At 40.0% G+C, this 136,629-nt stretch overlaps 2 protein-coding genes across 2 annotated transcripts; one reads left to right on the forward strand and one right to left on the reverse strand.

Annotated features, from left to right (window-relative positions):
- The first annotated feature begins 6,102 nt into the window (after positions 1 to 6,102).
- Positions 6,103 to 85,162, forward strand: LOC142143241 (kinesin-like protein KIF28). The gene is made up of 22 exons (XM_075200952.1): positions 6,103 to 6,156; positions 26,706 to 26,897; positions 32,214 to 32,420; positions 36,009 to 36,044; positions 46,776 to 47,000; positions 57,701 to 57,855; positions 59,012 to 59,123; positions 60,172 to 60,239; positions 60,530 to 60,672; positions 60,832 to 60,953; positions 63,153 to 63,243; positions 64,887 to 64,941; positions 67,478 to 67,601; positions 68,061 to 68,205; positions 69,462 to 69,580; positions 71,543 to 71,650; positions 76,404 to 76,675; positions 78,162 to 78,296; positions 80,319 to 80,485; positions 82,794 to 82,875; positions 83,107 to 83,125; positions 85,004 to 85,162. The coding sequence occupies exons 1-22, from the start codon at positions 6,103 to 6,105 to the stop codon at positions 85,160 to 85,162; spliced, it is 2,790 nt and encodes a 929-aa protein (XP_075057053.1).
- Positions 85,163 to 93,461: 8,299 nt separating this feature from the next.
- SCCPDH (saccharopine dehydrogenase (putative)) lies at positions 93,462 to 115,119 on the reverse strand. The gene is made up of 12 exons (XM_075203530.1): positions 114,838 to 115,119; positions 114,120 to 114,229; positions 110,971 to 111,051; positions 107,590 to 107,719; positions 105,077 to 105,126; positions 104,427 to 104,557; positions 99,665 to 99,782; positions 98,761 to 98,880; positions 97,473 to 97,529; positions 96,572 to 96,683; positions 96,031 to 96,112; positions 93,462 to 93,743 (listed from the first exon to the last, which is right to left on the reverse strand). The coding sequence occupies exons 1-12, from the start codon at positions 115,034 to 115,036 to the stop codon at positions 93,638 to 93,640; spliced, it is 1,296 nt and encodes a 431-aa protein (XP_075059631.1). The 5' UTR covers positions 115,037 to 115,119; the 3' UTR covers positions 93,462 to 93,637.
- Between the last annotated feature and the right edge of the window lie 21,510 nt (positions 115,120 to 136,629).

A 136,629-nucleotide genomic window follows, 5' to 3' on the forward strand; every position in this document is an offset into this window, starting at 1 on the left:
CACACTCCATCGGGCACCTGCGCATGGCTGTTATTTACCATCCTCCTGGTCCTAAATCTCATTTCCTTCATCACTTTGCCACCTGGCACCCTCACTTTCTCTCCACTAACCTTCCCTACCTAATCTTGGGGAACTGTAATATTCCCATAGACAATCCTTTGACCCTGCTGCTTCCAAACTTCTCTCCCTCTCCTTTCCCCTTGGTCTCTCTCAATGGATATCCTCACCCTTCCACCACAGTGGCCACTCCCTTCATCTGGACTTTTCCCACCTTTGTACTGTTTCTGACTTCAACAATTCACTTTTGCCTCTCTCTGACAACCATCTGCTCTTTTTTAGCATCTCCCTATCCTTGTCAACTTCATCATCGCCTAAAGTTACTTTGAACAGGCGTAACCTGGACACCATTGATCCTACCACATTCTCCTCCTGCCTGGTCTCACTTCTCTAACCCATCACCACCCTTTTCTGCCCTTACCACTGCACTTGATTCTGTAGCTCCGGCTGTCACCATCAAGCTTCTTTGGTTCCAGCCTCAACCTTGGCACTCCAAGCTTACCTGCTATCTTAAAAAATGCTCCTCTAATACAGAACGGCTCTGGAGGAAGTTCATGCTAACTTCCTTCACTTCAAGTTCACCCTCTCCTCTTACAGTTCAACCCTATCACTATGTAAACAATCCAAATTTAAGGCTTTATTTTCCTCCAAGTTGTCACAATACTTGCAAATAAAGTGGATTCACTTTCGCCCACCAGGATTAGCGCTGACGGTTACAGAGGCGCGGAGTCTAACGAACTACCGGTTTTCTCAAGGGACCCCCACAAGGAGATTTGGGTTTTGTAAGTTCGCAGGTTGCGGGCCTCTGCACTGCCTCCAGGTGTGACAAGCTGGTATCAAATTCAGCGGTTAGAATGAGTGGCCCGGGGGTGCGATGCCCCCCGGCCCAGCCCGCCCCTGCTCATCAGCTCATTTGGCTTCCAGTACCACCTGTATGCTGATGGCACCCAAATCTATCTTACCTCTACTTCCCTTATATCTCATGTCTGCTGCTGTCTCTTGGCCATCTCATCTTGGTTGTCCCATCGCTTTCTTTAACTAAATCCTTCCAAGGCTGTAATAATCATCTTCCCATTCTCTCCAGTGCTCCTTTACCTCCTCTCCTCTCTCTTTCTGTTGATAACACAACCCTCTTTTCTGTACATCACGTCTGCTGCCTAGGGGTCATCTACAACTCCTCCCTCTTCTTAAAACCTCACATTCAGTCCCTCTCCAATTCCAGCCATCTACACCTTCGGAATATATCCATGACCTGGCCCTTTCTCACCATGGAAGCCACCAAAACTCTTGTTCACTCCCATATAATATATCACCTTGATTACTATGACCTGCTTCTCTCTGGCTTCCCAACTGCCACCTTGCCCATCTCAAGTATCCTAAATTATGCTGTCTGCCTTCTTTTCTCTCCCACCGCTCTCTTTGCTGTCCCTCTCTGCTAGCCGCTAAATTTAAACTTCTCACTCTCAGCTACAAAGACCTCTACCAATCCATTCCTGCCCCCTATATCTCCAACCTCATCTCTACCCACACTCCTCGACGCCCCTCACTACCACACTTATTACTTCTTTCCACTCCCACCTCCAGGACTTTGCCTGGGCTGATCCCCAGGTATGGAAAAATCTCCCATGCCCTATCAGGTTAGTCTCTATTCTCCAAGGTGTCACGTGTACCCTTAAAACTCACTTCTTTATTCAAGTCTATCTGCTCACCTCCTAACTCCTTTGCCTTGGCTTTCACTTTCACTTCCCCAACTTGATAACACCCTATTTGTCTCTTCCTCTTTCCTTTAGGATATGTAAGCTCTCATGAGCAGGATCCTTTTTCATCTTGTCCCTCTTCTACTATTCCATTATCTTCTGTACCTCTAGGCCTGCTTGACATTGGACATTACCATTCACTGTCCTATAAATAACTTGATCTGCATTGTCAAGTTATCAGTGTCTAACTTGTTTAATCCGTAATCCTTGGTTTTTTTATTCTTTTGTTTTCATGTATTATGAGTTATTGATCATTGATGTATATTACTGTAAATATCTTGGAATATATACTAATAAAAAATAGTTGTTTCACTTTTTACTTAATGTGCATCTCATGATGAGCTCACTTTGCCACCCTGTCTGGGTGCAAAGTGGTTTTACAGATTTGTATCGGGTTCCTATTACTATCAGTAATCTGTTGTTACGACCACTCCTACTGGTGTTACTTGGCCACCAGTCACTCCTTGACTGTAAGTCTCAAATACGCACTAGTTGTAGGAAAGTAGTCACTGTCACCACTAGGTTCCTAAACGACACCTAGAACCGCTTACTTCTGGCTGGTGGGTGTAGCTGCTGCCTCTGCTCTTTGCTGTTGACTGTGGCTGGTCTTCATATAAGCATATTCTGGATCAGGACTGCAGGGCGGTAGGTAAAAAGTTACATCAGGACGCTGGGTTCAAAACAGGAGCGGATCCAGACTTTTGCTATACCCCGGGCGATTTTAGGGGGGGGCGAATCAGAGAATCAAGAAAATGAAAAATACCATCTTTGCCCGTTCAGAAACAAAGATGTCAGGAAAGTTCAAAGGGAAAAAACAATGATTCAAAAATTTACTTCAGTCTCTGCTGTAGTGAGGATGCAGAATGGTTCGTAGCTTGAGCATAGTGCAGAGCAGGGCCAGACTGGGACTAAAAATCAGCCCTGGCATTTCAAGCATACAGGCCCATCTCTGTTGATGAGCAGGACAAAACTGTGTGCCGCTGCGCAGCAGCTTCGCCACCAGGGGCGTACCCACATTATGTTGGGGGCATGGTCAACGTGGGGCATTGATACATACATTATTAAAAAACATTACATTTATCATGCCCTCCCTATCATGCCACCCCCCACCCCAGAAACACATTACAGCACCCCCAGCCCACTGTACTTATCTATGCTTCTGATGCTGCTGACATCCATCAGGGTGGGAACTTCCTGTAGAGTGAGCAGGGAAGCTATTAGTCTCACAAGATTAATAAATCTCATGAGACTTAGAGCTCCTCGGCTTGCTCTGCAGGCTGTGTCCTATCCAGGAACTGGGAGTAGCTATCCGCTCCCTCCTGCTAACCAGAGCTGGATTTAGGCTCAGGGGGCCTTAGGCACTTAAGACAGGGAGGCTCCTATGATGTAATATGGTTATTAGACACATTTTCAACAAATACACAGGCAATACTGTGAGCACTACTGTTAGGTGCACACAGTTCTGCCATCACAAGCAGTACAATGTGAAGCAGTACATACCTCCCAACTGTCCTTGTAGTCAGACCAAATCCTGACTAAGCGGGACAGTCACCCACCAAATTCAGGACAGTTGGCAGAATGTCCTGGTCTCTCTTACCTGTCTTGTCATTGTCTCCACTTGTGGCTGCTGGTGTCTTTAGATCAGTTGCTGCTTGTCTGGATCCTGGAATGTTGGGGGCCCTAATTGGAAAAAAAAATGGTTACATGAAATGTAGAAAACTCCAACCAGCAGCGGTGTTAAATCAATATAACACCTACGTTTTAAAATTAGGCCTTACTCCAGCCCCAACATTAAAATGATAGTATTCACATTTGATAAATACATCTATTTTCCTCCAACTAGCCCTGGCATTAAATAGTATATACATTTAATAAATAGACCTATTTCCCTACAACCAGCCCCAACATTAAATTAATAGTATCCCCATTTAATAAATAAACCGCTTTCCCTCCCTCCAAACAACCCCAGCAAGAAATTAAATAGCATTTATATTTAATAAAAATAACCATTTCCCACAACCATCTCAGGCATTAAATAATTCATAATTTCATTTAATAAATATACCTAATTTTTCCCAAACAGCCCCACATTCACTTAATAGCACACATTACAGTCATATACTGTCCCCCACACACATTACAGTCATATACTGTCCCCCACACACATTACAGTCATATACTGTCCCCCACACACATTACAGTCATATACTGTCCCCCCACATACATTACAGTCATATACTTCCCCCTGCCCCCTGCAGACATTGTCCCTGACACCCCCCTTCCCCCTGCAGACATTGTCCCTCACCCCCCCCCTTCCCCCTGCAGACATTGTCCCTCAACCCCCCTTCAGACATTTTCAATCACCTCTCCAATACAGTCTCCCGTGCAGTGATTTTTACTCATTCCCCCCCCTCCCCTGCAGTACCTATCCCCGGACACACCAACTCACCTCAACACCCTGCGCGCTCAACAGACCGACGGCTCCTAGACGGCTGCATCGCGCGGCCGCGCGGAAGTAAAAAAAAAAAAAAGGACTGGAAGGGCCCATACAGCCATCGGCCCTTCTGGCAAATGCCAGAAGTGCCAGATGGCCAGTCCGGCCCTGGTGCAGAGTTAGCAAGAAAGGTGCAAAGAGTGAGTTACCAATTGAAACTGACTCAAGAAGAAGCCTTAATTGCAGCCATACAGCTAGATAAATCTTGCAGAAAGTGGATAGTAAATAGAATAGTATAATGATGTCATAATGAGTGCAGAAGCATAGTGTTAATATCCATGTCTAAGCAAACTAGTGTTAGGTTCAAAAGTGGGCCAGCTATGCAGTTAATGACTTGTGTTTACTCACCTGGGGTGCAGAGTCTAACAGGTACCCTGGTATACAACTGAATCATGGATTTTGCTGTGAGGAGCCAACAGGTTGTGGTCCCCAGCAGGGCCGCCGAGAGGTTGGGGAACGGGTACAAATTACCCGGGCCCGGGCATGACAGGGGGCCCGGCCCGGGCCCTCGCGCCAACGTTTTTTAGTAAAAAAAATTCCTCTTGGCAGCCCTGGTCCCCAGGCTAGACTATGCAGCATCTGACTAACAAGAGGATTATCAGAAATAGTCCGAGGTATAGACTAGCAGAACACTATCAAAGTCAGTAACTTTCCATAAGGTGGGGACAAGAAGCGCAGGTTCAATATGGTCTTGAGCATAGATCTGTGTCACAGGCAGACAAATTTAGTTAGACCAACTCGAGTTTGTACATAAAACCTGTCAGGATATGCAGAATAATGCACAAACAACTAACAGGACAGAACCTGTTGCTGATGCACAGGGGGACAGGCAGAATGTAGTTAAATGCACAGTCCCACATGAAAACATTACACAAAGTAGAGGCACCTATAGATTTAGTAACTATACATTTATGCACTCCTAAGGAGAATTGTACATTTCTTAGGCTCTATAAAACCATGCCAACATTAAAGAAACCACACCCTCAGTTTGCCTGTTTTTCCCAAACACAGCAAAGTTTCCCTAGTTTTCATTCTTTCAGACTGGTGACTCCGACTGAATATAGTTATGTGTTTTAATGGTTTGTAATACTTGATTTCTGTATTGCAAGTTGTATTTCATGATAACTGGTGTGTGAATGCAAGAACATTTAAATTATTGTGTAACAAATCTAAATGTCCTCCTTTGGCCATATGAAATGTAGTGAAATGTGGAATGTGCAATATTCAGTACAGGAGAAATATCATAGTGAAGGAAGGTACATAATTGCGATCAAGAAGTCACTAATGCCTTCACCATGCATAGATGGGTAGATGTAATTTGTCTTTACTAGATACTTTCTCTTTCTCTTTTCAAATATTGGTATCCAAATTTAAAACTTTGAGTTACAAATCTTCCTCCTATTTCTGTGTGCAACATTCTCAGGAAAGCTTTGCTGCAGAATTACAGGCACCAATTATAACAAAAGGTTCAACTAGTAGCTTCTGTTTGAAGACTGAATCAAGAATAAGGATTGATCTGATTCCATGGCTCTTCAAATACTGCATTATCATTTTAGGAAACACCCATAATAGACTTCACAATATTAAAGGAAAAATGCAAGAGTGTATTAAAGGTTTGAAATAAGGAAAATTGCAGCAACATGAGAAGCTAACATGATAGCACTTAAATTAATGAATCACTAAATAATTTAGTAGAAAACCTAGAAGAGTGAAGCAAGGACTTTCATTGACAGTGTTTCCAGTGTATCTTTATCTGTGAAATATTTTACTTTCTTTTAACTGTACGGTTAAAGTATGCCAAACTGTGATAGTGTGAAAGTAGCTGTACGTGTGAGGCCTTTCAGTAAGGTAAGAATACGTCTTCATCTTTTTTCTTTTTAAATATTTTTCATATTCTAATAGATCAGATAGTTGTTAATGTGGAATTATTATATAGTGATTTCAATGACTGCACAGGCAGAAACAAGTCATTGTTAATCAGTAAAATATGTACTGGGTGATCTACTAACAAAATGAAACAACATGAATGAAAATGTGTTATGCAAATCAGCTTTAAACATGTATATTATGATGTGAATGTATGTTGGAGGTTTGTTGTGTCACAGCAAGTACATCGGGCTGCAAAAGAGCATTGACAGATAACACTGGTTAACAATTTTTTATTACCTTTTGTCACAAGAGTGAATAAAGGTGAATCTAATAGTATTTTCTGTGCTGAATTCAAACATTGTTTTAGAATGTCTCTATCACGTAAGGATTTTGAATTGACACCCAATTAAAGTTAACAATATTACGTTTATTAACAATACATACATAGTAAACAATTAACTCACTTAAAATGTAGACGTATAGGATTTTCTGCTGTAATTTGCCTCAGGAGCATCCCTTTTAAGGGTCTAACAATAGTCAGCAAGCTTGCTTGGCCTCCACTTGCCCTGATACCATTTTCCATTACGGAAATATCCTGGTGGAACCGTTTGCGATGTTCATCGCTGAAAGTTCCGAGATTTGCTGGGAAGAAATCCAGGTGCGAGTTCAAGAAATGGATTTTCAAATACACTGTAAAAGTAATAATTTAATTTCTTCAGCAAAAGAAACTTTAAGAATAAAATTATATCATTGTTTATTTACAAAAGAAAAGCTTGCGCTGTGATAATATCCCTATCAATTTCAGTCTCTGAAATCTCTGTCCGTTCACAGACCAGACAGTTTTTATCAGTAACCAAAAGTAGGTTGTATTACAATTCCCAAATGTCATATTACAATTGGCTGAGATGGCATATAGGCGTGTCTTGGTCCTTTTTGCTCCCTTGGATTCAATGGAGATTTTGGAGAAATTCTTGCAACTCTTTGTTCACCATCTCTGATTAGAAACATCTGTTCTTTGAATTAACTCCTTCATTCTTGTTCATATCACTCTCATCAGCTCACACGCAAGGATCCAAAATACATAATAAAACCACATCAAATATAAATGATATACTAAAATAAGATAAAACTATGTAAATCTTTTCATATTAATAAATTGTCTTCATCCAAAATAAAACCTCTTTAACAGTTCCCCCGTTTGATAGTTCTCTAAATTATCACACAATATTATGATTATGAGGTTTAATTTGTTCATACAGTTCTATAATTTCTTTCCCTATATTATTCACTCTCTTAATTTTTCTACTCAATGTTTTCTTACAAAATTTCAACAGTACTGGTATACATTTTAATACAAGATAGATAACTAACAATATTCCTAATATAAAGAGAAGAAATCTTCCTAATGAATGCATCAACGATTGAAACCATGTACCAAAACCTGCAAATTATTGCAATAATTATTTTATATTGTTTTTATCTAACAACGAAAACCTTGTATCTACTGCAGATAATGTCATGTTATGTATCTTTGCAAAATCTCTCTTTACTTTTACTACTTCATCTATACAATTATCTTCTCTAGATTATCTGTTTTATTTGTCAAAAAGGTACAACTTTGTTTCATATTTTATCTGTAATATTACACAATAACCTCTTGTTTGTGCAGTAAAATAATTTAAGACCAATCTATGTTCTATTAACTATATTTTGAAAACTTGAAGCTCTTTTGCAACATAACAAAAGGTTTCATCATGCACATTTGATATTTTATCAATCAATGTAGCTAAACCTTAGATATAAAACCAATTCATATTTCTATGTGCAATGCCTATAACTTTTAATGTAATCCATACCTGTACACCAGTTGATTCACTAATAAGTTGTGATACTGGTTGTTGTTCACTCTTTTCACCACTTCTTTTCTTTCTTTTTATAGTCAATTATCTATTAAATACTTTTGCGATACAATTTCCTTTAAATCATTTTGTGTAAATACATTAACAACTGGAATCACCTAACCTAGATAACATATTCTACCTTAATTCAGTGGTATACACTTATATGCCTTACTTCCACATTTGTAATATATTATCTAATAAAATACATGGTATTGCTACATGTAATATATCTATGTATACAATATCTATAAACTTTCCGTACTTGTTTTTCTCTAACTGCCCTTTACAATCACCATCTTGTAACATTATAATATTGTATTCTCATGCTACTGTTCCCAAAGATCTCTTTGATCCAACATATCTAAATTTTAGATTTATTTTTAAATGCAGGACTTTTCCCAATTTTACATAGATGTTAATTTCTCTCATCTATAGGTCTATTAGTAAAATATATACATATAACACTTTCAGTCAATACATGTGGCAACAATTTTAAGTAAAGAGGCCGTGTTTCATTATATTTTCCATCAACTGGTCTTCCCTCTGGCAAATTAAGCAACTCTGTAAGATTTAAAGGTATTGGCAACAATTCAACATATTGGTGTCCATGTACATATCCAACAATTAGTTTAATTGCTTGTCCTATCATACCATTTTACACATTTTCAGGAGGTTATTACAATATTGACATATACATATTTCAGTTGATAGTCTCTTATTACAATCTTCAGGTTCATCTCCAATTACTTATCTTTTAATTCTACCTTATATGTGTCATTATTGTATGCGTTAGTTATGAGTAGAATGAATGATGAAGACAGTTCTGATTCTCTATTTTTACGACTATATGCCCCCATTTCCTTAAAACCACTACCGGATCTTACCATCAGGTCCTCATAACCAAATGTCCATAAAAAATAATATAAGGTATAACAATAAAAATAAATCATGCCTATAGCGGTGACAACAATAATAATAAGGATATTTTCCTTTGACTTCTGGGTCAGATTCTTCTTCCTGAACCACATCATTGTTCAAGTCCTGAAACAAAATTGTTATATACGGTTCCAAAACTTTATTATACTCTGCGTCTTTTCAGGTCACTGTCGAATTGACTACCTTCTTGCAGTGGGATATGTGAATCCAAGTATCTTGTTTCAGCAACTTTCAATGCTGTGGTTATTCCCATCGATCTGTCAAATAACTAGAACATTAAAAATTTCTGACCATAACATTTTCCTGGTTGTATATACTGACAGTTCTCAATAGGCATTTGGTAGTATAATCAGTTTCAAAGTCTCTTGTTGCTTTTGTAACTGCTTACTCATCTCATTCAGGTACTTAACAGTTATATCGTGAATGCATTTTAAAAGTCTCTTGCAGGATGATAATAATATTGGGTTGTCTTCTGAACAAAATCTCATATGGTGAAAAAAATTGAATGGAAGTCTGGGAGTGGTTCTGATATTATAAAATATTAGAGATAAAACCTCTTATAAAATCATCCCTGTATTCTTCATCACTTTACTCAGTGTATTTTATATACCATTAAATAGTTTCAGGAACTTATTTTTTTATTCCTAGTAAAATACATTTTGTAAAAACAAACTTACACAGTGATACCTCTGTCATTCGCAATCATTGGTGATATACCATATCTATAAACAAATTCATATACCAATTTCTTTGCTGTAAATACTGCAGTGCAACTTGCAGTTGAATTACACTTCTATCCCACTTAGAGAACATGTCTACAAACACTAGTATATACTGTAGATTACAACATTTTTTTTTGCATTTGGATGAAGCAATTTTATATTATCTGGAATAAGTCTCTGGAGGAGGGATATGTGATGGTTCTACAGATATGGCTTTACCTGGATTCTTCCCTCAGACAAATAAAGCATGAACCAGTCTTTTTTACCTGCATGAGAAGAGAAGCCAAGTGCATACCAGTAGGCCTCAAGTCCACACATACCATACTTGCCTAAATGAGTCAGACCATAGGCTGCTTCTACCAGTGGTGGTAGGTAAGCCTTTGGGGCCACTGATCTATCTTTACCATCTTTCCATGTACCATTGGTATCTTGTACACATTCCTTCAACTTTCAGAGGGCCAATTCCTGTGAATAACAAAACTTTTACATTCTGATTAATTTCTGATCAGTAATTAACTGAAACAACAACAAATTCAAGTCCTGTGAAGAAATGTTAATTAGTAATGGACTTCTTACTACACCTATTGTAACTTCATCTGTCCTTTTATTACCTAATGCAATTGATCAGTATTACTTGTGTGATCTTGACACTTAATCACTGCTACCTGCAATGACATCTGAATAGCATCTAGCATCTTCTTCACATGTTGAAAATGTGCCAAGTACCTACTACAGTTAGACAATCTCTAAACCACCACAATGCACAGAATACATATCAACTAGCTGTCTAGATGTTTAATACTTTTGCCTTGCACCAACTCACACACTGCTGTGAGTTCTACTTGCATATCTTATTCATAACTTTCCAATCTCATTTTATCTATGATAACTACCATTTGTATATAAAATTATACCTACTCCTAGTAAGTGTGTATCCTCAATGTCAGATCTAGCAGTAAAGATTCTAGTCCAAAAGTTCCATACAGTCATAAATAGGCATTAATTCATCAAAAATTTCATATACTTATCAGTACTCTCATCCACCCTCTGTGCATTCCTATGCACACTAATTAAGAACATAACAGTATTAAAGATATTACACCAACAAATGGTAAGATAAAGAAGAGCCATAAGATCTCATTTACAATTTACAAATCTGGCAGTGAAGACTTGTCATGTTTGTGCAAAATTCATCAAGAGCAAAACAGGATACGGTATGAAAAGAAATAATTTCTGACTAAGTACTAGATATTTTACTTTATCCATGAATAATGCTACATTTGCAACTACTTTTAAACAGATTGACAAGGAATGAGCATCTATGTCTAAATTTGTCACTATAATAAACAATAGGTCTTTGATAGTATCCATGTAAACTCCAGCTACACACCCCTAGAAAGATGCGCACTTGTGATTTATTTAGCGACTAGTGCATATGCAGAATAACTTGCACTCTTTCTGAGAAAAGATGTGTCAGTCCTTGGGTCAAGCAATAACCCAAATACTTAACCTGAACTGGCAAATTTGCAGTTTATTTCTGGAAACCATGTAGCCATGTTGATATAGGAATATTAACAGCTAAAAATAGTGCGTACAAAGACTGTAAAAAAACAAAAAAACAAAAGTAAGTTATTAACATATAAGATAAATACAAAATCACAGTGTGATTATAAAAGTCTCAGGAGAATCAGACAATAAAATGAATAGTTCAACATCTAAAGTTTTCTGCTGTTGGTCAGAAATCTGCACATGTGGTTTTTTTTTCAAAGCCCATGGCCCCCCTTCTTTTTCTGCTGGGCACAAAGGGACCTTCCACTACGAGTGAAAGGTGTGGGGGATGGGTCTGTGTTTCTCTGTCCTAACAAAAAACAATGATAGGAATAATTCTTGTCGAAGTGTAAAATAGTTACCAGACATTTTTAGGTTTGGTTCACAATCAGATTGAATATTTTAAAATGATTGGGCCATTAATTCTCTGTTTGTCTAAAGGATTTTAATTGAACAGTCAATAATGTATACTTCAAATATTCTGTTTTCTTACTAATATTAACATATCACAATCAATGATCAACTCTTATTTCCACAAATTCTTACTCCTACACTCTAGGGTTGCAATTTGAAGAATGCTCCTCAAAGGTTCTGCTAACACTTCAGCTCCACACTTTATTAGACATATATCTATGCTCTACTATGTCCATATATATATATATATATATATATATATATATATATATATATATATATACACACACACACATGTGTATATATATATATATATATATATATATATATATATATATATATATATATACATATATACATACCTATACCCATCTAATGTGACATTTTAGCCACATCCTATGCATAATAATTCTTAAAAGATTTATTAATCTTTAGCTTAATCATGAAAAGTTTATATTAATCAACTCACAGGAGAAAATACATAATTAGCAACACAATGATATTAAATATTAGTAATTTTAGTATGATCAAAAATGTCATTCATGCACAGCATTTAACATTATCACAAAATTGAAAATTGTCCCTCAGGTATGGAAATTTCCAAGACCCATAATAAATTTCTGACGACCTAACAAATATGGGCTTTTTGTTTTCTGGGGTTTTTTTTAAATTAAATTTACAGTTAACTATTTCCGATATACTAAAGAAGCCCATGTGCCATCTATTGGTTACTTCTGGTATCGCAGCCACTCCCTATTAAACTATTTTTATTGGGATAATTCTCCAACTATTTTATTGTTATCATGTGTCTTTTCAGACATAACTGTTTCAGAATCACCTAGATAGGCGACTGTAAAACACTTTTTTTTTTATCAGTTCTTAGCCCTTTCACTCTGTCAAACAATACTTCAGTATGCCAATAACTTTGTTTTCTGATTTTTCAATTTCTCAATTTCTGTTTACACATTATCCAAGATATTTTTATCAGAGGACCCTGCACTTGGAAACTGCTTATCACAATGATTAGTCATATTCATACAGCCTTACACAAATCACTCAAAACACATTTTTGTTTTGTAGCCCCGCAGTTCTACAAACATATAACTTCTTTTTCTATCTAAACCTATGGACAATCTATTTCTCATACTTCACTGAGGATTTATCCCCCGCAGTACATAAATCACTCATTATATTTTATATTCATCTTTATTTTATTTTTATTTTATTTATTTGTTTTTTAAGAACTGGACCCTGCTGTACACAAGTCCAATTTTCTCAACTTGAATGTGTCCCACAGTGCACAATCAATTGATAGTGGCCCTGCAGTTCCACTATCCAGAAAGTCCAATAGGCCTCATGTCTGAGAGATAGTCTCAATCTCAACACTGTATTCAGTGACTACGTAGATTTATTAACTCTTTATTTTATCTCTTAACTTCTCAACACTCATTAACACACACTCATACTCAGATAAGCAGTTCACAAAGCAGCTTCCCCTGAACTCAGGCAACTTTTTTATATTGCCTACATTCCAATAACAGAAATACATATGATGTACTGTTTAGCAAAGTAGCAGAAAGAAAAATGTAACACTTTAAACTCCTACTTTTAAATTCTAAAACAGTTACTATAAACAAAAATAATAAGCTAAAAGTTCTCATTTCTGCAACATAAATTTCATTGGAATAAAAACACAAAATAAACCAGTTTGCAATCTATGGTGTACATTCTTTTTCTATTTCAAAAGGATCGGCAATAACTTACCTTCCTTTATAAAAGAGAAAATCGTCAACCATACATTTCAAAACTAGAAATCCAAATGTCCCTTTTCCAAATCGAATCATGTTGAGAAATCTCAGCGATTGCCTCCAATTTTGTTGAAGTAATAATTTAATTTCTTCAGCAAAAGAAACTTTAAGAATAAAATTATATCATTGTTTATTTTACAAAAGAAAATCTTGCGCTGTGATAATATCTCTATCAATTCCAGTCTATGAAATCTCTGTCCGTTCACAGACCAGACAGTTTTTATCAGTAACCAAAAGTAGGTTGTATTACAATTCACAAATGTCATATTACAATTGGCTGAGATGGCATATAGGCGTGTCTTGGTCTTATTGTTCCCCTGGATTCAATGGAGATTTTGGAGAAATTCTTGCAACTCTTTGTTCACCATCTCTGATTAGAAACATCTGTTCTTTGAATTAACTCCTTCATTCGTGTTCATATCCCTCTCATCAGCTCACATGGAAGGATCCAAAATACATAATAAAACCACATCAAATATAAATGATATACTAAAATAAGATAAAACACTGTAAATATTTTCATATTAATAAATTGTCTTCATCCAAATAAAAAACCTCTTTAACAACATGTTGCATCCCATGGTCTTGTAAGACTTACAAATATTGTCCACTATTTCTTCGTAGTTGCCTTATGTTTCCATAAGAAGTTCCAGCAAATATTCTTGGAAGACTCCCATGCAGCTTTTTCAGCCTGATTCAACTGACCATCGAAGCTCTCATCTTGAATCAGTTATCTATCTGAGGTCCTATAAAGATCCCAGCTTTGATCTTTGCATTACTGATCCTCTGGATTTTTTCCTCTGGAAGATTCTAAGACCATTTTTTAAATCAGCATAGAAAATAAATATATAATACCACCTGAAGTACCCTGTGACAATATTTTTGTTTACCAATGTAATTAGTAAGTCCAATTGACACTGTGAAGTGTACATTTGGTGTGGTTGGAAAAATATGGGTTGATTGATAATTGTTTCATTTAAATTTATAATTAATTAATAATTTATTAAAGTGTGCTGGCAATTCTCTCTATGAATGTTATATGCAGAGTTTACTGTGCTTAAACTTTAAAGAGGTTTTTCACTTTACTACATGAATCCCCAGAGTAGCAATACAATTGGTACTCCATGGTGAATCTATCATTAACTTATATTTATTAGTGCAAAATATTACATTAGTCCAGGAACTCCTGACCAATCCGAATAGGAGAGTTTAATCCTTAGTTTTGCCTACATAGAAAAAATTGCAAAGGCAAAACATGTGTATACTACGAATGTGGTTCTGGGAGTAAAAAAAACTTTCATCCAACCTCCCAGCTTTATTTATTTAGTAGAACTTCTGCCTAACAGTACTGGTGTCATGAGTTTGATTCCTGATCAGGGCCTTATCTGTGTGGAATTTGTATGTTCTCCGCGTGTTTGCTGCCAACAAAATTAACCCTAGTCAGTGTGTGTGTTGTGTGTGTGTGTGGAAATTTAGACTGTAAGCTCCAATGAAGGAAGTTATGTGAATGACAAATATTCTCTGTGCAGCACTGCCGTAAATTAATGATGATGAAGGTCGCATATTGTAATTGCTGCAATGTAAGTTACCTGTCAGTCTGACAGCAAAATATCACATTGGTAATTGCCTACTAAAACCACTGTGGAGAAGATGATCTTTGATGTTCTTGTATCTCCTGAGCCTTACAGGGTTATGTATGGCATTATCAGAGGTCAAATTGCAGACATTCTCAAATCATATTAAAAGTCTATAAACTCTTAATGAAATTGCAGGTGTTTGTGATGTAAAGCCTAAAATCAAGACAATCATGTCCGACCTTTTACCACCTTTAATGTGATTTTGCAACAAACAAAATTCAAATGAAAAACAAATAGACAGATTTGGAAAAAGAAGGGAAGATAAAAAACCTACAATACCCTGGAAACATATGTGTACATGCCCCTAAACTAATACATTGTGGACCACCATTTCCTTTTATTATAGCAATAAGTCTTTTTGAATAAATCTTTAACAACTTGGACTTTAAAATGCTATCCCAATTTTCCCTCCAAAAATGTTCAAGTGGATCTCCTGTGCACAGCCTTTTTTTAGCTCATTCCACGGGTTTTCAAAGGAATTATCTGGGCTCTGACTGGGTCATTCCAAGACTTTGATCTTCCTTGTCTGAAGCCATTTCTTCCATGTGCTTTGGATCATTTTGAAAGGTGAAATTCCTCTTCATCTTCAGCTGCCTGATAGAGACCATAAGACATTTTCCCACATGGTTTGAGGTGATTGGATATTATTTTTTTGTGAGATGTGGCTTTTGTCTTGCCACCCTAGCCCATAGCCCAGACACATGCAGAATACAGGACATAGTCACATGGATGGAATTGATCAGTTCCTGACACAAATTCCTGCAGCTCCCTTAATACTTCTGTAAGCCTCTTGGTAGCCTCCCTGGTGAGTTTTCTCCTTGTCCTGTCATCAACTTTGAAGGGGCACTCTGATCTTGGCAATGGTTCTGTTGTGCCCCATTTTCTCCACTTATTTATAATAGTCTTCACCATGTTCCACGATACATGTACTGCCTTGGAAATTCTTTTATACCCCTGTGCTGATCGCTATCTTACAATAATGAGGTCCCATAAAGTTTTCAAAGCTCCTTGCAGACCATGGCTATCCGATTTGGATGCAACCAAGAATACTGCCAGGAAATCCAACGGCAAAACTTGATCTTTACCTGGGGTTAATCACAATCACTTTCACTGTTGGCAAGTGCATGATAATTACCTTTTAAGATGATTTTAAATATGATTGGTTAACTCTAAACAGAGCTACAGGCACATTATGAAGAGGTGTGCACACTTATGCAAAAGGGGTATTGCAGGTTTTTTTATTTCCTTCCTTCTGTGAAACTTGTTTGTTCACAGGCCATAGTAATAACTAGTTCATCATACCCCCTATTTCTGAGTCTGACCTTTACATCTTCTTCTTGTTAAAGTCTCTCTCATTCAAATTGTTCCTGGAAAACTTCAAAAGTTGATTGTGTGGAATTATTTTCTTGGAGTGGGGGATTACTATTATTACTGTTTATTTATGTACAGTAGTGTCAATCATATTACACAGTGCTTAGTGGTTAGCACTTCTGTCTCACAGCACCGAGGTCATGAGTTTGATTCCTGACTATGGCCTTATCTGTGTGTAGTGTGTATGATCTCCCCGTGATTGTGTGGGTTTCCTCTGGGTGCTTCGGTTTCCTCCCACACTCCAAACACATACAAGTAGGCTAATTGGCTGCTATCAAATTGACCTTAATCTCCCTCACTCTCTTTCTGGCTGTGTGTGTGTGTATGTTAGGATATTTAGACTGTAAGCTCCAATGGGGTAGGGATTGATGTGAGTGTGTTCTCTGTACAGCTCTGCGGAATTAGTGGCGCTATATAAATAAATCTTGATGATGATGCTGTTGCTGTACAGATGATATGTAATTATTCACATTAGTCCCTGCTGCATTGGAGCTTACATTGTAAATTCCTGCTATGCGCACACTATGCCAGCATTGTACTGTGGGATGAAGCCGGAACATCCAGAAAACAGTCATGATTTGTTTTCAAGTATCATGTCTAATATGGTTCTGAAAGTTTTGTGTGTGTGTATTATGTATATATGTATGTATGTATGTATGTATGTATGTATGTATGTATGTATATCGATCTATCTATCTATCTATCTTCAAAGATAGATATATATATATATATATATATATATATATATATATAAAAGAAAACAGGGATACTCTGCACTCTCCAAACACATAATTAATGCTTTATCAAGTACTGTTCTATATTAAAAACAGGGAATGTTATTTTCACATATTGCAATGTATGTTTAAGCTGACCAACTCACGCCAAAGTCTTCCCATTCTGGTCAGTCCTAACATGATCAAATGCTATGCTATTTTATCTGGGCTTAAGGCTTACCTGCACACAGCTTTTAAAGGCAAGTCTTTCCCTAGCACTAGCAGCCATGGGAGACCTGGGACTCACCTGACACAAGTTGGAATTAATTGATGTAAAGAATGGGGTGCAAGAGTCATGGGACTTACATTGTATAAACAAAAACAAACATAGGTCATCTGCACTCACCATCTACAGACTGGGGTGCAAGAGTGGGTTGCCCACATTGTATAGACAAGAAAACAGGGATACTCTGCACTCTCCAAACACATAATTAATGCTATATCAAGTACTGTTCTATATTAAAAACAGGGAATGTTAGTTCCACATATTGCAATATATGTTTAAGCTGACCAACTCACGCCAAAGTCTTCCCATTCTGGTCAGTCCTAACATGATCAAATGCTATGCTATTTTATCTGGATTTATATATATATATATATATATATAATAGTCCTGTTAGAATACACCACCTTGGTTAACAGGTGCTAACTCACAAGCTATTTTGCTTAATTTTATATTGTCTATATAGTTGAACATTTTACATTTTCACTCAGTATATTCTAATTTACTGCAAAGCAAGACTACTTGTTTGTGTTTATCTATCGATTCATATATAGACTAATTCTTACCTCTTCAGCCAACATAGCATAGTGTCAAAGTCGTACGATAGAATTACTTTAATAATTTGGGGGCTCGTGAGTTTAGGAGTTACGTTATCGGCAGGTATGCAACGCTCATGGTATTCGGTTCCTCAACAAAGGGTGGATTGACGGACGCGTCGCATAACAGGAAAGAACGCAATGTGTTTAAGACCTGTGGTTCACTTTGTGTTGCGAAACCGAATGTCCGTTGTTGCATAGACTGAAGGAACGCTAATTTGAATCTAGGGACAAGAAAGAAAAATATTTATTTTTATTGTCGTTTTGCGTTTTAAAGGGTATTGCATTGCCTAGTGTATGTGTGCTTCCTGTTTAGCGTGTATGAACTTCCGGTATTGTTACCACGTGTTTAAACAATCATGTTCATAGTCTGTTATATATGTAACATAGTCTACATATGTGTTAGTATGTTCATAGTCTGTTATATAAGCATTTGTTAAAACCTCTGTAAAACTACCATTGATTGGGAAATCTATTTTCTGTGCAGAAAACAAAAGGTTGTATGTGAATGGTATGCATAAAGATAAGAGAAGAGTTTGCATACTGTTGAAAAGAGATAGATAACGGAAGAATTTGCATACTGTTGAAGACAGACAAAGAGGTGATTTACTATTGAAAAGACAGCGATATCGGTTGCTGCCTGACCAGGGAAACTGGATGAGCAAGGTTGTGTTTGAAATAAGAACAATTTAATAGGTAGTATGTGGATTTTTTTATGTAACACACGGTGCAAATTAATAGGTAGTATGTGGATTTTTTATGTAACATACGGTTGAGAAATAGGTTATTTTCACAATAGATGCGAAGCAAATGCTAGAGATAGTTTGTGTTGTGTTGTCTAATGAATGGCCGGTTAGTTCAGCAAGATTTCTCATGTTTAATAAATAGGGTGCGTATGCAACGGCATACTGCGACAAATGGGTCAAGATGACCCGGGAGTGTGTGAAACCTTTCCCAAACATAGGTAGTCTTGATTCAGAGGTGTTAAATAATGTTAGAGAGAAAGTGCGGTTGATTAAATCAACAAAAACGAGAATTGAACATGATAACTGTTTAAAATTGTGGCAAATGGAAGGTAACACGTGGCAGAGCAGCAAATGCACAGCGGAAGTAAGTGTGGCGAAAAGTGCGCGCACAGCAGAAATGAGCGTACCGGAAGTGTGCGTTCCGGAAGTGTGCGCTGCAAAGCGTGGAGAACTGAGCGCAAGCACGCCCCTGACAAATTCGGTCGGGCGGATAGTACAGCCAATACCAAAAATGTGAAAACTGTAACTAGTAACTTGTATGTTGTTTTAAGTAATGTTAAAAGTAATGTTTCAGGACAAGGAAAGGGAACTGTTCCACCAGCAGGGGCAGCGGCTAAAAGTGGTGAGAATAATGTAAAGTTTAACACAGGGGAAGACATCCATTGTACTGCAGCAGCAATTTCAGCAACTAGTCATAGTGATTTGGTAGACTTACATCCTGTCTGCACTATAGCAGTTCCCAATGGGAAGGGGGAGAGAGATGATGAAGTTCCTTTAAAACATGTAGCAAAGCATGATCCATGCACTAGGTCTGAAACATTTTCAATTTTGTCTGATTTCCCTGATCCTAGGAAAGATTTGACCAAATGTCAGCAGTTTATTAGATATTATGGTAATGTGTACGAGCCAACTAAAAACGATTGGCGAGTATTATTGAAGACCTGTCTTCCTCCCAATACTGATATACCAAAGTTCATTAAGGATTGTATGTTGGAGGAGGATGAATCCTTAACCGAGGATGATAATCAGGACAATATTAGGCATATAATCACACAGTTGGCCATATATTTTCCAGTGATAGTGGACTGGAGTAAAATTTTTACTATCAAGCAAAAAGATAGTGAAAATGCAACAGACTATTTTTGCAGAGCTCTAATAGCAATGGGCAAACATACTGGGGTACCAGACATAAAGGATAATGTACACTAAAGGGAGGTTGCTGTTTCAGTTCTAATGGATGGCCTCAGGGAAAACTTGAAAAGAAGGGTGCAAAATTCATTACCAAACTGGAAAGGAATCACTGTAAGTGCTCTCAGGGAGTCAGTTATAGGACACCTAGCAAAAGATTGTGCAGACGTGTTTTTATTGCCTTAAGAAGGGACACAGGAGTAGGAACTGTGTAGAGAGAAGAATGGATACCTGGGTTGGAAATCACATAGACATCCACAAAGGAGGCGTACACTTCTCTCAGAGGTTCCCCTACAATTGATTGCACACTCTATAACAACTAATATTTTGAGGGAGAAATATAGCCGACTCTAGAGTTAATCTGTGGTAAGTATTAATGTGCAAAATGTAGAAAGAAACTTAGTTAAAAGGTAATCTTTGTTGATTTTGTTTGTTTGTTTTATGTTGTCACATGTTTGTTTTCCTAAATCGCTGGCTGATGGTAAAGAATGGAAATGTTTGTTTTGTTTGCTGTTTTGAGATAATTATCTTGTTTCCCTCTTACAGATAAAGGGTACACAAAAGAAATATAGACTTAGTGTTTACAAAGGTGGGATAGAGAAATAGAAAAAAATCACTCTTGAAAGACAAATTAACAATAGACAATTGGAACACTCTTTGTTTTAGGCTGCAGTGTCTCATGATAATTTATTTGGCTGAGAATCATTATCCAACAATAATGTATGTACATACTTTGCTCCAAAATATCGTTTTATGTATCTCAGATGAGTCATCAACAGTTAATTTTTACATTTCTCTATCATAAGTTAGGAAAGTCCGTTGAAAAGGTATGTAGTCAATGTGATACCGAGTTCTTAATGAACAAATGACGGACGACACTGGATTGCACGGTTAAGACCCCCTAATCAAGTATGGGGAGGGGTCATAGTTAGCAAATAGCTAAGGGGAGCAGTGGAATGAATTCAGCCATTTCCCCATAGAGTCCAATCCAGCTGTCATTTTTTGCTGTAAAATCTCCCTTTCTACATGAATGTTTGTATTCAAATCTTTGTATTCCCATTATTCATTGCTTTCTTATTTCTCATTCTTTACACAAATGCTAGTACCTCTCTCTCTCCCTCCCTCTCTCTCTCTCCCTCCCTCTCTCTCCCTCCCTCTCTCCCTCTCCCTCCCTCCCTCTCTCCCTCTCTCCCTCCCTCTCTCCCTCTCCCTCCCTCCCTCTCTCTCTCTGCTCTGGTAGAGATAAAATCAGACACAGTCTCATCAATGGGGCTAAGACATATTTTTTATTTTTTTTACATAAGACAAATTCAGAGATACACACTAGATTGACATGAGTTACAGAAACAGTCAGGGGTTTTGTTTTCATGTGTACAGAAACTGCTGATTTTAAGCAAAAAGGTTCTGTTGTGGAAATACGATTCATGTTTTATAGATTGCATATCTGTTTTGTTGTTGTTTTTGTGATTCGTGCCTCCTGTACAAAAATGTGCCTTTATATGGATGCACAAAGGGTGAATAGGAGATTGCTGGAGGTTAGGCATACAGATATGCATCTCTGTATAGAACATTGGAGTAGGATTTTTACCACAAGATACGACATAATGTGAAACCCTAGAAAATGTAGAATTTTCATGTTTTATATTTTTTTCACTGTTAGACAGACATGTACTGGATACTGTTATATTTGAAGAAAGTGTTATAGAAATAGACCCCTTTGCCTTTTCCACTTAGTCAAGTAGCTGAATGTGAGGTACTGAGAATGACATGTGAGTTGGGAAGAGGGAAAATCGATTGATATACATTGGACTTCAGCATTTTTCTAGTCTAGGGGGCGATGTTGAGGTGACTGAGAAATCGTTTTATAGCAATACCAGCACATGATTAGGACACTACATAGAGGACTTTATACAGTGACACAGTTACCAACTGAAGTAGCTGCTAGTAAAGTCCACACCTACACACACAACCATACATGGCTGTCACACCAGGGCGAACATAGCTGTCAAATAGACAGCAGGGTTTTATGTGACAGCTAACAAATCTATGTTTTGTTTTGTTTTTTGTTGTATTGTTTTAGTTTTAAAAGGTGAACACACACACACACAAACATGCACACATACACATATTGGTTAATATATGAAGATTTGTGTTACCTGAGGAATAAACTGTCTGGAAGGTGAAGACATGTGGTGAGGAGTCTGGTGGACTCTGGAGAGATGGACAAGGTAGACCAGTAGCTCCCAGAGTGTATCTCCCAGTCCCAGAGGAGGCAGCAAATGGTCTGGCTCAGCTGGGTACAGAAGGTATGTGCAAGCTGGTAAGAGTATATTGGGGTGCACCAGATATTTCGTCTCAAGCTAGTAGGACGGCAACGTCCTATCTTGATTAAGAGAATGTCAGGAAAATTATACCAATAGAGCCATCCCATATCCCTCCTGCTGATGGGTTTTTCTCCAGGTAAAACAAATACACATTATCCAATTACCACCATGCAGGATCCTCAAGTATACAGTGGTGTACTAATGAAATATGTCTGGGTAAAGGTGTATTGAAATGTGTCTAATGTATTACTGTATCATACTCAAATCTTTTGTTATTCAATGTGATAGTCCTAGAGTTATAATAGATGATAGGGGTATTCATGTTATTAATAACAGATGTATAATGTATGAGTAGTGGTAAAATCACATACTTTCAATAAGCCATAAACCAGTGTGAACATAAAGTAACGGTACTCGGTAGAATGAATTGAATAGAATAAGAGTTGGAACTTGATTGAAGTGACTGATAGCTTCGGCCACTAGTCCTTTCCCGCTACCAAAAGATCACTCCTGGGCAGACTCCTAACCTGTCAGTTTTTGAAATGTTCTTGACCCCTCATGAGATGAGATTGTAACAGGGAGGCTAGGTTAGACCTTGAGAGAAGGTAAATAGTGAGACAGCAACCAAGAATGTCCAAAACACTGTTTCCTGAAAAGTCACACTAACTGTCAGGATGTTGGATAGGGAAAGTAAGTTGTGGAGCAGAAATTTCTTAGGCTCAGGTTATTTGACAGACAGGTACCAGGTGTAGGCTACCAGCATCACGGCTTCAAGGGTAGCAGAGACACACTGGTGCCCATTCCACCCACTGCAGAGGGGCCAACACTCAGAGAAGGGTCCAAGGGCACTCATGAGTCTGTTCTGGAAGGCCTCGAATGCAGTTAGCAGCACCTGAGCCAAAGGCTAAGACTGTTGTCCAGCATGAATTTGTAGTTTTTCCGGTTTTGTGTTTTCTCATTTCATTCTCTTCTCAGGACGGTTAATTCTTTTGATTATTAGCAGGTGACAGAGGCTGGTTCAGGTAATGATAAGGAGGTATTAGGGATGGAGGAGAAGTTAGTAGCATAATCGGTCCAGCCAATTACTGTATTCAATTCAGGGGTAAAGGAAAATTTGGAAACCTCGGAGCTTGGAGAAAGTGCGAGGGGCTATTGTCTGAGTAGCATTACGTCCGTAAGTACGGCGACCCCATGGTTAAAAAAAAAAGGAGGTACACTCAGCGATGCCAGTCCAGTAATATTCGGACTTGAGCAGGCATCCTTGAGAATGATTATCATTCTTGGGAGGGTAAGGTTTTAGACCAAACAAAGTGCTGGGCGTGCTCACACGTGCCTCAGTGATTATATCAAGTAGGATTAGTTCTCTTTCCACTAAATATTCTTGAGGTACCCGAACTATAGGTGGGAGGTCACTAGGGAAAAAAAAGTACGACACCTAGGTCCCTTAGTCTGAAGTCTCCCAATGCTTTGCAAGCCGATCACTGTTAAATCTGAGTATTGGGAGACTGGGAAGAACGAACAGACAATAGCCCGCCCACAAGTGTTGATGAAAAGAACTGATGACATTATTAGAAGTGTGTATATTAACGCAAGCTGAAGGAGATTGTATATGACATTATCGATAGACATAGGATGATGCTATTGATGAACATGAAGTGTTTAAATGTATTCTGAGTTTAAAGACATGCGTTGGACAGAAGAACCTGTTAAACTTGAAGAACTGTAGTAGAGAATTCTGTATAGCTAATACATGTTCTATTGTACCTTGTACCTTTCCAAATAATGTATTAAGTGTTTTATTGCACCCTTGAAGGGCATACAAAAGGTTATCTCCAAGCTCCAGAAATGTACGGCCTATAGTAAAAGAAGAAATCGTTTTGAGGATTAAGACTCTCTTATGATAACTAGTTTAGATCTACAAACAGCATGGTCATACCCCAAGGGGGATTTGCATTACATAGCAATGAAACGTGGTACTGAGATCCTGCATATAACATCTTTAAGGTGATAGTTTATTGTACTATCAAAGGGTGGACTGTCAAAGCCGTATAATTGGATGAACGAAAGTATATTGGTTTAATATTGTTTTGCCGTGCAATTGCGATCCGTACGCCACGTAGCACGGTAAAATACGCACGCACACACTCGCATTACAACATTTAGTTATTTATATAATTCATATTGGTTTCGTTACACTGTAATTTATGAGCAGATGATATTTGGTTTATTAGTAGTATATATACATATATATATATATAATGATTATACATACACTTCAGTGATATTCAAGGTTCAGGTTATAGGAAAGGTATCATGTCTAGTGTCATATTGAAGCCCTATTCATCAGCAGCTGTCCGGTGCAGTCGGCGAAGAGATCGCACATTGCATACTTTAGTTATTGATATTAGGGAATAAACCTTTTGTATGATGCTGGCTATAAAAGGAGCAGACCCCCTGGAGAGATGACCCCCACCTTTGGATTCCTTAGATTGAATCAGCCTATGACCTGTTTGCCCTGGACCCACCCAACGTATGGACCTATAGAAACAATCTACGTCATCTCTATTGTTCACTGTGTAACACTGTACTGTATATAATCATAGCTGCATTCCCCTCGCCCTCAGTCAACTCTGACACAGTATTCTAACAGATATACTGTCCACCGGGTCCCATGGGTGCGCAGCGAGCGCATGCGATAGCATCGGTATGTTTTTATGTTTTGGCATTGGCTGTACTGTATTGTATCATAATATAATAATGTATTGAATTGTTGACTATTTACATCTGCTAAAAATAAATCACTTTGTGCATTAGAAACACAATACAATCGCTTGGGCAATGCTTATTTGAAAACAATAGAATTACTTTAATAATAGGTTATACTCATAAGCAGAGAGTTTTTTGCAGCTATACTAGATTCCAGATGAATGTTGATCATGAAATAATTTTCTTAGGTGGTTGTTTATAGATTCTTGGTGATTGGAAACTAGGAAGGAACCTCTTAGAATGACCATCTCTCCTATGCTATCATTTCTGCATCTTAATTCACCGTGGTCTTCCCAGTTTTATAGTGATATAATTTTATCCCCAGCGCAAAAAGAGGAAAGAAAGGGGAAAATAGGTGAGAAGAAGTGTAGGCTGAGCTGTTTTATGTAAATATATTGTGTATTGGTAAATAATCACAGGGTAAAATCAAATCACATAAATATAAAGCAAGTAGGTGATAAAACAAGTTCAATAGGCTCACAATGTCGCATGGATATATGTTCTAAAGCTAGAACAAAAATAACTTTAGGCCAAAAAACTCCTGTACCTGGCGTGTGGAGATCTTGTGCCAAGAAAAATAGATAAACAAAGGTAAAATCCACAATGCAAATCCGTATTCAAGACTGGGAAGGGTAGGTACCATAACACTATCCCTTAGGAAGCCCCTATTGGGGTGAAACGCGTAGGCTCCCATACTCACTATTCTTCACACACATCTCACTGCAGCGGAAACGCCAATACAGTTCATGCGCATGCGCCTACTGTTTCCCTGTTTCAGCGGGCCTCGAGGAGAAGCCACTGGCCGAGGCAGGCTGACAGTGATCTATAGAGACTGTCAACGTGAAACCTTTTCAGATTCGGCTGACCCTGCAGCAGCAGTATCCGGACGGAAAACTTGTAACAGGCAGAGAACGGCAGCGAGCGGGACTCTGATTCACTCAGTTGATTGGAGAACAGGAGATTCGGCTGGATCATCTGGGGAGGAAGGTAAGTGCACTACCTACCCTTCCCAGTCTTGAATACGAATTTGCATTGTGGATTTTACCTTTGTTTATCTATTTTTCTTGGCACAAGATCTCCACACGCCAGGTACAGGAGTTTTTTGGCCTAAAGTTATTTTTGTTCTAGCTTTAGAACATATATCCATGCGACATTGTGAGCCTATTGAACTTGTTTTATCAGCTACTTGCTTTATATTTATGTGATTTGATTTTACCCTGTGATTATTTACCAATACACAATATATTTACATAAAACAGCTCAGCCTACACTTCTTCTCACCTATTTTCCCCTTTCTTTCCTCTTTTTGCGCTGGGGATAAAATTATATCACTTTCACTATAGGAGACTTAGACCATCTCCTGTTTCTCTCCCCTTGGCTGCCTTACTATCCCTTTCTTTAGGAAAGCGCAGACCCCCCATTACTTTGTTATATTCCCAGTTTTATAGGTTCCTCCTAAAAGAGAAGTTATGTGAGCCGCAATCAGAGCAAGTCATTCACAATATGCATCCTTACATACTAGTTATTTATTTATACCTTATACTTATTTTATTTGCAATATCTCTTTTATTTCAGAGAGAGAAGGATGCAAGGAGTAGGTGCATTATTTCCATGAGAGACAACTGCACAACTATTTGTGACCCAAGGAACCCTGGTCATGAAAAAACATTTAAGTTTGATCTAGCATATTGGTCCCACAATGGATTTTTGAAGAACAAAGATAGCACATTAGTCCCAAATGGTCCAGATAGCAGATATGCTGACCAGGTAAGGTACATTTTGTCTTATCTTTCAACAGTAGTCAGGTATCAGACATATATATAAAAGGAAAGGGCGCAATAGAAATAAATATACAGACAAAAATGAATGTTTATAGCTCTTTTGGAGAAAGTGTGAGTAGGAGTACCGTAATATGTATACCGGATGCCATGAGAAGGAGAGAGCATAAATTGATTCTTACCCTAGAATTCCCTATGCATAATGGCAGTCCTCAGCAAGCCGTCCAGGTAAAACGGTGAGTCTGCTGTAGATGAAATCTCCGTGCTGTCCAGGTATCTCATGTGGCCGCGTCTGGAACGCGGAAGTAATAGACTAATCCGTCCAAGTACGGTGGCTGTAGAGGTGCAAAAATGTAACCAACGCGTTTCATCCGGGTAGGACTTTCTCAAGGATTGAGAAAGTCCTACCCGGATGAAACACGTTGCATTAAGTCATGTTCCTTTATCTCTATGCAGAAGGTTAAGAGATTAAGGGTTCATTTCCACTTGCTTACACTTACCCTTTCTCCTGTACCATCAAAATGGCATGTGTGAAAGATGCATATTTCTTCTATCAAAGCTGCCAACTCATAATAACTGACTCATGTGAATGACATAGTGATTGCGGCTTATTAAAGTCATGTAAGATACAAACTGATTTCAATCAGCCATCACAATCTGTATAAATCATGGGTAAATAATTAAAGGGATGATTTGGTAATATTATGATACGTAAAGTGGAAGGGAGGCATGATTTAAATAGAATTAAAGGTAAAATAGAATTGGAAGAGATGCTGTGGACATTGTGGGCCTAATTCAGTGTTGAACGTAAAGATGTGCTTGTCGTGTTTTTATATCTGTACATTGAATTGCAGATATACATGCAAACTAAAATTGAGAGCAAATATGTATTTGAAGCAAAGATATGCCAGTCATTGTTATCATCATATCTGACCTATTGATACATTCAGAGCAAAGATGCAGTAGTCATCATCATCAATTTCTTCCCTGGGCTAAGCTGTTGGGATGGCCTGGGGAAGAAATTTATAATAAAATATGAAAACCTTTCTCTACCATGTATTCCAAGAAGAATCTTCTTCTATGAAGTAGTCTACAGAGAATAAAATAAAAATTCATAATAAATGACAATGATAGTTGTTTAAGAAACACATCTTAAGAGATGGCCACTATTGTGGAAGCTCCTAAACTCGCAAGATTTTCAAGTTATAAGACCATATAACTCCTCATAGGTTTCTAGCCAAAGTCATCTAATTAATCAGCCCCCAAAAGAAGAAGAATTAAATTCTGACTATATTTAAGGAAGATAATTATATGTATAAAATGATATCTTTTCATTATTCATTCAACAAAAAATAAACATGAAGAAGCCATGTGTGACAAAGGTGGTTCACACCATGATTCAGTATCTTGCAGAACCACCTTTAGCAGCAATAGCTTTAAATAATTGTTTTCCGTATGACTTTATTATATGAAGGTTGCAAGCTCACTCTAGTTTACTGTTTAAGTTCATAGAGCATTTATTTATGCACACTCTTAAGGTCCCACAACAGCATCTCATTGTGGTTGAGGTGTAGATGTTGACTTGTTAGTTCTTTAACCTTGATTTTTTTTCTTTTTAAGCCATTCAGGTTTAGATTTTTGGGTGCACTTAAAATCATTGTCCTGTTTCATGATCATTTTTGGCCAAGCTTAATTTCTTAGACAGATGGCCTCACATTTTCCTCTATAATATTCTGATATAAAGATAAATTCATGGTAGGACCACTGATCGTGAGGCATCCAGGTCCAGCTGCTTAAAAAACAAACAAATCATCAATCCTTCGTCACCGTTGGAATGAGGTGCTTGTGGAGAAATGCTGTGTTTGGCCTTATTGCAAAATGCTGTATTTGTGAAAAACAAAGAACTCCAAAGTGGTCTTCTTGTCTACCCAAATTACATTGTTTTAGAAGTCTTGTGTTTTGTTCAGATGCAAACCATACTGCACTATATTTTCTTTTTGTAGAGAATGGGCTATCTCAAGGCTGCCCTTCCATAATACCCATGTTTGTTCAGTTTATTTTTGATGGCAGAGTCATGAACTTTAATTTTAATAACTTTAATTTATAAATAATTCTGACAGAGGCCTAGAGATGTATAAATGTAATTTTTGCCCTATTTGCAATTTTTTGGAGCACTGTATCATCTGAAATTTGGGTCAATTTGCTTGGATTCCTACTCTTAGGAAGATCGGTAATTGACTTCAGTGTTCTCCATCTGGGTATAATCTATTTCACTGTAGCATGCTGGACTCCAAAAATGTTTGCAAATGGCCTCATAACCCTTTCCGGACTAAGTATATTTGCCTCTCTAAGATCACTGCAGATGTCTTTTCCCAATTGACCATGGAGGGAACACAAACCTGAATGCTCTGAACCAAACTGCCAAAAGTTCTGCTTAGAAGAGTAGAGTAGGGTTTCCCGAATCCAGTCCTCAACAAGCCATAACATTTAGGGCCTGATGTAGAGTTGGACACAATTTACATTTAAATCGTAAGCGTAAATTGCATCCTGTAATTTACACAGTATTCCAAGTCAAACGGATGTTTAGATCTGTGCAACTCAGAATACCATGCAAATTGCACAAACACAACTCTTTATCTACCTTATGGGTTGATGTGCATGATACACTTAAGTGTATCAGTTACAGCAGCCTTGTAGAGCACATTACTGAATAAATAAATGAATAGGAAAAAAAATGTGCGTCCCCCCAAACAGCAGTAGGGTTGGTTAAGCTGTTTAGGAGGGGGTGTACACTTTTCTTTTCAATTTGGTCACTTTTTAATTCTCTTTTTAATACTGTAAAGTTTGTGTACCTGCAGAAAGCGGCTGCTTTCTACTCAACATAGCATGTAACGCCTTCACATTGCTAGGTGACCCACTAACTTCCCCATTCCATGACAACGCATAGATACACAGATACAGTATGAAGGTTCATAATTATAGGTTTATGGGTCATGATTTCCCAGGAACTCGACAACCCATTGGCTGATTCCAATGATCACTGTTCCTTGAGGTGGGGGTCATCTTTCCATGTGTGGCCAGGTGTCCTTCCTCAGGCTCCTGGGCCTGTGTAAACTGGCTCTTTTATGGCATCTATGGAGTTCCTATTTGGTATATAAAAACTAATATTAGTTATAACTAGAGTTCGCAACGTGCGAACGCTACATAAATACCACCAGAAACGTTCTCATGCTATTGCGATCAGAATGAGACCGATGTGATTAACATGTTGGATACATTATTTGGCTTTTGCACCACATTATATTTTATATTAGTTGAAAGAAATGTGTTAAACTTATTTACATGTTGCTAAGATAATGATTCTGTTGTTTATTAATTGCATCGCAACTGATATTAGTGTACAGAAATTCCTGATTACCTCTTTCATCTAATTATTAAATTTCAACATGTGCTTTAACATGTAGTGCCCGGCAGACTTAACTAAAATATTAGGACTAGACGATTGTTAGTTATGCTCTGATATGTAAAACACACATTTGAAAGAGGATGTACTTTTTCCTATACATCTGTCTGGAAAATCTGCTCATGAAGCAATACAGTAATGAATGTGATCACTGTGAATAAACTGTTATTGCAATTCCCATGTCACTCATTGGTAAACTATGGCTTTCAGGATGTCAGCTATAACATCTGGGCTAGGTGAGCCACTACAACACTATTTAGAGCCAAAGCTATTTAGACCTTTGTATATTAAAGTGTCTTCTGTCTGCCAATAATAACGTAACTGAAAATGGGGCGTTTCATTCGACTTTATCCTTTTTGACTACCTAAATGACAAAGGGGCACATTTATCAATATTCACATAAAATGAAAAGTAGTTTTCAATCCTTATCGCAATGATAAGGATTAAACTATTTCTCACATTTATGTACAACCCTGCACAGAAACAGCAGTTCCGAAAAACTGCTGTTTCTGTGATGTAAAAAAACATACTTACCCCCCTCTTCGGAAGCGCTGTCTCCGGGTCTTCTCCTCCTTCTTTTCATTCTTCCTCAGTTCCAAGAACTGGACATGCGCACAAAGTTCCCCTCTCTGTCTCTGCAACTATCGTTGCAGAGAGAGAGAGCGCTGATTGACAGGGAGGGATCATGTGATCCCTCCACACATGCGCTGTCCAGCTCTGCTCTTCGGAGCAGAGCTGACAGCATTGGATTTCTTCAATTCTGATAATGTACGCCAGCTTCAGCTGGCGTACATTAACACAACAAGTTCCCGAAAAAAAGATTTTTTCGGGACTTGTTGGATTACGGCCAGGAGCAGTCACCATACTGTTGTATGGTGACTGCTCGCAAAAACGATGAGGAGTGCAAAGCAGCAGATATCCATGATATCTGCTGCGATGCACTTTTAATAAATTTGAGTATGAGACATTGTGGACTAATTTACACGGTGAGTGCACGATAGTGCACTACCGTTATTTCTTAAATATACCCCAAAGTCATTATGGTCTAACAATAGCTGGGGAGGTGTTGGCATTAACTTGAAACAAGTAATAAGAAAATATGAATTAAATATTTTGATAAATTTCAAGTTTCTACCAATCTTTAATATTTCATGGCTGACAAATTGTTCACTGACATCACATAGAAAAGTTTAGCTTTGTTTCAAGATGTCTTATAAATATCTTTTAAAATAAATAAAATTTTATACATTTAATATATCTTTTTAGACAACTTTTTAATAAAAAGATTGTGTATCTAGTACATTAAAAGAGCACCCAATAATCGCACTGTGAGAGGCTTGCTAATCTCTAGTCATAGAACATCTAAATGAGAAAATTGAAATTGTAATGTATGAAGTATAAAACATGTAAGTGTTTAGCCTTACGGATGATACTGTCCACTGCAGTGTTCTTAAAAAAAAAAAAAAACACAATTTCCTTCCTTCTCCCTTACATACCAACACATTGTATAGATGCACAGTCAGTGACAAAAAAGTTACAAATATTGATAAAAATAATCTCAAATAGCAAAGAAGTACATGCCAGTTATTTGACTTACCAGGAAGACTGCGAGGCAATTACTCAAATATTTCAAGGGTTAGGCTTCATTCTATGCACTACTACCACTTCTCCTCTTACTCAATCCAGAGTGAAGCATGACTGAGAAGCTATGCCCAAATGCACAGAATTAAATATGTCAGCTGTCACAGTTGGACAAATTTAGTTGCACATTAGTCACATTTGAACGAGCTGAACACCAGCTTTCTGGGTCCCACAAATGCCCTTGTCCTTTTCCCACTCTAGAAAACAGTATTTTGTGATCTTGGTCAAAGCGTATTAGACAATGCCTGGCAGGGCTACAATGCTACTCTACTTGCCTATGGACAGACAGGATCAGGAAAGAGCTATTCTATGATTGGATATGGAGCTAATCGAGGGATCATTCCAGTTGTTTGTGAAGAATTATTCCAAGCTATTGAATGTAACCAAGAGGATAACAGAACCTACCAGGTAAGTAGAAAAGTTCAGTTTGGAGAAAACATAAGTGTTATTATGTGAAAAACATTATTAGATTTTTATATGTGTTGGAATTAAAGTAGGGTGGACATGAGGAGTGGTAATGGCTAATTTCTTCTTTTCCTGGGATAATAAGTTACATTTAAACATTTAAAGCACATGTAATTTGTATACATTTACAAGAGGTTAGTAACAGTGCACACTTATAATGCAGCCTTTTTCAAGGGTAGCTTTGGGGTCTTCACACAGCATGCTATAAGCATGCTATCTAATACAATGTAGTTGAGTATTCAAAGGGATAAAAGAATGTTATCAAACTGGGAAAGTATCAATACTTTACTACCTTGCAGCCAGAGGATTAGTGTAGACAAAGATATTCTCTAAAAAGGATTGTGCATTTTTTTAAGTTATAAAAGGACAGATAAAATAAAATTATATAAGAACAAAGCCTATACAGTACCATTGTATCTGTATTGTAAACTGGACCAGAGGCATTCTTACTCAGGATCCCATTTATATATATATACTCTAATATCTGGCCTTCCTTTCTGCTGTCCCCACCCCACCTAATAATTTTCCTTTCATGCCGCTTTAACTCTGCGGCCCCACACCACCAGTCACTACACTGGCTTCCTGTCCCCTGCAGAATCCAGTTCAAACTCCTCACCCTCATAAGCCATCAATCACTCCTCTATCCCCTACATCTCCAACCTCATTTCCGAACACATACTCTCTCCACTACGATCTGCTTATGACCACCGCCTCACATGCCCACTGATTACCACTTCCCACTCCCACCTTCAGAATTTTTCCTGTGTTGCTCCCAACCTCTGAAATGCCTTCCCATGCATAATTAGACTTTCCACCAGTGTGCAAGCGTTTAAGTATGCCCTAAAATATAATCTTTTCATTCAAGCTTAACACTCTCATTCTAACCCTACCACCTCTGCATCGCTTACCTCTGCTACCCCACTCAGTTTCTCCCTAATTGTGCTCGCCTACTCCCTCTAGAATGTAAACTCTTTCTACTAGAGTTTTTTTTATGTAAGCATGTAATTTGTGGGTTGTAATAACGTAATTATGTAAATTGGTGCTTGAATTTGTGTAACTTTGTCACGCACAATTATTTTGTACGTTGGAATCCCATATGAATGGTAGTATGAAACCCTTTTGGAACTTTATAATTTAAAGATAATAATGCTAGATATGCCATAATAGATACTTCAGATCTTATGCACAAACTTTTCAGGGATAGCCGTTCGAACCAGCACCCTAAACATAAATCCCTTCATTAAACAACAACACAAGCATTCCCTCTTTCATCAACTTACTCACTGTTTAATTTCTATACATAAATCTAAACACATCTATGACATCATGGCCCAAAATCTACCAGTTCATAGTCAATCACTCAGTCAATCCTTTCATCCCAGGAGTTTTATTTCCTGCTGCACCCACTATCTCTCATTTCACCTCATCCTTAGATATATTCCTTACATGCAAAAGGCAATCACTATCAACCAAGCAATGTCCATACCTGCATTACATTCCTTCCTTTCTCTCTTCTTCAATCAAACTCATCTTTTTCTCAACTTTCACCTCCCATTCATTACTATTCAACACCACATCCTTTTCCTATCTCGCACTTTCTTAAAGAAAAATCTGGTTCATCTTTTATCCTGTTCCATCCCCTTCACACACCCTATAACATAAGCTCATAATCCCACATCCAAAATCTTTCTTACCTCACTTTCTTTACTCACATTCATCCCATTCTTCCTTAAATTGCACACATAATTCAACCTTTTAATCATCCTTTCATAGTATGTTCTCTTTCTAGTAGCCATTAAACTTCCACAACCCTCTGCCATATATACTTACAATGTCACACTCAGTTTTACTCCACATACATTTGTGAGCTGAATATGCAACCTTCATTTCAAAACTTATACACATGATCACAAGTTAAAAGTCAGTCAACATTTGCTTCAAACATTTACCCATGACATTAACTTTACACTCACCACCCCTCACTTCCTTAACAATCACTAACATTCATATACAAAAACATCCTCATTCTTAATTAATTAAAACCTACATCACAATGTAATGCTCTGTGTTGGCATCCCTAGGCAGGGGCAGGCTGGGCTGGGGGGCAGGGGGGCATCTGCAGTCCCATAGTGCACTACCTTGGGCTGGGTCACTGGGCCACTTGCATTTTTTTCAATTAAAATAGGCTGCTAAATCGAGTCTTGCTCCCCGGGCTAAAATTTGCCAGCCCTCCCCTGCCCCTAAGCTTTAGTAGCACATCCACCCCATCCCATCATTCCTATTTTTGCATGAACATGACAACACACAATACCCATGTTTTTTTCTCCTCTTTGTTAAACACAACCTACACCCTACACTCCAAAAAGCAAATCAAGTCATCTCTATTAGACTACACATTCTCCAGAATAGCTGTTCTGGTTGCTCTGTGTGTTATTAGCCTGATATTCAGGGATATGGCATTCAGAGGTCTATTTATTGAAATGCGATGAGCCATAAAACAGAGAAAACAGCCGTTTTCTCCATAAAATGCCCATTGCATACTTTATGAAGGGTTCAACGCAGGAGAAATCATAGATTCCTAACAGGTACAGTCCACTATCTTGAATATGGTTAACTATAAAAACTGCATAAAATATATCAAATTAACATCTTCTGAAAAATTATAGTAATACCAAAGATATCATCTTTTTACATGTGTCATAAATTGTTCACCTAAAATTTACTTCCGTATTAAACATTCATGTAGAGGAAAAAAGGCAGGGAGTCACAGGAGTTGGCGAGAGGGCAGAAGGGACCTTTAAGTGCCCCTCTTGGCTGTCAGTTGTGTAAAGATAAAAATGTAAAGAACATAGAAAAAAGCAGACAACATTTTCACATTTACTTTCTTGCACACAACACAAATAAAAAATAAACATTTTGGGTTTCGGGTTATTTTACTGTGGTACAAATAATATTATGTTACAGAATGTCTTATCCAACCAATTTTTATATCAAAGCCTGATTTTCACTGTGAATGTATCTGTAAACCGCCCATAGACAGCGGCAGTCAAATGACCTCTATTCTCCAGTCAATATCATCATCATCCTCATCATCATCAGACCTATATAGCACAGGAATAAATAATAATTGCCAGCCATATATTGCAGAGAAATACCGCCCATTGCAAACCACATTATGCAGGGACATATCCCCAACTGCCAGTCATATGTTATACAACCCTTTCCATACACCCCAACTGCCAGCCACTTAGTTGCACAGAGATTTCCCACCCCAGTCAAATCTTCTGGTTCAGGACTGATAATGAGCTCATTTGTCCTGAATGATGGTTGAGAAGGCAGCAGGAACAAGTGCTGCTTTTGGGCTCATACAGGCCTGTGAAAGCTAAGCTGATGACCCTGTTGTGGTGCAGTGACAGTGGAGGTCACGGCAAGAGTCACCTGGATTCATAATACATACTAGTGTATGATATATTTCACAATATAAGCGTTGATATGAATATAATAATTGATGCTGTGTTGTTGTCTTTGCAGGTAACATTCAGCATGCTGGAGATTTATAATGAACAGGTAAATGTTTTCAGTTTTACCTAAGTGTGTGTGGAATCATTTCTATTACACATATATTTTATATGGTGGATTCATATTTCATATTTCCTGCCATTGACAATGGGAGTCCACAGTAGTGCAGGTTTACACCTGTCTGCTGGAAGGTACTGAAATAACTAAATCTTTTTTTTTTCTTAACCACATCAGGCTTGTGACCCATAAGTAGCCAATTTATGTCTTGTCCTCTCTGCGAGGTAAAATATTTAAAGGAACACATTATGTGTACCAGGAAACCACAAACACATATTTATTACAATCAGATGGTTAGATGAGTTGTACCTCCTTTCACTTTGCCCTCCCTGTAGCCTTGAAATTTCTATTTAATTTGTTGGTAAAGAATGTAGGGAAATATATACAGTGTGTATATATATATATATATATATATATATATATATATATATATATATATATATATACACACACAAGTTAACCCGTGCATGATACTCATGCATTCTAGTTTTTCCACACACACTAAGAATTTAGTAGGTCAGTGTATAACTCCGCCCAGCAGGTGGCGCTGCAGCTTGGTTTTATTTTTTCCACACACACACAGACAGACTAACACACGCCACTAGACATTTATATTATAGATATATATACTTAGTGAGATGCAGTGAGGATTTTTTTTTTGTGGATCATACATGAGCCTTTGGTTCTACTGAGATTTATGTTAATCTGAACTGGTCCCATCAGTAGCTCCCCTGACCAAGGAAGATATATGAGGCTCTTCAACAGTAAGAATTTAGAATCACAATGACACCTTTTCACAGCCATCAGTAAGGCCATGTATCTGGGATTAGCAACTCATCAAGAAGGTTTTCTCCCGATTCCTATGTTGTAAATAATTTTTATTATTGAACAATTATATTGTCTTTAATCACCAACAATTTATATCTTTTTTAAACAATGTTTTTATTAATGAAGTTCAGAAGTGTGCAGAATGGATATAATACACGTAAATGAAAAAAAAATCCAGGGAGAGAAACAGACATGAATTTGTAATGGTTCCTAGAAGCAAGAGTGTTGCTAGCCTCAGGGCCATCTTAACAACTTTACGAGCCCCTACTTTTTTTTTTACACACACATATATATATATATATATATATATATATATATATATATATATATAGATAGATAGATAGATAGATAGATATATATATATAAAATCCCTTTTTTTACACATATATATATATATATATATATATATGTTATAAGGGCACGGTCGTGCCCTTATATTAAGGTTACATCTAAAAAACGTCATTTTCCCATAGAGAATGTGAGAGGGGGGGGCATGGTGTTTGAGGTTCTACATTTTAAAAATTATTAAAGCTATTAAACGTAAATTTGGCATGCGAATGGAGAACTGTCCACAGGTGCCGCATGTGAAATTTCAGAAAAAAAGAATAAAAAATGACAATTTAGGAACAATCTAAAGTTCAAAATCTGTCCTTTTTTGCAAAAGTCGCCGTTTTTCAGGGTTTTTTGGGGGAGCGTAACTCAGTGTACAGGGCGTTTAAAGACACGCGGTAAGTTTTGTTAGAAAGCTATTAGAGCTGAGGAGTGCCTTTGAGGGTTCACAAGTTTGAGAAAGTTACAGTTTTTTTACAATTTGGTAAAACATGCCCCATTTTAAAGATAGGGGATTTCACATAACTTCATAACGTTGCGCATGTCTGATAGAGTCTTGTGCTGGGTGTACTGAAAATGGCTTCACTTGAGAGCACAAATATGGCTGACTGACCCCTCTCGCTTAGAATTTTCCTTCAGCGATGAGGAGAAATTAGCTCGATTTGCCAGGTATAGGGGGGCTGGTTGGTGTTTTGGGACTGAGAGGGGTCACCCTGTAGTATTTTAGCGCTGATACCTCTCTCCTATAAAGTTTAATAAGTCCGTACAGTGTCAGAGGCGGTGGTTACAGAGCACTTTTAAACTTGCCCCTCAGTGACGTCAGTTAATTTATTCACTTCACTGAGCTGGAGGGTGGGAAGTTTAAAAGTGCTCTGTGCAGAGTGATGGTCATGCAGGGACTCGAGGCATAGGAAAGATCTCTCCCCGGTCATCCTGTGAAGCAAGGACTGTACGGGTACTTCTCCTGCTGGTCTGCAAGACATCCAAAGAGCAATCAAACGTCCCAGGCACCCAGACAAAGAAATCCCTGGCAGAGAAAGAGTAGAGGCTTGAGGCTGACCTGCAGGTGGGAACGCGGCTAGCGGGGGGTCCGGCACCAAAAGCACCAGCGATGACAGTGGCTGCAGCAGCCCTTTCCCGGGGATCCTGGAAAGCTGTAAAAATATCTGCAACTACCCAGCACGTAACACGGGCTATACAATCCAAAGTACACTGCTGCAGTAATAATGCTCCCTTCTGTATTTACACAGAGATCATTTCATGGTAAATGTATTGCTGAATAGGGTTACATTAATAATATGCATACAGTTAACAGCATTTCAGCATGTTTTAATCCGTTTCTTGCTGGCTGCAGTTTTAATTTGTCAGTAGATAAAATGTTACGGTTATACAATAAATTGCATTTTGCAGGATGTTTGTAAGACGTATATTAATAATATGTGCATTATATTAATCTCTTATATTAATCTCGTTTATCTGGACACTGATAGCTGCAGCATTATGGGCAGTGCATGGGTTAAAGCTTCTAATTCATTGATGTTCGCTCGATGGGCTTTAACCCATCGGGATCCAGACATGGGTTTCTGGTGCCTGTTTGCTGTTAATCTTATAACACACCAGGCAAATTACAGCTGCTGTGCACCAGCGGCACACACCGATACACTGTATGCCTCTGCTATGGGCTGAGATAGCTGACCTAAACATATTCCAGATGAATGAATGCACAAGCAGTGGGCATGTATTAGATGATATTTACAGGCTTCTCCCTGAAAGGTATCTATCCTGTAACATCAGGGCCATCTTAGCAACATTATGGGCCCCCGGGCAAAGCAGTGCACCAGGGCCCCTACATATATAGATATAGATATAGATATAGAGATAGATATAGATGTATAGAGATACAGGTATAGATATAGATATGTAGAGATAAAGATAGATAGATGTACTTGCTCAGTGACCCTTGAAGGTTTTTTTTTCAGGATTATTTATTCTAATTAGGAGCCCTGCCTATGGGGCTTCCTTGTCCGTGGGGCCCCCGGGCACCTGCCCATCGTGCCCAATGGAAAAGATGGCCCTGTGTAACATCGGGGCACAGAAATGATTTGTACAAAGGAAACATACAGAGACATGCTGCTTATCTGAAAACAGCCGATATATTCAGCCATCCGTAACTTTCACTGGACAGTTATTTATGATCTTGTTACAAGTCTGGTATGTCCAGCCTCGGACTGGCCTGCCGGCCAGCCGGGCTATAGACCGGTAGGCCTGGCCGCGGTTAAGCCCCGCCCCCTTTTGATGCAATGTGATAAACAGTCTGAATAACATTAACAGTCTGCCTGTCAGCTATCGTACGGAACATATAGGGCATGGAGACTGATCCTGATTAATAATTAGGTTTAAAGATGCACTAGTCTAGGGAATCTTTAAACCTAATTACTAATCAGGATCAGTCTCCATGTCCTATACGTTCCGTACGATAGCTGACAGGCAGACTGTTAATGTTATTCAGACTGTTTATCACATTGCATCAAGAGGCTATGCAAATTAAGGAACCACAGTAGTTTCTTTTGAATTCAGCCACTATTGAGAAGCAACCTTTCGTTTCCTTATGTGTTTCAATAGCAGCTAACTAGCAGATCGCTAACGTTATCTAGTCTGCTAATTATGTTGACTTAAGAGGTTCCATACGGAAGAATTCTTAGCTTGGTTTTGAGAGTTAATTATCAGTGGGAGTTAATCCCCCCCCCCCCCGTGCCTCACATAAATCAGCAGCCGACAATGATAGCTGACAGGCAGATCCTCAGTGTCTTTAAGAACGCATATCACACTGAGCTAATAGGCTATAGACGTAATACCAGTGGCGGATCCAGGGGGGGGCGATCGGGGCAATCGCCCCCCCTAGCAGGGACTTGTTGCCTACGGCTGCAAAGTTTGTGCAGGTTCGTTCGGCAGTGACAGTGTGCTGCCCGGCTGCTCTGATTGTGTTCACAATCAGAGCAGCCGGGCAGCACACTGTCACTGCCGAACAGACCTGCACATAGCGTGCAGCCGCCGGCAGCCTTAGATGTCATAAAGGGGGCGTGGCCTAAATCGCCCGGGGTATAGCAATTTTCTAGATCCGCCCCTGCGTAATACAGTATTGCATTCTCAAGTTAGCCACCATTAAGAATTAACCCCTATGTGCCTATAACAATAGCTGACAAGCAGAGTGCCAGCGTTACTTAGACTGGTAATTATACTAAACTAACAGACTGCAAACGGAGACACCTCTATATCACATTACAAAACAAATTACTACTGAGAGTTAATCTCTATATGCTGTGTATGTCTGAATAAATAACTGATAAGCGGATTATTAGTATTATCTAAAACCACCAAGGATATCAAATTAATAAGCCATAAAAGGAGAAATATACAATTAGCCTCTTCTAGCCTCTCCGTGCTTTATATGTTTAAATAAAATCAGACAGGCATATAAACCATGCCAATTGGACCAAGAGTCATATTGTACTAATAGGTTAAAAAGCAAGGGATTAATTTCCTTGAAATAATAGTGGATAGATATCTCATCACTATAGACTAGGTTGCATATTATAATACATCTGATATGATATAGAGGATGGGTAGCTCCTTATTTTGATATGTAAAATCATTTAGTGGACTGGTTATCATAATATACTATACAATGAATATCCACTGTCCTATATAAAGTATAATAGATTTTGGATAGGATCACAGAGCTATTGCAGTTGAACTGCAATTTTAATTCACTTTATATGTTTTTGGATTTTATTATTTCGCAAGCCTTTCGGAATTAAGAGGAGTACACATGTTTTACATATAACAATAAAAGTTATGTTTTATTCAATTATCCAATTAATCATCTATAGATTCTGAGTGCCCCTTTTTTCATGTCCTTCCTGTCTTTTTCAATAGTGTCACAGGGTAGCCAACCCTGATCTAGTGGGACAATCCTGATTTTTGGTGACTGTTCTGTCCAGGGCCGGACTGGGACTAAAAATCAGCCCTGGCATTTATAGTCCACAGGCCCACCTCAGTTCCAGCAGGAAAGAAACCAAGGTGGGCCTGCGCGGCGGCACAGAAAAAGGCGTGACCACATTGTGTTGTGGGTGTGGCCAACATGGGGCAATGATACATTCATTAAAATCAAACATTACATTTATCATGCCACCCCCGAGGCACATTATGACACCCCCAGCCCACTGTACTTATCTATGCTTCTGGTGCTGCTGACATCCATCAGGGTGGGAACTTCCTGTAGAGTGAGCAGGGAAGCTCTTAGTCTCACAAGATTACCAAATCATGTGAGACTTAGAGCTCCTCGGCTTGCTCTGCAGGCTGTGTCCTATCCAGAAACTTGGAGCAGCTATCCGCTCCCTCTTGCTAACCAGAGCTAGATTAACGCTTGGGGGGCCTGGGGTATTTAAGACAGGGAGCCCCTATTATGTAACATGGCTATCATTTTAGACAAATGTTAGACAAATACACAGGCAATACTGTGTGCAATACTGTTAGTTGCACGCAGCTCTGCCTTCACAAGCAGTACAGTGTGAAGCGGGACATACCTCCCAACTGTCCTTGTAGTCGGCCCAAATCTCACTAAACGAGACAGTCACCAAAATTCGGGACTTCCCCACCAGATTCAGGACAGTTGGCAGACTGTCCTGCTCTCTCATACCTGTCTTGTTAGTTTCACCACCTCTGGCTCCTGGTGACTTTAGTTCAGTTGCTGCTTGTCTGGATACTGGAATGCTGGAGGCCCTATTTGGAAAAAAAATGGGTACATGCAATTTAGAAAACTCCAACCAGCCCTGGTGTGTAATCAATACAACCCATGTTTTATAATTAGGCCTCCCTCCAGCCCCAACATTAAAATACTAGTATTCACATTTAATATAAATAGTTGCTGCTGCTGCTGATAAATAACCCTATTTCCTTCCCTCCAAACAACCCCAGCAATAAATGAAATAGCATGTACGTTTAATAAATATACCTATTTCCCGCAACCATCACTGCCATTAAATAATTCATATTCACATTTTTTTTCACAAACAGCCCCACTTTCAATTAATAACCCCCAAACCACCCCATCATTAAATTAAAGGTCCAATCACCCTATCTTAAATTGCTAGGTACTAATATAAAATTAACCCACATCACCCCACAAATAAAATAGCACTAATTAAATAATTAGCCCCCACCTAAACTTCACCATTAAATTAACAGCCTACCTCCCACATTATATTAACATTCTCCTCCTTCCTTCATGCCTGAGTACATGTCCCTAATTGATATTATGCCACACAGTAGTGCCCCAAAATCATATTATGCCACACAGTAGTGCCCCAAAATCATATTTTACCCCACAGTAGTAGCCCAAAATCATATTTTACCACACAGTAGTCCCCCAAAATCATATTTTACCACAGTAGTGCCCCAAAATCATATTTTACCACACAGTAGTGCCCCAAAATCATATTATGCCACACAGTAGTGCCCCAAAATCATATTATGCCACACAGTAGTGCCCCAAAATCATTTTATGCCACAATAGTGCCCCCAGTTGATATTATGCCACAATAGTGCCCCCAGTTGAAATTATGGCAAACAATAGTGGCCCAAATCATATTATTCCTCTGGGTTTTTTGGCACCTTCTCCCCCTGCCTGTTATTGTCTGGCACCTTTTATGTTCTCCCCCCCCCCCTGTTATTGTCTGGCACCTTTTATGTCCCCCCCCCCCCTGTTATTGTCTGGCACCTTTTATGTCTGGCACCTTTTATGTGTCTCCCCCCTGTTATTGTCTGGCACCTTTTATGTCCCGTCCCCCCCCCCTGTTATTGTGTGGCACCTTTTATGTTCTCCTCTCCCCTGTTATTGTCTGGCACCTTTCCTCTCCCCCCCCCCCTGTTATTATCTGGCACCTTTTATGTTCTCCCCCCTCCCTGTTATTGTCTGGCACCTTTTATTCCCCCCCCCCCCTGTTATTGTCTGGCACCTTTTATGTTCTCCTTCCCCCCTGTTATTGTCTGGCACCTTTCATGTTCTCCCCCCCCCCCTGTTATTGTCTGGCACCTTTCATGTTCTTCCCCCCCCCCCCTTGTTATTGTCTGGCACCTTTCATGTTCTTCCCCCCCCCCCCCCCCTGTTATTGTCTGGCAACTTTAATGTTCTCTCCCCCCCACCCCGGTTTACTTACCTTTTTCTCAGCGCTCTCCTGTCCGCTCTTCAGCTGCCTTCCAGGACCTGTACTGATCACATGTGCCACGCGCAACGCTGCAGTATATTGCTGTATTGTGCAGGGTCAGAGGATGGCTCTAGGTATTGTGCAGGGTCAGAGGATGGCTCTATGTATTGTGCAGGGTCAGAGGATGGCTCTATGTATTGTGCAGGGGTCAGAGGATGGCTCTATGTATTGTGCAGGGGTCAGAGGATAGCTCTATATATTATGCAGGGGTCAGAGGATAGCTCTATATATTGTGCAGGGGTCAGAGGATGGCTCTATACATATTGTGCAGGGGTCAGAGGATGGCTCTATATATTGTGCAGGGGTCAGAGGATGGCTCTATATATTGTGCAGGGATCAGAGGATGGCTCTATATATTGTGCGGGGGGTCAGATGATGGCTCTATGTATTGTGCAAGGGGCAGAGGATGGCTCTATGTATTCTGCAGGGGTCAGAGGATGACCTCTGTATTGTGCAGGGTCAGAGGATGACCTCTGTGTTATGCAGGGTCAGAGGATGGTTCTCTGTCTTGTGCAGGGTCAGAGGATGACCTCTGTGTTGTGCAGGGTCAGAGGATGGTTCTCTGTGTTGTGCAGGGTCAGGATGACCTCTGTGTTGTGCAGGGTCAGAGGATGACCTCTGTGTGGTGCAGGGTCAGAGGATGGTTCTCTGTGTTGTGCAGGGTCAGAGGATGGCTCTCTGTGTTGTGCAGGGGTCAGAGGATGGCTCTCTGTGTTGTGCAGGGGTGAGAGGATGGCTCTCTGTGTTGTGCAGGGGTCAGAGGATGGCTCTATGAATTGTGCAGGGGTCAGAGGATGGCTCTCTGTGTTGTGCAGGGGCCAGAGGATGACTCTATGTATTCTGCAGGGACCAGAGGATGGCTCTCTGTGTTGTGCAGGGGCCAGAGGATGGCTCTCTGTGTTGTGCAGGGGCCAGAGGATGGCTCTCTGTGTTGTGCAGGGGCCAGAGGATGGCTCTCTGTGTGTTGCGGGGGCCAGAGGATAGCTCTCTGTGTTGTGCAGAGGCCAGAGGATGGCTCTCTGTGTTGTGCGGAGGCCAGAGGATGGCTCTCTGTGTTGTGCGGAGGCCAGAGGATGGCTCTCTGTGTTGTGCGGGGGACAGAGGATGGCTCTCTGTGTTGTGCGGGGGCCAGAGGATGGCTCTCTGTGTTGTGCGGGGGCCAGAGGATGGCTCTCTGTTGTGCGGGGGCCAGAGGATGGCTCTCTGTGTTGTGCGGGGGCCAGAGGATGGCTCTCTGTGTTGTGCGGGGGACAGAGGATGGCTCTCTGTGTTGTGCGGGGGCCAGAGGATGGCTCTCTGTGTTGTGCGGGGGCCAGAGGATGGCTCTCTGTGTTGTGCGGGGGCCAGAGGATGGCTCTCTGTGTTGTGCGGGGGCCAGAGGATGGCTCTCTGTTGTGCAGGGGCCAGAGGATGGCTCTCTGTGTTGTGCGGGGGCCAGAGGATGGCTCTCTGTGTTGTGCGGGGGCCAGAGGATGGCTCTCTGTGTTGTGCGGGGGCCAGAGGATGGCTCTCTGTGTTGTGCGGGGGCCAGAGGATGGCTCTCTGTGTTGTGCGGGGACCAGAGGATGGCTCCCTGTGTTGTGTTGTATATGGGTAAGTGAAGGCGCTACCTATTGTGCAGTGGTCAGATGGAGATTCTCTTTATTATGGGATTCTCTATCATGTGTAGGGGTCACTAGAAGATTTTTTGTGTGGTGCAGATTTCACTAAAAGGCTCTATTTTGTACAGAGATCGGAGAAGGCTCTTTGAATTGTGAAGTTGTCACTGGCGGAGCAGAGGTTGGAATGTGAGAGAATAGCTGGTGAGTTGGGTGGCATGTGAGCAAAAAGCTGTTGGTTATGAGGTGGCATGTGATAGAATAGTTGGTGTGCAGGGCAGATATTAGAAGCTTATGGTCAGGGAGTAGCATGTGAGAGAAAATCTAGTTGATAGGTGGTGGCATATAAAAAAAATAGCTGGTCAGCAAGGGCTCATATGTGTGAAAGGCTAATGAGCAGGAGATGGCATATGAGAAAAGTGGGTGTCATGTGAGAGAACCTGGTTGGCAGTGGGAGGGGCATGTAATAATTTAGGCGGCAGGGTGGCATGTGATAGAGAATTGTTGGTGGGCAGAGGGTGGGTGATTTCACATTTAGATACATAGAATTTGAAAATTATAAATATTTTAACTTTACAAAAAGCTATGAAATTCCATAGACAAAAAACCTTACGGTTTAACATGTCCGATTAAGGTTCCTTACACACCATCTAAAACATAAAAAAAACTATTGAAACTCTTTCACTCAAACTCCAAAAAGCAATGAAATTACGACGATTCAGGCAGAAGCCTTAATGGACGTGTTCCTTGAGCAATACAGACATGGTATGTCATCACATCCTGTGGTTAGCTGCAGATTCAGCACTATCATGTAGTGAGATTGCTGTCACTCACAAAATGGTGGATCTGCTAATTCACAGATTTGTGTGTTCACTGGAATACACACATACAGTACTATTACATTTTCTTAGTTTAGCTTTATCGTAGTTTAGGGCCTGGGTGTCTTAGAAAGAGACAGTAAAGCAACTTCATAAAAAATTAGAACTACAAAATCCCTACAGAGCATTTTTCCCTCCAAGACTGTTGTGCTCATCACCAACAATTTTGTCAACCAAACACATAGGAATATTTTTTTTTGTCTTTGTGCTCTTGTGAGATGCTTAAAAACATGCATTTATAAAAATTCTGGTAGACTTAAAAATCTGACTATGAGCAGTAACATTAACATTGTTGCTTTTAGGTTTTCTTGGCTTATGTTCATTTTTGGACATAAACTGCCCTCTGCTATATCATTTTCTGTATTGCTAACTTTCATTTGTTAAACACAAACAGGAGAGACGAGTGAGCACACTTTAGGGTAACATGAAACTAGGCTACAAAATAAAGAACTAGAACAGTGGCTGTGGTCACCAATTGCCTAAAGCCATGAACTAATACTGCAGCTGTAATTATCAAATGCCTAGAGTCAGTAACTAGCGCTGTATCGCTAATCAACTGCCTGGAGCCAAGAACTTGCACAGTGCCTGCAAACACCAACTGCCCGGAGCTAGGAACAAACACAGACTGCTCACAAACTGCTCAGAGCCTGGAACTAATATTGTACCTGTTCTTATCCACTTCCTGGAGCCAGGAACTAGCACGGCTCCTGTTTCACCAAAGCATTGCTCTTATGGTAAACCGCCAAAAACATGTCCTCTTTGCGTGGCCATATATATCCAGATGATTTCACAGCGTGAAACAACCTCTTTTTTCTGATTTAGGTTACAGATTTGCTGTGTAAAACTAAGAAGTCTGGTGGCCTGAAGGTGCGGGAGGACCAGCATCAGGGATTTTATGTTGATGGCCTGAAATTGGTGCCTTGTGAAAGCTATGCACAAATTGAAAGGATGATGGAGCAGGGGAAGAAAACGAGAACAACGGCCTCTACCAGCATGAATTCCAGCAGCAGCCGCTCACACATGGTCATCACTATTCATTTTAAACAGGTATAATATTATTATTACCATTTAGTTACATAGTCACCAGGGCCGGACTGGGACTAAAAATCAGCCCTGGCATTTAAAGCTCACAGGCCCACGTGTTGTGGGCTCCATGCACTATAGTGTTGCACACTGATGCTGGCGCAGTAAAACATGATGTAGTATGAGTGTGTGTGGGGGGGTATTTATTTCTCTTAATGACCCTCAACATTACATTGTTAGCATCCCAATTACATCAATAAATACCATGACAATACATTATTAGTACCCAAATTACAGCAATAAATAACCCCCCACACACACTCATACTACATCAATCACCCCCACATTACAGCAACCGGCATCACCCCCCACATTACAGCAACTGGCATCACCCCCCACATTACAGCAACCGGCATCACCCCCACATTACAGCAACCAGCATCACCCCCCACATTATAGCATCCAGCATCACCCCCCACATTACAGCAACCGGCATCACCCCCCACATTATAGCATCCAGCATCACCCCCCACATTACAGCAACCGGCATCAACCCCACATTACAGCAACCAGCATCACCCCCCACATTACAGCATCCAGCATCACCCCCCACATTACAGCAACCGACATCACCCCCCACATTACAGCAACCGGCATCACCCCCCACATTACAGCATCCAGCATCACCCCCCACATTACAGCAACCGGCATCACCCCCCACATTACAGCATCCAGCATCACCACACACATTACAGCATCCAGCATCACCCCACACATTACAGCATCCATCATCACCCCCACATTACAGCATCCGGCATCACCCCCAGATTACAGCAACCGGCATCACCCCCCACATTACAGCATCCAGCATCGCCCCCCACATTACAGCAACCGGCATCACCCCCCACATTACAGCATCCAGCATCACCCCCCCACATTACAGCATCCGGCATCACCTCCTACATTACAGCATCCAGCATCACCCCCCACATTACAGCATCCAGCATCACCCCCCACATTACAGCATCCAGCATCACCCCCCACATTCCAGCGTCCAGCATCACCCCCCACATTCCAGCGTCCAGCATCACCCCCCACATTACAGCGTCCAGCATGACCCCCCCACATTACAGCAACCGGCATCACCCCCCACATTATAGCAATACCCTCTCCTACTTATTAGCAATACTAAGCACCAAACACACTACAACATTGCCACCACATGCTACAGCAATACCACCAATTATACAGACGCCACTGTAGGAAACAATGTTTTGCTTTTTTCAAATCTCCCACAAAATAGTAACAACGAACAGAGTACTTACACACACATATAGGTAACAGGTACCCTTTTCCCTCAGTTAAATAGTAATGGCAGAATTTTCATGAATCATTCCACATGAAATAAAACTAACATATATCTAAAAAAAACATAACTATTGAATGATCAGTTGAACCCACACGGCCGCATTAAAAGTATTTCCATCTACAGCAAAATGTCAGAGAAAAATATTTTTGTTTTACTACAGTAATTGGATATGCGTCTTTTCTATTCATTTTAAATAACACAGTATATAAATTAAGGGGGATAGAGGAGGTGGGTGAGAAATAACTGGATGTGATCCATCAGTTTGATTAGATAGGAAACATTTAGATTATTTACCTGGAGACGTCTACCCCCTTGACTCACAGGCAGGGCTGACAAGAGGAATTTTGGGCCCCGATACAGCAACTTCTTTGGGCTCCCATCATATTCAACAATGAAAGACTTGCCTTTGGCAGAAGTTCATATGATGCCACACCGTAGTGTGCCCAGCTCATATTATGCCACATCGTAGTGCCCCAAGGTCATATTATGCCACATAGTATTACCCTCAATTCATATTTGGTCATGCAGAAGTGCCCACAAATCATATTATGGCATAGTAGTGCCCCCAAAACATATACCATACAGTAGTGCCCACAAATCATATTATGTCACAACAGTGCCTCCAAATCATATTATGCCACAATAGTGACCCCAAATAACATTATGCCATAGTAGTGCCCCCAAATCATTAGTAAAGCTCAGACAAAAACTCATTCACAAATAAAAATTGGTACAGCATATCAGATACTGAGTGTGAGTCCCAAGAGCAGCTTAATTCATCATTTACAATGCAAACAAAAATAGATATATTGACACAATTAGAGATAAAATTTATGACAAGCAATGTTTTTTCCTCTTAATTAAAAATCTCTGTACAAATAAATATGCAAAAAACATTACAGCGCAATAATGAGCAATACATAGTGTTAAACATTATTGGATACGCTGTAGTGTCCCCAGTTCAAGAAAGGATGGTTAAAAACATATTGCACACAAGAAAATATATGAACTTGCCTGATTATGGCATCCTGTGTTCTGTTCTCCTACTGGGCGCGCTGGGCGAGGAGGGATCAGCAGCTGTCAGCTCACACAGGCAGTCGGGAGCAGGAATAGAGGGCAGTGGTCCAAGCAGAAATTTAGGAGTGGGGGTATAGAAAATATAAGTGAATGGAGTATGAAGGCTTGATTTTTTATTTTTTTTTAACACTTGTCCCCTCTGTGCATTTCCATTCTTCATTATTACTTGTGTTTTATGATAGCTGCATCCCTGACATTCGAATTCTTAAGATGTCTCTCCCTTTATACTTTCTTTTACCTATGCCCCTGCACCATCTTCTCCTTTGTCCCTCTCTCCTTTCTCCGCTGGCTCTCACACATCTTCCTGTACCACCTACTCCCCTGGCTCTCTCACACATCTTCCTGCACCCTCTACACTCCGGCTCTCTCACTCCTCTTCCTGCACCCCCTACCACCCTGGCTCTCTCACCCCCTCTCCCACCGCTCCCTTCCCCCTGGCTCTCTCACCCCCTCTACCAGCGCCCCCTTCCCCTTTGGCTCTCTCACCCCCTCTCCCAGCGCCCCCTTCCCCTTTGGCTCTCTCACCCCCTCTCCCAGCACCCCCTTCCCCTTCGGCTCTCTCATCCCCTCTCCCAGCACCCCCTGGCTCTCACCCCCTCTCCCAGCACCCCCTGGCTATCTCACCCCCTTGCCCAGCACCCCATGGCTCTCACCCCTCTCCCAGCACCCCCTGGCTCTCACCCCCTGCTGGCTATCTCACCCCCTCTCCCAGCACCCCCTGGCTCTCACCCCCTCTCCCAGCACCCCCTGGCTCTCACCCCCTCTCCCAGCACCCGCTGGCTCTCACCCCCTCTCCCAGCACTGGCTATCTCAAACCCTTTCCCAGCACCCAATGGATCTCACCCCCTCTCCCAGCACCCCCGGCTCTCACCCCTTTCCCAGCACCCCATGGCTCTCACCCCCTCTCCCAGCACCCCCTGGCTATCTCACCCCCTTTCCCAGCACCCCCTGGCTATCTCACCCCCTTTCCCAGCACCCCATGGCTCTCACCCCCTCTGCCAGCACCCCCTGGCTCTCACCCCCTCTGCCAGCACCCCCTGGCTATCTCACCCCCTTTCCCAGCACCCCCTGGCTATCTCACCCCCTTTCCCAGCACCCCCTGGCTATCTCACCCCCTTTCCCAGCACCCCATGGCTCTCACCCTCTCTCCCAGAACCCCCTGGCTCTCACCCCCTCTCCCAGAACCCCCTGGCTATCTCACCTCCTTTCCCAGCACCCCCTGGCTATCTCACACCCTTTCCCAGCACCCCCTGGCTATCTCACCCCCTTTCCCAGCACCCCATTGCTCTCACCCCCTCTCCCAGCACCCCATGGCTCTTCCACACTTTTGACCCCCCCCCCCGCGCGAGAATGAGGGCACCTACGCGACCCCCCCAAAAATCGCGGCACCCCCGCGACCCCCCGAAAATCGTGGGCACCCCCCCCTCTTCAGTAAAAAAAAAAAAGGAAACTCACCAGTGTGACAGTGCACAGCATAACGGGGGAGGGACCTGAGGAGCGCGCAGCAGAGGTGGCTTGTTCCTGGGGAGGAACCAGCCACCAAGAAGATGGATGGAGTCGGGCCGGCCCATCCAGCCATCGGCCCTTCTGCCATTTGCCAGAAGTGCCAGATGGCCAGTCCGGCCCTGATAGCCACTAATTCTGCAGTGCTGTACAGAGAACTCACCCACATCAGTCCCTGCCCCATTGGGGCTTACAGTCTAAATCCCCCCCCCCCACCACACACACACACACACACACACACACACACACACACACATAGAGACAGACACAGACAGACTAGGGTCAATTTAGTTAGCAGCCAAATCACCTACCAGTATGTTTTTGGATATGTCGCTCATTGGTATAAATACAGTCACATCTGTATGTCTAGTAAGACAATTTTAAAATGATGTGGCTGCAAAGAAAAGTTTATAAACTTATAAACATAACAGTAAAATGGGGGACTATGGGTGATTTGGCAAAGCTGGAAAATGTTTGTATCTGAATTTACAACAGTGATGTTACCACAAAATGTCACTATTAGCTATTTTTTTTAAAAATATATAATTTCTAATGAAAGACTTAAACACAAGGACATATTACAGATTTTTACAATGTGATAGACACTTAAAAAAGCAGCTGTAGCTATGATAACAACAAATCAAATCACATTATTTGTAAATATGTCTTCTTAAGGATTATTTATCATTTTTCAATTTTGGCATGTTGCCCTTTCCAAATTTAGTTGTGTTGTCCCCCAGGTCATCCATTGTCCTCTTGAGTAGCTGTATGTGTTGGGCCCACCACTGAAGTCCATGTTAGCTCATCATGGCACGAAACAGTTCATGTGTTGATAAGCTTCACACTGATATTTTGACACTAAATGAAAAACAGAAGTATGAGGATCTAGAGTTTCTCGCACACATAATTATCATGGCTATAGACCAGATGATTGAATTAAGATTTCTCAACAAGGTGTATCCACCTCCCAAATTCATGTACATGATGGAACCTTTTTATCGAGGGTCTGAGCATATCACTTGGTAACAACCTTCTGGTCAGATGTACTGACTTAAACGTTGACAGCTCCTGGAATCCCCCAGGTTCTAGACTCAAAGGTAGTGTATCTGTATTTGGTAGAAGACCTGGGGGTAAATGTATTAACATGCGGGTTCTTCAACACCCGTGAGTTTGGCGTCTTCAGCGCTTAAATTTATAGTGCCGCTGCCTTGTAAAGGGAAGTTTCCCTTTACAATGCAACGCCGCTTTAAATTTAATCGCCGAAGACGCTGAACTCGCGGGTGTTGAAGAACCTGCATGCTAATACATTTACCCCCTGGTGTCTTCTATTACATGGTGCATACTGTTGAGGTTCCTTCCCTTTTACTGAGAAAGGGCAATCACCTTGAAATGGAAGGCGCCAGATCCACCTTCTGTGTGACTCCTACTGTCCCTCATTAACTAAGCATTGCCCCTTCATAAAATATATATTAGAAGCAACTGTACAATAGCATTTTCTTAAATTTGTTATGTTCGTCTAATCGCTATCAATGAAAATTGTCCGCTGCGATCAATGTGGTTCCAACGCACAAAGAGATTTAATAGCAAAATGCAACAGATAACAATTCAATAAAATAAGTACAGCCAATACATACGTAAGCGCTCTGGATCCAGCATACAGTCATTCAATCCTGAAGTCTGTGGTCAAAGTAGACTGTATGATGGTCTCAGAGCCTGGTTTATATACAGTTTGTAATGCATAAAAAACAGTAGTGATGTCATGGCAGGTTTCCATAGGTTCAGGATTCAGGACTGTTCATTATAATGCAGGTCATAGGTCGGTTCAAACAATGCCCAATAGATGAACTCATGGAACTTTTGACAGGCAAAGACAAGGGCAAGCAGTCCTTTTTCAATCTGAGAGTATTGTGACTCAGTGTCTTTAAGGGCTCTGGTTGCAAAACTGATGGGTTTGTTGCGCTGGAAACAGACAGCACCAAGACCATGCTGGGAAGCATCAGCAGAGATGACCACAGGAACATGAACATCAAAGAACTGGAGCACTGGGCTAGAAGTGATCATAACCTTGAGGAGTGCAATAGCATCAGCATGACAGTCCAACCAACACCATTCATTGTTATTGTGTAAAAGCTGGTGGACCGGAGCTGTGACGTCACTGTAGTGAGGCATAAATTTTGAAAGTTAATTTATCATACGTAGAAATCGCTGTAAACTTAGCTTGTCTGTGGGGTTGGAGATTTGCTGGATGGCCCGTGTCTTGCTAGATCTGGCTTGACACCGTCTGAGGTTAGAAGTTGGCCAACATATGGAACCTCAGTAACTCTGAAACGACACTTGTCAGGGATTAACCGCATGTTGATTTCACAAATCCTGTGGAGGACTTTGCAGAGGCGCATGTCATGTTCCTCCATGGTGCGACCCCACACAAGAATGTCATCAATGATGATTTCACAAGGGTATCCCTCAAAGAGGTGTTCCATGCTGCGTTGGAACACTTCACCTCCAGTATAGATGCCATAGGGCATTCGGAGGAAGGCATGTCTGCCCAGAGGTGTCATAAATGTAGTGAGTAAGGATGACTTCTTGTCCAATGCGATCTGCCAGAACCCGCACTTGGCATCCAGAGTGGTGAATATCTTTGCTTTTGGCATGTCGGCAATGACTTGCTCCACAGTTCTTAGAAACTGAAACTGTAGTGGGACACCTGTGGACTGAAACATGGCCATACCCACAGTCTTGATTATCTGGCCACCGTAAGCAATTAGATTCACTGTGTGAGAACAGTCAATAGTTGTGATGGGGTTTGTGCGCTGGTGACTGCCGCAATTCACACAGCGTGTTTGTTGCTGCTCATGCTGCCGGAGGTCACATATATCAGACTCTTTTTTCAACACGATTGCACTTTTGCGGGACTGCTCATGTAACATGCATATGTGTACACTACTGTCCAGTGTCAGTGACTTCTCCTGCAGGAGATGTGTACGAGTGACACACGCAGTTTTGTTCCTGATAAGCTCACTTGATAGCTCACCATATTTACATTTCTTTGCTAATAGTTTAAACCTGGCAGCATATGACTGGGGCTCTGCACAACAGTGTTAAATGTATGTCTGTCCATTATGACATTTTTCACTGGTAAGCATATTTCATCAAATGTTTTTATTAGTGTGTCTGGATTCTCCTCATCCTCCCCCTCTGAATAGATCAACGTGTCAGCTTTTTTCTACAGCTTCAGCACCAGCTAAATTGAGCAGGGTGTATGCCTGTACCATTTTTGATTTGTCCGAGAGTCCAGCACAGCAGTATACACACCATTCCTTCTAGAATGTGAGCCATGCGTCCTCGATGCCAAAAACAAGTGGATCTATGCGTCGGACACCTTGTGCCATCACAGCCAACCTCCTGACACCATGTAGAACTGTCTGAGTTCAAATCAAAAGCAGAGGCTAGAGAACTGTGAGAACATGTCTTTACTGTGTGGTATATACTGAGAACTGAAGATGGCTGCCAGGTATTTCCTGTCAGCCAGCACTTCCTGAATGGCAAGTGGATGGCAGTGACGTCACTTCCACCAAACACAAATAGCATATATCTACAGACTTCTCTAACATCCCATTCTAATTGTGAAAGGATTTCTAGGGTGATTATGGGGTTTTAATCTCCTTAATAATCTGGCAAATGTATGGATGACCATTTAATACTGTTATAAATGACTATTACCGTCAACCCACTCCTCGCAAAGGTAATTGTGATTTAACCTAAGAAATATAATTCTTAGTTTCCCTTAAATCCACAGGACCAGTATTCATATAATAGCTTATGCTCATTTCTTCAAGAAAAACTATACATAAAATATAGTTTAATTTAACACGTGTTGTATTGTTAACATTCTAATTGTAAAACTTATGCATATATTATAAAACAGTAAACAGCGTAACATTATTTTACACAAAGTATAGATTTTGTTGCAATACATTTCATTTATTGCCTGTTATATAAATATACAAGTCATTGTGTGTGTGTTTTGACTAACTATTGTCTAAAGGTTTGTGAATGTGTGTGTGTTAAACTTTACCTATTGTATTGTTCCAGGGGTGTGAATGTATTGTGTGTGTGTGTGTAAGGGTAGGAGGGGGGGACCTGTGGGGGAGGGAGAACACACAGACGATCAAGCACACATTTTAACCTTCCAAATATTCTCACATACTCTACCACATTTATCTACCTATCCATCTATCATTTAATTTCACTTATCTCAGTCAAAGTCCAACAGCCATTATTCACTATCCACATTCCCTTCACATGAGAGTTTCTAGATGGCAGCCATTTTACAAGCTTGCCAGATACTAGATCCATTTCCTCTATTGTCTGAACTCAGCATGCTCTAAACACATGGTATTTCACCTTGCTGCCATATTAGCTACATCAACATTTCCAGCAATAAACCACATTATTTCAGAGATTCAGAGTTACAAACTACCCTTTAAACCAACAGTATAACAAAACGTTATATTAAACAATCTGACCACTTCCTGAACAATCCAATCGCTTGCTATTCAACTAAATCCTATTTTCACCACACTTTTTAACAGCAGCATAGCAGACTTTCCAATACCATCTACACAGTTTATTCACTTTCCCATGAAATACTTTTCCAACAACACCTTTCTATCTAACAAACAAACTATGCACAACCATTTCCATAGCCTTACTATTCATTTACACTAAACTGCATAAAACAAACTATTTCCATACATTTCTATTACACAACATTTGCAAATTCCATTGGCCTTCCAAGAATACCCTTTGCCAAAACCACAAATGCTTCCATGTGAACCACAATCCATCATAAATATAACAGGAACTCCAGGAATTGTATAGTATTACAGGAATCAACCTAATTTACTGCCAATGCAACTTTCATAGCAACAGGGCCCAGTTCTTATTAGACTACATAATCACATACAAATCAGACTAACAGCATACCATTACCTATGTTATATCTACACAGCATTGCAACACTATTAAAAGGCATGCATATATGTAACACTATCCATACCAAACCATAGTCTATCTTTTAAAACCAACACAAGCTCCAAATAACTCTTGCACTAAACTCAGACATTTCCATTCACATTTACCATCTGTATACAAACTTCCATATACCCAACGACAAATGATCATTCATTCTCATATACTCTACCACATATCATCATCATCACCATTTATTTATATAGCGCCACTGTATGCATCCAGATTCGACCACCTTCCATTCAAAAGCACAATACAAACTATATATTTCCAGATTCACTCACCTTTCATTCATTCCATTCAAAACTCCATTATAACATTTTTCCTGCTAGCCAGGGCCTTTCAAGGCCCCTTATAAAGACCTCAATGGAACTAAGCTTGCAGTCTCCATCAGCTAAGTCCTCTCACCTTGGTAGCAGGGCAGGAATAAGGAAGTTTCTTCCTTGTGTACCGTATATCAAAAATCTTTCTTGTGGACGGAGTTTACCTTTCCATAGGAAACAGACCACAGCCTTTATATGCTAATAACTGACCAACTGCTCAACACTTGTTTCTCTGGTTTTCAAGTTCAATAGTAACAGGTGGGGGAGGAAAGCTTTGTGCCTAGTCATCTTCTAATTCAATTGTGGCTGAATTCTGATATATATGTTATGTTATAAAATGAGATGTAAAATAATAGATTATTTATATACTCTTCATCACTAATGTTTCACTCTAGAAGAAAATGTTAGAGTTGGTATAATAAACACCCTTGTGTATATTGCAAACTTGCAAGCAGACACTAAAGCCCCACAATCTGACTGGTCCAGCGCTACTATTAGATGAATCCTGAATGGTTGCCTAGGGTGCCATTGGCTTAGGGGGCACGTAAAACACTGAATCAGTGGCAGTGGCTGGCAGAATGCAATGTGAATATGTGGCACTGGCTGGTAGAGTGAGTGATATGCTTATGTATATATGAAACAGGCAGGTCTTGGCAGAGATATATATATATATATATATATATATATATATATATATATATTTATATATATAGTTAATATTATTAAATACAAAGGGAAGGCTATGTGAATGGTGTCTGGTGCAATAAAATTGTCAGATGCGGGTTACAATCCAGTATTGTATAGCAATAAGAGTCAAGAGAAGCCGCAGGGAACAATAGAGATCTCTGAGGGGTTGTATTATGGCAACTTACTATAGGCGGGAATTATTTATTGGCGCTATTTTCCCAGGCCCGGTGTTGTGCCTCAGCAAGAGCAGGACTTTGTGCTCTATTGAATCAAACAAATCAACTGCTAGAGAATTCACAGTGTTAAGTTGAAAAATGTCAAGGTTTCTTGGAATGTGGTAAAACATGTCTCGACAACTACCTCTAGCAGTAGCTGGCAGAACTAGCAAGCGTTAAATAATCGTTCCCATAGAACTTTGTTGTCTTTTTAACACTTTTGAATGCTGCAAGCAACGTCGAAATGAAAGCACAGCAAATTGCTGTCAGAAAGTAACACAAATTAATACCAGCTTCAAAGCAAAAAAGATTTCCAATATATTTTTACAGATTTATACAAAATCCTTCATTACTATTATCTGCTTATAATAGGTCCAGGTCCATTCTGTGAATGTGTAGCCAAATGTTTGCTCACTATTGTAACTTAATTACCTATTCATAATGAAATCTCTTTTTTACTTCTGGCTAAATTAATTTTATTCGTATTTTGTAAGGACAAATTTCTGCTCTTTTCTTCAGATATTCCTAGAGGACGATATCACCAAGCAATCGAGTATAAATCTGGTGGATCTTGCTGGCAGTGAGAGACAGAAGTCATCTTGTTCTGAAGGGGATCGTCTAAGAGAAGGAGTTTGTGTTAATCTAAGTTTAACCACCTTGGGAAATGTCATTAGGTATTGTACTAAAGCAAGGTGTTGCCTGTAACTGTAATGTTTCAGGTGACAATTATTGTGGGAAGCAAAATTAAGCATTTTTTTTTTTTTTTTAAATGCTAATTTTATGCAAAAGTCTAAATTAGTTTTATAAATCTTGTTGTAGTGTTAGTAATGTAGTAATGCTAAAATTAATGTATTTCTTTTTTTAATCAGAAGGGCATTATTGCAGTAGCACCCAGGCAGCAGAAAGCTAATAACTAATTGCAATTAATTAATTTGATTAGATCTTTGTAATGAATTACTTAAAAAATAAAATAAAATTAAAAATTGTAAATAACTGTTAGGTTTCTTAACATTCGTACTTGTAAACATGTACATGGAGAAAAAACAACTGAAAAGTAAAACAATCTGATTCACTTGGGCTGTACCAATCTCATGATCGTATATCTACAATTTAATGTGTGTTAACTTTTTATGACTCATTGTTTGTCCAATGTGCTACAACCTACAGTAACCAGATTGTGATGTAATTTTTCTTGGGCAGTTTTGAAAATAAAAGCAAAGAATAATCTTTGCCAGGAGGTGTGCAGTGTTAGCCATAGTTTCTTACTTTCGGCAAGTTCTTTCCAGGAGAGGGGCGTGACTGGAGGGGGGGTGGGACGTGGCCAAACGCTCATTTTGACCGCCCCGCAACAGAAATGACGTTTTGTCGCAGGGGGCGGGGCCAAAATGACGCGATTCACCGTGAATCGCGTCATTTTGGGAAGGCAGCTGCGGGATGCGGGAGACTTTCCTGCTCTCCTGGGAGTCCGTGAGACCAACCCAATTTTCTGGAGTCTCCTGGACACTCCCGGGAGACTCCAGAAATTTGGGTTGGTCTTACGGACACTCCGGGAGAGCTGGCAAGTATGGTGTTATCATTGAGATATATTCATTTCAGAATAGTTGTTGTTCAGTTTATCTCTGTGTTGGCAACCTAGCAGCACTTAGGTTAGGTAATTTGGGTTAGCAAGCCTCCCCTCTCCATGTGTCAAGTGATGGCCACTACTTATAGAATCACTCATAGAGTTACTAGACAAACAATACTTATGGCAAAATACAGTGCCTGCAAAGAGAAATGTATCTATCACTGAACTTTCAGATACAGTATGTCACATATCTAATTATCTTTTAGTGCACTTGCAGAAACTGCCATGGGGAAGAAAGTTATACATATTCCATATAGAGACTCTGTCCTGACAAAACTGCTGCAGTCTGCTCTGGGAGGAAATAGCAGGACTGTTATGGTACAGTATAATACAAATATTACAGATAGGCTTTCTCTTGTTTTTTTTCAGGCTTAGACAACACCTCAAATTTGCATTAATATAAGTGGGCATGTTCTGAAAGAAATTAGTCTATAAAATGTACTAAATTGAGATTGTTCCAACATTTAAAAAATGTATTATTTCTGTTACCAGACTATGTGCACACAACACAGCAGAGCATTAGCTTCAAATTACCATAGCACACAGCTTAAAGTATATTAATATACTAATACTGTAATACCACAAAACACATACTAATATGTAGGGAGGATACAATAAGGCAATTGGGAGCAAAAATGTACAGTTATGATTATATGGAAGGAGTTCATTATTGCCGTCATGTCTTCAAAAAGAACATTTTGGAAGGAAAAACATACAGGGGACTGTGTTTTAAATATATAATAATAAAAATAATAATAATAGAGACATGTATCTTTGCTACTCCTGCTTTCTTATCTGTTGGCTCACATAACACCTCCCCACAGTGCACGTTCACAGTTCTACCAAATGTCCCAGCACTCACGTTCACATCTTTTGAAGTACATGCTGTTAGGATTTTTAACCCGTTCTCTATGCGCGTTGCTGTCATCTATCGCCCCCCTGGACCACACCAACAATTTATTGAACACTTCTCTGCGTGACTCCCTCACTTTTTATCCTCTGACATCCCCACCATCATCATGGGTGATTTCAACATCCCTATTTTTAATCCACGTTCCAATGCTGCTTCCAAACTACTCTCTCTAACCTCCACACTTGACCTCTCCCAGTGGATTGAATCCGCTACTCATCAGGACGGCCACTGTCTTGATCTTGTTTTCGCTAGACTATGCTCAGTTTCTGATTTCCTTAACACTTCTGTCCCCCTCTCAGATCATCATCTTATTAGATACTCGCTCACCCCCAGTTCTTTACCCTCCCTAGTGTCAAACTCTTCCAAGCCTCCTCACAACCGCAGGAATATCAACTCTATTGATCTTCAACAGTTTTCCACCTCTGTCCAACACCTTCTCTGTTCTCTGCTTAGATTGCTGCAGTGAGTCCAGCAGATATATGCTATGAGGAGACTTTGTCAACACTCAGATATGCTGAAAGGTGAAAGCTTTTTTTTTACATAACTATGCAAATAATTTTTATTTTGTGCTGTAAATCTTATGCCGGTTACCCAGTGAGATTAAGAAAACATACCTAAACCTGCGGTCGGGGGTCGGGTCCATGGGGATCACATTACATTCACATGCAGGGTATGCAGTCATTGGAAACCACTGGCATAAAAAAATGCTAGTTATAGCATGCCTTTCAACATCAGTGTGTAACTGGCCTTAGGTGGGTAACACTGCTTGACACTATACAATATAACACATGTCTTTATGTTTATCCACTAGAGCAAAGAAAATTAAGAACAAGGCAGTTATCAATGCAAGTCCCACAGAGCATCTTATTAAAGAGTTGAAAGCAGAAAATAACAAGTTGTTGTCACGACTGGCAGGACTGGGGACCTCAGGAAAAAGGGTGGAGCAAGAAACGAGCAAGTTAAAAATTTGTCATATCAGTTTATTATTAAAACATGTTTGTGGCATGAATAAATAGTTGTAAATAGTTATACCCCTTTGTAACATGCAGTTTATTAGGCTTAGGATAAGTGATTATTTCATGTGATGTTAGTTAATGTTTTTTTACATTTCAGAAGAACTGCGCCGATTGCTTACAGAAAATGAATTGCGAATTCAGGCCATGCAAATGACTTGGGAACATCAACTACAGGAAGCCAGGAAAGAATGGGAGCAACAGTATGCTGCAATCACACAGGTGAAATACATGGCATAATGTTGTCACAAAAATTATTAAAAATAAATATATAACTAGATATATAAGGATATATAAGGATCTGAGTGACTTTGACAAGAGCCAAATAGTGATTGCTAGATGACCAGGTCAGAGCATCTCCAAAATGACAGGTCTTGTGGGGGCTTCCTGGTATGCAGTGTTTAATACCTACCAAAAGTGGTCCAAGGAAGGACATCCGGTGATCAGGCAACAGGATCATGGACGCCCAAGGCTCATTGACGCACATGGGGAGTGAAGACTAGCTTGTCTGGCATACAGTGGTTTACTGGGCATATTTGTAGCAAATACGGCACGAATTGGCATTTACGTTCCACATGAATTATATATATATATATATATATATATATATATAACACCTCAGCTTTAGTGTGCAGCAAGCAAGTAGAACATTTATTCCATAGTAAGAACTGGAAAATAATCCAATCCCTCTTTTAAAACGGACTGTTGTCAATATATGCAGTATATTGGGTTGTTGCATTAATAGTAGGATGTTTCTTATTATACATACTTTATCAAGTTAATGCACTTACCCAATGCAATAGCTTATTAAGGCTGATTTCAGTGAACACCTAGACCGGGAGGAGTGGATCAATATATATGATGGGGCTTCAAAATCCTCTATTAATGTCCACATCAAATGCTTATAAATTACTCCACTGGTGACATTATGTCCCAACTAGACTATGCAGCATCTTTCTAGGTGCTACAAGAATCTGTTGGAGGAATTGTGGCCAACCCGGTTCTTTCTTGCATGTCTGGTGGAGATACCCTAAACTTTTGAAAAGAAGTAATTTCCCTTGCCACCATTATCATTAATCTGCAAATCTCATATGATCCTAAGTATATCAGGATTCCCCTACCTATTCCAGATTCCCCAAACACACTCACAAGCTCCTTAGGAGCATTAGAAGTGCTGCAGCAGGACATATTCCAGCTTTGTGGTAGAGCCCTCACCCTCTTCCCATCATGTGCGGCACACATATAACATGGAGCACATAACGAGAATCTTTAGAAACTGCTCTGCAACTTTTCACAAAGTTTGAGCCACATGGTCCTCATTCTCAACCTCTTTTTAATCTATAAACTAGACTTTTGTCTCTGTCTTTTGGGTGTCCTGTAAACCTCTGCACCACCTCCAAGCATTAACCCATGTTGACCACCCTCATCCTCCTCCGTCTGACCTGCTTCCAAGCCCTTTTTTGCTCAGGTCCTTCCTCCTCTCCTATTTTGTTAGTAAAATTTGTATTGCTGGTTTTGTTTTTATTCATGCAATTTGATATTTATTATAAACAGATCTATAATCCTGGTTGAATGCCTGTTAATATTGTGTTATTGTAATATTTACTTGTAGTGCTTCCTATGCTATCAATAAATAGCATTCGGCGAAGAAAGAGAAGCTGGGTGCAGTTGCAGTCTGTGCGCCATGTAGAGTGTTCCTGAAAAGAAGCACTCAGTCCGCAATCATGCAGGAAGCTGTTAATAGTATTATATTATTAATACTGGGAGATTTAACTGACTCCCAAGATGTTTGCCCTCCATATCCACACAGGTGGTCTGGGATTTATAAATAAAATCACTCTGTATGATTGCAGTTTCTGGCAAGTTTATAACTAATGAAAAGTTGAACAGATAAGGTCTAGTTCCATGTTTGATTTAGGTTACACACTACTGTGTTTTCAGGCCAATCAGTCGTTTATCATCTGATTGATCTGATAATCAGCTGCAAACACTGTAGTGTCTAGCTAGCCTAAATATAATAAGCAATATGTCTAGCTATCAGACGGGTGGGTGGGATAGCTTGCACATTTTTTGCAAATGGGTTTATTAAATATACTTCTTTTGCATTTTAAACTCCAGGCATAGTTTTGATATGTAAATAGTGGTGCAATATAATGTAATCTGCGTAAGTCGGTTTTTTAGAAATTTACATTGACCTATGTGTAGCATCTTATAAAGTCGCACACACACTGTCTACCCTCTCCTTTTTCTTAGCAATCCTGGGACCTCTGCTCGCAAGATGGTCATGTGACACTTTCCCAAACTGTGTGTCAAAAGAGCATGTATATTATAGGACCTATTGGAGAGGGTATCTTGCAAATTCATTACTCTTCATTGAGAGCTCTTAGGCTCTCAACTACCCTAAATTTGTATGTATTCCAGGAAAGGCACATGATACAGTCTTTTCCATATCTCCTGAACATTAATGAAGACCCCCAGCTGTCTGGCGTACTTAAGCACTTCATTCAAGAAGGTACAACTACTCTACTGCATTTATATAGAACAAAGATAAAACATTCTATAAATATATACTGTGGTTTGTCTAGTGTAAAATAAGACAGGGGGTGAAAAACATTGGAGAATGAAATAATATGGACAATATAGTATACATTTATGTCGCACTCCCTGAAGGGAAATTTAAAGTAAACTTGTCACCTACACACAGAGCAAGCAGCCATTTTATAGGATTAAACAATATTCAATAGTAGCATTACTTAAGGCACAGGCATACACTTTCTAGTGGTATAAATTGCATTCTTATGAATACTGCTTACAATACTCACAATGCCACCATGTTATAGGAGTACAGAAATACAAACATACACAAGTGTAGAGTATAGTTGTCTACTCTCCCGGAATGTCCGGGAGACTCCCGAATTTTTGAGAGAGCAGGCAAAAATCCTGGAACCAGCATATCCCCGTTGTTGTAAATGGTGGAGGCGGGGCTAACCGCGCCATCGTGGCCTGCCCCCTGCTACTATTGGCCATAATTTCCTAAGATTGACAGGGGCAGAGCCTAACGGTGCACCGCGCGTGGCCACACCCCCTCAACGGACACCCTCCCGGATAGCTGGTCTCAAAAATAGGTAAGTATGGTGTAGAGAGCAAACAATAATTTATTATGCTGAAATTCTTGGTATCTGTTTGGTAAAGAAAATGCAGGGCTGGTCCGAGTCATTCTTGTGCCTGTGTAGACAGCTGATAAGTCACAGAATAAGTGGCACATGACATGCTTGATAGAGCACTGTCACAGGGTCATAACTTGGGCCGGCACTGAGAAAATGTTCTTTCTATTTGCAATATTAAAATACAATTGTGATAATAAAGTAATAGCAATAAATAAAACAATGTCCTCTACAATATACTTTACTTGCAATTCCCCACTGCACATTATTTCCCTTAATAAATCAGTCACACACTTAAAACTTGGTTCCTGCAAGCAAATCTATGACAGATTGTCCAGCAGTGTCTGAACTACTACAACTACTGGAGGTGTGGCCACTACAGGGCCCATAGGTGAGGGGGGCCCGGTTATGCCAGATCATCCCCTTACTCATACATCCAACTAAATTCATATTCATGGCTGATCTGGCAAGTCTAAACACATCTGGCTCTCCACCTAATGGATCCAAAGATACAGACCTAAATAACCAAAAAGCAGGACTGCATTAATCTGTAGGAAAAACCATACAACAAAACTCACAAAATAAGCAATCCTACAATGCACATATACATAATATAAAGTTACAAATGACACAAATTAAAAGGACATTTCTGTTTGTTCCAACTATTATGGTGTTTGGAATTAAGCATTAGCAACACCACTGGCAATTACAAATATAATAGTGTAAAAAAAAACAGAAAATATAAATAGTTATGGACTCTTTATATTCAGTAAAATGCAATATTAAATTCCCTTTGTATGATAAATAAATAAAAATTGTTTTTCTGGTGTAGCCAACATTTTTCAGTTATGTAAAAATTGATATGATCAGTAAGAAGTGGAATTCCTAAGTAGATGAAGTTGATCAGGAGTCTCTGTTAGGGCTGTATGTTTCCAGAGACACAAAAATAAGACTATCTTAGAAATTGTGTGACATTTGTCTCCTGTTCCAGGATCATCTGATGTTGGTCAAGGGGCTTCTAACGAAATAACCATGAGGGGTCTAGGGTATGTATGATGTAGGCTATAAAAATGTGATCAACTATTCCAACATATGAATGAGTCAGCCTACATTGAGAATAATGTCAATTATTTTGTTTTTTACCTTTTTAATTGTAGAACTAGATACATGCACTGACCATTATCTGGTCATTTGGGGGGAGGGAGGAATCCTTGCAACATATGACTAGCAGTTGGTGGGTACCTGTGCAAAGAATGTGGTCTTGTTGGGTATGATTTTTTTATGCTTACTTTGTCCCATACATGTATGCATTCTTTGAAAGATTATTTTAAAAAATACAGGCACATATAAAGCAATAGCCACCATTTTGCGCATCCATACCCACTGCAACGGGTTGGGTATGAAAGGTCGACAGTTAAAATGTCGACAGTCCCAATGTCTATATCAAAATGTCAAAAGTTATAAGGATAATGATTTTATAGTAAAAAAGTATTTTGTCCCTGGTGCACTACAGGTCCCAGCATACACAGGCTGCCATTAAAATTCTGGGTATGTTGGCGCTTGTAGTACTACAAGCACCAGCATACCCATGACTGCCAGGGCATGCTGGCACTTGGGGAACATCAAGTACCAGCATGCCCTGGCACCCAGGGTCCGCTGGGACCTGTAGTGCACCAAGAAAAATGTAAATAAAAAACACACCAGTGTAAAAAAAAAATTAGTTGAACTAAAAACACCCCAAAACATCCATCATTTCACCCTATTTATTGCTCACCAGGATCTTCCTCTATATTACATCCAAGGATCCTTGGCACAATAACAAAAAAAAACTGATAGATGATACAAGACTAGCTCCTGTAAACTCCCAGCACAAAATGAGGTATCACACTGTACCACTGCATTACACTGTGCCCCTTTTCACAGTGTGCCCCCTGCATCACACTTTGTTAATAAATATGATCTCTCCTGTTTGCAGCTATGTGTAGGATCAATCCTGAAGTTCAGCTGGTTGTTAGGGAAATAGCAACAAGCTTCTCTTCAACTCCCAGTCTGGCAGATGTGCTATTATTTACTGCAATCATGCAAATAATTAACCTACAGCTCTTATTGGTGCTGCTGCCTTTTTAAACCTTCTTGTCAGCATACCACTGCTGGAGATCCTGTTTGACCTAGTGTGCTTTGACCCCTGACTTGTTTAAAGGATTCTACTGTCTTCTCTGCTCCCGATCCCTGCCTGGCTGACTCTGAATTCTGCCAAATACAGTGTATTTGCTCACTGCCTGCCACTGTGATCTGTCCATTCAGACAAGTGTCAGACTACTCTGCAGTAACCCCTGCCTGACTGGCTGCCAACGTTATCCTGGTTGCTCACTATCTCCTACTGTGTTCCGTCCACTCCACCATGCAAGTGCTGGATCTACAACTGATAGTACCCGAGCTTAAGTCCTGTGGGTAACCGAGTACTGTGGAACATAACTCGCTTTTTAGAAAGAGACTTGGTAAAGATGAACGTCTTGTGAAAAGGTTCTAGCAGTTGAGGATCTCACGCTACCCTGTCTTTAACATTCTGTATCCTCCTTCATCACTCTGTGCCTTCCTTCATCACTCTGTGCCTTCCTTCATCACTCTGTGCCTTCCTTCATCACACTGCGCCCTCCTTCATCACCATAACACAGTGTTTCCCCTCCGTTCCTTCACTTACCTTTTACTTGGCCTACTTTCATCTGTTTTTTCTTTTTCTTCTGCATTTTCTCTTCACGCTCCTCTCAGCGCTCTCCTCACTGAAAATGTTGGATGTGACGACGTCACCCCGACAGTAATAAGAAAGGAACAGGAAGGAGGGGGGGAGGGGGAGGATGCTGAGTCCCAGGCGCCGGTGTATTGGTAAGTTTTTTGTTTCTTGGCCGGCTGGTGCACATGCTGGAGATGGCAAGTAGACGGTAGTGCCTCTCAGGCTTGGTGCCCATCTGCCTTGCTTACCCCGCTTACCGCCGGCCCTGGCCACGACACCCCTGTGAGAGCGCCTTACGGACACACTGTTTATGTTAAAGTACATTTTAGTCACATTCGACCAATGTCATAAATTCCTTCCAACATAAAACAATGACACATGTAATAATAATGGTCCCAGTGTCACCTCAAAAACTGAAAAACTGAGGAGTAAAAAATAATAAAAGGAGTGGACATCAATGCAGATCCAGGGGCCTCTAATGATCATGCACTGTTCAGGTGTATGTGCCTTAACCACAGCTGGGGCTTCATCGTGCATGTATTGTACCCGCGCATGCTCAGAATCTTTTGAGAGATGTGCAGGGACCTTGGAAGGTGTGATGACCTGGCATTGATGGGCGCTCCTCACCTCTGGGCCTTGCAGAGGCCACACCCCTGCAGTGGTGGTAGTTCCACCACTAGGTGCAGGGATATTTTCATATGTATCTGGCAATGTTATTAGTAGCCCTTTTATATAAATTAGCTTGCATTGTAGGTGTAATGGTCTTTTAACATGTTACTGAACTAGTACTACTGAATACTCACTACAAAAAATACTGTAACTTATTTATATGCAACTTTATTTTCATGTAGAATTTTACCCAAGCATGCCACTTTTATCAACTTTGAAAACAAGGTGTCGGTAAAACCATATGGCAAGGCCAAAGTAATAGTTAACGGAGTGCCCATTTTTATGAATACTAAACTACAGCACCTGGTAAGTTATATTGAGTGTACGTGGGAGGGGTATAGGACTGTTTAACAATCAAAGATTATTATTGCTCTTTAGTAGTACTGGAGCTGTTACGTATGTATAACAAATGTATGTTGTAGTGAGTACCCTGACATATAAACACACATACACATTGCTATAAAGGAAAAAATGGTGATCAACTTCATGTCAACAAAAATATTTGTTGACATGATTTGTTTGTATAAGAATTTGCCAAGCCTATAATATATAATATATTTGCCAATCCTATATAGTCATATTAAATGTTGTAAGATATATTAGAGGATAATAAGAATGTATAATAATAACAACATCCAAGAATATAATACAGCTCATGACCAGCTGCAGTTTTTCAAGCTTTAAATCAGATCTGCTGGCTATTGCTTTGCTATTACTACAGTTTTTTAACTATTCATGCTAAGGTCTAATATCGTATGTGGCTAGGACCGTATAATTCTTGGGTCAAATACCGGATATCTGTATATTGGATTTCCGGCTGAACGTGGATGTGAAGACATCAGCAAGTTTGACTATGACTTCTTCCAGTCTGAACTGGCAGCAGCTGAAGGCTTCAGCGTAGATAAACTGGGTAAGTTTCCTTAGCCTGCAACTGTTTAGAGTGCTAAATCAGAATCGGTAGAGTCGTAATATTATAGTTCATTGCTTTTTCAGATTGTGTATTTGTTATTATCTTTTACATTACTTTATATTAGATATGAGCCAAAATGTAATGAGGGAAAGTTTTGTGTGCTTGAAAGCATCTGATCATGTTTCTCTCAATATTTATTAATATTTGTTAGACTGTCTGGTCAGATAACGAACCTGCAGAACTGATAGGCTGAGGTCTTTACCTATAGCAGCTGCCTTTCCCGTAGAGCTAGACGCGCTCACAGGTACTCGGATGCCCCCAGGACTTAACTCAAATGTTGTGTAGGTTCGTTATACTAAACCGCAGCTGCAGGTCAGGAGACAATGGAGAAGGTGATGGATGGTCCGACGAAAGCCGAGGTTAGAGGTCACTTGCAGGGTAGAATAGTCAGAAAACACACCAAGGATCAGGATCACAGTCAGAACAGCAGAATCCAAGGTACAGGCCAAAAGGTCAGGGTCACAGGCAAGGTCAAAGAAACAGGCAGAGGTTAACACAAGAGATATTCAGCAAACAAAGTATCCAGAGCAGGTCAGCAACAGTACACTACTAATTCTAGGCCCTCCCTGCCTTAAATACTAGTACTGACCAATCAGGGCTTTGCCCTGTAACAATTCTCATGGGCAGCTTAATTAATGAGGAAGCACTTAATCAGCCCGCAGGCTGTATAATCCTAAACGCATGCGCCCGGCTGCCCTGTGTTGCCGGGGCGTGCTAATAGAATGCTCGGGATCCGGTCGTTGCCCTGGCAACGGTCGAGGCCGAAAAAACAGGAAGTGACGTTCCAGTCATCATGGAGATGGCCGGGACGCCAGACCCAGCAAGAGAGTCGGCCATGGGCACCGCCGCGTATCCTGACAGTATTATTGCCCTAAATCCTGTTTCTTGAAACAACTGCCTCAAACTACCTCATTATAGGTCCACACTTATGTAAAGCTTGCCACACAGCTGAGAGATGACTTACCAGATCACTGTCCAATTTGGCTACTTACATGGGTGGCCAACTCCACCAAGTGAGAGCGGGTGTTAAATCTAATTTGGTGTGCCTATGAGGTAGACCACTAAATTCTTAATATTTGCTAGTCCATTTTTATGATTACTAGTTAAGCTTACAAATAATAATGAAATGTTTAATAGAAATAATACTATATAGAATGGTCTGTAATAAAGTTATAATTTCCGTATTGTCCACTTAGGTGCTATGCACAATAAAGATGGCAAACCTGATCCAAGCGTCCTAGCTGTCTTCCATGACTATATTAAATTGATACCCTTGGTTGCTGAGGCAAATCAGATGAGTGAGGAGCTTATTAAGGTAAAACCTGTAATGACATAACCTTAAATTTATTAAGTGACTGTCCAAATGCTGTTGTATGATGTTTCATTTACTTTGCTTAGTTTTTAACATAGACTGTTACCACTGATGTAACTGCAACTTCCAAGACTACAGTGCAGAATTTGCTACTGGTCCACTCAACTTTTATATACTGTACATGCCACAGAACTCAATCTGGCTGAGGTAACGATGGTTTAATCCCAACCTCTCCTTATCTTTGGTAACATGACAGCTGCCGTCAGTCTGTGTGCTGCAGCTATCTGTTTACCTGGATTAATTTAAGACAGGGTTGTCCAACCCGCGGCCCAGCACGTCTGTAAATGTGGCCCAGAAGGAATTTTGGTTGTGGCAAGGGGGCAGCACTGTTAATGGAAAAAAAAATCCTGAAAAAAAAAAAAGAACAGAAAATACTTACCTTGCGGTCACGGTGGTACTCCGGCTCCCTCCCTTGTCCCCTCCTCCGTGCGGTGCTCACAGTGAATGTCGGGCATCCATTGCGGAGCGCAGCACAGAGGAGTCACCCGCACGGGAAGAACAATCAGCAGCACAGAATTGGAGAAAAGAAGAGAAGAGGACAGGAGAACAAGCCGATTAAAAGGTAAGTTAAGGGGGATTTTTTTTTATTATTTCAAGGGACGCTGACCAGTGAATAAAAGTCACCTGGTCCTGGAGCATCATGGACCTTATCTCCCTGCTACATACTTCTACTTGTAATACTAATGGGGCATTATATATTATTCTCTTTGGCCCATTATAAGTTGTTATCCCTTAACTAACATAGTGGTGTAATTAGCAAAACAGGTGACAATTTGGGGTCACAGTGGTGTATATGTCAGGTACCGCAGGCTTGGTCAGGGCACCCTGATATACAATGCCTGGCTTAAATGCACTTTATTTATATTGCATCGAAACAATACAAAAAGTGATTATAGTATAATAACTAGAGAGGATTTTTTGAACAGGGCGATTGAAAGGTAAGTATAGGGGGATTTGAAAAAAAAGTGATATATATATATATCTACTATATAAATGCCTAGTGGCGTGTGTGAAAAAAAAAAAAAAAGCTGCAGCGCCACCTGCTGGGCAGAGTTATACACTGACCTATATATTTCTTGAAGGAGAAGTGACAGTTGGGAGTGGTTGGTGGTTGCCAGGGGTGACAGTGGGGAGTTTTTAACACCTTAAGTAGCTTGATGAAGGATGTGGCGATGAAGATGAAGGATGAGGTGATGGAGAAAAATGATGAGGTGGTGACATGTGGACAAAACCACGTTAAAAAAGGGCGCTTGCGTCGGGAAGTAACGCTCTTCCCCTGAGGAGGCCTGGGCTAGGCCCAAATGCATGACAAGAACCTTTTTAACACCTTAAGTAGCTTGATTTGACTAGAATGCATGAGTATCATGCACGGGTTAACTTGTATATCTATATATATCTATATATCACTTTTTTTCTCATATATATATATGTTAACTATGTTTTCTATGGTTTTTTGGATGATCAGCTATCGTTACGGTTAGTGTATCTTATGTGCGGCCCAAACCAACTCGTCGTCTTCCAATGTGGCCCAGGGAAGCTAAAAGGTTGGACACCCCTGATTTAAGATGTGACCTGGGAACCAGTTTGTCAACACAATGGCCTAATCTATACTTTTTCATGGCATCTACCTATAGATTGAATGCACACCAGCTGTCAGACTGCATCCAAAGCAGAATGCATAATCGATTAGCATGGAATATGGAAAAAAACCTAGAAAGAAGAAATTAGTAATTGTTACTATTAGGAGATCATGTAATTTGTACCTACACTGTTAAACACTTTACCTCAGTCATTCCCCTCCTTATTAGTTTTGGGAAATATTGGTAATTGTTAAAATGCATTTTAAATGTATTTGGGCTTTAAATGCCTATTTCATAACTGTGTTTTTGTTAAATCTGTGAGCAGGATCTGAAGTTTGAGCTGAAGGTGAAAAATTTGGCATTGACTGATTCCAGGGGTTATGATCTTCAAAAGGAAATAATGATTAAAGTGATCAATAAAATTACTCAACAGGTACAGTTGGTACATTCGCTATTTGTGGCGGATGTTTCATATGACAATAATAAAACTGTGTTTCACATGACTTACGTATTAACTCTTAGGAAAATGAAACTTGCATAAATGTTATATAATATTACTTCTAATCTCCCAAATGTTTTCAACAAGCTAAAATATTACAGATTACTTACTATTCATACCAATTTAGTAGTGTGTCTTCAGACTTTGACCGATGTGAATCAAAGTTTAGAATTTTGTATTAAGTTTCAATGAACCAACTTTTCTTTAACTTCCACCACACTCACCCCCTCCATTCACTATAGCCCCACATTTTGGGCTATCCCCAGATAGTTTTGATCCCTCTTCCACCATACCAGCCATGTATTGGCCCTGTCATTTATTTCCCTTATCACTTCTTTCTCCTTTTTAGCTCTTCTTTTTTTAGAATTAAGCCACCTCATGGTACCTCTATATACACTCCACAATGTACTCTCCGCTACTAGGTTAAATCTGCTTAGCATTCTGTGAGCACACCATACCCATCAGCTACACTGGTATTTATCTCTCTGAAATAACCATTTTCTGCTTTTAATTATTTCTGAGCTGCAGTGCAGGTTTGTCTTCCCCTCTGAGGTTATTGGAACACATTACTATTTAAACCCTCACTGGCCATACACTTATTGCCAGTGATAGCATTTGTTAATGGTTGACATGCATGCTCTTGGCTCCTGTATAGTGACCTGACCTGTTTGTTCCTGTTAATGCATCAGTTCCTATTCCAACATCAACTGTATCCTCATTTCTTGACTACACCATACAGTTGTGATGATTCTGGCTTTGCTCATTTTGGACACCAGAAACCTGGTTGCTTTATCAGTTTGTTTTTTCTTGCCATTGCTTCTGATGTCTCCTGTCTTCACCTCTGCATCAACTCAGAATCCCTAGTCACGGACTGCGGTAAATATACTTGCCCTCCAGTAGAGCTTTGCAGTGAACATTTGCACCAGACTTGTTACAAGAGACATCAGTGCATTGCCTAAGATTAGTTAACCTTGGAAAAATAGTGTATTTTCGCCCCATATGCAGAGCTGTACCCATCTCATAATGCATCCGACTCTGCATCAGCAGCATATACACCTGGTTTATGACATCATTATTGAGTATTTGCATCTGCCCTAGAGAAAGTTACTCTTCCTAACAGGCATATATATACGTGTTCTGCAGGTCTGCATGAGCAGTGGTTGCATTAACTTGTCTTTACTGTACTCGCCCAATGTTAGAATCCACATCCCTCCCCTAACCTGCCTTACCAAACGCAGGCAGGCATCAGTGCCAGAATCGTGCAAGCCTGCTTAGGCTCATATGCAGGTGCCCAATTTCTGGGCATGCACGGAACAATTTCACGCAAGATGCGTTATGCAAACTGGCATACATCCCATACTGCATCAGCCCCTTAATGCCCGTCTTTGCTAACAGTACCCCCTGCCCAGGTGCATAAACCCTTAGCCAGCTCTTGGACAACAAGCACACTAATCTCATCCACTGAATCCCCTTTTGGATAAAGCAGATGATGAATAATTCTACATTTCACTGGTTAATTTTTAGAGACCATCCTCCAATGTTATTTCTTTCATTAACTTCTCCCTGACCACTTCAGCGTAATCCATAGCTGATTTCAGATTCCTGCATACTTTGAAAACCTTAGGTTTCCTGTAGGTAACCCTCAAACCCTTTTTCCAGCAACAATGCTGCTTCCCTATCTGCATATCTTCTAATCGGGTGCATTACATGTAAAATCACCAGTGTTGTAGCCTTTCCCAGAGATTACCTGTGCCTGATATAATGCCACTCATTGGGGCATATTAAATTCGGATTTCCGGCCACGTTCACGTGCGGCTGCACGGCTCCCGGTACCCCAACATCATGGATTTCCATGTGCACAGAAATCCGAGATGTTGTGGTACCGTAATGACACTTCATGCACTCAGCATCGTGTAATCGCGGCCACGTATCCAATTTGAATATGCCCCATTAGGTTCTTTGCATTTTACCTAAGGTGCACGGCACTGAGCACCACAACCCCACCCCCCACCCCACCCAGCCTCTATCTGACAATAGGATAGAGGAGGTGTGATCACTTGAGTAAAAATGTTTTGTTCCACCCTCCCTTCCTATCTCCTGCCGTTTCTTGTTCCTTGTAGAGCAAGCAAGCAGAGGGGAAAAGGGGGGATGTCAGGCTGCGTGGTGATGTGATCATTCACATCATGCTGCTGCTTCTCAGTGTCAGTGAAAGGCTGGGAGCATTGTCCTGTACGGTGATACCACAGTGCAGAACCAGGCTCCAAGTCACTGACACGTAGGAGCATCATCGAGCATATCAATCATAGTGATATCTCACTGGTTAGCAACGCATTTCGAATACGTACCTCAGTAACATTCTAATTGCCAGATCAGTCCTCTAGTAATGTCGAATGTAATGGACCTGTAACGCCCCCTAGTGGCATTTTAGTAAACCCTGCACCCCAGTGAATACAGGAGGGATCACCTAGCGGGCAAGTTAGGTGTTTGTGAAAAGTGACACAAGCTGGTGCGATGGTGATAACCCAGCCCAGCCTACTAGAGACAGAGTGAGAGGAAGGAGGGGCTGTCAGCAAGGGGGGAGAGAGACACACAGGGAGAGACAGAGATAGAGACAGGACCAGCAGAGCTGATGTGAAAGTTGGGGACCTTGGACAGTGGAGGTGGGTGTTTCAGGGTCCCCCTACATTGCCCAGCAGCGAGTGAGTGGCAGCTGCTGCCTAGAGACAATCACTACTGTCCCCTAAGCAAGAGTAGGGTGGACCCATAAGGGGAAGTACCCCAAAAGCAAAATGGGGATTGCTGCATGCAGTAGTGTGGCTGCCTATACAGAGGGGAGGAGTCCCTAATCCCAGTAAGGGGGAAAACTCCATATCGCTAAAGACAACCCCAAGAGAGAGGGGAACATTATGCATGGAAGACACCCTGGTAGAGAGGATTGCTGCAAGCAGGGCTGCCAAGAGGAATTCAGGCCCCGGTACAACAACTTCATGGGGCCCCCCTTATAGTTGGGGATGGTAAAAAATAAATTGGGTGTGGTCATACAGTTGGGGGGGGGGGGTGGTTATGCATCATTGGGGCGTGCCTAGCACGTTGAAAGCACTAGGCCACCCTCCTACAGAAAAAAACCTGCATTGTTGTGTACACCGTTGCCACAAGGGTGCACAACTCGCTTGCCGGATGTCCCCGCACTTCAGCACTCCTGACTTTTAGGACATCTAGCACCACAGTGTAGTATATAAAGAATGCAGTGTGTACAGAAAGAGTCCACATTCTTGGCCTGCACCTTACAGTCACCAAATATTGGGATTGTCCCACTAGAATCACAACATTTCACAGACTCTCCTGCTCTCTCCTACCTGTTCTTGTCACTTTCACCCCCCGTGGCTGCAGGTTTCTTTAGTTGCAGCTTGTCTGGGTCCTGGAATGTTGGGGGCCCTATTTGGAGAAAATAAATGACCAACCAGCCCCGGTGTTAAATCAATAGCACCCACAATTAATAATTAGGCCTTCTTCCAGCCCCAACATTAAAATAATAGTATTCACATTTAATAAATAAACATAAATATTTCCCTCCCTCCAAACTGCCCCAGCAATATATTAATAGTATTTACATTTCATAAATATACCTATTTCCTGCAACCATCACTGCCATTAAATTCATAGTCACATTTAATAGAGAGACCTCATTCTCCCCAAACTTTGCCTCACATTCAATAGCCCCCAAACCACCCCATCTTAAATTAATATTCCCCACTATTACATTGCCCCTCCATCGCCCCACAAACAAAATAGCACCCATTAATTAGCCTCCACCTACCTCACACACACTACAATGCCACAAGCCCCCTGTGCCATCACACACATACTGTGCCCTTTCATCACCACACTGTGCCTCCTTATGATCACACTGTGCCCCTTCATTACAACCACGCTATGCCCCTTTATGATCACACTGCACCCTCCATGCTGCTTTTACCCTTTACCTGGCCCCCCTTTATCACACTATGCCATGCTGCCTTTGCTCCCCCTTCACCTTCATCACTCTGTACAATGCTGCTCACCCTTCTCCATCACCCTTTGCCTCTCTCCCCTTCTTTTTCACCCTGTGCCTCTCTCCCCCTCCCCCCCCTCTTCATCACCCTGTGCCTCTCCCCCCCTCTTCTTCATCACCCCCTGCCTCTCTCCCCTTCCCCCCTCATCTTCATCACCCTGTGCCTATTTCTCTCTACCCCCCTCTTTTTCATCACCCTGTGCCTTCCCCCCCCTCTCTTCCTTATCACACTGTGCCTTTCTGCTTTGCTTTCCTCTGTCTCTTCTACTTACCTTTGTACTGACTTCTATCATCTCTTTTCTTCTCTCTCTTCTGTCTTCTCTCTTCATTCTTCTTTTTGAGGACTCCTCTCTGCGCCTCTCCTCACTGAATGTCGGGCGTGACGTGATGACATCACACCCGACATTCAGTGCAAATGAAGCAGGGAAGAGGGATGCCGGGGCTGGGATCATGTATTTGTATAATCACATGATCGCGGCGCCAGCGACCCTAACCTACACACAGTGACAGGTGGTTACATGTGTCTTTTTCTAACCATTCTAACTATCAACTATACATATTGTAACACATTCCTTAGAAATCAATATCACTTGACTATGACTTTAATTTGTGTTGTATTTATGTATATTGTTTAAGGTATGGATATGGTCAAAATCCAAGTTCATTAACAGGAAGTTCCTGATGGAGGAGTTGTACCAGAGGTTTTTGGATGGAGACATTACATTGGACCGTGAAAGTGATCCATTTTGGGACCCAGTTGAAGCTATTCATTTAGGATCAGCTCATATCTGGCTACAGTCTCTAGCTTATTGCATGAAACTGGAGGAACAAACAGAACTTCTGGATTCTGAAGGAATAGAGGAAGCCATTCTCATGATAACTATTACCCCCTGCTCCAGTCCTGGAAGGTAGATTTATGCTCACTGGCAAACATGTTTTGGCAGAATGTTTAAATCTGGTTCATTTGAATGACATTTTTACAATTTAACATGTTTTGATATTCTGTTTAATGAAAAAGTGAAAGCGTGCTTGGCCACTTCCAAATGTATTATTAATTTAATGGAGATTGGTGACCTGTATAATTGTCCCTAAATGAACAGCAATTATTTATAAAACACGAATATATTACACAGTGCTGTACATTGAGGGGATCATAATGCAAACCAATAATGTACAGTAACTTGAAACAGACTGTAAATAGAGCCCACATGAGCTTCCAATCTAAGTTGTTTGGGGAACACTTCATACATAAGATAACCTAATGCAATTGTATCTGCTGGTGGGGAGAGAAATGTTCTGCCTTACAGTAGTCAAACATAATTAGCTTCCAATATTAAATCATCCATTCACAACTGCCATTTTTTTGTGCAGCTACCATTGTGGTACAGTTGGAGAGACAGTGGTAGATGGAGAAGGTAGATGAAAGAAATCTTAAGACTGTTAGTTACTGGCGACCATGGCAGTCCTTCACCATTTCCATTATCCAATCCTCCTTCCTGTTCTGGAGAAGGCTTTTGTACTCCATGGACACTCTTGTGTGTGATGACAGTCACTTGGTGGGATGACAGTCTTCGGTGTGATGATAGTCTTCACCAATTTTAATTGTTATGTATTTGTGAGAGGGCACAGAACTCATCTAATGTTTTGACATCCCTTACCGCCATCCACATGCCAACATGGAAGGAGTTGTCCACATTTAGACAACTACCACATCATTTAAGGAGTTGTCAACATTTAGACAACTACCACATAATTTAATATTAACTAATATTCCTTTTACGAGGTCCCCACTCTTACCCGATGCTTGTAGCTGTGTTTATGTAAAGATAGAGCCCCATGTGCTGTGAGATGCAAAAACTACCTTTAAAAGTGACACAGTTTGACTCCTAGCATCAAGCAATGGGCGGGTTCCTGGAGAGGGATCAGCCCTTTTGCTACACAGACAGCAGGAGGCAGCAAGGCATAAAGTATTGGTTGATTAAAATTAGATAATCTCATTAAAGGGTAAAATGTTTGCAAGTCTTTGAGGCTGCCATTGAGCTGAATACATGATAATATTTTGTAAGCAATCTTGGATGACAAGATGACAGCCAGAGATCCCTCTTCTAGCACAGAAGGTAGAGTTTGTTTCAGCTTGTTAGGTATATGATAAGACTTTACATTTAATGCTTGTCCGGACCTCTATGTCAGGTAGAGATTTGGTTGGACCACCATTGTGTCACCCTGTCCTAAACTGTCAAAAGCCACTTCTATATGATTTGATCCAGTAGTATGGATAAGACCCCACATTAGCTGATGATCTCCTTTGGTGTGTCTTGGAGGTCATCTGCTGAACCAGGCTTGTTAGGGGAGCATTTGTGTTGTTAATGTTTTTGCATTTCATGTTTTATATAGGTCCTTAAAGGAAGAAGACATTGTCATTGACCCTTTGGAATTATTAGGAAGAAAGATTGTTTTCCAAATTCATATCTTACAATGTCTTGGAGTCCGATGGCTAAAGGAAGCCACAGACAGAGGGATCCAGATTGGGTAAACAAAAGGAGAATATGTTTAATTTTTCTAATTCTGTTAGCTACTATTGGGCTGTGTACACACATATATTTAAGAAGGGTATAGTAGTTGTGCATCATCTACAGGTAGACTGTTGCACTACAGGTCACATTTTTAGAGTTGGAATTAATGTTCCTAAAAGCTCCATGTTATCTTTTATTGGATTGCTGCAATGTATTTAGTTTATATTATTATCTTTTATTTGTTAGGCACCACAAGGTTTCCACAGCTCCGCACATAGTACAAACAGTAGACTATACAGGGTATAACAGTACAGAACAATAAACAAAAAGTACCAATACTTCAGAAACTCCAGGCAGGCAGATGCAATAGACACAGAGCAGAAGAACGGGTAAGGAGACAGGAGGGAAGAGGGCCCTGCTCATACGAGCTTACATCCTAAGGGAGGGTAAAACAGACCAGGCACAAGAGGAGCCAGTTGAGGGAATGGGAGAGAGGGGAGAATGAGTGGAGGAGATGGGGGTTAAGTGGATGGTTGGTAGGCTTTGAGAAAGAGGTGAGTTTTGAGTGCACGTTTGAAGGAGCACAGAGTAGGAGAGAGGCGGATGGAGCGAGGGAGGTCATTCCAGTGAAGGGGGGCTGCACGGGAAAAGTCCTGGATTCTGGAATGGGAAGAGGTGATCAGAGAGGAGGAGAGGCGGCGGTCATTGGCCGAGCGCAGGGAGCGGGCAGGAGTGTGAATGGAGAGGAGGTTAGAGATATAAGGGGCAGTAGAGTGGGAGAGAGCCTTGTAAGTGGTGGTGAGGAGTTTGAAAAGAATTCGGTAGGGGAAGGGGAGCCAGTGTAGTGCAAGGCAGAGGAGGAGCAGCGTGAGAGGTAGATGAGTCTTGCGGCCGCATTGAGTATAGAGCGGAGGGGGGAGAGACGGGAGTGGGAGAGGCCGGAAGAGGAAGATATATTGGCAGGCAGGAATGTGAAAGGCTTCTGTGCAGACACAAACTGGATGCAAGGCACTAAAGAGGAAACAGAGAGGCTGACTTAATTTCATGTGCGACAATTGTACACTTTTAATTTAGCCTATATATATAAATGCCTTTCTCCCATAAAACAAATGGCATCCAAGTGTATTTAAAAGTAATAATTGAATTTCTTCAGCAAAATAAACTTTAAAGATAAAAAATAATATACCTGTTTATTTACAAAGTAAAAAGCTTGCGCTGTGATAATATCAATCTAAATTTCAGTCTCTGAAATTCTGCCCGTCCACAGGCCAGACGGTTCTTTTATCAGTAACAAAAGTAGGTTGTATTACAATTCACAAATGTCATTTTACAGTTGGCTGAGACTGCATATAGACGTTTCATGGTCATTTTGGCTCTCCTGTATACAATGGGGATTTTGGAGAAATTCTTAAAAAGTCTTTGTTTACCAAAGATTGGAAGATCATTGGAAGATCTGTTCTTCCAATGAACTCTTTCCAGCACTGCTCACATCTCAGTCCTCAGCTCACACGAACATATCAAAACACATCAGATAATACAAGACAAAATAAATCTATTTATATATATATTTATTAATATATTGGCTTCATCCAAAAACAACTTTGACAGTATGTAATAGGTTTCCCTTATCTGCCCCCACCTCAGAGGACTGCAAAAATCAAGTTTATTTGCGTATCCAAAAAGTCCCTGCAGGTGCCTCTTAAGAAATTTTAATCACCCACTACAGTCTCCACCACAAGTTCATAGGAACATGTTGCCCTGCTGAACTAAACCTAATTATTGCATCATTAAGGAAAAATGTATTTTTTGTCTTTTTTTTTCTTTTTTACTTTATTTGTATTATTGTACCTATTGCATTTTTAAATATGCATAGTCCATCCATAGGAATAATTAGAAGGTGTCCCTAGCGTTTACAGGAACACAATTGGACAGCTTTCTGCAGTAGCAGCTCTTAGAAAACCAGGAATATTGTGTGTACTTAAATATTGTCTTTAAGTTACAAGAACATTTTTTAAATGTAATCATTTTTTGTTTTAAGATATCACTTTTATGATGTTCATCAGTCTGTTTACACTAAACCCATTTGGAAAAACGTGAATCCTATGATTGATCATAAAGTACAATTTGTTGCATTAAATCTGTCGAATGGACTTTTGAGTTACCTACAAAAAAATGCCCTGGTTGTAGATCTATGGGGCCTTCAAGGTATATTTTTTCATTGTTTATTTTCATATTTATTGTTAATCAAACATAATACTAGTGACTGTAATAACTAAATTCTGCCAATAGGAGGGATACTGAGGAAGACATTTGCATTATTTGGGGCATAACGGGGCATGAAGGTAATCAACAGCACGGCAATAACGCTGCTTTTCCATAAGGTGGTGAAGGAAAATCCGCGTTATTGTGGTACCGTATTACCTTCAGTAATGCACACTCTGCGCAATTATTGTGATCACAGATGTAATTGAATATGCCCTTTTGTCTTTAAGATGTTGTAAACTGTTTGTTTGGTAAATGTATATTTTTCTTGAAACTATGTAATTTATTATGAAGTATATAATGTTAATAAACAAACAGAATTTAAAAATCACTGTGTCAGCATAAACATAAAAGGAGAATTTTGTGCACAATATAGCTATATTGGAGTTAAGCTTACCTACAGGAGATGCCTTGACGCTGGCAGGTGAGTCCCTAAGCTAGTGAAACAAATTTACATTCAGGGTGTTCCATTTAAAACCTTCCCCTAAACCTCCATCTTATAAAGCCTGCAGCACCTGTAGGGAGTGGTCAACTCCCAAAAAACAAACTAGAAAATAGTGAAAGAAAAAAAGACGCACTTCTTTTAATGAAATGTGTACAAGTGTATAATCATTTGAGACGGCAGCCAAGGACAAATAAGACCAATCTGCAAGTGCAATTAAAAGAAAAATATTGTCCGGCGCTCAGAAACAAACAGAATTTAAAAATCACTGTGTCAGTATAAACATAAAGGAGAATTTTGTACGCCGGACAATATTTTTCTTATATTTGCACTTGCACATTGGTCTTATTTGTCCTTGGCTGCCGTCTCAAATGATTTTATACACTTGTACACATTTCATTAATTTAAAGAAGTGTGACATTTTCTCTTTCAATATAATGTTAATAAGCCTTATCAACCAAACTATTTTGTCAGTATGTTTTTCACAGGATGGCAGTTCATACAGGGACATGTACTATCACAAGAGCTGGAGAGCACAGGATGCCTACTTTAGCTCTGTGCAGTAACTATTAATAAGAGCAACTTATTATATCATATCATGTCTGTGCAGCCCACTATTTGAGATTCAGGGATGACCAAAGGATACATAATTGTCATATGTGTTCTATTTTCTGCCAGTGTTCACAATACAGCACCGCCGCAGACGCTTCTTTGACAGCGCCGCAGCTGCTATATAGTACAGTGCCGCTATGTAGGGGCACTTCTTTAGCGGAGGGGAGGGATTTCTGGAGACCCAGAAACCCCCCTGAGATGTTACAGCCCGCATCACATAAACATCCAGAATAATTGGAGGCAGTGACATACACCCTCCCCTGTGCGCATACACATCCACTCAGGTGGGAGCAGAGAGAAAAGTCACTTCTGTGATAGCAACTGAGGAAGTGACAGCAACTAAATTTGGAGAACAGAATCCTCTGCCTGACTATATAAATATGTAAAAATATATAAGAATATATAAATATGTGTATAAATACTCTGAATCATAAAAGCAGGACAAAATAAGCCCCACCCCTGTTTCGAGCAAACTCCACCCATAATTGGACATATTTGGCAATAGTCCAGCCAATTTTCCATTAAGTCCTGCTCCTTTTGCGGCCATCGAATCAGGGTGCCCCGCCAAAATTGGGACAGTTGGGAGGTATGCTGTTTTGTGTGACTGTGATACCTATGGTACAGTCCACTGAGTGGCAGTGGGTGACACAATTTTCTTTCACCTCTTATCCTGTCAACGCAGGTAGATATCTATATATCATATGGATAAAACATTCCAGGTTATAAACAGGTATAAAGATTATGCACTTTAAGAGCCAGCAAACTACCCAACCTGGAAGCCACTAAATATTGAAAATTAAATACTGCAGTTCAGACTCTCTACTAAATATTCATCATCATACAGTGCAGACCCATATGACCATGTACGCATCACTCCCTCTGTGGTACCTCATGTGCCAGGGTTCGTTTTGTACTTCAGTGCTGTTAATGGTCACACGGTTTCCTCTTTTGTTGTGAATTCCAAAAGACAATTTTACTAATTTAGAATTAAGCAAAAACTGAAACTGCAGGACAGGTCCTCTAAGAATTCATATGTAATGACAAACTAAGTTTTTAACTTTACACTAATGTAAACCATATAAATAGCTAGAAGCCGGCTTGTGATCTATGCAAGTAGTACAAATATGTGTCAGGAAACAAATGTAACAGAAAAAAACGGAAACAGATTTTGTCTTTGTGTGTTTTGTTTTTTTTTAGAAGGTTGTCCTGAACTTGGCTGGTCAATGCCAGACACAGTATGCACACATGAAGGCTGTATTTTAATTGATAGTATGAAAACGTTAAACGCCAGTTCCACTTTAGTGGTAAGTGCCAAAAGATCAATATCTTTTTATCATCAATAGCTTTTATTAAGTAAAAATGTCAAAACTTTAGAGGTGCAGTAAAGAGGGGAAAGGCAGGGGCAAAAAACAGTGGGGAATAAACAGGGGAGACAGATATACATTGTAAATGTGCCAAGGGGACCATTTAATAATGGGGAAAAAGTCTCTATATGAAAACTGAATTTTAGATATTCTTTAGTGAAGGAAGTAGAGCAGAGAGTTCTTCCAGTTTTGGGCTATAGCTGCTCTAGTTGCAACGAGGATGTGGCCCAGCACATATCTACTGTGCTTAGGAATTTGGTAAGGGTAGGAATATAGAAGTGCAACATCTTGGGAAAATGCAACATTAATATTGACGACAGTATTTGCTGGATTGAAAACTTCCTGCCATAAAGGGCAGATCTCTGGATAATTCCAGATAAAATGTATTATGATCCCCGACTCATTACAGTTGTGCAACATAATTTTGGTTGGGTAGGCTGCATTTTATGTAATATATCTGGTGTAAGATAAAGTCCAATTAGTAATGTGACCTGCATCTCTGCGTGGAAAACCGATGTGAAGTAGTATAAATATTCTCCCGTTAGATAGTAGTAAATGTGATATTTAAATCGTCTTCCCAGTGTAATTAGGAGGCAGACAGTGAGTAGGAATGTACTAAATGTTCATAACAAAAGGTGATACCACTTTTCCCCAAGAGCGCAGTCTTCTTATTTTAACATGTCATCTTAATAAACAAATTGTTAATTCTTCATTTCAGTACTTTACTATTTTACACTTATACATTCACTGAAAACTAAAGTCATTTTCCATTCAAACAAATTGTAGAAGCATGTGAATGGAATATGGAACTGTGGCAAAATAACTTTTTGCTTAAATAAATTAATAAAGCCTTTCTCCTGTTATTTTGTTAATCCTCATCAACATTTTCAGTAGCTATTTAACCTCATACTATACATCAGGTTTGTGCTGAGCAGAGACACCTTTAGCACAAACCAGAAAACATATGTGATGTCCTGACCACATTAACTCACCCACTACTCTTTGTTTCAAATATTTTAAAATTCATAGCAGAAAAACAATTCTTCTCACATTACATTCAGGACCTTTACCCACTGGTGTTGCGTTAAAAGCCAGTGACACTGTATGTCAAATGCAATTATGTTTGACATGCGGTGGTTAACAAGTGCTTGCATTTGCTGACAGAGAACAGGGGTTAATGGACGATACTCCATTGAGCCCAATGCATTCACTTGTGGTGAATGCAAGTAAACGGTGCAGGCAGCACTGAAAAACCTGTGGCAAAACTCCGACGCTCAAGGCCGCAAGTGCAGATTCCAGTGTGTATGGATGTATGTTTTGGGAAACCAAAACTGGGGCTTTATTATTAGACATGAAAATGTTTCCAGACCAGGTCTGTGACCCACTCTAAGGATGCTGAAAGATTTATCCAGCCTTCTCCCCATTACTGTAGCTTATCACTGTTAGCACTGTCCCTCAATGGGCACAGCAGCACTTGTCAATTTATGCCATCCTAAAATCTTAGTTATTTACCCTGGTCTTTTACAAGAGGGTCCAACTGAAGCCTTTCCGGCTTTGCTGAATCCCTCACCCGTGAAAGCGCTATGTACATGCGCATAGCACTTCCTCCATTCACCAGCATTGTTAGGCTGCCAGTGAATAGCAAAAATGCCTCATTGAGTAAGTGGGTCTTCACCTGGGCTCCTACAGTGGACCTAGAATGGTAAAATGCAGTGGTACTGAATTATGTATTGCTGAGAGTTGCAGCGATACAGACTGATAGTGACTACACGGGGGGGTCATAAATAGGCCCCAAAGTATAGCACACACAATGTCACATATCATTCTCTTACAGCCCTCCTCACTACCACCCTTCAGATAACCTCTGTAGTTGAGTTGAATGCCGAATCCAAGACATCACTTGCTGCTTATTCAGGGCAGTGTCATATGTAGGAGAGGAGAAGGACAGTGTTTTAAAATGGTGGAGATTATGACAATTCATATATGATTTATCTACAATCCTCTACACCTCCATACTCAAAGTATTTCCTTTCTTGGTTTCAGGATTCAAACAGTCATGTCTCTGAGCTCTACCTGAAGTTATTAAAGTTGGAACAAGAAACTGAGCTTTTAAGGGACATTAACAGAGCCTTGAGAGAGGAGAATATTTTCCTTAAAGAATCACTAAAGCAATCTGGGACATGGAAACGTCAAGGCCAGTAATATAGTATTGACCTCTACCGTATGTATCTTAAAAAAAGAAAATGATAGAGATTAATAAAAATACTGTATTTTGCAACATATAAAACAAGATGATTGCCTAAAGAGATTTAGATCATTCTATATAACTAAACACTCTGAAAACATTCATGGCTAGTAATACTTTACAATTTACAGAGCTTAAAAAGGGTTGTACACTTTTGGACAATCCCTCTTATCATAACTCTCACCTAAATGTAGCAAATAAGCACTTCATGTTAGTATAGCAGCAGGTGAACCTCTAAATATCCCATGAGGCCATCTGTTTCACACTAGGATTTCAATATGTCCAGTTGTTGTTTGGATTGAGTATTCATCTACAGCAGTAATCATTAGTCAGGACCGAACAATTAAATATATCAATGGAAACAACATATTGTCCTGTTATATCCTGTAAACCACAGATCAGATTTTCCAAATGACTTGCCTATCACATTTGTTGTTTAATAAAAACATCATAATAATCTACTATATAAATGTCTAGTGGCGTGTGTGGAAAAAAAAAAACCCAAGCTGCAGCGCCACCTGCTGGGCAGAATTATACACTGACCTATATATTTCTTGAAGGAGAAGTGACAGTTGGGAGTGGTTGGTGGTTGCCGGGGGTGACAGTGGGGCGTTTTTAACACCTTAAGTAGCTTGATGAAGGATGTGGCGATTAAGATGAAGGATGAGGTGATGGAGAAAAATGGCTAGGCCTTGGCTATGCCCAAATGCATGACAAGAACCTTTTTAACACCTTAAGTAGCTTGATTTGACTAGAATGCATGAGTATCATGCACGGGTTAACTTGTAATAATAATAATACCTTAAATTGGAACTGTACCAATTAGGGTTTTAAGCAAGATTCATACGACAAATTTTTACGATACAAAAATTCCAAGCTGTTTTAATGCACTGGCTACAGAGAGATCATTTCCTAAAATTATAGATTCACCTTTTGTGAAAATATTTCTTGCTTGGTTAGATCGTCAATAAGGTATTCTTAATTCAAACCTTAGTTCAAAGTTGTGGTTTACTTTCTAAGGACATTACTAAAACTTTCTTTTGCCCACTTAATTCTAGTGAAAAGAAACACTGAATATAAAAAAGGCTAAATTTGGCAAAAAAAATATTCTTAGCCACAATCGCCTAAAACAGAACAAAACTAATGACTTGACCATACTATAGTATGCTAGAAATCAAAACAGAAATAACAGTAGTCCTACGTATTATTTTAGCATAAAGCACCTTTGTATAATTCATATCACTTAGTTGTTGGGGTCTCTGTAAATATGTAAACTGCTACAAATATAAAAGTATACTGATTTACATTTGTCTTGCCTCATTTTAGGTTGTGACAAACCTCTAAGGGGACCATGCCAAAACAGCTCTGCTAACAGTTCACAGTCAGCAAGTTCTGCAAAAGAAGTCATGAAACTGCCAGGGCACAGGGCAAGTTATGATGCAGACTTTGCTAAAGCTCTTAAAGTCTTCTACCAAAGCATGAATGCTATCAGAGGACACTTCTTACGTTTGAAACACTACAAGCCACCGGTAAGAAATCATTAGTGCTTCAACAACTTCTTACTCTAGTGCGCAAGCTAGTTTAGAGGAAAGTACAAGCAGCATTGTCAGATCTGCGATCTGTGGAGGGAACATTATTATATATACTTCAGGCTTCATAAGAGTTTATGGTAGACCTATGTTTGGAAAAAAATATTTTACAGTAACATTATTAGGATTTATTGATGGATACCAAATTCCCTGGCCAATTGTTATAAATATTGCAATGTGACCAGGGTTTTCCATCTCCTTAAATCCAACGATTGTTTCTGGCATCACCATCTCTGCTATGGAAATCCACAGACTGACTACACATCGGTTGGTGTTAGATGGGTATTTTTGAACACGATAGTTGTTCAGCCAATACAATTCATCATTCAGAAACTGTCCTTAAGCTCCTTTCCTGCATGTCACCAGCTGTACTGTGGGTTGATGGAGAAACAGTGTTTCCAACATACACAGTGGATTTATCATTGTCAATGCTGGGTCTAGGTTTAAACTTTGTTTAGCCCACTCTTTGTATTATACATATTAATTTGGTCACCACTAGGGCACCCTTATCTCCAAATTAATTTTTCTAACCTTTGGTTATAATCCTAGCCAGGAACAGAATCGCATACATCTGTTAATGTGAATTGCCCATAGGAATGCCCCTCAGCTGGTAGAAGAGTCTCCCACACAACCAGAAATACACTGCGTTGCCACTTCATTAGGTACACCCGCTGGTTAATACAAATATCTTATCAGCCAATAATGTGGCAACTCAATACATATAGACATGAACAAGAGGTTCAGTTGTTGTTCAGATCAAATACTGGAATGGGGAAGAAATGTGATCTATGCGTTTTTGACCATTGAATGATTGTTGGTGCAAGACAGGGTGGTTTGATATCCTGGGGTTTTCATACACAACAGTCTCTAGAGTTTACAGAGAATGGTCTCTGTAATGAGAGTGATCAAATAATGACTAGACTGGTTCAAGCCGACAGGAAGGTGACAGTAACATAAATAACCATGAGTAACACACTGGTATGCATCTCTGAATGCACTTGCTGAACATTGAAGAGGATGTGCTGTAGCAGCAGAAGACCACACCAGATTCAACTCCTGCTAGCTAAGAACAGGAACCTGAGGGTAGCATGGGCACAGGCTCACCATGCCTAGTCTGCTAAATTTCGATTTTTGCTGCAACATGCATATGGCAGGGTCAGAAAGCATCCTAAACATGAATCCATCCTGCCTTATGTCAACTGTGTCGGCTGGTGCTGGGGGTGTAATGGTGTGGGGAATGTTTTTTTGGCACACTTTAGGCCCCTTAAGACCAATTGAGAATTGTTTAAATGCCACAACCTACCCAAGTATTGTTGCTGACCATGAGCATCCATTTATGGGCACGCTCTACCCATCTTATAATGACTACTTCCAGCAGGATAATGTGCCATGTCACCAAGCACATCCTCTAAAGCTGGTTCCAGTAACATGTCAATGAGTTGTGTACTCCAATGGCCTTCACAGTCAGCAGATCTCAATCCAATAAATTACCTATTGGATGTGGTGGAACGCAAGTTTCGCAGCATAAATGGGAAGCCTACAAATCTGCAGCAACTGCGTGATGCTATATCAACATGGACCAGAATCTCTAAGGAATATTTCCAGCCAGTGTCGGACTGGGACATGAAGGACCCACTGGGGGATGTAATGGTAGGGGCCCACCAGAGGGGGGGGGGTGTGGCCAGCCACCTGTGTGAGACTAGTGCCATTTTGTAGCATATCATGTAGCATGTAGTAATATCTATTTTCCTGAAGATAAACACGTCACAACGCCACATGGAACAAGTTCCCTCTTGCAAAACTTTAATGCATTTGTAGATGCCGTATCTATTGTGTGATAAGGAAAGATGTTTTTCGACTGGCCCTCTCTCTATTTACACTTATCTTCGTTCATCTGGTACCGCACAAGCTGAGACTTCTGACCTCTTTTCTCCCCCTCTGCACATGTGCGCCATGAGATCACTAGAAGAGGACAGGCAGGAAGAATCCGGATCATTACAATCTGCAGCAGCAAAACAATAGGATGAGTGGTCCCGTGGAAGGGAGCAGCCTGTCCATTAACCATAGTGTAGAAGATTGGTCCATCTGTCATTGGCGCCATCCAGGGATTTCCCTGGTGGGCCAGTCCGACCCACACTAATACATTTTTCCTACACACACCAATGCAGATCCCATACACACTGGCACACACACATGTAGCTCTCATACACACACTCCTATAAACTTATCTGCAGTGCTTGCTCCATGGCAGTATGGGAGTTATTTGCACTTTATCGCTACCAATAAACATTGTCCAATGTGTTTATTGTGGCATCAACACACAAAGATATTTAATTGCAAAACATAGCAGGATTTACAGCAAGCCATGCTGGAGCATAAAAGAGATAACAGGAAAGTATAAAAACCAAATACATTACATTTTCACTAGCGCTTCACCTGAGCCCAGGTCCATGTAGTTTGCAGTCAACAAGATAGAGGAAGAACCAACTGGCCCAGGAAGCTTATATGCAGTTTCAGTTAACAAAGAAACACTGATGTTACTATGGACACAGATAACACTCAGAGAGGTCTTCATTGGCCCAGGGTTAACAATGTTCCAGTTGTCTGCTTGTCATAGTTGTTCATTTGCTCTTCTACCAAAGGAGGTGCTGCTCACTCCAATTGCTGCCTATGTGTCTTCCCGCTGAATAACCAGTTGAAACTGACCCACAAAGTACTTTGAGTATGAATCTCATATTGCTCATAACTTGCAACCGCTAGATGCAATCGCTACTCTGTCGAAAACGGGTAAGCTTTAATAGGAGACCAAACTGTTTATCTCTTAGAGAACCTGAACCATAAATACCTTTACTATAGTTTTATCTATGTATAAATAATTTGTAATACATTTTACTAATAAACAAATGTGGATTGGAACCTTAATAAATGTGTACTATTTACAAGTGTAAGTGCAAATGTAAGTGTGTGTTATCATTGCGATTGCGTCATTACACGTGGCATACTAATCGCAATCGCACAGTAAAACAATATCAATTTAGTTTACTTCATCCAATTATTTGACTTCCACAGTAGGGGGCGTGTCTGTGCTCTGATTGGCTGACAGTCACTCAGCCAATCAGAACGCTGCAGAGACAGTGAGAAGTTCTTGTATGAGCAGGAGACTCCTGCATGACCGAGCAGCACAAGCTGCTCTTACACCTCCTCCTCTGTGGGGGCCCTGGTGATTCCATTCGGCAATCAGGCAATGGGGCCCACCAGGGATCTTCCTGGGGCCCCGCTGAGCCAGTTCGACACCGTTTCCACACACTGTTGAATTCAGGCCACAAAGAATTCAGGCTGCCCTTGGGGCACACAGGAGGTCCTAGAAAAAAAGTGTACCTAATTAAGATGCCACCGTCTGTATACATATGTGGCTTAATACAAAACAAAAAAAAAATTGTAAAACCGTTAAATACAAGAAAAAATAAAAACAATCCATTCAGACAATACAGGAGAATATCTTGTAATTATTATTTTATTATTCTTTATTTATAAAGCATTGACATATTACTCAGCACTTTACATTGTGGGGATCATGATATAAATGACATACAATGACGTGAAGCAAAACATAAAGATGGCCCTGTCCAAATGAGCTTACATTATTTATATTATATACAATAATTGCACTTTTAACAAATAACTGCTTCTCGGGTGAAAATTTCAAGATGAAAAACATAACCTAACGTTTTTGTTCAGTCTTTCTTCTGTAGAACTAGACAATTGAAACAGACTTTTTCATTAATAGACAACCAACCTGCATAAGAAACCACTAATCTAGCATTTAGTACCAAGTATAATGAAGCAAGCAATCCCATTATGCAGAATTCTTATAATCTTTTAAAGAGCCAAACATCTTAAAGAATAGTAGCTGGCAGTCGAATTACAACCAAAACGTACTCAGCAAAGTGGGCATACACATGCCTAAATTATAGTGTGCCCCACCAAACCCTTACAATAAACAAACAGCCACAGGACTATGCAGTCTGTGCTGCTTGCCACTAAACCAGTGGGACAAAAAGTCTGGGAGTCCTCCTGCCAGTGTCACAAAGCTACTCAGGTTGGGCTGTTTTAAAAATATTAACATGCAGGCAGTGAGCATGTATATTTATCATTACATTAAAGAAAGACCAGCATATTCAGCAATGAGCTCAGTCCTAACTAGGACCCTCCCGGTACTACTGGCCATTGGGTACCAGAAGAATGAGTGCAACAACAAAGCAAAAAAAAAACTATTGCAGAAATACAACTAACAGCATGCACCGGCAGCCAATGAACATTAATGCATGCTGCTGCCACAATAGTCAAACACACTCCTCCAAAAAACAAAACAGTTGTTAAAAAAAATAAAAAAAAATGCTTTTATTAAACACTAATAAAAGTATTATTCAAAAAGTCAAGGTCCATTGTTGCCAAGTAAACAGGTGTAATCCATAAGAATTAAAAAAACAAACAAATTCAAGTAACCAACAAAAGCAAATAATTAAAAACCCTATAGAACGGTTATATCTCCTCCCCTCCCCTCAGGTTGCGCTTCACCGATCTCCTGTCTTTTTTGGGTTTAGGTTTTTCCTTACCTTACTGTGCCTATGCTTACTGTAAATTAAATACTCATCTGTTATTTGAGCTGTAACTGTTTTTGTTATTCGTTTGTTTGGAAACTTCAATAAAAATCTTTTGAGTAAAAAAAACAAAACCCTATAGAACTGCTCCAGATGTTCATAAATAGTTGAACTATGAATCCAGCGAACAAATAGTCGGAGAGCCAATCACATTGCAGTCATCTTCGGGTGTGCTCCTCGGGAGCAGTCCATTCATTATGTAGTTTGTTTTTTATTTCATTTAGGAAACTTTATGGACAACTATTTCCTTTGGAGTACTTTATTTTCAGCAGGTGTCTCAGTGGCTTTTATTAATTCACTATTTTTTTTAAGCCTATTCTGGCACCACAGCCATATTCATGCTAGTGCTTGTACTTCAACAAGCATCAGCATGCACATGGCTTTAAAAAAAAAAAAAAAAAAAACTTTCTATGCGAGGAGGCAAGCCATTTTTGGCCTATTTTCTCTAGTCTAGACAACAGAGCCTGGTGTTGAACAACTAGGTTGTTTTATGCCATCACAGGAACACACATTGGCCATTTTTGTTAAACTGGCCCAGCCTGGTTACATTTGTTCTTAACAGGGTGAATCCCATGCTTTTTGTTCTCCTGTTTTAGTGGCAAACAGCACATGCTGCTATTGTAAAGGCAGACTTATTTATAAATAATTATTTGCAGTATAGACGTTTGCAAATCCCCACAACGCAGTGGTTTGAGATTCCAGCCTCCAAACTGCAGTTTGATCAATCCTTGACATATTATTATTATCTCCAGTAAACTACTTAACAGGCAAGAATGGTACAATCCAATCCGTATTTCAATGCCATCATGTCTTCAACATTGTTCTCCCCCTTTTGTTTATTTTCCTTTAAGGCTATTAATATAATACAGCATTATAGACATGAGGGTCAGCCCTTAGTCTCATCACTATACAAAAAAAAAAGGGGACCTCCCATCGACTCTCATGAGCAAGCATCCACTGAGTGAGGACAGTGTACTCTCCCTCACGTGACCCAGTGTGAAGCCAACACACTGTAATTGAGTGTATAAGAACTACACAATACTCTTCATTAAAATACCAAACATCATTATCTTACGAATGCCTTTTTGTTTTTAGCCATGTGACATTCTAAGTTCTGTCTCTGTTGATACAGGCCTATTTTTGTTTTTCTAGGAGGAAGAGAATGTTTATCTTCTGCGGCTTTTTACAGAGAAGCAGTCACAAATGTTCAAAGACTTTTGGCAACAACTTGAATCTTGTATCTGCAAACTGAAAAATGATGTAGCAGCCATTGTTAAGAAAAAAAGACAAGATGTTACTTGCAGTAAAAATTAGATTTACAATAATGGGACTCACTCCATAATAGCTGTTTTTCTCATGGATCTTTGGGGCCAATTGCAAGCCTATTCCACATTAATTTAATTCTAAAACAGACATAGGGTCATTTATCAAGCACTTGTGTGCCTAAGACTTCTATGAACATACAGAAGCAAGATATTACAATGTATAATAACAGTAGAGCCTGTATTTACAACAAATGTGTCTCAATATCTGGGAAAGGTTAGCTTTTAGTGCCTGATTTAGGAGGGTGCCAACAGGTGATAGCGGCCATGTGCTTGTCTATGGACGAAGATACAGGACAGAAGACCATGACAATTATTGCCTATGAATGTTTCAGCAAACCCGAGAGGGAGAGAAAGAGGGGAAAAGAGAGGGGGAATAGAGAGAGGGAGAGATCCTTGCTTATACCTCCACCTAGGAACAAGTACAATAAGTGCTGGTGGTGACCGTTATTGGCATGTGTGTATTTGTGTCTAATTTAAGGTCCTTTACCAGACTTATTAAAGTAGAACAAAAATGCAAAAAAAAAAAAAAAGTGTGAATATGCAATCAATAATGATATTGTCAAAGCCAAATTTTACACATAGAAATACGACACAAATTACAATAACTGAAATACGTAAGCAGTGAGGTTGAACCAACTGGACAGAAAACACACATCTGAATTTATTCCAAACAAATATTAATTTTAATCTAGGTAAGTTGTTTATTGGAAAAACATATGTACATTCTAACAGAAGTTTTACTGTTTATGAATGCAGTTAGATTTCAAATGAAAAGTAAAGAATGTCATGAGTTATCGGTGTGCTAAATTTCTTATTGTTTTAACTAGTCATGCAGGTAATACAGTGCAATACATAACTCAGGCCTCTGTCTTGCTAATGACCGAAAAATGGATGCCAGCTTTATCAAGTCTTTCAACCAGTTTTGTTTTGGAAAAGACTGCCCCGGGGCTGTAAACTCCACCTCTGGAAAACAAAATTGTTAAAATAATGTAGCATAGACATTATACTGCAGTAATACCAAGCATTTCCTGGAAGCTATTAAATTGACCTTAGTCTCTCTCACTGTACAATCATGGCCAAAAGTTTGGAGAATGACACAAATATTTTTCACGTTTGCTGCCTCAAATTTTATGATGGCAATTTGCATATACTCCAGAATGTCATGAAGAGTGATGAATTGCAATTAATTTCAAAGTCCCTATTTGCCAGGTCAATGAACTTTATCCCAAAAACAACATTTCCACTGCATCTCAGCCCTGCCACAAAAGGACCAGCTGACATCAGGTCAGTGATTCTCTCATTAACACAGGTGAGTGTTGACATTTACAAGGCTGCAGATCACGTTGTTCGTTCTTGGGATTCAGGGAGCCCCAGATCGTCCAGCAAGCTCCAGAAAAGTAACCTAAAGTTGATTCACCTGCGGGATCGGAGCACCACCAGTGCAGAGCTTGCTCAGGAATGGCAACACGCAAGTGTGAGTGCATCTACACGCACAGTGAGACTTTTGGAGGAGGGCCTGGTGCCAAGAAGGCCAGCAAAGAAGCCACTTCTCTCCAGGAAAAACATCAGGGACAGACTGATATTCTGCAACAGGTACAGTGATTGGACTGCTGAGGACTGGGGTAAAGTCAATGAATGCCCTTTCAGATTGTTTGGGGCATCTGTAAAAACACTTGTCCGGAGAAGGAAGGGTGAGCTCTACCATCAGTCCTGTGTTATGCCAACAGTAAAGCATCCTGAGACCATTCATTTGTGGGGTTGCTTCTCAGCCAAAGGAGTGGGCTCACTCACAATTTTGCCTAAGAACACAGCCATGAATAAAGAATGATACCAAAGCATCCTCCAAGAGCAACTTCTCCCAACCATCCAAGAACAGTTTGGTAACGAACAATGCCTTTTCCAGCATGATGGAGGAACTTTCCACAAGGCAAAAGTGATAACTAAATGGCTCGGGGATCAAAACATCGAAATTTTGGGTCCATGGCCAGGAAACTCCCCAGACCTTAATCCCATTAAGAACTTGTGGTCAATCCTCAAGAGGCAGATGGACAAACAAAAACCCACAAATTCTGACAAACTCCAAGCATTGATTAGGCAAAATAGGGCAGTCAGAATATGGCCCAGAAGTTGATAGACAGCATGCTAGGGCAAATTGCAGAGGTCCCAAAAGAAGGGTCAACACTGCAAATATTGACTCTTTGCATAAACTTAATGTAATTGTCAAAAAAAGCCTTTGACACTTATGAAATGCTTGTATTTTTACTCCAGTATACCATAGCAACATCTGACAAAAAGGTCTAAAAACACTGAAGCATCAAACTTTGTGAAAACCAATATTTGTGTTGTTCTCAAAACGTGTGTGTGTTTAGACTGTAAGCTCCAATGAGGAGGGACTGATGTGAGTGACTTCTCTAAATAACGCTCAAGAATTAGTGGGACTATATAAATAGATAATGATTATTATTAAATGGGTACTTGAGACAAAATAATAAAATACCAACAGTTGTTTAGGTAAATTCTGAGCTGAACACTGCACATGCTTTAATTACCTGGTTTGAAAGGGTTGGGTGCGAGGAGCAACATTTCCATATAGCTCCCCTAATACATCATAACTGTCTACATTTGATAGCACATGAATGCTGGGTTTACACTATAGTGTGGTATGAAACAGAACACATTACAGTAATTAGAGATGCATGTTCGGTGCATGAAAACCAATCCAATGGCTTCCACACAGACGGGCAAGTTATGTGCAATGTCTGTACACAACTGTAATGGCAGGAAGGGGGAGGAGGAAGTATTAGTATTTGGATGGAGTGTACATTTAACACAATCTTTTTTTAAAAACTGGCAGCAAAAACATTACGATTGTACTTGTATTTGTAAGTGTACATGGCTTAATCTGATGCTATACCACAATACAAGTCTAGAGTGCATATGGGCTGTATGAATGCGATATATTTTAATAAAACTGAACAGCTCCCAAGCACAAAGTGGCAGGATCATGGTCCAATTTGGTTACAAACAGGGATGACAAGACACACAGGACAATAGCTGTCATTTTGGACAGGATGTACAGGCTGCCATATTAGTCTGTGCCTAAACTAATAGCAGGTAAGTTTGCATAAATGAAATGTTTTTTTGTTGTTACTGATGCAAACTGAAAAGATGGGAAAAAAAAGGCCAGTGCGTGAGAGAGAAAGAGCGATACAGTAAAAGAGACTTTAAATGTCTGTGAAATTGTACACACTTTTTTGGAAGAGAACCTGGTTCCTTTAAAATGGTCACTCCAGCCTGCACCATTGCTATAGGAGTAGTTACATATGCAGCTTCTGTGAAACACAATGCAAAAGGAAAAAGAAAAAAACACCATTAAAAAGAATCAAACATTTTAGATATTTAGATTTACGATACTCTAAAGAAGTCCAGTACATTTGTCCACTTTGAAAAACTTTAAGGGAAAAAGTCTCACTGCATAAATATCACAATCGCTGAGGAATTAATCACTTTCTAGTCTTGCTAAATAGGCACAATTACTTCTATACTTTACTGTAATACTATATGTTGTGTATTGTATTTAAAATTGATGACAATATGATGCAGAAGCTTTTTTCCCTTAATGTTCCTTAGAAGGATCAATCCTGTAAAGCCACAGGCTAAATTCTATAGCCTGCTAGTCAAGCGTGATACAGAATAATATCAGTCTATACAAAATCGGATGTTAATACACTAGTAGTTTTAGTTATTGCTTACAATCCTCCACTTAATCAGGGAATAAACAAACACATTACCTGGTCCTGAAACCTGTGTGCAGATTTTTAGATTAGGTTTCCCTTGCTGAGGATCTTGGTCCTGGCTGTAACCCTCACCAAAGAACGTCATTGTGAAAGAAGATTCATCCATCTGTCAACACAGCATTTCAATTATAAATACTTAAAGCCCATTTATGTTATTCTTTATTCACATGTTATTATTGTTATCCATTAAACAGATTACTGCAGAATTAGTGAATCCCATCAATGAAGTACCAAAGCCGGGCTTTCCTCATTAAATTTACAAATTCATTAACCAGAATTAGACAATCATGCCACATGTTCTGAATATGTGACGCAAAACTATTTAAACAAAATAAAGATGTGGAGAGGGCACATTATTATTGCCTTCCCAAGGGCTGCATGCTCATTTTCATTCCACAACAGCACTTGAATTTTGCACCAGCTCTAAGCAGACCTTCTTGGGTCTCTACAACTATTTTTAATGGGTGCAATTTGTGTCAACATGTTGTTCTTCAGCAGACAAACGCATTTTTAGGCCTACATTGAGCGGTGTCATATGGACTGAAAATTGTTTAATTGAATGAAAGCGTTGATCCCAACTTGCAGGAGATTGGGCTTTGATGTGACAGTTTTGCTCAGTGCACCCCTTCAGACTGTTCCGCCTTCCTATAAAACCAAGGTGCAATTCTAGTATGCAGAGCCGTCTCCCAAGAGCAGACAGTAAGGCTGCACCTTGATGTTTCACTGGGCGCACTAATCTAACTGCAGGTAAAAAAAAAAAAAAAAAAAAAAAAAAAAAAAAAAAGATGTTTTGTGGTGCACAGCTGGTGGGATTTTTAAATGAGACCCAATGTCTTTAAGAAAACAAAAGAATTAGTTATTTAGCATAAAAACAATTAATGAAATGACAAGTTACCTGTTTCTGTGTTGGTCCCTCACTAGAGAAATAACCAAATGAAAAGAATTTTGGATACTGTAAAAAAAAAAAAAAAAAAAAAAAAATGCAATGTAAATCACCATTTTGTAGTCAATACATTCATGAAAAAGTAATATCAATACAATTAAAAAAAAATTACAAAAAGCACCAAAAAAACTTATATATTTGCTTTGGACACTAAAAATAACAATTCATTCTGAAAAAGCTCTAACAGGGGGTATGAATGTGATCCCCAACATCAATATATTCAGTTTTCACAACTATTGGCTGAACCAGTTGCAATTTGAAGCTATGTATTGGTGAAGAGAAAACACTGCAATGACTGCAGTCCCTACCAGTAAGCATCAGAAAGGACTTCAATCCAGCTGTGGCAAAAAAAAATGCTTTTTGAACAGTCACAGACTAACACTTATTTACCCTAAGCAGAAGTTGAACAGCTCTGTAAAGATGGGTCCTCTTAAGGAAAACTAATTTTGTACATATAAAGTATTTACTTCTCCTTGCCCAATCACAAATATATGTTAGGTTGGGAAATCTCCCAGGTACACATCATTAGCATGCTTTCATGTTTGTCCGAGACAGAGACTGCCCAACACACTGCAAAAGGGACTGTAAATATTCTCTGCTCAACTCTGCCTAGCACATGGGAATGTATACAATACAGTTTTGCATATTCTCTCATGTTATTAGTCCTTTCCAGACCAGGGGGTAAATGTATCAAGCTGAGAGATTTCCAGCGGGATTGAAAAACCAATCAGATACTAGCTATCATTTATTTAGCACATTCTACAAAATGATAGCTAGAATCTGATTGGTTGCTATAGGCAACATCTCCACTTTTCAAACCTGCCGGAAAACTCTCAGCTTGATACATTTGCCCTCAGATCATAGCCAACCCCCCAATGCTGTGACACACATATAGGTCTTTCCCTATGCCACAACCCCAAGCTATATGGTGAAATAATTAACACAGTTCAATAAGATTAACATGAGGGCTCTAGCAGGAGACAAACCTATTAAATATGTAAAAATGGTCCCTCCACTGAATGGTGATCTCTTCACACAGACATAAAAGGCCTTCATTAAATATCTTTATATACTCATCGATTCTTAGTAACTTTATATAAATAAACAGGAAAAAAAATTAACACAATGCAACCTTTATCCACTGTTTGGAAGGTTTGTCTGCTGGTATATTGTTTTTTTTATGAACCTATGCAATACTGGTTAATTTAGTGATCACTGTCAAGCCAACAAAAATACTTACTCTTATCAGAAGTTTTCGTCCAAAGCTAAACTTTGTGAAAAGCAGGAAGAAGAATCCTGCAAACATCAGTTGGATAACAGACGCGATACCGCCCACTGCTGCATATGCAGCATATTGTACCTAGTGGAAAAAAATAGTTGGTACTTTAATGAATGCAAACTTATCATGGGTTATTATAAACAGAACCTGAATACTACTTACCACTGCCTTAAACAAGCATTATCCTGACACTACAATATATTAAGTGGCCGAGTCATTGACACAAATGTTTCAGGTTAGAGAATCAACTTTTAAAAAATACATTATTTGCTAGAACAATATAAAGCTTTTAAACATTTTTTGGGGGTATATTCTGCATAAAAACAATTGAAATTTCTTCAAATCCCGATGTATTTTTGATTCAGAACAGGAAAATAAAAAATCCTCAATTGATACATTGGCTTTCCATTAACAGAACTTTGAAGTGTGTCTAACATCTTATATTTTTGGTTAACTGAACAAACTGATAAATTTCTACACACCAAAAGATTCACTTAAAATCTTCCACATAAAAAAAATATATACACCTTTTAGATTGTGAGCTCATGTGTGCAAGTCTATCTTTACCATTTGCTTCATGTCAACGCATGATTTTTATTTGCATCATGACCCCCTCAATGTACAACACTGCAAAATATGCTGGCGCTTTACAAATTGATAATATAAATATTCCGGTGATTTTTTTTTTTGATTTTTTTTAATGTAGAAATTTATGTAAGTAGAAATCAAGCAGAATTCAGAGGTTTTTATCTTAATAAGTGAAAGACTGAATGGATAGATGTGACTAAATAAATATTTAAAGACAAGTGTTTACCATTCTAAAAGTAGTTCATTAAAAGTAAATGTACTTCAAGCTTAAACTTACAGGAGTCTCCTGCAGGCTCTCAGACAGGTAGCGCTGGGTCCTCTTAACAACAGAAGCATCTGCTCCCAGAAAAGGAATGGCATACTGCTTTATTTCATCACTGTAAAACACTGCACCCCTAGGGTCACAAAGTATGGCATTTCAGAGGACTTCTCTAAGTATTTATTTTCTTTTTAATAAATTCTTTATTTAATAGAAAGAGGATGTACAACAATGCATAAGACTGATTAAAGCAATGTGAATATGCATAGAGTTACATATAGTACAATGAGAATATGTCAACGAAAAATATGCAAGATCTATATAAGAGAAGTCTATCCATCGGTAATTGTAATAAAGCAAACAAACTCAATGTTTATTCTTTCTTTTTTTTTTTTCTTACACAATATACACAACAAGAAACAGATAAAGACAGAAAAAAAACTAAAGAATAAGGGTAAACTATGAGGAAAGGAAGGTAAGGAAGAGGGGAAGAGTGTGAGAAACTCTTCAGGCCATCCTCTGATATAATCCCACGGGGAATATGAACAACAGTCAAATCACCAATCTAGTCGGTTGAGAGGTGCATCTGCCTCTAAGTCCTAGGCAAAATATAAATATAAAAGGAGGGTGAATATATCCCTTTTCCCCCCCCCTTTCTCTCTATTTATTTTATTAAATTACATCATATAGGAGTTAAGAGTTATTGTTATGTATGTAGCCCTTTTTCAGCTGATCATAGCGGGGGTGCAAAAAAAAAAAAGTCTTAAATTCTTCTGTTTCCTTAAACTCTAACCAGCTAAACCAATTGGCCGTGAAATCTGAGTATTTGTCGTTTACAGAAAAAAAAATATCATCCATTGACATGTAAAACTTTACTCTGGTAAACCAATCCTTAACTGAAGGAGGGGAAATCGGGATCTCAAGTGCGTAGGAATAACCGCTCTGGCAGCATTGTTTAAATGTTTTAAAAGTGATTTCTTGTATTTAGATGAAGGGGTATTAGAAAGAGACAGAAGCCAAAAACCCGGATCTTCAGGGACCTCATGACCAACAATGATCTTAGAGAGCCTAATAATTTCGCCCCAAAAGGGTGCGATTCGTGGAAATTCCCACCATATATGCACCAAAGAGCAAAAAGCCTCATTACATCTCCAACATAATGAGGACATCTGAGGGTGAAATTTATGCAGTGTGGAAGGGCACCTATACCATCTTGTCAGAAGTTTATAATGTGTTTCAACAACCGATGCACTTAAAGAGCAACTACGAGTATTTTGATCAATCTTGAGCCATGATGTTTGTGAAATAGGACCTGTATAGGATGGATTAAAATATATCATACATTAGGATTTTGTAAATCCCAGATATGGTAGGAGAGGGTGTATTTTTAGATAAACACAAAGCCTCAAAAGGAGAAGGTTCCCTAGCCAGAGATCTGTAACCTCCTATTGACTTGACATGGAGATACTTTCAGGTGATGCACTAATACTCGTTTGAGAGTAGAGAGTATGAAGATTGGAGTTCCTGAAAGGATCAGTTTCCCAGTGACCACCAGCTGGCCGAGACTGACAATACCAGCTTTAGACCATCTGTTGAATAAATTTCTGGACAAGTTAAGAGGAATATCTGGATTAGACAGGAAAGAAGTCAAAGGGGAGGGGAAGGCCGTCACACTACTCCAAGTGCGGAGTTTATTCCACATCATCAGGGTGGGCCCAATCGTAGGGTGTTTTTTCTTAGGGATCTTAGACAACCAGGGCAGAGCATTCAAATGTTTTTCACTATAATCACCTTCCAATTCCACCCATTGCTTAGCGTCCCCCCACTCTAATGCACGCCAAGGCCCTATTCAAATATACTGCCTGAAGTTAACTTTGGAACATTGGCAATTGAACGCCCCCTTGATGCTTTCGTCTATATAAAATAGAATGTTTGAATCTGGGTTCCCCCCCCCAGGCAAATCTACTAATTAGTTTTTGGAGATCAATAAATACCTTTGGAATCTGAATCGGTAGTGCTTGCATAATATAGAACACCTTGGGCAATATGTTCATTTTTATGATACTCATTCTGCCAAAACAAGAAAACTTCGGAAGGGACCATGATCCGAATTCTTTTTTGATTTTAGACAATGACGGAGAGAAATTCAGGCGGAAAAGATGGTCATTATTTTTGGCAATGGAAACCCCTAAATAGCGTATATGTGATATTTGCCATTTAAATGGGAACATCCACTTGAAACCTGCAATCATTTGTTCTGGAGCAGAAATGTTGAGCGCGTTTGATTTGGAATAATTAATTCTAAAGTTAGAGAGTTGGCCACACTTTAAAAATTCAGACATCAAATTAGGGAGAGATATAACTGCATTGGTGACTAAAGCTAATAGATCGTCAGCAAATAGAGCTAAACAATATCCCTTTTTACCTATCTGTAGGCCCGAAATATCTGGGTTACACCTAATAGCCCAAGCCAGAGCCTCCATGCATAAAACAAAAATTAAAAGTGATAATGGACAACCCTGACAAGTTCCATTAGTGATAGAAATGGAATCAGATAAAATACCGTTTATTCTGACTTTAGCTGAGGGAGAGCTGTATAAAGCTAGAATTCTATTTAGACAGGAGGGACCAATTCCCATATGTCCTAGAATCCCTCTCATGAAACACCAATCCACCCTGTGAAATGCTTTTTCAGCATCCGTTGACAGGAGGACCGTGGGAACCGAGGAAATGGAGACTGCGTGTATAAGATCAATAATTTTGGTTGCATTATATCTCACCTCTCTTCCAGGAATAAATCCCACTTGATCATTAGAAATCAGATTAGGTAGTAGTGTTTTTAACCGATTAGAAATTAATTTGGCAAACAGTTTAACATCTATGTTTAATAAAGAGATCGAGTGGTAACTGAGGCACAATGCAGGATCTTTCCCCTCTTTAGGGATGACCGTGATGTGAGCTTCTAAAGACTGGGGCGAAAAGCCATTTACACTAGATACATCATTAAAAGCATTTAGAAGAATGGGGCCAAGTTTTTCCATAAAGCTTTATAGTATGAAATCGAAAAGCCATCTGGGCCAGGACATTTCCTTGATGGGGAAGATTTAATGGCCTCGGAGAGTTCCGCAAGTGTGAAAGGAGAGACGAGCATATCACAAGTTTCTTGTGAGATCCTGGGGAAACTAATATCCCTTAAATATTTATTTATCTCTTCTAACCTAGAGTCCTCAGCATCCCCTGAACAAGAGGTCCGAATGTCATAAATGAGAATAATAATCCCGAAAAGCTCCTGCTATATTTTTGTCTGTGTGCTTCAGGGCTCCCTTAGTATCTTGGATCGAATGAATGTAAGTGAGAGATGTTTGGGCTCACAGTGCTCTTGCCAAAAGACGTCCCGGTTTATCACCCCATTAAAAATATTTCTATATTTTCTCCAGGCCAATTTCATTCGATCTTTCAACAGTTTATTTAGAGTAGATTGTTTATTTTGTAACTCAACTAAAGTCTTGGGGAAAGAGAATGCTTGTGATCAGTCTCTAATTTTTTAATGTCTAAGAGGAGAGCATCCCCGACAGCCGCCTTCTGTTTTTTGAGAAAAGAGCCTAGTTGTATACACTTGCCTCGAATGAAACATTTGTGAGCTTCCCAAACTACCAGTTTAAAGGTCTCGCCATTATCATTTATAGAAATAAATTCATCAAGGGAAGACTCTAGTTTGGATTACAATAATGATCTTGTAAGAGTAACTCGTTAAAACTTCCACATCCATTGTCAGAGGGGGAGGCAGCCATATTGATAGTCATATAGACCAGAGCGTGATCGGAGTCCGTCATTTGCCCTATCCAAGAGTCATCAACCCAATCAAGAAACTTGTGATTAATAAAAAGATAGTCAATCCGAGAGTATGAGGAATGGGCATGTGAGGAAAAGGTATAATCCCTACAGGAAGGGTGGAAAATATGCCAAGCGCGGGCCAACCGGTGGTCATGAAACTTCTTTCTAACCCTACGAGCATCTTTGAGAGACGTCCTGGGGGCGCCAGTGGAAGAGTCTACTTGTGGAGTCAAGTCTCAGTTCAGATCTCCACCCAACACTACTACACCCTCAAGTTGATCCAAGTTGATTCGAGACAGGGTTCTAGTTATGAAAATTATTACTTTTCTTAATGTTCAGAAACTAAAGAAATCTTTAAGGGGAACGTTTTATTAGCGAATTCTACCTAACTTTCATACTACAAAAAACATTATGTCTACATCTTTCTCGAAACTATTACTAACGGAGTCCTTCCAGTACACAGATGGTACATTATCGTACATGACAGCCATTATCAGGATCATGAGGGTAGTCCCTACCCCCTTGACAGGGCTGTAACTAGGGCTGTGCGATAGGAGTGACCGCCCAGAGCGCAACACCAAAGGGAATGGGGGGGGTGCAGTTTATGAATATTTTAGGGTCGTCTGATTAAAATTGAGGGCTAGGGTTGGCAGCAATTTTCTTTTTTAAGCTATGGCTCGGCCCCTCCATGTGAAGCTAAAGTGGCAAATGTTGCATTGTGGGTTTCCTTTCTTTTGATAAGCGCAATTAGAATGTATGGCAAGAAAAACTTTATGGGGCTGTATCTTTTTTCAAGCTTTCCAAGTACAAAACAAGAAGCATTATCAACTCCTCCGAGATTCTTCCCAACAAACCTACCTAACTGTGACAACAATGCACCGGGGAGTATAGCAATGTATTACACCAGAAGTCTTTCACAAGTTTTGGTTACATACATAAAACTAACCTTCTTTTTAACTTTTGACCAACAACTGGAACTGGCTTGAGAGCCAACTGCTTTCTAAGTTTCCTCAGATTGCTCTGGTCAGCAATTCCATGAATGGCAGACTGCCAAGTTCCATCATGAATGCATGTGCCCTGTACAACACAAACAATATCAAAGTCATGAGTATTTGTAGTGAATGTCACTAAATGACAATCTATGGTTTTTGGAGCCACTTCAGCTCCATACAAAAATTCAACACGTACATGTTTTATGCAAGAAAATTAGTTATCAGAAAACCCAACATTATACCGAAACACAGCATAATGTAATCAACATAAAAGTTTTGGAGCCATTCTCCTGCGGAATGAATACAAGGACACTCAGCAGCCTGAAAAGATGCTTCATAGCCAACGTAAGCAAGCTATTTTTTTTTTTATATACTTCAATAAAGGTACCGTTTCATTTCAGTCAGTGGATATTTTTTTAACCAGTGAAATGTAGAGTGGGACCCATCCTTAGCACATTAGGGGATCATGTAAGATCCAGAAAAACGAATATCCATATGTTTTACTGACAAAGTGCACGTTTATTTATTTACAGCATTCTTTTTGCTTAAAGAATAATTGCAACACAAATGCTACAGTTAAATTATTTAAAATGTGGAAACTGACCTCTTCTCCAGACTTGAAAGACAAAAAACTTTCTACAGCAGTCAATGTACCTATAAAAAAAAAAAAAAAAAAAAAAAAAAAAAGAGAAAAAAAATATTTTGCATTCCTTGTAATAATCCATTAAGACATCACTCCGTTCCATGGGGCAACAACGTTAGTAATATATAAAGAGTACTTTGCACTAATATGCATTTAGATATTTACTGGAAAAAGTCAGAAAGGACAATCACTAGTGCAAGACGTCTAAATCATTGCAATAGCACTATTACACAATATACTTATCAGTATAGAGTTGCAGGAGAAAAGAGCACCATACGGTCATGGTGAAGGAATATATGTTTCCGTTCCTCTCTGTTGCTAGTCACAGGATATAGATAGTCTTAAAATACTATATATATATATATATATATATATTTATTTATTTATTAAGTGTCGTCACATAAAATACAAACAACCAACATGGTCAAAAGGTGAACAGGTACAAGTGATACCTTTAAGTACAAGCAAGAAAAGATGACCACACTCGATTGGGGTAATTGAATACAAACATATATATTTAGTAGAGAAGCACAAAATTGGAGAGAGACCTTTGAAAAGAACATAGAAGTGTGACGATGCATAAAGTGGATAGGGAAGAGGTAGTAAGGAGAAGGAGGGAAGTAGTAGGGGGAGGTTTGAGACCGAATCCTGGACTCCTCTGGGCCCAACTGGTGTGTAGCCTACTTAAAATTTATCACAGGAAGAGGGCCGAGACACACTGAGGGTGGTCAGGCAGTATCTGAAGTATCATTATAAAGGAACCAGTCACCCCAAAGATACCAAAGTTTATTAAGTAATTGTTGTCTAGAGGGAGGATATAGATTTTTCCCATGCTTTACAACTAGACATCTGGCTACGTTGAAGATCTGAGTGGACAGGTTGTCTGCATGTTTATGTAGGACCTAAATAGGGGAGCCGAGGAGAAATGACCATGGACATTTGGAGACCTGGACGGTAGTGACATCATTAATGAGAGCAGCAACATCATCCCAGAATGAGGCGATTCATGGGCAGGACCACCAGACGTGGAGAAAGAACCCCCGTTCCCCACAACCCATCCAACATTAAGTCAGAAGTGGAATCAGACAGATTCCTTTCAGCCTGGTGGGGACCAGGTACCAACAATAATATATTTTGTAGGTATTTTCTTTAACAAGGGATGAGATGGATGTTCTAGAGACTCTCTCTCTAATTGTTGTCCAAGTGTCCTCATCTGGTGGTCTGACCAAGTCAGCATCCCACCTGAGCTCATGTATGGGGGGGGGGGGGGGTGTTTGTTTGCTTGGAAGAGGTAAGAATATATAGTGTGGAAATAATCCCCCTTTGCAAAGGCGAGTGCACACATAAGGATTTCAGGGGAGTTAAAGATCTTGTTATATCAGGTTTAGGAACGGAGTCAAAATAGTGCCTCATTTGGAGTTAAGTAAACGGGCTAACATTAATAAAGTTAAATTTCTCCAGTAGCATTGATAGTGGAATACATTGATCTGCATGTAAGACGTCTCCCACTATCCTGATATCCCCACAGGTAAAATTGTAATATAAATTGTGTCTTCCACAAAAACAATAATACACTTCATTTATAGACAACGGTGATAAAAAGGAAGCACATTGTTGAAATTTGCTATATTACAATCTGCAAAAATTGGTCAACTAGCATGGTAAATACTTGAATATTGGTTTACAAAATACATGTTGAAAATTTACGTACCAATATGAGACAAATGAAATGTAATTGTATGATGCACTATCTGTATACTGATGTTATGCCACTTGTATTTTATATTGTGCACAAAGTATTGTGATTTTTTGGGGGTATTATTTTCCTATAGTGATCTTTAGTCTCTTTCAGATCAGATTTTGGTTTATATTTTTGTAAGACTCAATAAAAACAAACTTGATTTAATAAGAAAAGGAAGCACATTGTTCATTTAAAACTTATTAAGCTGATGCAATCCCCGCACACAATGTAACATTACAGAATATAGCTGCACTAATGCTTTTTAGACTAGAATGTGGTTAAAGTATAAAAAAAAATAAAAAAATAAAAAATTTACTTTCTTAAGCCTCCAAGAAAATGTATGGAAAATATCTTTATATATAACAATTATGTCTATGCCCTAACCATAAAGTAAACAAAAGAGGATCCCTTATAAACATGTGTGTGCAATAGAATCACGTGTCCACAGTCGTGGCAGAGGTCATTCATTCACCCTCCCTGTGATAGCCAGTAGGACTTTTCCCCAGCAGCTGTGCCTTCACTGAAGAGTCCAACTTGTCCTTAGCAGCAAAGGGGCCCAAGTAGGATTTGACAAAATGTTTTAGGGTATGAAGCAAATATTAAATTCATTACAGGATCTGTTATTTAAGATCTTATGAGAAACTGCAACTGTGTAATCAGCATTGAGCAAAACACAGACATTTATAAAATAAAAAGCATATTTTGTAAGACCCATAAATGATAATAAATATACCTTGCATGCTGTGTCTGGTAAATAGAACCCCTAAATCAGCTGGAATGGAGTCAAAGCCACAGGTGCCAACAATATACACCCCTTTCTCTGCTGCCTCGCTGTCATACTTCAGGATCATTGATTCAAGGTACTGTAGATAAGAGTAAATAGTACTTCAACCTCTGATATTATGGAGAAAAGTATTGTGAGAGCAAATGATATACAAATGCATTTCATTACTAGATCATATGAGTGATAATCTAGATTATGGACAGTGCAGTAACCCACCAAGTACAGTATGTTATTTATTAACCATCAAGTAGAGTATATGTACATTTTTTTACAATAATTTAATATTTGTCTTTTAAAAATTTGAAGCCAAAAAGGTGGAATTATCCTAAAAGTAACATCCACATACATGGTCCCCCTGACCTGTGGAGTTACCTCCTCTAGGACCCCCATAATTTGCAGTGTCTGTAAAAATCGCTCCCCACAAAAGAGGCCGTAGTAGATTGCTAGGTCAACCCCACCTCCTGCGCCCTTTATCATGTCGCTACAAGCCCCAGTGCTAACTGGGAATGTGCTGGGACCACTGCATGTGCGGCCCAAAGCAGTTCATGATGATGCCAAGTTTTATTTTTCCTTTGGCATCCTCCAGTATATTATAATAAAACTAAGTCTACCATATTCACTATGAAAAATTATGCACTAGGCACATTTAGGCAAAGATATTTTATGAGATTACTATTTATTATTTAGTAACTGCCTTTTCAGACAATGATTTCACACAGCTGGCTTTGTAAAATAATGCATATAAATGAGGGATTGTTTACTTGGTAATTGGGTTTCACTGACTCCTCCACTGCAATGTTCTCCAATGGGTTAATCCAACCATCCACATGAGTCAGGACGGGAATGTGTTTGGTAGAAAGGTGCTTAGTGCAGATTATATATATTATATATGGAACTAAAGGGACAAAAGTAGAAACCCTTGCAGTCCTTTCATTTACAATCAGAGAACCATTCGGTTAAAATTTTATTTTTTTAAACCCTTAGGGGCATATTCAATTGTTAGCGAGACAGGTGAAAACCCCGCGCTCGAAAAAAAAAACCTGCGCTCGTTTTTTTAAAAAAAAACGCTCAATTCAATTGTTAATATTGCATCCACCCCCTCGCGCTCTATTATTGGTCCTAGCGAGTTTGAAATGAGGAGTGGTTAAGGCAGTCATTTTAGTATAAAAATTTAATGCAAATTAATTCAATCAAGAATGGCCCCAGCACTGCACAAGAGAATGGGCCCCCACACTGCAATCAAGAAGGGCCCCAGCACTGCTCAAGAGAATGGGCCCCCACACTGCAATCAAGAAGGGCCCCAGCACTGCTCAAGAGAATGGGCCCCCACACTGCAATCAAGGGCCCCAGCACTGCAAGCAACAATGGCCCCCCCGGACAGCAGATTTAAAGATTTTACAAGGAGGTACATTTTTTGCCATTTACAAACATTTCTTGAACACTGGCCAAGCATGGACATTTGTAAGGTACAAATATTTGTGGGACAGTGGGCAAGCCGGACATTTCTTCGAAGGTACAAATAATTTTTGGGACTTTGCGTAAATGAGTGTGTGTAAGTAAAGCATCATAAAACTGAGGATTTCATCCATGCTGAGTATTTTGGGTTTTTTTCCAATAAAAATCTATGGTGTACATGAGGGTGTGTACTGCATTTCTTGGGGTTTTATTAATTTTAATAAAGATTTGTGGTTGGAATGAGGGTGTTGTGCTTTTATTTAACATTTTGCTTTGTGGAACTACAGATCACAGCCAGCCGTGGGTGTAAGAGCATGTTGGGACTTGTGGTTCTACTACAAGTGCAAACATGCCCTGGGTGCCATGGGTACGCTGGTGCTTGTAGTTAGACAAGTAGCAGCATGCCCACACTATTTAGGCCAACATGTCTGGCTGGGACATGTAGTTCCACAAGTCCAATTTTTATTTTTTTTTCATACAAAATCCCCATTTATTACCCTATTACCCACAGCCCAGGTGTAGTAGGAAGAGCCCTAGTGCTATCGGCACTGGGCTAGGTGTCCCCCTTACATTTTTCAGCGGACCCCACTCCCTAGGGAATCCAGGCCAGCGCTGAACAGTCTGTGGGTGTTTAGTCATTATGGCCGTGGGACCCAAACTGCGTTTCCCCCCTCTGCTGTAGTGCCTATCAACCCGGCGGGTTTGCCTAGTGCTGGTTCAATGAAAATAGGGGGAACCCTATGCAAAATTTTTCAAAGATTTTAACTCACACATCAATAGCCTGCCAGCACTAGGGCTAAGACTAAATAGAGTGGGGAGCAAACGATTTTGGTTTTAAAAAAACAACAACAACATGCTACTTTTCACCGAGAGCTGACTGAGGTCAGGCACAACCACCCCCCCCCCCCCACCCTTAAAAAAATGATATAAAAAAGTTTAAATACATGCACCACTAATGTTTTTTTCTAAAGGGGGAACTTTCTAAAAATTATTAAATACTACACTTTTTAAGTACTTCTCAGTTTTTAGGTTATTTTTATGAACTTTTACACCTATTTTTTCAGTTTAATGTATATTTTTCTTAACTTAATAAAAAAAAAATTGTCTTTGAGCAGACCAAGGAGGTGCGGGATGAAACAGCAGATTTGCCTGTTTCCCACTCAGCGTTAAAAAACAATTGAATAGCTTTTTCCGCTGAGGGTTCGCATTCAGCCTATACTTTAACATTGACAAACGGTTGGAGCGCGATAACACCGTTTCGGTAAAAAAAAAAAAAAAAAAAAAAAAAAAAAAAAGATTAGAATTGCGGGAGAAGTTTCCGCGCTCAAATATAAGGAAAAATAGCAAAAAGATGACTTAACGCGCTCGAACTTCAAAACTCACTAACAATTGAATATGCCCCTTAATGTGCTTTTAAGGCAGTAAATGTAGCCACCCTAGTGATTGAATTGCTTTGGTACTATCAAATTACGTATGTTGACATGGAGGCGGTAGAGTAAATGAGGGATCATTTATCGAATAATAGGGTTTCCTTGACTCCTATAGGGCAGCATACTATCCATCCCCAAGTTGTTCTATTACTTATATATGTATTTGAGATATGTCACAGCTGGGAGAAAACCAGGAAGGAGGGACTTGTGGCCCTATATACTATATATAGGGGTGTTTTCTTTCCTACCCTATACTAACATGGAAGGGAGGATTAATCCATTTGAGTATCCTAATAGAGTAAGAGAAAACTATAATTTATTTATATTTAATTTTTGTTACTAAAAAGACAGCTGAATAAGGTGAAAAGCACTTAGTAACTGGAAAGGCTTCCACCTGTGACCACATGAGATGCTATGCCTACTTGAAGGCACTTGTCAAACTTACTTGGGGTTCTCCACTGATGTCAACAAAGTGTGCTCCATTTTCAACACAAGCCTTCACCACGGGTTCACCATAAAACCTGTACTAAAAACCACAAACAATAGGTATGTTTATGTTGTTTTTATAAATAACATGTGTAGAAAGCATGCAAAACCACACGCAGATTATACATCTCTTATTATATAATAAAAATGTTTTATTTAATAACTCTGGAATAGCCTATAGGTCTATACATCATACTAGACTTCTATTCAGAGGATGTTTATTTTTTCATCATTCTCCCTCCCTTGTTGAGTTATTATTATGGCTTACTTCACAGGCATCATATGAAAAGGAGGGGAAAGATGTCAGCAAAAGATTTCTATTTCTAAAGTGAACAGAGCAATATAACATTATTAAGAATTAAATAACATGTTTGACTAATAAGAGGAAGAAGAAAAAATATGAAAGTCCACAAAATGACTGGTATAACGTGCCAGTAGAATTATGTTCAGTGTGGGAATATGAGGAGGGGGGGAGGAAACCACAAATGTGTTACTTATTCCAACAATGAAATGTTTAAACTATAGAATTCTATGTTTCATTTCAACATCATGATATTTGTTCTTTAAAGGTCACAGTTGTGTGAAAAAAAGTTTGACATAAACCATTAAGTAGGGAAGACCACAAGACTATGTTGGGCACCAGAGTCAGCTTTACTAGTAGTTCAGAAAGGAGACTACTTGCCACTTGTAGGGGGGTGTCTATGGCCCTCTTGGCTGAAAGAGAAGGGTCATTTATGTCTAGTACACATTTGTTTGGGGTATGAAACACACCAATGTGGTATTATGTGTGTATGACACATACCCTGTCAGACATACACAGACAAGATTAGTAAGGTACAACACAGACCACTTTTTGATGCATCTAAACTCTAAAGAATATCTAGTGCGTGTGTAAAACTAATCACATTAATCCTGTTGAAAATTAATTTTGGTGCATATTACATAACAATGGCTCTAGTATCACATAGGACTAAATTATGTCTAAACAATAATTGCAACATATGATCAAGATAACTACAGGAACTTTACCCTCAAAGAAATGTACATAATCTCTGAACAACTGATTACATGTCCATGAATAGATAATAAAATGAAGCAACTTTACAAATCTCATTTCTGCAGTGGGTCAAATGTTGTAGTGTCTATCTCACAGCCACAATACTGTTACTTTGCCCAGTTACATATTACTAAAATATTAGGCTGAAGCCCGGAACAGGGGGTGCAATATCAGCTACTCTAGAACAAAAAAAAAATAAAAAAAATTGAATTTTATTTTGTATTTGTTTCTCGGGGCAACATTACATGATCTTTAGGGAAAAATCCTCCCATTTTCCACCACGAGAGATCCTTGATATACGAGCTGCTGCATTGATCTCTTAAAAATTAGACTACAGTGAACAGTTTACTTAAGGGCAAAGTTATTAAAAACAATAGAGTCCTTGGTAGGTATTACACTACAATAGTATTGTAGGGAAATATCTCCCAGACTCTTCAAAATAAGAAATATTCAGAATTAATAAAAAAAAAAGAAAAATAGTTTGGCATATTACTTGGGGTTCAGTGTTCCACCCAATCTAACAGACCCCCCAAATCCATCAATGTACAGCGACACTCTGTTCCTCCTGGCCGGCAGAGTGTTGTCCATAGGCAACACACTGCCTGTACAATAAAAGACTGTCTTGGCTAAAGTGTCTAATCTAAGATCTCCATTCCATCTTTCATACTTTCTCCTCCCTCGACTACCCCCTGACATCCACAAAATTATGTGGTTACTCCCGGCCCATATCCTGACTGCAGCCAGATGCTTAATAGCCAAGAAATGGAAACAATCAGAGAGCCCTTCTGTTTCAGAACTAATTCAAAGTGTTTGGCAAATACACAACCTAGAGCACATGACTAGTGTAGCTAATGATCGCCCTTACAAATTTCTCTCCACATGGCACAGGTGGCAAGATTACTTCTCTGCTACACCTTCCCCTTCTTAAAGAATGAAAACAACGTTACCTTAGTTATTGTCGGCGCCGAGTCTAGCTAGGTTCTCCTTCCCCTTCCTCCTTCTTCTTTGCTCTTCCCCTTACTAACATTCCCTCCTCCCCCCCAAACTGTCTCCCCTCCATGTTCCACTTCCTCTATTTCCTCTCCCTTTCCCCCTCTCCAGTTTCCCCTCATGGTACTCCGGATATCTCATAACCGTATCTCTGTCGACTCTCGTTTATCTTCATACTACTAATCCTACGGACCATTACGTTTGTGGTGGCCCCGAGTTCTATGCCTCACCTGTTTTGCAAACTCTTGTTGTTAATATTGTTATGAATTGTTTGAACATAACAAATACTGTACCGTTTATCTTTTGACAAAAATCTTAATAAAAATATATTTAAAAAAAAAAAAAAAAAAAGACTGTCTTGGCAAGAGCTAGTACAGCATCCCAAATCATGGCAAACTTTACCCACTGACTGTTGCCAGGGAAGTCTTTTTTTTTTTTGCCATGCAGGAAGTGTGTAAGCTGTCAGCAGGAGAAAGAATAGCATCGTTAAACAATGGCAAACATTGAGGGCCCTGCCAGATCAGATAGAATTACATTTTTGCACTAATCTTTAAATGAATGTACCGGTTGTTTAAATGTATAAACAGGTTGGTGTCTGTCTCCTTAAGTCGCTCACAATATGGAGTGGTGTTGCTCTTTGTCGACATTATAGGGTTCCTGTACCTGCCAACTTGACATTCAATAAAAATGACTTGTCCGGCAACACCTCAATAAGGCATGTATTTCAAAAGCTAATCTATCGAGGTACCGGGACAGACAATGTTTTGGGGTGTGTCCTCATTGCACCTGACATAAGGATGAGAAGCACCACCCAGAAACACTTTCCACCATGACACCCACCTGTCTTTCAATAAATGTAAGCATGACTAAGGTATATTGATTGACACGCCTTTTTGCATTGTTAAACTTATTGAACTCCACTGTGTTATACTTAAAAACAACCATAGTTTAGGCCATAGAGAATATTAGATCAAAACAGACCTAGGTAAATTCATGCTATTTTGTACAAGCCAATAAATGTGCAAAGATTTTCTTGGTTTGTGCAGCTGTACAATACTTACTGGTCCCACACAGTCGAGAACAACAGAAGCTTTCTTACACATATCAGCCAGGGCGGGGGGATCATTAATGTCACAGATTATAATGTCAACGGACTTCAGCTGTGGCCTAGCTAACAATTGAAAGGAAAAAAAAAAAATCAGCAGCAGTGCCTGGTACTAAATGTAAGACTTAGTTTAAATAGATTAAAACAATATACAATAAATATTTTATAAACAGCAATTCATCCATAGTATACAAATAGAATTTACATTTCTAACGCAGGGTGCACTGTAATGCACAAAGAAATATATGCACTGGGTTGCTAATAAATGGGTTAATTATGTCCGTACAGACCTATGAACATTATTTTCAGTTATGGATTAAAAACCATGGGTATGTAAACAAAATACATACACAGATTTAAGATTCAAACAAAATGTTTCCACAATCTTTAATCAATATTTTAGCATTTAAATAAGATATGTATATTAAGGCTACACAAACTGGATGCTAGAGTAGTTTTGTGTTAGCTATTCAACTAAAGTTATAACCTACGCAGGCATATTTTACAATCACGCATGCAGTCATCTTAATGACGAGCCTAGACACAAAGCTGACCAAACATTGTATTGCTACGTTTTGCATGCAGTACCTACTACCCCCAATGATGAGGTTAGTTCACAGTTATGGAATTTAAACAATAGCTGGAATGGGCGCAATGCCTATAGCGTCTCTCACCCAGATTATTCGCGGCCTTATGTAGCACTTCCTCCAGCTTCTTCTGGCTCCTGCCAGCAATAGCCCATCGGAGCTCTTGGCCCCTGAAATCTACCCCATCCGCTACACGTGCCACCTCCTCCACCACGAACTGTCCTGTGAACCCCGAAGCCCCGTAAATGACTATCTGGTACTGGCGGTTTGCACTGCCGGTCACCATGGTGACTGAGCTGACAGCGGTTGTAGGGTAAAGTGAGGAACAGCTACACTGACGTTCCAGACTCCACTCAGAACGGGCGTGGCCAGTAAACATCAGGCTAAGGGGGCGTAGTTTGTCAAGCTGCACGTCAGATTTTTTTCTCTCGAAATAAACTTTATTGAAATATCTAAGCTGAACATTACTAGAGTGGAGGGTATAGGCACGTGTTGGATTAGATATCAGAAATATGTCACCAATTGATTGTAATAGACATATTAAAATAAATCTGCAGCTATAGTGAAGGCAGGGCCTGATTATCCAACAGGCTGACTAGGCTGCAGTCTAGGGCGCGAGGCATTTTGGGGGGAACGCAAACATTTTTGGAAACTGAATTTGACATTCATTTTAAAATGTAATATAATCGTTGTTCTCCAGAGTAAAAAGAAAACATGAAAAACATATGTAGTAAGGTTTTAATCTGGACATATTTACATGGTGAAGGCTGAGGACAATGAGTCATCCTTGGTTAGACTCTTAAGCATACTTGCCAACATTTCTTTGTCTTTTTCCGGGAGATGCCGGCTGGGACGTGGGCGTGCAGGGGGCGTGGCGGCGAAATCGCGTCATTTTGGCCCCGCCCTGTGACGGAATGACGCAAATCGCGTCATTTTACAGCGGGGGCAGGGCTAAACGCCGCGATTCCGGGTGAATCGCGGCGTTTAAACTGAATTTTTCCCACTTCCTATCAGCGAGATTGCCACACTCGTCCGGGAGACTCTCGCAAAATGCGGGAGTCTCCCGGACAACAAGGGAGAGTTGGCAAGTATGCTCTTAAGTGAGTAGGAAAGACAAGGATGGCGACAGCGCAGGCATGACAGTCCCTTCCCCCTCCACCTTCAGAAGCGCTCGTTAATGCTTCCATTCTGCAATACAGTTCTGATTTTAATGAAAACAAATAAATGACAAAGATTGCCGTGACCCTTTAAAAGTGTCAAGTGGAACTGAGTTTACAAAACATGGGAACATAAACATTGATGGAGGGGAGAAGGGGATGCAGGAAGCTGAATTTTGAATTAAGGACAAGTTTGTTTTTATCTACTACATATTAGCCTGGCATGGAAGGGGAGGGGACGCTATGAGCATATTAGTTAGCTCAGGGAAACCTGAACCCTTAATCAGGCCCTGAGTGTAGGAAGACATTTCTAACAAGGTCTTTACATAATAAATATTTGTATGTCTAAAACTTAAAATATATATTGTTGCCATTTTAAATACTGTATCTTTTTAGGCTTCTAGTAATGCTGTTTGACTAGTTTTCATATATCAAACAGGAGGTAATCTACTAAATGCCGGTTTGTAGAAATAGTGAAAACTTTTTTTTTTATTTATCTTTTTTAGATATTTTCAGGTAGACTTATAAATCACAAGTTTTCCAACCCTCAATGGAAAAATATCTCCAGACATCACACCATATCTCCCAACCCTCGCGATTGGGACAGCTTTGTCCCACGGCTGAGAAAGTTGGGAAGCATTGTCTATTCTCTGCTGCTCTGCGTGGTGCAGTGTGCATGGCAATGAAGGTGTTTGGAGGGGAGGGAAGGACAGTATAGGGTGGCCCAGCATGTCCAAGGTGCAGTGTGAATAGGGGCTCTGAGCTGGGATGCTCTGCAACATGGCAAAAACCCAGCTTGAAAAACCCGGGAAATTGCAGGGATGGCAATGTGAAAGTGGTATTAGTAAATCGATCTCGGAAATTGCTAAGAATAAATTCACTGATTTCAAAATGAGTGAGATGGAGAAAACTCACTTTTATGCATGTACAAGCAATGAAATGAATGGGTCCATGCATTTAAATGTTGTTTCCATAAGTGCATTAAAAAACTCCTTGAAGTGAGTGGGCGTATTGAAATGAAAGTGAAAAGCTCCGTCTATTGAGTATTCTAGTACGAGCTAAACAGGCTAGTTGTAGAATAGTCTGAAATTTGGCCCCTCTTCTGGAGTTGTTAGATGAATTCCAAATTATCCTAATTTCCCCCCATGTCTCGAGAGCACCCCAGCAGTGTCTCTTTTCTAATGTCAATAAAGAATTTGAAGTATTTCATTAAGTGATTATTCATTTGTGACCACTTTGATTGTGCTCAAGATTAAATGCTTACTACTATTTCATTAATATCATTACAGTGAAAGCTTTCAATATGAAGCATAATCATAATGTTAAATAAATTAACAACTTAATTAAAGACTTCCAATCTCTGATTATGTGATAATTTACCAATTAATGCTGCTTGGGTGCTCTGGGGCTTGTGAAAAAAGAAAAAGATGAATGGGAAAAGCTCAGAGGTTTTTAAACAATGGATTCACTTTTTTTATATATTTTATTACATTTTCAATAAAAATACAGGAGGGATAACAAAACAAAAGCCAAACATAGATTATATTATGTGTGAGTAATTGAATTTGTATAAACTGCAAAGAAATGATGGGATAAGGATTCCAAAATATTTAAGTTTTTTGTTTACTATTTTAAATTTGGACAAGGATTAGGGTTGAGTTGTATCTCAACATGGCCACCGAGAGGGAGGGGGGGGGGGGGCAGGTATTATTTACCCAGGCCCTCCCTGTTGAATTTTTTTAAAAAAAAATTGAAAAAAATTCAATAGCAATTTTTTATCTCTTTTGTCTTTTTTTCCCCCCCCGCCGTGGGTGGTTGGGGTGGGGGTTTGTTCGTTGATGGGGGGAGCTGGATAGTTAAAAAAAAAAAGTAACATACTCACGTGATTGCGGCACCAGCGTCCCTCCTCTCTGCTCCGTTCACACTGAATGTCGGGCGTGACGTCATCAAGTCACGCCTGACATTCAGTGAGGAGCAGCGCAGAGAGGACCCAGCAAGAACAAAAAAGAGAGAAGACAGAAGAAAGAAGCTAACAAAAAGTAAGTAAAGGAGCGGAGAGGCAAGGGGAGGAAAGCAGAAAGGGACAGTGTGATAAAGAAGGGGGGGAGAGGCACAGAGTGATAAAGAAGGGAGGGGGAGAGGGGCACAGAGTGATAGAGAAGAGAGGGGAGAGGCACAGTGTGATAAAGAAGGGGGGAGAGAGGCACAGTGTGATAGAGAAGGGGGTGAGAGGCACAGTGTGATAAAGAAGGGGGAGAGAGGCACAGTGAGATGAAGAAGGGGGAAGAGAGGCACAGTGTGATAAAGATAGGGGGCGGAGAGGCACAGTGTGATAAAGAAGGTGGGGGAGAGGCACAGTGTGATAAAGAAGGGGGGAGAGGCACAGAGTGATGAAGAAGGGGGGAGAGAGAGGCACAGTGTGATAAAGAAGAGGGGGATAGAGGCACAGTGTGATAAAGAAGGGGGGAGAGGTACAGTGTGATAAAGAAAGGGGGGAGAGAGAGGCACAGTGTGATAAAGAAGGGGGAAAGAGGCACAGTGAGATGAAGAAGGGGGAAGAGAGGCACAGTGTGATAAAGATAGGGGGCGGAGAGGCACAGTGTGATAAAGAAGGTGGGGGAGAGGCACAGTGTGATAAAGAAGGGGGAGGCACAGTGTGATAAAGAAGGGGGGAGAGGCACAGAGTGATGAAGAAGGGGGGAGAGAGAGGCACAGTGTGATAAAGAAGAGGGGGATAGAGGCACAGTGTGATAAAGAAGGGGGTAGAGGCACAGTGTGATAAAGAAAGGGGGGAGAGAGAGGCACAGTGTGATAAAGAAGGGGGAAGGCACAGTGTGATAAGGAAGGGGGAAAAAGCAGCATGGATGGTGCAGTGTGATCATAAGGGGGCACAGCGTAGTTGTGATGAAGGGGCACAGTGTGATCATAAGGAGGCACAGCATGGTGATGATGAAGGGGCACAGTGATGTGTGTGTGATAGAGAAGAGAGGGGAGAGGCACAGTGTGATAAAGAAGGGGGGAGAGAGGCACAGTGTGATAGAGAAGGGGGTGAGAGGCACAGTGTGATAAAGAAGGGGGAGAGAGGCACAGTGAGATGAAGAAGGGGGAAGAGAGGCACAGTGTGATAAAGATAGGGGGCGGAGAGGCACAGTGTGATAAAGAAGGTGGGGGAGAGGCACAGTGTGATAAAGAAGGGGGGAGAGGCACAGAGTGATGAAGAAGGGGGGAGAAAGAGGCACAGTGTGATAAAGAAGAGGGGGATAGAGGCACAGTGTGATAAAGAAGGGGGGAGAGGTACAGTGTACAGGTACACAGGGTGCTTGTGGCAATGTAGTCTGTGTGAGGTAGGTGGTGGCTAATTTATGGGTGCTATTTTGTTTGTGGGTTGATGGTGAGGCAATTTAATAGTGAGGACTATTAATTTAAGATGGGGTGGTTTGGGGGCTATTAATTGAATGTGGGGGTGAGTTTGGGGAGCATGAGGTATATTTATTAAATGTGACTATGAATAATTTGATGGCAGTGATGGTTGCGGGAGATAGGTATATCTATGAAATGTAAATACTATTAATTTATTGCTGGGGCTGTTTGCATTGAGGGAAATAGGTTTATTTATTAAATGGGAATACTATTATTTAATTGTTGGGGCTGGAGGAAGGCCTAATTATTACTCATGGGTGCTATTGATTTGTAATTTTCTAAATGTACCCATTTTTTTTTTTTCAAATAGGGCCCCCAACATTCCAGGATCCAGACAAGCAGCAACTAAAGAAAGCAGCAGCCACAGGTGGTGAAAGTGAGATGAACAGGTAGGAGAGAGTAGGAGAGTCTGTGAAATGTTGTGATTCTAGTGGGACAATCCCAATTTTTGGTGAGTGTTGTGCCCAATGTAAGGGGCAGGCCAAGACTGTGAACTGTTTATGTATACACTGCATTCTTTCTATATTACACTATGGTGCTAGATGTCCTGAAAGTCAGGAGTGCTGGGACATATGTCACACACCGGCAAGCGGGCACTGCACCCTTGTGTCAATGGTGTACACAACAAAGCAGGGTTTTTTTCTGTAGGAGGGTGGTTTAGCACTTTTCACCTGCTAGCCACACCTCAATGATGCATAGCCACACCCCCAATAGTATGATCACACACACACTAAATTTTGTGCCGTTGCTGAATTTTTTAAGCATGCTCAACTATAAGGGGGGGGCCCATGACATTGTTGTACCAGGGCCCCTGAATTCCTCTTGACAGCCCTGTATCTCACATGTTTCCAAGTAATGGGAGGAACTTCAAATTTGTTAAAGTTTATTTTATAACTGGTACATGTGCTGCAGGTAGTTCCAGATTAACTCTTGTAGGAACAGACAAGTCTAGGTTCAGAGACAAAGGTTCCAGCGCAAACAGGGAGGAAAGGGGGCAGCTCTGTCTGGTACCTTTTTGGATTGAGTAAGGAAGTGATATATGGCAGTTCGAAATTATTTTTATATGAGGATTTGAGTAGATGGTCTGTAGGGTTAATATGATCTGATTCGGGAACCCAAACCTTTGGAGGGTTTCAAATAAGTGATCCCAAGTCATTAAATCAAAAGCTTTTTTCGCATCCAACGATAAGAGTAAATTGAGGCTCGAGTACCCGGATGAGCCTAGGTGATGCATTAATTCTTATAATGTTTGTGGCAGAGTTTCTGCCCCAAATGAAACCAGTTTGATCCTTGTGGATAATATTAGATAACTTTATTTTTAATCTTTCAGCCATAATTTTAGTAAGAATTTTGTAGTCAACATTTAACAACAATAACAGCTTTTAGGAGGCCCGATCCTCCAAGTTTCTTCCTGGTTTAGGCATAACTTTATTACGGAGGAATTGAAATGTAGTGGTAAGGTGCTATCAGTTATAATACTATTAAAAAAGTCTGTTAGTGGATCAGAGATAGAATTTAATAGAATTTCCTACTTAAACCATCAGGACCTGGGGCTTTAAAAGGTTTTAGAGTTTTAAGGATGTTTGTAACCACCTCTGTTGTAATGGGAGCCAAGTGAGAATCAGCTTGTTGGTTAGATATTTTAGGTAGGTGTACACTTTCCTAAAACTGTAAAACTGTAACAAGATATTTAACTGCTCCTAACTATATAAGTTTTAATATAATTTTCTTAATATGTTCAATATCTCTTTCTCACTACTAGACAGGTTGCCTTGAGCGTCCCTAAACGCAGGAATATTTTTAGCAGTTTTCTCACATCTTAATAGATCAGAAAGTAATTTTTTGTTTTTGTTACTGAGTCTATATGCTTTTCATTGATTTGAGTGGCTTGGTTGTCAAATTAAGCTTTTGTTTGCTTATAGATAAGTTTATTGTTTAAGTTTATTGTTTGGCATAGGATGGACTTTCATGTTTTGATAAGCGTCTGTAACTTCTTTTTGCATTTCTACATATAATTTTGCACTAGCCTTGGAATGTTGTCCTACATAGGAAACTATGTGTCCCCTAATTACAATTTTCGGTGTCTGCTAAAATAAAACAGGATCTTCCTGATGATCTTTGTTATTATACATTAACCATGCCAGGCAGCAGTAAGCATATTTCTAAACTTTAGGGAATTTAATAGGTAGCTAGGAAACTTCCACCGCTTATAGGACCCCAATTTGTTTGTACTGTTATTGTTTACCCAAATCAAAGCATGGTCAGACAATACTATTGTATCTATCCCTGTGTCTCCAAGCTTATTTGTCAATGATGAAGATACAAGCAGGTAATAAATTCTTGATAATGTGCCATATGCAGCTGATAAAGGTATATTCATCAGATTGGGTTTCTAACTCTCCACAGGTACAAATAATGTAACTGATCAGAGAAGTATTTGATTCCTACCCTAGGTGGGCCCCACCCCCGTCCATCCTGGTGGAGGCGTCTACATTGAAGTCTCCACCTACAATCATGCTAGAGTCTATGAATGGATAAAATTAAAATATTACATTCATAAAAAAAAGCTTTATTATAGATGTTAAGTATATATAGGTTACATAGTGTGAGCCTAACTGTGTCAAGGGTTACATCTATGATGACATATCAGCCTGCTGTGTCACAGATCTGAGAGTGTATTATAGGTTGTATGTCTTTCCTAATCAGGATGGAACTCTAGGGGGTAGATGTATTAAACTGCGGATTTTGCAAGTAGCTGATATTCTGCGACTTTGCAGGGAAAATTTAAAACAGCAATGTCTTCAAAGGCAAAACTTGCCTTTAAAGATCTCTGCGTTTTGTTTGAATTTTATGATTCAGCTCTTCAGTGAGCATCTCACTGTAACGAGCACTGTTGATTGTTGAACCATTTTCCTAATAATGATCCAATACTGGCCCTTGAGAATTGTACTACAATACAGATGCTTCTTGGACAGCGCAACGGCTACTGTACAATTCAGCATTGCCGAAATAGACAGCAGCCCTCTATATTTTTTTTGCAGCTTGGGGACAACCTCTGCTGCAAGTCTCGGGCAGTCCCCTTTACCCTGGGGTTGGACGAAGCTTACACTGGGGGAATGATTTTTCCTTCCTCCCTTCCCATGAATATACACGAGTCCCTTGGTTGATTCAGAAGGGCAGCATTATGGCACAGAGCATAATTGTAAAACAAGGTAATGAAAGCCATGCTCTTGGCAACCAATAAATACTTTGGCTATGTATTGTGTTGCTAATCATTGAATTGTTGTACTATGGGTGCAGGACATCTTAGTCTCTCAGCATCTTCATCTATTTCAAAGAAAATATGAACGGATATAGCTCTCTAATGTGTGCTGCCTGTCGTATATATAGGAACTCCACAATATTCCCAAAAGATACAAATCAAACAATATAACCCACGTCACAAGTGCTCACATGAGTCCACAAAATGTCAAATCTTGATGTTCTTGAATAGAGATATGTAGCTCACCAGTGGCAATATCTCTACAACAAAGTAAAAAAACACAATGTATAGTGTAGTACATTTTGATTAACAAATATGGCATATAGACAGAAGTGTCATCTAAATAGAAGGGAGAAGGTTCAATCCATATCCGTCACCCGTATAGAAGAAGGCTTCATATAGTGATATGGAGACCTAGTCTCCCAATAGACATGGTCTATTGGGAGACTAGGTTACAGGAACGATTCTTGTATTAGTCACATCAATAAACTCTTCTCTAGATGGAATTGGACTCTGTATATCGTATAACTCCAGTGTGTCTGCTAATAAAGGGCATATAATGAGGAAGGTAGATGGCACACCAGGGATCACCACTTCTTCCAATGTGTCAAGTGCAGTTCTCTTAGTCACGGACAAAAGTAGGACAATCCGCCAACGTGTTTCATCTCTCAATCTAGAGTCTTTATCAGGGCCTTGATAAACAAAGAAAAAAAAAAAAAAGGAGAGCTGTTTGACCATGTATTGTATTATGCCATCTGTACTTCTGGAGATCACAAGTCCTTTACACTAGTGTATGTAACTGTCCTTATTAGGAGACTTGATCTAATAAACCTCATTTGCTTCAAAAGCCTGCTTTGACGACTACTGACCTGCTGTAATTCCTCCTGTAATGACCTGCAGATTAGACCCAAATCTTATCTGTTTTCCAGCTGTTCTGAGGTTTGGACCTGCAGCTCTGGCCAGTACAATAGGTCAGGGGGAAACCATCCACAGCAACCCTGATCTGAAGGCAAGAGGTCAGGAGTACCAGCAAGGGGGTACAGTCCAGTGGTGGCAGCAGCTTAAGCCTCTCCTACTGCAGTTGGAGGGTGTATTTGGGAGAAAGGGGGACGGTGGCAAGGCAAGCCCAATCGGTCCCCAGCAACACAATAGACAGGTGGCATAGACGGTCCATCCTGTCACACACTGTTTTATACATAAGCCAGATTTATTGGCTATATAGAGAAGCCCGCTTCATCATATTTCAGTAGGGTCACTTGATCTTATTGAGGACTAGCTGAAGTACCCAACGTTGCCTGGGTTTATCTCTTCAAGTTATTAAGTTATCAATGAGTTGGATGTAGGGGCAGCACAGTGGCGTAGTGGTAGCACTTCTGCCTCACAGCACTGGGGTCATGAGTTCAATTCCCAACCATGGCCTTATCTGTGAGGAGTTTGTATGTTCTCCCTGTGTTTGCGTGGGTTTCATCCAGGGTGCTCCAGTTTCCTCCCACACTCCAAAAACATACTAGTAGGTTAATTGGCTACTATAAAAAAAAAAAAATTGACCCTAGTCTCTACCCTGTCTGTCTGTCTGTCTGTGAATGTGTGTTAGGGAATTTAGACTGTGAGCTCCAGTGGGGCAGGGACAGATGTGAATGAGTTCTCTGTACAGCGCTGCGGAATCAGTGGCGCTATATAAATAAATGGTGATGATGATGATGAACCGTCAACCTTTTAAAAATAATTATCAGCTTTGCAGCTCTTCCAACACACCCATGAGGTGGCTGCCTAATGTCGTTTTTGTTTTTGGGGTGTCACCAATAGCCCTAATCCCCAACTTTCCTTAACCAGATACACAAACAGACCAATAATTTTAAATATTTTGAACATCGCAAATCCCACATCCTCTGAACTGAAATCGAGGCAAAAAGTCATTATTATGTCATTGGATCTCACGGGTTTTGGATTCCATAAGTCCAACATATTATTATTTGGTCTCATTCTGTTTGCAACGTTTTCTGTCTTATTTATATAGCATTCGCACATTGCGAATGCTAGTTATAACTAATTTCACTTTTCATACACCAAATAGCAAACTCCAGAGATGTCATAAAAAAAACAGGTTATTCACGTCAAGAGATGGGAGCTTGAGGAAAGGACACCTGGCCACACATGGAAGGATGACCCCTACTCCAGGAACAATGACCAGAGGAATCAACCAATGGGTGTCGAGTTCTTGGAAGGTTGACCATTGGCCTATGAATGGGTCATGACCTTAATACTGTAACTGTGTATCTTTGTGATGTCACTGCTTTTTATGACTGTATAGTGTATACATTGTTCACCTCTGGCTTTGGAAACCAGACCATTTTGATAGAAGCTTGTTGTTGGCGCCAACCACACAGGTGTATGCATGCGATACTATGCCCTGTAATCTATTTTGCAAAAAGAACTCTTGTGCTTTGGATACACAGCGATCGCATCAGAGAATCTTTATTTCATACGATACATATATATGTATCACTGGTTCTCATCCGACCATTCTAATAGCTTTTTCAGTTTTAAATTTCTCTGGATCCAATGAAGGGATTGAGAAATATTATCCCTACAAAGGAGGGGTGAAATATAATACCCCCGCAGAGGAGAAGTGAGAGATATTACCCCTGCAAAGAAAGGGTGAGAGATAATACCCCCGCAGAGGAGGGGAGAGAGATAAGAACCCGGCAGAGGAGGGGTTAGTGAACACTGCTGTGAGAGAGAAATTTGAAATGATTTTTAAATGTGACTGTCTCATTAATATTCTGTTCATGTAGCCTTAAGAACTGTGAGATCTCTCATCATCTGTGTTGTCCCGCATTTCTCGCCAAATCAAACTCAATCTTTCTAAAACAGATTAATAATATTCTCACCCACCAACAGAAGTTACCTACCTGACTTTTCTATTTCTGTTGACAACATGACCATAAATCTTACCCTGCAAGCTCACTGCCTAGGTGTGATCCTTGACTCCTATGAACTATCCTGTGTTCTCAACATCAACTCTATATTTAAATCATGTTGCATACATTTAAAAAAATATTTTCAGAATACGCACATATCTCACACAACACACAGCAAAAACAGTCTGGATTCAGCATTGAGTATGGACTGAAGAGAAGTGAGACAAGTGTGGGGAGGCAAGTAAGTAGTAGATTGCAGTAATCAACATGGGAGATGATCAGAGAGTGGATGACAGTTTTGATGGCATCAATGGAGAGGAAGGGTCTGACATGGGCTATATTGTGGAGATGGAAATGGTAGAATTGGGCAAGGGACTGTATGTGAAGGAGAGGGAGGAGTCGAGGGTGACACCTGGGCATCAAACTTGAGGAGAAGAGGAGGTGTTGATAGTACCAATAGTGATGGAAAGGATAAGAGGAGAGGAGTCTCTGGAGGGGAGGTTAGACTATAAGTTCAGATTTGAGCATATTGAGTTTGAGAAAATGTCGGGACATGCAGGAGGAAATAACAGAGAGACAGCAGGACACCTTAATATTGAAGGAAGGTGAAAGAACAGGAGAAGAGAGGTAGATTTGGGTGTCATTGGCATAGAGGTGGTGCTGAACTGATAAGATCACCCAGTGAAGAGGTGTACAAAGAAAAGAAAGGAGAATAGGGACAAGGACGGAACTCTGACCTTTAGATTTGACAGATAAAAGATCATTAGTTACTTTAGCTAGGCTAGTTTCTGTGGAGTGGAGGGGGCAGAAACCAGATTGGAGAGGATCGAGGAGGGAGTTGTCAGAGAGGTAGTTAGTGAGATGGCTGTAGACTAGCCATTCAAACAACTTGGAGGCAAAAGGGAGGACAGAGATAGGGCAGTAATCTGACAGAGTAGTGGGATCAAGATTAGTATTTTTTTTAGAATAGGCAAGACTAGAGCATCTTTTAATAAAGAGAGGAAAGTTTCAGAGGAGGGATAAGTTGAAGAGATGGGCTGGGTAGGAGCAGGCTGTGGACAAGAGGGATCTGAGGAGATGGGAGAGGATGGGATCAAAGAGGCAGATAGAAGGGGGAGAGGACAAAAGTAGAGAATGGACTTCCTCATTAAAGGTGCGGTAGAAGAAGCACATAGGATGATGCTTGGAGAGCAACCGAGGGGGAAAGGGGGGTGAGGCAGGGGGGATATGAGAGAAGTAGGAGAAGATCTCAGTGCTGATGGGAACAATTTTGGTGAAAAAGAACGTAGCAAAGTCAGAGACAGAAATGGAAGGTGGTAGGGTAGGAGGGGAATGGGAAAGTAAGAAGCCAAAAGTGGCAAAGAGGCGATGGGGGTTGGATGACTGGGAAATTATGAAGGATTTAAATAAGGATTTTTTTGCTAGGGAGAGGTTGGAGCAGTAGAAGGAGAGGATGAAATTGATGTGAAGAAAATCTGCTAGGGAACTAAATTTCCTGCAGTGGCATTCAGCAGTACATGAACATAATTTGAGCAAATGTGGGAGTTTAGAGTGCCAAGATTGGGGGTTGGAATGGCGGAGGGAAACAGTTGTGGCAGGGCAGGCAGAGTTAAGGGCAGAAGAGAGGGTATGGTTGTAGAGGGATGTCACCAGGCTGGGACAGATCAGATTGGTTAAGGGGGAGAGAAGAGTTTGAAGGAAGGAGGAAAAGACAGCAGGGTCCAGAGTGTCAAGATTATGCCGAATAAGAGTGTGTTTGGGGGGGGAGGGTGGTAAGAGAGATGAGGAGATGGTGAAGGAGAGGTGATGATGGTCAGAAAGAGGGAATTGAGATATTGCAAAGTCAGAAAGAGTGACTTTGCACATCCTCCGCTAAGTTAAAATCTTTGAATTCACTACCGTAAAACAATCTGAGTCTAACAGGATAAAGGGGAGCAAACTTCCTTTTCTTTTTAATCAATTTAGAGCAGATAGGTAAAAATTATATTCTAGCCTTGGTCACTTCCGCTGAAAAGTCTTGAAAAAGATATTGGTTTCCTTCACAGGAGATGTTGTCTACTTTCTTGTATGCCATGTGCCTGTTCTATTACGAGAGGGCCAGATTATTCTGGAAATTGAGGGACAAGTAAGGGAAAAGTTTTTCTGAAAGGCAAACAATGCGCATATTATTTCTTCATGACCTGTTTTCTAGGATGTCGAAAACAGAGTTTGTGTTTTGGATATGTACGAGACCTGTTTTTTGAGTTGTGATCTTGGAAAATGTCTACGATTCTATTTTTCATTTACCTGAGACTGTTTAGCAGTTTGCATGATTTGTTCTTTTAGTTTTTGAATTGCAGACATGAATTTACTCGCCTGTTCATTGAATATGGGTTCCATTGTCTCTCTAATTGCTTTTACCACATCTGAGTATGATATTGGACCAGACGCTGTTTTCTGTACTATTTCCCATTTCGCCTTCTTTACTTGGTTTGGGACAGTAGAATCCATCCATATTTTTTCTTGTCCCAATTAATGCGTTTCTGTTTAAACAAATTTCTGCATCTTGGCAAGAAATACAGAATTATTAATATCTCTTCTCGTAGATTACAGTATAAATAGGTGACAGGCTTTTTTTTTCTTTCAATAGGAATTACATGAGAGCGTCACTGAGGCCACAATAGGGAGTGGAGAAGAGCATGGTTCTCTTCTTCTAAAACATTGTAGGAATCTGCACCAGATTAGTTTCAGTAGCAATGGTAGTTATCGCATGTAATTATAGGGTGGCAAGTTGTAGTTGGTTTCCCTCTAGTGGTGAAAAATATTAATAGAGAGGCACTATATTTTCCCTTCTTTTCCTTTTTCCTTCCCAACTGTTAGGAAGTATACCAGGTAAAGATTGATCAAGTTACACACTCATATGCTTACATAGAGATAAGGCTTCAGTAGCTTTACAAATATGCTTGTCATTTAGGTTTTAATGTATATCACTGATAAAGTTACACAGTGTTGTATGCGATCATTGTGCCATATACATACACTATATAAATTCAGATGCTTGACCATTACACCAGCAGGGACTGTAATGACATTGTATACAAATACACATACTTTGATATGGAGTTGATCTCCAATTTTGCAGCGATAACAGCTTCCACACTTCTTGGAAGGGTTTTCACAAGATGTTGGAGTGTTTCTGTGGGAATTTGTGCCCATTCATTCTGTAGAGAGCATTTATGAGGTCAGGCATTGATGCTGGACAAGTAGGCCTGGCTCGCAATCTCCATACCAGTTCATCCCAAAGGTGTTCAATAGGGTTGAGGTCAGGGCTCTGTGCGGGCCAGTCAAGTTTTTTCACACCAAACTCATCAAACCATGTCTTTGTAGGCCTTGCCTCGTGCACTGGGGCACAGTCATGTTGGAATAGAAAAGGGCCTTCATCAAACTGTTGCCACAAAGTTGGAGGTGTAGCATTGTTCTAAATGACTTGGTGTATGTGTTTATATATATATATATATATATATATGTCATGTTGAAATGCCGTTGGTCGATTTTTCAGGCCTGGGGACAAGGTCCTAGTCCGGGTTCCAACCCGGGAAATCCAACTTTTCGCCCACTGGCAAAGTCCATATGAGGTCCTAGAGGCTGTCGGCCCTGTCAATTACCGGGTCTGCCAGAACAAATCTAATTTATTACTATTCTAAAGGAACATCAATATTGTAACAAACCCACTAACAATGTAGTGAACAACAATTATAAACTATAATATAACTAAAACCTTGAATCAAAACAATATAACTTATAAAAGCACAAATAGCTGCTAATTTAAATTAGGGACCACCTCTTGGATGATATACGAGTCTACTAAAAGCATCATTAAATATAGTAAAATTATCTTACTGGTGCAATAACTGGGAATGACCAATAAATGATTGCTTTAAAAAGAGTAGCAGAAGGGAGCATCATAGTCTTGCCATTGGATATGGCTCTGCACGTTCATTTTGACATATACTTGGATCTTCCTGATAAATAGGAAAGAAAACACTTTAGTGCATGAGCTCCAATACCTGAGCACCAAGGCTGTTTTAACAGCATTAGATGGCTGCTTGAGTACAAGTGAGTAGGAGAGAGGAGGAAGGCGACAGACACAGATCCGACAGCCCCCCTCCACCTTCATGCTTTCACCCTCAGAAATGCTCGTTCATGCCTCTGTTCCGTTATATAGTTCTGAATTTAATGAAAATAAAATGAGTGACAGAGATTGCGGTGACCCATTTATAAAACCAAATGGAGCGGAGTTTCGAAATCATGGGAACATAAACGTGTGCGTGTGTGTCAAGTTTGTGTTTACCCTTAGCCTGTCATGGAAGGCGAGGGGGCACATGAGTGTATCAGCCTGGGGCAGTCTGAACTTTAATTAGGCCCCGGTCAAGGAATATTAATTAATCCAGTCATCTATCCCTGTTCCATTCCACACTGAATTTCATTACAGATAAGTAATAAGGATATTACTGTTGAAAGGTTTGGTCAGAAGCCAGATTGAAACGGATTAAATACATTTTTTACTTTATAAATGCTGCTGATGTGGGAATGAACACATTTTCCCGTAATTTTGGATAATATAGGCAATAAAAAGATAGGTCTATGGTCTGAAATAATGCTTCTGTCACCACTTTTGTGGAACGGCTCTAATTGCCAATGTTATCCAAAGTCATGGAAAAATGTGTTCATTCCCAGCTTTTACAAAACAACAAATTTCCTTAGTCTGTTTCAGTCTGGCTTCTGACCAAACCATTCAACAGTAACTCCTACTAGAAGAAAAATGTATCCAATGTCACTTGGTTGTTCTTTGTATTTTTCTCTGAAAGTTCCTTCTCTCTGTGCATTCTTGAGAGAGAATGCTACTGCTACCTTACATCTCTATCCAGAAGTTCCCAGGGTGTGTATATAAATCTGGAAACACATAAATTACACATACTACATGTAATTCACACACATGCATGCATACCTAGTTTTTATTATGCAGGCATACAGCATGCATGTGAACTAATTGCAGTTCAACCATGTAGCCTGTGTAATTCATAATTGTCTGTAATTAACTGGTGAGTCTATTAAACCAACACATACCCATCTTTCCTCCCATCAGATTTCTCACACACATTGATTTGATATGAACAGCAATGTATGTCATGTGGCTATGCAGTGCAAAGGCAAGGATAAGAAATTCTAACCAGGATAGTGAGAAGTCTACCCATATTTTCAGCCAAAAAATCTCCATTGCGACTCCCATATCGGAAACATTTGCAAATTTCACTTTCTAAGAACAATGTAAGTAACGGACAAAAAGCTGAATAATAAGACACACGCAATACTAGTCAAAATACTAAATACACCATGGGATTGCTCACAATAGAATATAGACAAAATCTGCAACAAAATATATAATGGTGCAATCACATGGAAAAAGAGACCACGAGTAGCCAATATAGAGTGGTGTCTTGATGTAACCACTCCTGAATGACCTTCTATCTATTAAGTAGGTGGGCTTACTGGACATCAGTTAATTTGGCGACAGTCAGCTCCGTGTATAAGGTTTTTTCCACAAAAGATTAAGTTGGATCAAGACAAGAAGAAGATTCCAGATATTTAGTATGAACACTGCACTACAGAAAATATTATGCCAACAACAATATTATTAATAACTATAAATATATATATATATATATATATATAATTATATATTAGAGATGCTCAGGCTCGGATCCTCAAGAACTGAACACACCTGAACTTAGGGGATCCAAGTACCGAGCCGGCTCGATTCTGTACTTTAGCGCTTTTTCGGAATCAAAAATGAGGCAAAACATTATCGATACGTCGTTGGATTCAGGAGTTTTGAAATCAATAAATACCGCCCTCCACGGCGATCTAGCGCCATTTGAAAGAGGGACACAGAAGGGGTAGCACAGTGTGTAGAGCAGTTGGGCAGCCAAATAAGATAGAATTGAAAGACGAGGTGGTAACAGTGTTCAACAAAGTCTACAGTGACATTCAGGTGAGCTTATTCTCATTGCAAAAAAAATACAAATACTAATGCTGGCAGGGTTGGTCTAATTCTGCAGTCAAATTCTACTGTGTTCTATTGGTAACACACAAAGAGGAGAGCTCCATTGCGAATTCTCATTGCAGAAAAATACAAATACTAGTGCTGTCAGGGTTGGTGTAATTCTGCAGTCAAATTCTACTGTGTTATATAGGTAACACACAAAGAGGAGAGCTCCATTGTTAATTCTCATTGCAGAAAAATACAAATACTAGTGCTGGCAGGGTTGGTGTAAGTCTGCAGTCAAATTCTACTGTGTTATATAGGTAACACGCAAAGAGGAGAGCTTTATTGCGAATTCTCATTGCAGAAAAATACAAATACTAGTGCTGGCAGGGTTGGTGTAATTCTGCAGTCAAATTCTACTGTGTTCTATTGGTAACACACAAAGAGAAGAGCTTCATTGCTCCATTGCTAATTGTTATTACTGAAATACAAATACTAGGCCTTGCAAGCTTTTCTTCTGAATTTGTAGTCAAAGTTTATGGTATTATCAAAATGGATTCACAGCAGTACACAGAAGAGCAGGAGCACCAAGCAGCTGCTGCCACCAGTCATGATGATAGTAATCCCTGTTTGTCATCTGGTAAAGCCTATGTAAAAGTACATAGTGTTTTTAAGTCAGGGAAACAAAAATGTAAAAAAACACCTTTTACCTTGGTCAAGAAAAAAAGAGCTGTAATCCAGGCAAAATTGTCTGCAGAAAAAAATAAAATTGCCAACATGCCATTCTACACACGCAGTGGCAAAGAAAGAATGAGGCCTTCGCCTTACACTATGAGTGCACAACTGTTACTGAGGCATCTTCTTGTAAGGTCATTCAGACTCCAAAAGTTGTGCCCAAATACTTTTACGTGTGAAAGCCAAGCTGGAAGAAAACAGTAAGGCATTAGAGGAAAATGTATGTTCAGATTCAGAAATGACACAAATCCTTGAGGAGAGTCCATCCACGAGTGCCATGTGTAATCGTGATCATTCTGATAGTGTACCCATAAAGAAGGCCCCTTTCAGCATTTCTGCAGATGTGTGCCCGAACAGCCCGAGTGTAGCCGGTGATACACCAATTGAGGATGCCACTTTGGAATTGCAACAGGATGAGGGGGATATTTGTGTAGCCGACGAGGGCGCTAATGAGGATGGAGGTTGATGAGGATGATGTTGTTTGTGTAAGTCCTGCACCGGTGGATGCAGTTCTGGCACGTGACAAGAAGAAGAAGTCCTTTGTCGTGCCTATATATATATATATATATATCTTACTAAGGGGCAAAATTCTAGTTGTCTATAGCTAAGGGGGAACAGTTCTAGTTTCCTATAGCTAAGAAGGGACAGTTCTAGTTTTATATTACTAAGAGGGCACAGTTCTAAATATATGTTACCACAGGGCAGAGTATAACCTGATACACCAGTCAAGGGGTAGTAGGAGGGTCCAGTGCTTCTTTGCACTGGATAGTAAATCCTTTGGTTTGGAGGTGAAAAATACTGGTGAAGTGTGGTGGAGGTCTACTACGTTTAGGTTATTCCTATTCACGAGTCTCTGTGTATCCAAATAATTTTAGCTCACCATTACAACTTCTTTTAGGCTGTTGATATTACTTCCCCCCAGTGACCTCCACCACAAACAACTACAAGGGAGAAGATCTGCCTCCTATGTGTTCCAGGAGCGGATTGTTTAATATACAGTTTTGGACAATGTTTTTCTATGTTCACTGTTTTTTTTTCTTAGTTCACGTTACTTAATTCAAGTTTGCCTGCCCATCTCTTCTTTCCGTTAACTATATCACCCCCACCCACGTCCCCAGGAGGATCTTCCCATCTCTGTGTACAGATATTATATCAAGAGGGAAGAGCCCGATAAGAGAGAAACTGCATTACTAATATGGCTGTGATAATAGATATATATAGTTGACACTAAGGGCTAGATTTACTATCAGGCGTGTTTGTAAAGCCGCCGACTTTCGGCGGGTTTGGCGGCGGTTTAGCCATCGCCGGATTTACTAAGGCTAAAGCCGCCGTCCACACGGCCAGAAATGATGTTTCCAAACCCGCCTCTGTATAAAGCGCCATGACGGTTTCAACAATGTTCTACATACAAACAGCCGGATTTACTATTAGGGGGTTTATAAAGCTGCCGGAAAACTGCCATTTAATAGACCAAAATGAAAGCGCTGCTTGTGAGCAGCGAGATTGTTCAAACAGTGTGCTGTTTGAACTATTTAGCCATTTCTAACATAAGAGAAAGAGCCATTTTGTGCAAAGTTTCCTCCTTTAGGATTGTATATGGGAAATGGGCAAACTGGCATGTAATTTGAGGTTTTTTGTTTTTTTTTCCCATCCTGTATTATTGAATCCTATTTACTGATGTAAAGGTTTACCGGCCACTCCACGTGCATTTAAAGTGCGTATGAATCTGGAATCTTTGCCTGATGTGGACGTAGTACCAATGTTTGTACTCATGTAAACCAGGTTCCTAGATATATTTGGTGGGGTGCTTATGTATGCACCTGTTAAGGTGTCTGATATTATCCTGGCTTGCTGTCTGATACATAATCTAGCTTTACATCAACTTACCCCACCGATTATTGCAGTACACAGTGAACAAGTAGGGGCCCGTGTCCCATTTGGTGATGTGCAGAGCACACAGGGGGGAGGCAGATTTGAGACCGTCTCATTACAAACTACTTTAAATGTAAGTGCATACAATAAAAAACATATATTGGTTTTTGATTTTATGTCAGTGCAATGGTTTTATTTATGGAATATTTTAATAAAATTGGACTCTTTAAACAGAGGATAGTGTGTACTGTGAATGTTGTGATTGTTAAAATCCCTGGAAAGTGACAGTTAGAGGTCAATGTGTACGTGAAATTAGTGCATCGTTTTAAATAAAACAGTATACTCTTGTTTAATGGGAAGAAAAAAAAGAATGATATGAATGAAATATAACTGCATTTATTGCATTACAACATAATAAAAGAAAAAGTATAACGCTTACACAAAACATTCCCCAAGAATACATTTTTGCCCTAGCGCCGTCTTTTCGCTGGCATATCACTGTGCTTAGCCCCACTCTCTACCCTCCCTCGCCCACCCCTGGTGCGAGCACCTCTCCTTGGAGGAGTGCTATGTGTCGATCTGCTCGGCGTACTAACAGTACTGGTGGAGGCCGATGAAAAAGGTGCCGGCAAGCGGGCAATGAGTTCCTGCTGGAGTTGGCCTGCCAGCCGGATAACATTGGCATTCCCCTCGCGAATGGAGGAATGGATGGCGTCCACAGACCCAGACATTTGGGCCAGCTGCACGTTCGTTTGCTCCAAAGCGCTTGCCAGCCGGTTTATTGCAGCAGGGATTTGGCTAGTGGAGCGGTGTATTCGCCTCAACTGGCCCGCGATTTGGGACATGTGGCGAGTTTGGCTTTGCATAAATATTGTTTGCTGCTGCTGGAAAGCGCCAATAGACAGCGCCATTTCTCTGGCTGGGTGCATAGTTGGAGGTGCAGGTTGCTGGTGTTCTAGTTGTTCAGCAGGGCCAGGTGAAACTTCCTGGAGGCCAGACCAGGGTGATGGTCGTTTGATCCTCTGGCTCAGGGGACATTTCCAGGGACTCCGCCTGAGGTGGCTGGTATGAAGAGGGCCCTGTGTATGAAAAATGACGGTAAGTATATAGTATATAATATGTTTGTATATTGCATTCTGAACACTGGATAGGAAAGAATATTCTTTAGCAACTACAGATTCTTTCACAATGTTTGCATTCCTGATTTCTAGTCCTATGCTACCTGCGGATGCACTTATTATCCTTTTAATACCCATTATCATTTGGACTGTGTAGTACATGCTGGGTTATTTTGACTAAACTGCATGCTATAAAAAGTGGAGATGTTGCCTATAGCAACCAATCAGATTTTAGCTGTCATTTTGTTGAATGCAATAAATAAAGTAAAGGTATATTCTGATGGGTTTCTATAGGCAACATATCAGTTTAGTAAAATGTAGCCCTAACTTCTCATTGCAAACAATAAAAAGAAAAAAAACAAAACATTGACAGCAACATTTGCACAGAAAATCAAGTAACTCCATAATTTCTCTCCTAAACAGAAATCACGCACCTGCTTGCTCGTCTGTGCCCGAATCTCTCGCTGAAGGTGGAGGTGTAGGTCTGGCACTGGGACTGAACTGCGGTCCTGGCGATTCTGGATGTATTAGAAAAAGCATACAATGTATTTCCAGAAAAAAACAATTTCCAAATATACTGTTTATTGCACAAATGTGTTTGCAATTTTTGTATTTTTTTTTCTATGAGAAAAAAAACCCTTTACAAACTATTAGAGTCAAAAATACACTTTGAAAAAAAAAAAAAAAAAAACAAATAAGAAAAAACGTTTGCAAAGAGAAAAGCAGTTTTGCAAAGAGAAAAGCAGTTTTAAAAAGAAAAAAGCATTTTTTAAAAAAAATAAAAAAATTAAATACTGTTAGAGTAAAATATGCAAATAACTCACCAACTACTTGTCCAAAAGAGGGCGAATCCGTGTCTTGGACGTTTATCCCCTCGACAATCTCTGCCGGTATTATCTGTCGCAGCTCCTCCTCGTACGTTGTGTACTCAATACGAAGAGGGGGCCACCACCCGTGCGCCTGGTTGCCCTCTTTTCCTGGGCCATCTTCTCTTTCAGCCTCCTTTTTATATCAGAAAACCGCTTGCGGCAGTGCGCCACTGTCCTCTTTAGTGGACCCACCGCGTTCACGGCATCACAGACACGCCCCCACAATTGGTGACGCCGCCTTAGAGGTGTCCGGGCTGCCAGGTTGCCTAGTATGACCTCATAACAGGGAACGATATTGTGCACCAGCACACAATTCTCATCATGTGAGAAGCGCACATTCCTCCCTGTCTTGGTCTTCCTGCCCTGACCTGTCTCCTCAACCTCTCCCTCTCCCTCCTCTGACCCCTCAACCTCCATCTCCCTCTCCTCAGCCTGTTCTCCCCTCCTATCTCTGGACATAATGACAAATAAATGTCAAACACACAAAACACAGAAAGACT

Source organism: Mixophyes fleayi, chromosome 3 (assembly GCF_038048845.1).
Source record: "Mixophyes fleayi isolate aMixFle1 chromosome 3, aMixFle1.hap1, whole genome shotgun sequence".
In the NCBI taxonomy this organism is placed as follows: domain Eukaryota; kingdom Metazoa; phylum Chordata; class Amphibia; order Anura; family Limnodynastidae; genus Mixophyes; species Mixophyes fleayi.

What these genes read in the sequence shown, in the direction of transcription:
- SCCPDH (XM_075203530.1), bottom strand. Translation starts at nt 115,036, where the DNA reads ATGGTGACCGGCAGTGCAAACCGCCAGTACCAGATAGTCATTTACGGG. An exon ending in GACGAAAACTTCTGATAAGA is followed by an intron (nt 97,530 to 98,760) that starts GTAAGTATTTTT and finishes TTTTTTTTACAG; the next exon opens with TATCCAAAATTCTTTTCATT. An exon ending in CCAGGTTCTCTTCCAAAAAA is followed by an intron (nt 93,744 to 96,030) that starts GTGTGTACAATT and finishes TTTGTTTTCCAG; the next exon opens with AGGTGGAGTTTACAGCCCCG.
- LOC142143241 (XM_075200952.1), top strand. Translation starts at nt 6,103, where the DNA reads ATGCCAAACTGTGATAGTGTGAAAGTAGCTGTACGTGTGAGGCCTTTC. An exon ending in ACACTCAGATATGCTGAAAG is followed by an intron (nt 60,240 to 60,529) that starts GTGAAAGCTTTT and finishes TTTATCCACTAG; the next exon opens with AGCAAAGAAAATTAAGAACA. An exon ending in TGAGTGAGGAGCTTATTAAG is followed by an intron (nt 69,581 to 71,542) that starts GTAAAACCTGTA and finishes ATCTGTGAGCAG; the next exon opens with GATCTGAAGTTTGAGCTGAA.